The 125,215-nt window shown below is 47.4% G+C and overlaps 2 protein-coding genes across 5 annotated transcripts in view; both read right to left on the bottom strand.

Annotated features, from left to right (window-relative positions):
- Positions 1–15,220: 15,220 nt before the first annotated feature.
- DNMT3A (DNA methyltransferase 3 alpha) lies at positions 15,221–88,341 on the bottom strand. Of its 4 annotated transcripts, none has more exons than XM_053458743.1 (23): positions 88,254–88,341; positions 75,818–76,057; positions 66,605–66,709; positions 48,950–49,292; positions 45,133–45,179; positions 41,592–41,738; positions 24,304–24,516; positions 23,338–23,496; positions 23,097–23,204; positions 22,639–22,795; positions 22,182–22,328; positions 21,951–21,995; positions 21,551–21,630; positions 21,108–21,220; positions 20,386–20,569; positions 20,047–20,131; positions 19,807–19,952; positions 19,612–19,702; positions 18,324–18,472; positions 17,912–17,997; positions 17,127–17,196; positions 16,843–16,961; positions 15,221–15,930 (listed from the first exon to the last, which is right to left on the bottom strand). In XM_053458743.1, the coding sequence occupies exons 2-23, from the start codon at positions 75,890–75,892 to the stop codon at positions 15,789–15,791; spliced, it is 2,811 nt and encodes a 936-aa protein (XP_053314718.1). In that variant the 5' UTR covers positions 75,893–76,057; positions 88,254–88,341; the 3' UTR covers positions 15,221–15,788. The 4 variants fall into 4 exon arrangements, with proteins under 4 accessions (XP_053314718.1, XP_053314716.1, XP_053314717.1 ...); XM_053458741.1 differs by having other exon boundaries at positions 17,897–17,997; XM_053458742.1 differs by lacking the exon at positions 88,254–88,341 and adding an exon at positions 79,688–79,877 and having other exon boundaries at positions 17,897–17,997.
- Positions 88,342–120,290: 31,949 nt separating this feature from the next.
- The window catches only part of DTNB (dystrobrevin beta), a 27,911-nt gene continuing 22,986 nt past the window's right edge, over positions 120,291–125,215 (bottom strand). The window contains exons 10-15 of the mRNA XM_053459777.1: positions 124,207–124,284; positions 123,537–123,624; positions 123,128–123,213; positions 122,081–122,194; positions 121,292–121,388; positions 120,291–120,484 (exon numbers count right to left, since the gene is read on the bottom strand). Coding sequence (XP_053315752.1) covers positions 120,374–120,484; positions 121,292–121,388; positions 122,081–122,194; positions 123,128–123,213; positions 123,537–123,624; positions 124,207–124,284 — 574 coding nt within the window. The 3' untranslated portion in view covers positions 120,291–120,373. The remainder of the gene's footprint in view (positions 120,485–121,291; positions 121,389–122,080; positions 122,195–123,127; positions 123,214–123,536; positions 123,625–124,206; positions 124,285–125,215) is intronic.

A 125,215-nucleotide genomic window follows, 5' to 3' on the forward strand; every position in this document is an offset into this window, starting at 1 on the left:
CTCCCTGAGGGGCGTGGTTATCCCGCGGTTACCATAGAGATTGTGGTACCTGACAATGACTGAGGCCATGTGCATACAGCTGCGCCCAGGGGACTTGCCTCAGATACCCCGGGCACTGAGGCAAAAGGGACAAACAGCAGGCCTCTAATACTACTACTAAAAATAACATTGCACCCAGGGACCTGCCTCAGGTACCCTGAGGACCAGGGCAGATAGCTGGCCTAAAATGACACTGCACCCAGGAAGCCTGCCTCAGATGCTCCGGGCACTGGGGTGAAAGGGGCAGACATCAGGCCTATAATACTACTACTAAAAATAACACTCCACCCAGGGAGCTTGCCTCAGATACCCCAGGGACTGGGGCAGATAGTTGGCCTATAATGACACTGCACCCAGGAAGCCTGCCTCGGATAGCCCCGGGGCAGATAGTTGGCCTATGATAGCACTGCACCCAGGGAGCCTGCCTTAGATACCCCCGGGGACTGGAGCAGCATGGCAGGGACTGACTGCAGGCCTATAATACAAATAAAACTGTACCTGGTAAACCCACCTCACATATACCCAGAGCCTGCAGGTCTACTGCCCCTAATAACATTGTACCGGTCTGCAATGTACCGCTGGGGAAGAAGAGGGGTACAGAGACAACCGCCAATGATGAATGAACCCTGGGGACCTTCGTGAACCACCACTGGTGCTGAGGTAGAAGCTGCAGCTGTTTTGGACACAGCCCTGGGGTGTGTAGCTGGGCCTCTCACAGCCACGCTGGCAATTTACTTGGAAAACATAAACTTTTACTTAAACTGCTATTTCTAAATAAATAGCGGACACGCGTTTTTCCGGATGCCGCGTTTGCAGGTGACGGCCCCGTTCTGTCTTTAGGGTAACCTCACAGCCTGTATTGGATGCGATAATCAGCAGCCATTACTGTTACAAGAATCTTTTATTTTTATAGCACCGACAGCTGCCGCAGTGATGTACAATTTGCAGGTGCACGTCGCAGCAACCCTTAACATACACAAAGGGTGGAAGGCCCTGGAGCTCCACCCAAACAGTGACTTTATATCCTGTGCCGGTCCCAACCATCACCTGCTCCGTGACTCGGTATCTGGTGCCAACTGTCACCCACTTCGTGACTCGGTGTCCTCTGCCAGTCCCAACCATCACCTGCTACGTGACTCGATGTCCTGTGCCGGTCCCAACCGTCACCCGCTCCGTGACTTGGTGTCCTCTGCCGGTCCCAACCGTCACCTGCTCTGTGACACTGTGTCCTGTGCCGGTCCTAATTAAAAAGCTTTTAGATCTACTGGACACAAATCCAAAGGAACCCCTTCCCTTCCCTGACTCCTAACCTGAGATCCTGCACTCACATACCGGAGACAATGAATGGCTGTTATTTGGCACAGAGCAGGTACTCTCTGGAGAGGCAGGTAGGCAGCTTCTTGGCCTCTATGCTTCCACTTGTTTGAAATAAACTTCCCTCCTGTGTAAAATCCCATTATGTATTTAAATGGCTCCCTGCCATGCCATCTTCTCTTTCCCCCCCTATCTCACTCCCACTCCCATCCCCTTTCTCTCTTGTCTCCCCATCTCTCATTCCCATCCCCTTTCTCTCTTCTCTCCCCATCTCTCATCCCCATCCCCTTTCTCTCTTCTCTTCCCAGCTCTCATTCCTATCCCCTTTTTCTCTGCCCCATCTCCACTCCTATACTCTCTCTTCTCTCCCCCACGCCGAGGGGATGCCCTCAGTCTTTCCTGATAATTTTTATCCTGAAAGCTGTTCCCCATTTTAGTCGCCCTCCTCTGAACTCTCTATGGAATGTAAATATCCTTCTGTAGATGTGGTCTCCAGACCTGTACCCACTACTCTAGGTGAAGCCTGACCAGAGATCTGTAAAGGGGCAGAACCCCCTCCCTCTTCCTGCCACTAATACCCCTTGCTGTACACCAGCACCTTGCTTGCATTCTTTGTTGCTTGAAAATTGCTGTTTTTTTGGAACGTGATAACCACTACACTACAGAAATGTTATTTTGGATGCTGATAACCGTCATCTGTAAGAACAGAAATATGGTTAAAAATGAGCTTGAGCAACAATAAGGGGACATCTTTGGTGCCTCTGAAATATCAGGCAACATGGGCAATTCAATCTCTTCCTCTGAAATAACCGTAAACCTAGAATTTGTTTAAATCGATCACAGAAGCGACAGACTAACCTTGGCCTCGACGTACCGAACCTCAAAATTTACAACAAATCGCCCCTTATGAGCATACCTGGGAACTCTCTGGGTTTCAGCGCCGCTTCTCCAGGTCAAGACCCAAATTCTCCGGGTTGCAGGAGCGGGGTCTTGACACGCCCTGCTCCCCGCCCATTTTTACTAAATGGGGGTGTTTCCTGCTGACATCAGTGAGAACGCCCCCAACGTCAGTAGGAATGCCCCCGACATCAGTGGGAACTCCCACCGACATCGCAAGACCGCCCACTGATGGCACAGGACCGCCCACTGACGTCAGTGTGCAGTCCTGGCCGCGTCCCGCAAAGGGTAAGCTCCGGGTAGCCGGAGCCCAGAAGTTCCCAGGTATGCTTATGCGATTGCAACATGGCCTGCAATGGCAATACACCCCACACCTCACCTTTATTGATAACCCCCGGTTCCAGAATGGGAGACAGGGGGTCTCTGGAAGATTTCAAGTCTTACCGACTTTCCTAAGAGGGCCATGAAACAGAGATCCCAGGGTGAGGATGCCATGGATCGCCTATCTGCAAGCACAAAGTTATGTAAGGACAGTGATTTCACGGAGAGTGACTGATTTAATGCTCTGGATAGATTCATTATCTCCGCCGGGACCTCGGACCACTTATTATCAGATCGTTAGGGTGCCGGCTTTCCCGGGGCCAGCCGAGACCTGGCTTAGATATTGGGCTGAGCAGTTTCCAGGAGAACATATATTAACACACTGGATAAACAAGTAAGATCACACATTGTTCAGCATTTCTGATACATGGAGTGGTACTGCTTACAAATAATACAAGGGAATCGCTCCTTCAACAAATTATACATGGTGTGGGTACTTAATACGTCGCGCGGGAAGACATGGTTCAGACCGGCATTCCAAGTTTTAATGTTAACTTTATTTTGGGTTTGTTACATCACAAATATTGAACTGCTTGGGTCAACGCCACAAGATTTGGTTCTATGGGCATTGATGCTCGGATAACAGTAATGAGATTTGGACCTGTATACATTGATGTTCATGGTATCTTGGATAATGTAGCATGTCATCAGCTTCATGGTGCTGTCGTTCCACCCTCCTTGCTGCGTGAAATAATTTAAAAAATATATATAAAATATAATAAAAATATCTGGCTAAAGTTCGTTGCCAGACTTTGACCTAAATCATTAAAAGTGTAAAGGTTTTAGCTTTTCACACGTTTTGTTACGGTAATTATGTATATTTGTGGCTAAATTGTGTTTTTCTGCAATTCGGGGGTTCCTGAAGCCTGGTGGCATGGAGTAGTTTTTGTGTGGTGGAGCTGAGGGCTGGTTGCTGTTAACCCTTTGGAGGATTGCGGTTAACTCAATCCCTTATCAAGCTGATGAAAGGAAGTCCTCCCGGTGGCTTGTCCAGCGCACGCTAGCACTGCTCCGACGAGACGCGCTGGTTTTGTGAGACCTTTGACCTTGTAAATGCTGACTACATGTACAGAAAGCAAAATCCATTTTGTTTTGTTTTTGCAGCATTCATTTTCGACCTGAAAACCTAAATTCAAACTTTTTTATGCCATTTAAATATAACATTTGGAGCAATTTAATGCTAATGTTTTCAATGAGTGAGGTCCCTGTCACCTTCTTAAAGCAACAGCAGCGCTACGCCAGAGGATAGACACATCCAGTTACATGCCATGGAGCTGAATTTCCCCCAAAACTTGAATTCATTCAAGAAAGGTATCGGCTCCACCGGTGCGGGGAGCGCTGTGTTCTCTGGGGCTGGGATATTCTCTGTCACATCCCTTTGGATGGTGGTTATTTGGCATAAAAGCTCTTCTGCGTTGGTTTTCAATTGTTTTTTGGGGTATCCCTCCTCTTTTTGGAGAGTCGCAAAAATTAAGCAAATTAAGCAAAATTCTTTAAACACAAAGGCCACTTTCAAGGAGTTTCAAGGATGCTGGTGGAGTTTGGACTAAGAACTATAATGCATTTTGAAGGGTCCGCATGTACCTAGTAGGACCAGGCATAATGTAGATATTGGTGGTTTTGGAGCGCAGCCCATTAGAATCTATATCTTGTCATTGATACAACCACCACACTACCGCTCAACCTTTCTTTGTGCCTTGTGTTTGTCACCCCATTCCCTCAAGATTGTAAGCTTGCGAGCCGGGCTCTCTCCAGGGTTTGTCTTAGTCTGTCAATTCTCGTCTTGTCAGACCCCTTGAATATATGCATTGTATTAAGCGCTGTGTAAATTGTTGGCGCTATATAAATAAAAGATACAGTAATAATAAAATAATAATATATCTGAATCTAGAGCGTGCTTACTCTCCATCGTGATAAGCGTAGGGGGTTCACCATAAATCTTCATTATGGGACGTCTGATATGACGTGTGGAAGCAGATCGCATGTGAGTGCCACCTGGTTTCCATGGTAACTTTGAGGCCTTTCCATTAATAAATGGATTGGCTTTTCTCCCACCATCATAACAATGTTACTGTTTGTGGCCCTGCTGATTAGTTCCCAGACGGTGTTTTGGGTGCCTGCACTCCATGCCTGCACTCCATGCTAGGGGTGTCATGTGGAGCAGCTGACGGGAGGTCTGTACAAATATTATAAAGTGTGATTAATCCTACTGTGTGTCTGAAGGCTAAAAGCCCACGAATGGGGCAGAATGAGGCCAGCTACTGTTACACGAAATGTTGAGGGACCTCATGCACGTACTCTCTTCCTGATCTAAATTGCCATGCCTCAGATACAGTGGCTTTGTTGGCCATTTTTTAGGACACATATATAGTTTCCATGTTACTGACTTATACATGCAAACTGTATAAATTCAGAAGTGCTTGCGCTATTGTACACTCCCTGAGATTAGGAGGAGAGGCACCCATATACATACTTTCTACACGCAGAGGGACCTGGTTTTTAAAATGTTATTTGATTTTTTGATCAAAAAGTTTGTTGACTATAAGAGACTGTGAGCAGAGTAACCCAGTACCGGATAGCGCAAACCTATGTACAGCTGGCATTGTCATGGTTATCCCAGGGGTCTACCGACGGCTCGTCAGGCACAGGACTGGAACCACCCATGGACAAGCAGGTTCTCAGGTATACCTGCCACTTGTCAAGCTGCACCGCGGACCCAATTTATTGCAGTTTACTAGCTGCTCTACTGTTTTGCTGATCACCTGCACCTATTACCCGTTTCGTAGGTTATTTAAATCTGCCTTTAGCCCGACTTCTTTGCACGTTGAACTGGTGCTGTGGCCAGTATTGTTTGGCCCCCGAATCTGGCCCATGTGACTACCTGGTTATCCCGGCTCCGTGCCTTCTCACGCTGCTTGTGTGATTTGTGGCCTGCAAGATTGTGCATCCCCTGCAACTGGACTCCACTATTACAACGTGTCCTTGCGCGGGACCCTGCCCGAAAAATAAAAATGCATCATCCTTCGACGGCAGAGAAAGACCATTTAAAAACATCATTTCAGAAACGCAGACTCTCACCTGTGCCACTTTAATCATATTTACCTTTATTGCCATTTTTATATATATCATTATATATTATTATCTTTCACAGACGCACAGCAAACAACGATTTCCATTTTCTAATTTCTCTTTATTTTTTTTTATGGGCACGAAGAAAAGGGGAACAGACAGAATTGACTTTCTGCTGCAGACAGAAACCCCTCAGACTTTCAATTCATATACAGCTATGCCACAAGTATCAATTACACAGATACAACAAAATGCCAATATAAGGTAGGGAGCCCGTTCTAGAACACGTACCCCTAAAACAGGAAAAAGAAACAGAAAAACCCCACTGATTTCTTTTAGCGTCTCCCTGTTCCTCCCGCAAACTCTTTCCAGGAAACATTTGGTGAAATGTACAGCGTCAATAAATATCGAAAGCAATTCTAAAACATGAGAGCGCAGAAGGTTTGTATGCAGGATGTGACTCGGTCGGCTCGCCGCAGGACACGCACTCTATAAAGGTGGAACCGTAGCCTCACGCGTTCCACCGTCAGAGATTCTGGTGACGCTTTTTAAAATCAGGATCCTGCGTACCTTCCCTTAGCTATCGATATGTAGATGGACAAGCGGGTAGACATTATATCGATGACATTTTTATTGCCATCGTTGAACGAAGCAGGTTTACGGAAGATCGCTAAGTGTTTATGTGCCTGCGGACAAAAGAGTTTGCGCCACATCCAAAGTGTTCAATAGACCGGAACAATACAAGACAGCAATCCTGCCCGGAGGAGTAAGAGCTTACTCTCTAATGCTCGGACCACGAGGGGGGTCAATCACAGCTACTAGAGAAGACGATATTAAGCGGTTGTGTCCTCCAGGCAGATTATAGTGCGGTCAGACGGACCGTCCACCAAGTAAACGTAGACGCTACTAAAGAGACGTTACTAAAAAATGTCGGGTTTCCTTTAAGATAAGAAAAAAAAACAATGAGCGAAAATACTAATAAAACACAAGGTGATAACGGGGAAAAGACACGCTTTCTGTGCATGGAATGTGGGGTATAAAGAACAGAAAAAAAAAACAAGTTCTAACATGGATAAAACATGATACAATCGTCATATGTAACAGTAACGTTATTAAATTCTCTACATATTTTAAATTTTATTTCCGTATACATCATTGTCACAAAGAGTTAAAGCACCAACTATTTATGTCTAGGCTAAAACACAGAAAATCTCTTAGCTTGCGGTAGATCTTTTTTTTTTTTTTCTTTCATTTATTTCAAGTACAAAGATAAAATGCCTTTTTTTAATCATTTGTTTTCGTAATAATCATATAGAAGAGTAAAATAATAGTGCTTTCTGTGAACAGCACCACAAAACCCCAAAATAACAAACAAAAAAACGTCCAAACCAAACAAAATAAGTAAAGAAACAGTTATCGACCAGATATTAGATTTAATTTAACAATATATATTTCTCATAAAATGTTTAGCACCTTTTTATGTAACCTCCCACCTTCTTGCGTTTAAGGAATTCAGGTATGTATTTTTCTCTTGATGGTTTGTTTTTTTTTAACCTTCATTTCAACAAGGGCTGTGCCAAAGAAAAATATGTTTTACGAAAAAAGAAAATGGAAATATTGTAATTTAGAAAATATTCTCCCAGCACCTTTTGAAATGATCACTAAAACACAAAAACATGGAAGAAATATTTAGAATTTCATTCCCGGTGAAATCTTTCGCGAAACGAAGTGGAGTAAGCAGGTTGTCCACGACCTGAACAATCTCCGTACAGACTTCTAGATAAAGTCGCTCTCCGGCTATAGAGCTATTGTAGGCAGTGGCGGATTCAAGCCTAGGCTGACTAGACCTAGAGAGGCAGCTCCAAGGAGGCAAAAGCACCACTGCCACATAACCGGGGCAGATTGCCCTGTTGGGGCGATCAGGCTCCCCGGTCCTTTTCCGCTCCATGGGCCGTTTGAAGATATTACAGCCTCCAAAGCAAGCATACTCGGCACTTTCTCACCCCAGTGCTCAGCGCCGAGAACAGCAGCCGCGGGGGTGCTGCGGGGCGGCTGGGGTCAGGTTTAGGGCAGTTCCCAGCCATAACACCCCAATGACTGTAGGCATTAGACAGCGAAGCTAATGCTACCTTTCCTTGGTTTATACACACGCGGAATAGTGAAAACATCCACGTGCCTCTTACTGATATCTTATGATATCACAGCACAGAGTCTTAAGATGTTTGTAAGACTTTTAATGTAGAATGAGATGTCATCAGGTTCCAAGACCTCAGAGGTCCCTTCTTCAGATGATACCACTGCTATGCGCTGAGAAGGTTATGTGATTGTACATCTTATGCTACAGCTGCTAGTCGTTATAAGATATTAGAACTGCCTTTGCGGTCTTTTCTGTGTTTGATATGGCGACATCAGGTTTTGCGAGATAAAGAACATCGCAGTGTGCCACCCTCTGCCAGCGTCGGCTGTGCGTTTGGGACTCCTCAGGCACAGAGTTGTGCGGTTATAGATCTGGGGCGATCTGACCTCATTCGTCTTCCTTTGAATAAGATGCTGATATTGGAAATGATCTCGTTTACCGCACGTTCTAATACAGCACATTGTTTTCTATAGACTGACGTTTATAAATCGCGTTGTGTGTCTGTTGACTGATGGGGGACATCAATGATGTCATATTCTGCTGATTTGCTGAATTATCTCAGAATTTATGGGTAAGTCAGGGGTACGAGGATGGAAAAATGCGTAAATGGTTGGGCAGCGAGTATCTAGTGCCTGCAGCTAAGAATGCAAAATGCGGAATGACTTTGTATCAGTGCAAATCACTACGCGTGGAGGTTTATTATTACTATTATTACAGCATGGTGATGAGAATCTGCCGCAGATCAGACCCATCCGGCCTGACTAGTCTCACTTTTTAGTCCTAATGGACTAAAGCTTTAGTCAGTCCTTGGTCTACTGCCATCATAAAACCATGCAAATGAACTGTGCTGAATTGCTGGGTCAGACTATGACATCATAGCGTGAGTCAGGGTATTATTATTCCTTCTCTGGACCTCCACCTTTGTAAAGTTTTGCAGTTTGGGTGACAAGCCTTTATCCGTTTGCCAAAAATCGACCTGTAATTTTAGAGATCACAGAGCCTTCAGATGAATTAAAAATTATCTAATAATTTACTGAAGGGGCAAAGCTACCTGCCCCTGATCTCCGTACAGATTAAACCTAATAAATCTACGTAGTGATCCCCACACCGAGGACTGTTGGTAAGAAGCAGTTTCCTCCAGAAGCTTAAAAGGTCCTTAAGATATGTGAATATTGCGTTTTATCCTCCATGGTCAGTTTACAGTAAGGGCAGTAAAAATGTGAATGTTACAGCTCAGAGGACTTGTATGGAGGCAGTGGGGCAATCAAATCAAACCAAATTCAGTGCTATTGAGCTTACGGCTTGTGTTTGACCGGCGCAGATTGGCACACTGGGCACACGCCTCATGTCTCTTTATTTTTGTTTGCGTGGCCCTTTACTGTGCAGGGCCCACGGGATATAAAAGGCCACATGCTGCAAAAGCACGAGAGTGTAACGTGCAGCCGCATGTATGTAATCATGATGCGAGAAATTGGGAATCCTACAGTTTCTTAGACATTTTTATATAATTGATAATATTAATAAGAGTAAATATTTGGGGACACTGGATGGGACCTGTACAGGTGTGGTATATGGGCATCATGCAGTTTTAAGGTAACATTAAAAGCGGATATTGGACCTGGACATTACATTGTTTTCATGTCTATTGTTTGTGAAAATCAATTTATAAAAAAAATGAGTTATTAAAATGTGTGTCAGTGTGTAAATATGTATTAAGATGAAGTGTGTTCATCTATGCGACTATGGGTGAGAGTAGCACTGCTGCCCGGCTTGCGTCACGCTGTTTAGTGATTGATCCAGTGTTACGTTAAATATGGCGTTTGTAACGGGGGAGTTTAGTCTGTGGTGCAGGTTGTTGGATTTTGTGTTTCTGGCTTTGTTAAGAAATTGAATTGGAATTTATCAGCTGTGGGTTCATCGAGTCCTGCAGCGCCATCTGCTGGCCGGCTGTGAAACTTCTGCTTGGGGCGCTATCAGCATCTTACATTCTGCTGAGTAAGCTTCAAAAGAATTAACAGCAGATAAGAACCATTGAGCCCTCTGGTCTGCTTGTTAACCCTGGTTCAAGTCCTTGGGCTAGTTTATGCCTCTGTTTTAAATATGTCTTCTTTATCTATAAATTCATCTGTTGGTGCTATAAAAGATAATAATTATAACACCGGGTTATACAATGAAATGTACATTTCACAAGCTTGTCATTCTATAGCATGATATCAGTGGGCAATGCGTGGAAAAACTGCGGTTTGATCACTAAATTGTGAGCGGACACATTGTAACTTATCATTTTCACTGCACATAAAGGGGGGGCGACCCAGAGGCGCCCTCCTTAACAAGAGGCTAAGCAGTTAGCAAGATGCTCTGTATAATGTATAGTTAAATCAGTGAGCCAGCCCCTGTATAGTGTATAGTTAAATCAGTGAGCCGGCCCCCTGTATAATGTATAGTTAAATCAGTGAGCCAGCCCCCTGTATAATGTATAGTTAGATCAGCGAGCCAGCCCACTGTATAATGTATAGTTAAATTAGCCAGCCGGCCCCCTGCATAATGTATAGTTAAATTAGTTATACTCGCCCCACATTAACTATACATTACACAGGGTGGGTGCTCACTGGGGTACCCCCTTCATAATGCATAGTAAAGACAGGGAGGTGAAAATGATTTTTTTCTAGCTTGGTAGCAGCGATTTTAAAGTCTATGACCCTAAATGTATCTGGAATATCCGGAAGTACTTTTAGTGTTGCTGATGTGTTCAGGGATTACTTATTGACAGTCTGCATACATTTAAAAATCACTTAATACGAGTCAGAGAATTAGGGATTTCACGGTCAATGCACTGTGTAAAAAATAACAACAAAAAAAATCAATGGGAAGCTTTCGCCATCTTTGGATGTGTTCTGAGATCCGAATAAAGCTATAAACCAATATCACAATTCTAAAAACCAGAGGAAATCCGTTTAAATCAAATAACCCTCTGCGAAGTTGCCAATTAATTCTGTTGCCAAAATTATTTGGCGATGATGTCACATTAGAAGATATTTGTATGTCTTCTGGGTATACGCGGGCCATGGCCGGACAGGTGGTAGCGTGGCCTTCCAGTGCAGGAGGGAGGGGCTTCAGGACAAGAGTTGGGTATATTCTAACCAATGGCAGAAAGAGTTCCAAAGCAAGTGAAAATATAAGATCTCAACAAAAACGTCAACTTTTATATAGTTATTTCTATAAGAGACAATATTGGGTTATGAAAAGTCCCAAGCCGTTGGGAAAAGATCCGCATCTGGGTAGAGCCGTATGGAGTAGACATCTTCCCCCAAAAAAATACTTTACGATATCGGGTACGCTGTAGCCATGTTTCCTGGAGCCGTAAATCCCGGTTACGCCATGTAACGTGCGAGGACCAGACTAATATCCGGCTAGTAGTCGGTGATAACCTGTTAGGGACCAAAATGGTCAGCCGCAAGTACACAAAATATCTTCCAGGAACAGCCAACAGCGAGACATTCAGCAACCTTTCCAAAATGCTTGATTTGGCAAAAATATATACGCACATTTTTTAAAAGGAAACAAGTGGATTTTAAAAACATATTTCCAGATGCGAACCTGTTATATTGGTCCACTAAAAAGTATCATCTTCTGCAACGCATTTGATTGGCATTTAATGTTTTAAAAAGGACTTTTATGTTGGACGTGCTTTAACACGAGTATTTTATGACGGTTTTTGATTTTTTAAGAAACCTTCAGACAAATATATGGCAGAATTTTCCCCCAGTGGCAATGACGGCACCAATACCCCATTTTGAATAGTTTATCAGACCAAGAAGATTCCCCATCAACTGGGTTCTTGTCTGCGTGAATGGAGTTGACTTAAGGAATGGTTGGTGGAAGTACCTGCAGATGCCACCATCAGATTTGAGGGAGAATCTACCTTGAGTACACTCGGGTACATCAGGAAATCTGCCCTAAATTCCTAATTCCTTTCTCTACAGAGACCGTGTTCTGCATCTTGAGGTTCTTCTCAGAGATCGACTTATAATCAAGTCCACGTCATGTGTTGAGTCGGAGCTGCCGGTTAGTTTGTCCTTTCTCTTGCTTTAGATAAGTTTATCGCGGCCGCGATCTCTAATTTTTACTTTATTGGGAAGACCGGACTAAGCGCACAATGGCTTCCCCTCGCAGTGCGGTGGTTTGAGTGGCGGTTAGGTAGGAGTAATTTTATGGAGAATAACTCATCACACTCACCTGAATGGAAATAGAATCTTTTTTTTTTTTTAAATGGAAATTCTACTACAAAATAGCTCATAAGCAGGAGAAAGCTAACGTTACTACAGTACAGTAAATTTCTGCATTTTCAAGACTTGGATAAACAGCCAACATTTTTTAAAAGTACTAGAAGAAAAAAAAAAATAACAACAATGACTTTTTGTCGCTCTTGGAATTACGGATACGGCTGAAACAACAGATCAGTTACACGTATCGTGGAAGAGAACACCTCGTATTCATCCAGCTTCACCGAGTATCAAAGCACAAGTCCCGCCATGATCAAGTAGTTGGACAGCGAAAATAAAAAGGTTCACATAATACACAGAGGAGGAGGCGAGAGTGGAACGCGTCCCCCTTTACAACACAGAATCATGATTACCCCAAGCAGAAACGAGCACGGTTAGAACACCGCCACAGTCACGCATTATGACTGCAGCGACAAACCGTGAGGGGGAACCGAAACACGGAACAGGACACGGATCACCAGCTCTCCTTCCCCCACAATCTAGATCCAGATTTTTTTGCTTCTCTGAGTTTAAAATAGCACGAGTAGTGAAACTGCTGCCCCGCTGTGTGAAGGAGGTCAACAGATACCGGACAATCTGTGTATAAATAGTCATATAAAAGCGCAGCTCACATTGTTTTAAGTCGGGGATGACTAAAGACATCAGTGCTGCCCCGTATCGGAGGCTCGAGGTGCACTCGGCTGTCCTGAGTTGCCTGTTGGAAGAGTCTCGGTAATCGTTTAGCACGCGTTGGGGTCCCTGCCCCACCATTACAGTAACTTGAGGGTAAGAGGCCAGTGAAGCCTACAGTTTAAGCACCATTGTTGCTCCCAAGGTTCGTGTGGCCGTGGAGCATTGAACATTAACATGGACAAGGTCACATGGACAAGGTCTCATAGACATGCCTCTTATAAACTGAGAGGTTTGGGTTGTGATTGGCTGATTTCCAGCCTTCAGTAGTGTCCTAAGCCAATCAGAGCTGGAAGCCCTGAAACTTGTGGGCCCCCATTGCATAGCTGTAAGACATTATCATTGACAGGGACTCTGCCATTTGGATCATCCGGCCCAGATTATTGGCATATTGGTAGTAACCGCACTGACTTGGCTGCCCATCGGATTAACGATATACTCGGGGCAAAGGAATGTATGAAGGTGCCTGGAGTGTTTCATGCAAGCGGGTTGGCAATAAGGCACCGGGAGATGCTTCAATCTCCGGGGGGCGGTGGTGGGTTATATGGCCGCTGCGCTGGGATTTTATGAAATAGCACCAGTTGTGAAATATGTGCTGCTGTTTTCACCCCAAGGGTTCAGTCCTCTGAGGATAGGATCTTGAAGTCAGGGAATTATCTCGCTATCATTATCAATGCCCAACATAGCGTATTAGGTCACCTGTTCTAGACGGCATCCCACCCCATATCTCTTTAGCTAAAGCTTGCACTTTCTGAGGGTCACCTAAGGAGCATTCCCCATGCCAGTCTAGAATCCCTATTCGTTCCTGCAGTCTCTGGCATCATCCTGTGTGATTAGTCGCCGGATGGCATCCTTTTTGAAGAGTCAGGGTGTGTGCTCTGGGCAATAAGGCACTCTCAGATAACTGAAGCCAACAGCACGAGAGGGAATACATCCAAATATTTCCTGACAGCAAGCGCCATCCTCACCGCGCCCTAACATGGAGCTGATTGTGGGAGGCCAGGCATGAGATGAGTGAGGACATGAGATACGCGGAGGGCCGATCCCCTTCCTGCTCTCACCAGCATCGCTAAGAGTTGAGGTTAGAAGGAAATTGGAGGCACCAGTCAGAAAAAGCACCAGATCACTTGGGATTCTGCTAATTAACCAAATCTGGTCCCAGACCTACATGGCAAGCTCTGCATGGGACAGCACCGTGAATAAGGCACCACGGAATCTGATGTGTTTAATCATCCCGCTGCTGGTAAGCACCACATGAAGGTGATATACAGTAGTAGTAAGTAGTACCCCAACAAAAGAACATAACCCTATAAGTGTGTGCTTATATACATAAACGAACTACATGCATGTGGCCTGTGGGTTACTGCAGATAATGAGTACTTCGGTATATATGTGCAGGATATATAGAATCAGCAGATTATTCTATATCTGCAGCTAAACCATGAGGTTTTACATCAAACACATGATCAAGATCCAGAGATAGGCATGCAAAGCCTTTCCGGGTTATTTGGACCTGTCGTTGGTTGGAAGTCCAGTATATATACTGAGGAAGCACTCGGAATCTTTTCCCATGATGTGATCAGACAATGTATCGGCAGCTGGGTAAAGCGGACATCGAGCACCTTATAACATTGGCCAGAGGAACTTCGTGCCGTAACCAGCCATGTGCAGAACTGCGGAGGAAACGGTTCGACTGTGTCCATAACTGGCAGGAAATATCTCACTTAACCCCAGCTGCTGCCCACAAATGCAAATTAACCCACACGGCTTTGCGCATGTACCTCTATGATAGAACAGAATCCGTAAACCAACCGAACACTAAAAACCTTTCTATTAACTCTAACAACGCTACTGGCCCCTAGCAAGGACCCCTAAAATAAACATAATTCCATAATATAAAGGAATGGTTAGCGGTGGCAGTGCTGTCCATCTATACGTTGCCTGCCGTTCACCATGGCACACACCTATAGGGTTATAAACCTTGTTATAACATATACAGTAACTCTGTAAACAATGTCTGAGGTCACAGCTGCAAGAACCAGGCCTCGAATGCGCGAGGCGCCCTGAAATACTGGAAAACAAAAAAAGCATCATCCGCCTCAGATCTGCCGACTAGTCCGAGACGGTAACATTTATCCTGCGCGAGAGCGAAACGCTGCGATCAGCGGAGGTCCTACCAACAACGTCTCCCTAACAGAGTAAATGAAAGCAGAATGGAGGGTCATGATTACTACGCGGTGCTGCCGACGGGCGGCGGTACGTTCTCCGTTCACAGCTGCCGGTGACAGAGCCAGAGGCATAACAACAAACATATCCATTTCACATATATATATATATATACCGTATATCTATATATATATAGAGAGAGTTCTCCCTTGTGCTGAGACATCTGGACTTTTGCCCCTTTCTGGAGGATTTTTTCCTATACCACTTTGCTTGCATGGCAAATACCCTAATTCCGCCCCCTTTTAGGCCAAGGTACCTGAAAACACTGACAACTAAGGGGGTAACTTACATCCACAGACCCCGTTATCCCAAACTGGGGCTTTAACCCTTACAGCACAAGGGGGACAATAATTATGGTCAAACATCTAATACCCAGAACGTCTGCTCGTAAAATGTCCCTGTTTAGAAAGAATCGCAGACTATCTTGTTTCCTAAAATTAAGGGCTGACGGGGTTAAAATAGCCCCCTCCCCCCCATAAAATATCACATAAAAACTTAAAAAAATAAAATCAGAAATGTAGACGTGTAAGAGAATAAAAGTGTAACATTGAACAGTAAGTTACGTAGAACGCCCCTGCCGTTCCCGGTCGCTGCTGGTTCTTGTCCACCGTGGCTTTTGACGTTTCGTTTTCTGCGTTTTGTCTTATTTTTCTTTTCTTGATTGGGTTTTCCTTCGGCAGAAACATCATGTTGTGAGGCTGTTGCCGGCTTGTTGTGGGGGAGGGGGTATTTGGAAGGTCGGGGATCGGCCTCAGGTCCCTGTGCCTTGTGGGTTAAACACAGGCGAAATATTCCTTTAATGGGGCAAATAGATGACGGATGACAGGAACGCTCCAAGATCTTCCCAGAAGCCTTTGCCTGGCCAAGCGGCTCATGTTAGAAACATCCGTGTAATGGACAGGAAATCCGAACACCCTGGGGCGAGGAGGCAGAGGAGGACGGTCAGCAGGGAATCCATACAGAACAATCACACCAAATACCCCATTTACCTCTGGCAACGCAACGTACCCTCCCTGCACCCACAACCACAATTGGTGATGTACAAGACCAAGGTCTGAGCTCGTCTAGTCGCCCGTTTCCCCTGCTGTAAACACTCAAACTTATGCCTACCCCATGCATGTTTACATCCCCTCACTGTATTACCCTCTACCACTTCTGCTGGGAGGCCACTTATCAACCACCTTCTATGGACAGATTTAATCAGATCCATTGGATGTAGGGCTGTGTATTAACTTTCCCTTTAGGACGTACCGGTACGTCCTTAAAACATGTGACAAAAAGCCCATTAGGACAAAACAACATGTCCTGACGTCCACTACACGGGAGATCAGGCGGTCGGTTGACTGACCGGACTCTCCTCTGCCGGCAGTAATTGCTGTCTTCCTGCCAACAGACTGTGTGTAACTGCGTTGGCCGCCACGTCCCATTCTGGCAGGTGTCAGTGCTGACATCTAACCGGAAGTACACTCGAGGGCAGGATAGCCTCGGCAGAGTCTTTCTAGACTGTTGGCTGATTGCACGTATTGCAATGGAGCCCTGCCTGCAGCATAGATCAGGAAGGGGGAGAAATGGGGAAAAATGACATTTATTGGGAGCACAGTGATGTCACCATGACATCACTGGCATCAAAAAGGATCCCGAGCCGTACTCATACTGCACTGGGAGCAAAACAAAAAAAAAGAGAAAATAATAAAAAAAATTCCCGTTAGCCCTTCCACTATTATTAAAAACCTTTTGGCTATGAAAACCCCCCCGAGTCTGAAGGGGTTAAAGGTCAGAGGCTGGGTGACCAGAGAGGCTGGCGGCTGGATACCGTAAGGTTCTCACCTCTCCATCTCCGTGCACCAGAGGATGTCCTCCTTCTCGTTCATGTAGACCGGGAAGTGCTGGTCTTTGCCCTGCTTGATGGAGTTCGACCTAGTGGTGATGGTGCGGACTTTGCCGAACTAAAGAAGAGACACGGCGGTTACATGGCGGCAGAAAGCTGTGCTTCTACAAGGAATTAACTCCTTCTGGGCCGTACGCTGAGTGCACGCAGGGCTCTGTCCACCCCACTCCTCGCCTGGTACCCAAAGGCTTTGCCGGCCTCGTGTTATTAACGTGTCACTCACCTTTGCTATTCTTCCATGTTCCAGGCAGTCCTGCAAATCCAGCTTATCATTTACAGTGGATACGAGAGGCCTGGAGACACAAGGAAGGAAATCTGAGACCCACATTGGCGTGAAATTCTGTTCTTAAACCGATCTGTACATGCGCAGAGACATGCAGGAGAAACAATCCCCCCGCACCCTCACACAATGTCTTCTGCAATGCGGAATTTATTAAACCTGCACGTTACTTCGGAGATTTTGGGTGCAAATGCATGGAACGCATTATCTCATCAATTTCCCTTCCTTAAATTCTATTCACAATTATCAGCAACAGGGGAGAGATACCTTAATGGGATTTTTCTTGACAATTTGAGGAAAACCAGTGAATTTTAAAAATCTGCAAATTTTGACTTTAATGAGTAAGGGGTAATGTATAGCAGGCACCAAAAAACCCCACCATTTTTACTATATTCTGGGTCATTCTCATTCTCTCAAATGCCTCCTGCCATTGGGGGTCACAGTTCTTGGGTGGTCTCTCTCTGGAACGGACCCCCGCAGACAGGAGGAGTTTGTCGGGAGACTCCTTATAATCTAAGAGTCGGATTTTTCTCTTTCGTCAGATACAGCAGCTTTCGGAAAAGAGAGGAGACTGACTGCCGACCTCTCTAGGGCATCACACATTTCGGGGACATCCAGAATCCTCTAGAAGAAGCCAGTGGGTTCTCCAGACCCGTTTCATTCCCTGTCACTGCGAATTCCAACTACTCCACACACACCACAGCCTTCCTCACCATGCGCTCACCAACCTGTTCATACCAGGAAGGTTACCCCAGAAGTAACGGGCTCTGTGGGCGGCCGACACTTCCCTGGCATCGATCATCACCGGGTTTGACTGGAAACCAATGAAGAAACATTAAGCTACAAACAGATCATTCAGTCTCTTTATTCTATATATTGAGACCAAGTCCATTCACTGATAGCAAAAAGCAATCACATTAACTAGAAGACAAAGTTACAAATTAATTCGAGGAAAGAAAAGACTGCGCAGGGACAGCCTGGAAAGGGTTGCAGTTGAAGAATATCAATTCTCTCAATAAACCCAGCTAGAGCTACTCCACATCAGACCTTGGCGCACATGGGACATCAGAGAGCAAGTGGGGAGCCCAATCTCCAAAGCTATATAAACCATCACTCTTGAACTATGAGGATTTCACATACCTCTAGAAAGCGGGATATATCCCTTTTGTCGCTAACTCCCATGGCTACCACATTCTCGAAGAGCCAGAAGAACGGCCGGTTGTCACCCTCCTTGGGTCGAGCTTCATGGAGCAAGCGGTAGAACTCAAAGAAAAGACGCCCAGTGCCCTCTGTGGGTGGAAGGAGGTTCTGTCACTTGATGGAATTCCAAACATTCTGTGCTATAAAGTATCTCTGACGAGCAGCACGCGCACAGCCGAGACCAGCAAATAAAATCGCTAGATCGAAAATCCCCAACCTTAGGGGTCACATCTATAAAACTCTCCATGGCGTCATTAGTTGAATTAGTCAAGGTTAATGTACAGGTACCTCCGCAAAAAAAGTGTGGCAGAACTACCCTTCAGACGTACCTGTATGTCATGCACTTTTCACAGTGCAAGGACAGCCTAGACTCCACCTGTCAGCAGAAGCCAGCGTCGCTAGCTTCCTGCCAACTGATCGTCTGTACCAGCGCTCAGTGCAAGCGCCAGTACACCGTTACATAAGGAATGCCCGATCGCACTGCTGACACCTACAGGAAGGTCACTGGAAGATAGGAGAGACTCTGCAAAGTCTGTCTAGACCCTGCTGGGATCTCAGATTGCTCCACTTATTGGCTGAGAAAATACATTGCGATCAGCAACGCAAGTTAATGGAGCCTTGCTTGCTGATCACAGTGTAATCAGCAGAAGTGAAGTGTTTTTTTGATGAAATATAGATAAAAATGAAACATAAAATAAAAAAAATAATACAGTGAGCTCAGTGATGTCATTGTGACATCACTGTAATTCATAAAATGCACAAGAGAACCCCAATAATAATAAACAAGAAAAAGCCCTGATAACCCATTGTCCTAGCATTACATGTAAAATTATAACTCCCCTTCTACTACCCCCAAAACCCTATAGGATATTATGTAAGAGATGTGGCCCTTTAGAACATAAAAATATGTATGTGGGGTATGTCTATGTTCAACAGGGGCACCTACTGAGTATAAGAAAGTCTAAAAAAAGAAAACATTTCTTTGTTATTTTAGTAGGGTTTTTTTACATACTAGCATTCACAATTGTTTTTTTTTTGCGTATTTGCCTGCTTTCAAATGAAAGCCTTATTTTTTCTGAAAAATAACAATGGGTAATTTGTGTGGGTTCATCAAACACCTGAGAATCTGAATTAAACCCACACATGGTAAAAATGGCAAAAAACATACGGTGCCTAGGGTACTAAAAAGATGTTCTGGGCACACACAGGGTCATGTGAAACCACATACCGAACAGACCTTTCCGAGCGGGGTTCACGATGGAGAGGTCATTACAAGGGCTTCCCCCAATCACCAGGTCAAAGGGGCCCCATTCCTGAATCTGTGTGGAGAGGGCAGAAAACAAAACGAAATCAGCAGAAGGTCTCGGGCACGTTGGCAGATGCCTCATTCAGCGTCATGTGATCTAACGAGCCATGTACTCACATGCTTGTGAGTGATGTTGCGAACGTCTCCCACATACATAATCCTGCCCTGGTGTCGCACCATTCCCACAGTGATGGAGTCTTCACACACCTCGGAGGCAATGTAACGATCTATTTGGATCCCGAGATCCTTTAGCACCAATAGACCTACCCCGAGGGAGAAGACAATTTATGTGATAAGGGAGCGGTTGGCAAACGCATCGACAGGTTCCGCAGGTGGAATGCGCTCTAAAGAACGTACCTGTTGCAATGCCATCAAACAGAGACAGTACTCGGATAGGCTTCCGCTTGTCGGCTGTGACAGGCGGATAAAGCTTTGGTGGGTCCTGAGGAAGCAAACGAATAGGTCAGGAGAGCGCCTCACCGTTTCTCCAAAGCTCCGATGTGCTCCATGGGGGACTTCTCCATCCATTATACAGACACATCCTAACTCTATACCTTATCCCCAAATCTGCATTTTAAGGCGTAAGGTATACATCCCTCCGAGCTGCTGACTTTTACTGCCCATTGAATCCCCCCCCAACTGTCCTAATATATATGTCCGGGTCAGTGCTAAAACTCCAAGGTGAAGGCAACGTACAAACTCCTGGTCATGGTTATTGGCGAAGAAGAGCTGAAGGCGAGAGGGCCAGTCATCCCTCCTTTTGAGTAGCCCGTAGATTCCTTTGTGGCCACACATGTAGCAGTTCCAGGGGTCCTCTTTAATGGCTGCTTGAGCTGCTCCTGGACCCACCAGCAAGTCCACGCATTCCACGCAGAAGCACCTGGAAAGGGAGCAGAGAGCTCATTCAAATCCAACCTCTACCTCCCATCACACCAACCCCGGCCCAAATTAACAACTCATTAACGGGCTGTGTGTGTAGAAGAAGCGTCACAAACTCCACTCCCTGCCCCAGATGTTTTCTGGGTGGTCGGGAGCATGAATGCATCGGCACGGTACGAAAGCACATGTCACCACAGCCTAACAACGAGGGGCAACGGTTACCGAGCGGTTCAACGGCGCATCCACGCTCCAACTCTACCCTTATCACAAAACGTAAGACTTCATAGAAATGGCTAAAAAAGTTTGTAATGAATTTATTAGGAGGGAGACGTGCTCCTGGAAAATATACAGGATTATCGTAATGGCCACAGCTGAACGGCTTCACACGATGGCACCCGCAGAGAGGTCCCAACGCCGACAACCCAGCAGAAGCTGTGCACCCTCCGCCACACGTCTGTAAAATGCAAGCTCTCTGGTACAGCAGCCATCTCATGCGCCGTCTGAATTGGTGCAAAAGGCGTTCATTGAATCATTCTCACCTGCAGCAGTTATTATTGCCACACATCAGCACCTCGCGCCCGCCGCAGCATATGGTGCAGTAGGACTGGTATCCGTCGTCATCGTACTGATACGCGCACTCCAGGAAGCAGTTCTGCCGGAAAACAGAGAGGGTGTCGGAAAACTTTACAGGTAAATTACCTGCCCCTTCCCTCCCCTGTCACCTGATACGGCACGTACCATTTTATAGGGAAACCTCTGACAAAGCGACATATAAAAAGACAGGATCTGACGGCAAGTGAGCCCATCCGGTCTGTTCATTACCACAGCCTGACCCCGGGCAGTGACCCCCCACACAGCCTGACCCCGAGCAGTGACCCCGGACAGTGACCCCCCCACAGCCTGACCCTGAGCAGTGACCCCCCCCCACACACAGCCTGATACCAAGCAGTGACCCCGAACAGCCTGACCCTGGTGAACATACCTTGCAACTTTGGCACATGCCCCCAATAAACAGGGGATGTTCCAGGGTGACATTCAAACTGCCGCAGGAAATGCAGATATCTGAGGGGAGACAGAGGATAAATGGGGTGTAAAATAACCAGCGTCTGGGGATCAGACGTCCTCTGTCCTGGGGGCTTCCCGTCCGTACCCGTGTTCTGTGAGGAACCGCTGATATCCTGGGTTCCCTATAGAGCCCGGTCAGGAGCCCACCACGGAGCAGCTTCTCGATAGTATATTAGAGGCAGAGCTCGCAACCTTAACAACCTTTTTTCACAAACACAACACGTGTCGCATTGCATGACACGCCAGGGCCGGGTTTACCAGGCTGCGTCCTCGCGCGGACAGACACGGAGTGCCAACATTTCTACTGGGTAACTCACCTTCAATGTTTCTGCATTTCTGCCTCACGTCGTAGACCAGTCTCTCTGCAAACACAGGGTAAGCGTTAGGGGGAGATCCGCCATCGCGCGCTCATACAACGCCGGGGCTCCGGCTGCTCGCAGCAAACGCTAAAGGGCCCTAACTGTGGCTCTACAATAAACCAAACAAACCCCAGAAACTGACACTCATATCTCCCGGGATCCTCATAGCGTTACCCGCCGGCGACGTACCTCGGGTGCGCTCATCGATGATCTCCTTGACCTTAGGTTTCTCTGTGCTTTTGCGGGGTTTCTTGGCCGGAGGGGGTGGGGTGTAGGCGGCGGCTTCAGGCTCCACCCACATTTCTGGGTAAACTTCTTTGTACGGGTTTCGTTCCTCTGAGAAAAAACAAGACATTTTGGGCACAAAATACAAATTGCCCCACTAGTGACTTCTGTGCACGCGCCTAGCCACAGCAGGGAACACTGAGACGCTGCCCCCTGCTGGTGCCACATGGTACAATCTCAGTTCAGGGACTGGCGAGAGCGAGGGGGCAAATTATACACCGAATATCGTCGCAGATATGGCAATGTGAAGGTTAACACACTGTTTGCCAAGACGACATACAGAGTATTATTATTATTTTATAGAGTGCTAAATAAATGCACACGCAGAACGATTCAACATGGGGCCCTGACATTCCCTTACCTTCCGGGGGCTCCAGGCCCTTGGGGCCCGACGGCTGGAATCCCCCCAGGGCCCATTCTATCATCTGCTTGTTCTGAATTTCCACGGCTTTCGAAGTGTCCGACTCGTCATTCTCGGGGCATGATGGGAAAACCTTTCTGGCTCTCGTGCTCGCCACCTGCAGGACAGAATAAGGCGTTACACCCAGGTCGCACGGACCGTCGTCAAATAAACCCCATAGCGCATTCTGCCCAGAGATTTCCCAGTGAAAGCGCCACACGTGCAAAAATTTCACACGGCACACGGAAAATGTACGACACCAAAGTCTGCAGCTAAGTCCTCATTCCCAGAGTCCTCCGCCTGGTCAATGACCTCTCTGGGTCCAGTCACCCCCCACCCCGCGAGAGACTTTGTATGTTTTCATCTATTTTAGCAGATATAATGTGTGTGACTCGGAGCCCGTCCGGGCGGCGCGGTACCTGCAGGACTTCGTAGATGGCTTTCCTGTACATGGGCTGCTTGTTGTACGTGGCCTGGTGGAACGTGGTAGCAAAAGAACTGAGGGGCATCAGCTTCTCAACACAAACCTGGGGAAAGAACATGTAAACCATGTAACAACCGAGGAGGTGGTAGTTAGGAGGAACAGCCTTCCAGGAGAAGTGGTGAATACAGGTAATGAATCCATGCACATTTTATGTGTATCGTTATGGTAAAACTTACCACTGAAAACTTGCCGTCCCCGAACCACATGACCCATCTGGTTCCTTCTGCTGCGCGGCTCCTTCCTGTCATCCACCAGGACACGATCCGGCCCGGCCACCAAGAGAACCCTCGCAGCTTCCCCCAGACCAGCTCACCGATGCCAAAGCCACGGCCATCCTACAGAGAGGAGGGAACGGGTTCCGATAAACCGAACTCAACAAGAGGACAGGCGGACCCCGAGCCCCTCTGCCACGGGATGCTGAACGCAGCCAACACGGACACGGACGCCATTATTTTATATTCCACATCGTGTTTCATGGCGGCTTCGACCACGAGGGAGAGGGAGCTCTGTCCTCCCAACATGCCAAGGCTAAGAGTAAACTTCCAAAGGCGGAGAGGAGGGAGAGGTGCAAGTTAACATTCATATTGTACAGCGCTGCGGAGTATGATGGCGATATATAAATAATAACACATTGTACAGCGCTGCGGAGTATGACGGCGATATATAAATAATAATAATAACACATTGTACAGCGCTGCGGAGTATGATGGCGATATATAAATAATAATAACACACATTGTACAGCGCTGCGGAGTATGACGGCGATATATAAATAATAATAACACATTGTACAGCACTGCGGAGTATGACAGCGATATATAAATAATAATAACACACATTGTACAGCGCTGCGGAGTATGACGGCGATATATAAATAATAATAACACACTGTACAGCGCTGCAGAATGTGATGGCGATATATAAATAATAATAACACATTGTACAGCGCTGCGGAGTATGACGGCGATATATAAATAATAATAATAACACATTGTACAGCGCTGCAGAATGTGATGGCGATATAGAAGTCAGTAAGTAATACCGCCGTGCGTCTCTGATCAGCTCGGAGGGCAGCAGCATTCTCATCACTTTAGATTGTAAGCTTGATGTCCGGCTCTCCCCGCCGGCACCGAGACCCTCACCTCATACTCGGCTTCATCATCGGCCGGTTTGGAAGCGTTCTTGTTCACCGCGTCGGCCGCCACGGGCTCAGGGGTGGTGGCTACGGTGGGCGACGCTGGGTCGGTGTGCTGCTGCAAGGTGGGGGGACTCGCCTCTTCTTCCTTCTGGGGCTCCCGGGAGACTGTCTCCTCCATGGCGTTAATCACGGCAACGAGCTGCTGCTTCTTCTCAGCCTGGAGACACGAGAGAGAGAGAGAGCGTTAGGACTGTCTAATCACGAGATATAATGTACATAACAGAGACAGTGCCCCCCCAAGATAAACATCTTTATTATATAAAATACAGCCATTTTCCCCCAAAACAAGAAGCTTCTTGAAGGGAGAGAAACCGTTAAATACATAAAGGGGTTAATAATGGACAGGGTGGAAATAATTATAAAGGAGGAAAAACAAGAGACCGGAATCTAACACTAGAGGGGCAGAGGCTGAGATGGAACGGATGAAAGTTTTACTTTACTGAGAGGGGGGTGGATAAGTGGAACAGCCTCCCAGAAGTGGTAGAGGGTAATACAGTGAGGGTATTACACTATTGTGTAATACACCCTAAATCCCTCTAGATTGTAAGCTCCTGTGCGCAGGGCCCTCCTCACCTGTTGTCTCTGTAAGTCAAGTTGTTATGTTACACACTACTTGTTATGTGCTGTCCACACATTGTACAGCGCTACGGAATATGATGCCGCTGTATAAAACAATAAATAATAATACATTGTACAGCGCTACGGAATATGATGGTGCTGTATAAAACAATAAATAACACATTGTACAGCGCTACGGAATATGATGGTGCTGTATAAAACTATAAATAATAATGATACATTGTATAGAGCTATGGAATTTGGTGACACTATATAAACCAATAAATAATAACACATTGTACAGCGCTACGGAATTTGGTGGCGCTATATTAAAACAATAAAAAATAATATTTTGTAAACCTGAGACTTTAATGAGAGAATCTCATTCGCCCCCCTGAAATGTCAACATTTTTAATTTTACTTCTGGTTTATTTTATGATATAACTTTGATTTTATTACATATAGATTTATATAAATTATATATTATATATGATAGATTTATATAAATTTGGGAAATATTATAGATTTATATAGAATTGGGATATGTTATAGATTTATATAGAACTGGGGTATATTATAATAGATTTATATAGAATTGGGATTTGTTATAATATTTATACAAATTCTCTATTTTAGGATATATTATAGATTAATATAGAGTTGGGATATATTATAATAGATTAATATAGAGTTGGGATATATTATAATTGATTAATATAGAGTTGGGATATATTATAATAGATTAATATAGAGTTGGGATATATTATAATAGATTAATATAGAGTTGGGATATATTATAACAGATTAATATAGAGTTGGGATATATTATAATAGATTAATATAGAGTTGGGATTTATTATAATAGATTAATATAGAGTTGGGATATATTATAACAGATTAATATAGAGTTGGGATATATTAGAAGAGATTAATATTGAGTTGGGATATATTATAATAGATTAATATAGAGTTGGGATATATTAGAATAGATTAATATAGAGTTGGGATATATTATAACAGATTAATATATAGTTGGGATATATTATAACAGATTAATATAGAGTTGGGATATATTATAATAGATTAATATAGAGTTGGGATATATTAGAATAGATTAATATAGAGTTGGGATATATTATAATAGATTAATATAGAGTTGGGATATATTATAACAGATTAATATAGAGTTGGGATATATTAGAAGAGATTAATATTGAGTTGGGATATATTATAATAGATTAATATAGAGTTGGGATATATTATAATAGATTAATATAGAGTTGGGATATATTATAACAGATTAATATATAGTTGGGATATATTATAACAGATTAATATAGAGTTGGGATATATTATAATAGATTAATATAGAGTTGGGATATATTAGAATAGATTAATATAGAGTTGGGATATATTATAATAGATTAATATAGAGTTGGGATATATTATAACAGATTAGTATAGAGTTGGGATATATTATAACAGATTAATATAGAGTTGGGATATATTAGAATAGATTAATATAGAGTTGGGATATATTAGAATATCTATATAGATTTTGGGATATATCAATAGATTTATATAGATTTGGGGATATATTATAATATTTATACATATTCTCTACTAATCCATATCTGTTCATTATTTATTATCTATTAATCTATATCTGTTCATCTATCCAACCAGCTATTATTAATAAATGTATTTATCTCTATTATCCATCTATTAATTTATCTATAAATCTATAATCTATTAATCTATCATTTATCTATGAACATGATCCTAAAATGCTGAGAAACACTTGGTTTCCTCCCTCTCACTTTAAACTTTCTCTCCAAACCCTGACACTTTATAAAGTCACATTCATCTAAATGTACATAGAAAAGGCCCAGGGCCCCACATAATGTGAGGGGCCCCTTACTGCACCTGTGTGTCCGCGCCAGCCCTGCTCATGGGCCCCGCTCCAGCCCCTCTGCGCTTTGTGCCCTTCTTCATGGTGAAGGAGTCAGGGGCAGAGTGCAGAGACCCACAGAGAGGCCCCTCTAATGAACTACCGACCCCCTCCCCCTCCCCCCTATGGTCTGGGGGGCTTCCCATTACAGCCAACTGAGCCAAGCAGTGCTTTAACCCACACAGTGCCAGAGCTGTGAGCAATACAGGACTGAGCATTTCTATCCACTGACTTCACCATACATGATACAGGGCCCATCACCGATTTAACTATACATGATACAGGGCCCATCACCGATTTAACTATACATGACACAGGGCCCATCACCGATTTAACTATACATGATACAGGGCCCGTCACCGATTTAACTATACATGACACAGGGCCCATCACCGATTTAACTATACATGATACAGGGCCCGTCACCGATTTAACTATACATGATACAGGGCCCATCACCGATTTAACTATACATGATATAGGGCCCATCACCAATTTAACTATACATGATACAGGGTCCGTCACCGCTTTAACTATACATGAAACAGGGAGCTGGCTTCCTTTTTTTATCTATACATTATACAGGGGGCCGGCTCGCTGATTTATCCATACATTATACAGGGGGCAGCTCGCTGATTTATCTATACATTATAAAGGGGGCCGGCTCGCTACTTTAACTATACATTATACAGGGGGCCAGCTCACTGATTTATCTATACATTATACAGGGGGCCGGCTCGCTGATTTATCTATACATTATACAGGGGGCCGGCTCGCTGATTTATCTATACATTATACAGGGGGCCGGCTCGCTGATTTATCTATACATTATACAGGGGCCGGCTTAGCCCTTCATCCACGAGAAGCTCCCTGGGTTGAGCCTCCATAACGTTCAGTGAAGGAAGGGAAAATATTTTTTTTAACCTGCAAACTCCCTCTTTGATGAATAAACGGCAACATATTAAAAGCAAAGGGTTAAACAACCCGAAAGCCCCCCCCATACACAGGCCCTACCAGAGGGGTGTGCAACATGCCGCCCCAGTGACCTATAGTCTTTAAATACTGCAATTTGTTTTGCAACCGGAGCAGGACTCAAACACGGGAGCAGCATTATGAGTCATTCGGGGCTCCTACATGATTTGTTTTCATTTATCACAAAAATATCTAAAACCAAATAAAAACAATAAAACGTCATCTGAATGAATGCAGAAAGTGCTCAATGATTCAGCCTTGGCACTTAAAAGGTTAAGTGGGTCCCCAGAGTGATTTAAAGTGACAGAAGCCCTAATCAGGGGTAACATGCGCTTCCCCTTCCTGCCTTCCTGCCCCGGCTGGCAAATAATCGACACTTTCACTAAACTGTTACTTTTCTAGGAAGTGCAGGGGGTGGGGGATACCAGCCCAAACCCACAGACCAGGCTCTGGCCCCTCACCGGCCCCCAATTCACTGACCCAGCACACCTCATCCTCTCCAGGAGATAATGTTCATCCGCTTTCATATTTTATAACTCAGTAAATAATAATTATAGACATATTTATTACGTTTTGGTGGGTGGGCTATCTGGACTCCATCTGCCCCCATTTTGTACAGATAGCACAACATTTAGAAGGGGCTGGTGACTTTTTCCTCCCCAGCCTCTCCCATCTGGTATGACGGCTCTGGGAGTGTGGGCCCCGTCTCTGGTGCCTGATCCCTCGTGGGGCAGCTGGAACCAATCCCCCCCCTGCGAATCACATTCAGCTAATGACATTGCCCTAAATGGTGCAAATCCTGGCCTGTGTACCCTGTATAATACATAGGATGTGGTGTGACCCCCCCATATAACACACAGGAAGCAGGGTGCCCCCCGTATAACACAGGGTGCCGAGCTAGTTCCATACTGTGTAAGCAGACCTCTCGTATGGTGGTCTCAGCCTTCCCCGTGTCACGTGAGGCCGTGTCCTCAGACGGACCCCCAGCTGCTCCACGGCGGATCAGCTCAGCCTAGAGCTACGGCAGCCGCAACAGACCCCCCGGCTCACCTCTCAGCCTGCGGTCTGTGACGGGGGATCAAACCTTCACAAGTGACCCCCCGCAAGTGACCCCCTAAACATTCTGCTCTGTGCCCACCCAATGGCACCCTCTACCCACCCAAAAGGTCTCTGTACCCACTCAAAGGAACTCTGTACCCATGCCGTGGCGCTCTGTACCCACCCAATGGAACTCTGTACCCACCCAATGGAACCCTGTACCCACCCAATGGACCTCTGTACCCACGCCATGGCGCTCTGTACCCACCCAATGGAACCCTGTACCCACCCAATGGACCTCTGTACCCACGCCATGGCGCTCTGTACCCACCCAATGGAACCCTGTACCCACGCCGTGGCGCTCTGTAGCCACCCAATGGAACCCTGTACCCACGCCGTGGTGCTCTGTGTGCAGTTAACGTGTGTTTGTCACATTTATCTCTAGGGTTCAGGGTATTTGCACGCCCCGCGTCTCATGAATAGAACGTGGCCCTCTGTGCGCGCTCTCTGCACTCTCATTATTAGCTCCACAGTGAAGGAGAATATCACGCGTGGCGTTTCTTCTTATATCATTAGATGGAGTTACTCCTCATAGATCTCCGAACGCTGCTCACTGACTCCATAGGGGCCGTATACATTATACCGGAGCTGGTCTGGGGCACCTGCATCGGGGCACCATCTGTCACCCTAGAGGTAGTAGTTCAGATGCCTGCACAGGTGTGGGAGGCACGCGGGACATTGATTGGGGGGCTTCTTGCCTAACGTGCTACCTGGTCTGGGTCAACCGTGCTTTATACCTTCTTGATGCCAGCACCTATAGCAACATGTATAGCAGAACATATAGACTGGGGTAAAACCCCTGGGAATCTGCCCCATTCACCCTGAGACTGGGGTAAAACCCCTGGGAATCTGCCCCATTCACCCTGAGACTGGGGTAAAACCCCTGGGAATCTGCCCCATTCACCCTGAGACTGGGGTAAAACCCCTGGGAATCTGCCCCATTCACCCTGAGACTGGGGTAAAACCCCTGGGAATCTGCCCCATTCACCCTGAGACTGGGGTAAAACACCTGGGAATCTGCCCCTTTACCCCGAGACTGGGTTAAAAACCCAGAGACTCTACACCCCCCCTGAGACTGGGGTAAAAACCCTGGCGGCTGTCCGTCCCCGCGGCTCTTTTCCAGAATTCTGCCAATCGATGTGAAATTCCGATAATGGTTGCTGATAGGTTGGTGGGAGGCAGCTGGTGGCTCCCCATTAACGTTAAGCCATGACCCGGATACCCCACGAACTGCAGCCGGGGAGAAATTATTAATCCCCTTGACATAAACCTAAACAGAATGTCTGGAACCTTCAAAAACAGGGTTCACCTCAATCGCTTCTTAAAAGTATCGAATGAGGAAGGGATACGGAAAGAAAAGGTGATTCCCCTTTATCCCCAGTCCTATAAAACGCGATCATTCTGATTATGACCTCATCAACTGAATCCCGGGAGAGCAGAGCGAGCTCCTCGTCCAGCGCTTCACTTCTTCACATGGCTTTTCATCCTGCGCTCTTTGTTGAATTGGTTTAAAAGTGAAGAATTATTCCCCGAATTCAATGAATGGAATCATTCCATTAACCCACCAGATTGTGGAGCCGCATCACTCGTGATTTATTGATTGATTTATTGCCCTGGGGTAAAACCGACACCTAGAACCTGTTAATGTTCCGTATATTCCATGTGTTTGTTTACAGAGACATGCTACTTATTCACGTGTTTTTATATTATGGGTTTAAAAAAAAAAAAAAAAAAAAAAGCCCCATATCTAGCCTGCTCCAGATCCGCACCCGGCCTACTCCATATATATATACACCGGATCGGCTCCAGATCCGCACCCGGCCTACTCAATATATACACCGGATCGGCTCCAGATCCGCACCCGGCCTACTCCATATATACACCGGATCGGCTCCAGATCCGCACCCGGCCTACTCCATATATACACCGGATCGGTCCCAGATCCGCACCCGGCCTACTCCATATATACACCGGATCGGTTCCAGATCCGCACCCGGCCTACTCCATTTATACACCGGATCGGTTCCAGATCCGCACCCGGCCTACTCCATATATACACCGGATCGGCTCCAGATCCGCACCCGGCCTACTCCATATATACACCGGATCGGTTCCAGATCCGCACCCGGCCTACTCCATATATACACCGGATCGGTTCCAGATCCGCACCCACCCTACTCCATATTTACACCAGATCGGTTCCGGATCCGCACCCGGCCTACTCCATATATACACCGGATCGGTTCCAGATCCGCACCCGGCCTACTCCATATATACACCGGATCGGCTCCAGAGCCGCACCTGGCCTACTCCATATATACAACAGATCGGCTCCAGATCCACGCCTGGCCCACTCCATGTATGTATTTTTTGTACACCTGGGTGTCTAGGAACAGAAAACTGTTTGACCGTGACTTCCTGTTTCACGGGGGGATTAAATATTAGGTAACACATGGGCCAAATTCCCTTAGCCACTCACCACAATGGGTAAGCCCAATGAATATCGCTGTGATGGGTGGCAAACGGTTTGTGAGATTCGCAAAATGGGAAGGGGCTGTAAGAAAATGACGCGTGTCTGTATCGTGTCTATAGCGTGTCTGTACCGTGTACTTCAGCTGGATAATTGTAGAAGTTAGTAGCGTCTTCGGGACAGAAAGTCCCCAAAACCACAATCCGACGTCAGCTACATCCCCACGAGTTGTTTGGAAGGGATTCAAGGAAAAAGCCTTGAAAACAAACTTAACCGCCGTCCTTTGGCCGGACCTCACCAGAACTTCAAATCGGATCGGGTTTTATGATCAGACGAAACCAAAATAGAGCTTTTTGGCAATATACAGCAGAGGTGGGTTTGGCGCACAGAGAGGAAGCCATATGGCGATGTACCTCATGCCCATGCCCACGGATAAATATGGCCCCACGCATATATTTTCTTGTTTTTGGGGGATAAACCTGTTTTATGTTTGTGATTGTTCGATGTCTATGAGAGCGAAGAGTATTTTTGTGTAAGTTTTGAAGAAAATATATAAAAGTTAAATAAAGACAAATTTTCACAGCCCGCTCCATACATATACCTACTCTGCTCCAGATACACACTTGGCCTGCTCCATCCATACACCTAATCTCCTCTATATATAGACCAGATCGGCTCCACATACACACCTGGCCCGCTCCATACATATACCTAATCTGCTCTATATATACACCAGATCGGCTCCAGATACACACCTGGCCCGCTCCATACATTTACCTAATCTGCTCCATATATACACCAGATTGGTTCCAGATACACACTTGGCCCGCTCCATACATATACCTAATCTGCTCCATATATACACGAGATCGGCACCAGGCAAACACTTGGCCCGCTCCATACATACACCTAATCTGCTCCATATATACACCAGATCGGCACCAGACAAATACTTGGCCCGCTCCATACATATACCTAATCTGCTCCATATATACACCAGATCGGCACCAGATACACACCTGGCCCGCTCCATACATACACCTAATCTGCTCCATATATACACCAGATACACACCTGGCCCGCTCCATACATACACCTAATCTGCTCCATATATACACCAGATACACACTTGGCCCGCTCCACACATATACCTAATCTGCTCCATATATACACCAGATCGGCTCCAGACAAACACTTGGCCCGCTCCATACATACACCTAATCTGCTCCATATATACACCAGATACACACTTGGCTTGTTCCAGACCCACATAACCAAATAATCCCTGCTCAGTACTCAGCATCACGTGTGATGCAAACCAATTAAGAGGAAGTAATAATATACGTGTTACATGCAACTGGCACGCGTGTAACGCTAACGTGGGGTGAGGAAATGGTAATAAAGCAGATATTTGCGTCATTTATAAACACAGCGCCTCCCAGCAGCACCCCGGATCTATACACATGAACATGCATGCATCACCTGTACCGTGTACACACACCAGGTACACAGGCAAACACAAACAATACAGCGCGGTTTCCACAACGTGACGATCCGGCAGGGAATCCCTGCCTTAAAGCGCATCGCATTAAACCGGCACACATAAACACGGAATATGCCACCATTAACCCCGTGAGTGCCGGCGAGCCAGCCAGGCTCTGCCGTCACAAGGAATCCCCCTTCCTGGCACAGAGACGGAGGCTGGAGGGCGCCAGCCCCAATCCCAAAAAAATTAAAAAGCTAGTCTCGCTCAGCAGCGCGTCCTCAGTCGCTCCCGTGTCCCCATTCCCCCTCACAATCACTGCAACACGGCACTCACACCCTGCAGGCACACCGGCCCCTGTTGGCCCCCCACAGCAACCCCGGCAACTGACAAAAAGACCAGAAATAAAGGTTAAGGGACGTACCCATAAACCCTGGAGCCGAGCGGCAGTAAGGATGCAGTCAGGTGTTCGTTCCTCACGCCCCCCCTGCACCCCCACTCCTCCCTCTCTCCCTCCTTCCCTCTCTCCCCCCCTTTTCCCCTCTCTCTGTCCTGATATTGCAGCTCAGATTGGAAGGAGGGGAGGGTGGATGGGTCGGGGGACCAAAGGGGGAAAAGAACGGAGAATTTCCTTTGTCTAGAAACAGCAGCTCACGTGATCCCGGCGGGGTCTCCTCGTTGGCTGAGGAGAGGAGGGGGGAAGACGGGGAGAGGGGGAGCGGAGGGGGCGCGGAGGGGGCAGAACACGCTGGAACGGGGCCAGCAGGCTGTGTCTGGAAACATAGAACGTGCTGTATGCCCTCCACATATACACGTATACACGCACAGCCCGCCATGTGCATCCAATCAACATATATACAGGTAGAAGCGACATGTAATCTGCCCCGTCACCCTGAAAAGATGGAGAATCTGCCCTGTCACCCTGAAAAGACGGAGAATCTGCCCCTCACCCTGAAAAGACGGAGAATCTGCCCCGTCACCTTGTAAAGACCGATAATCTGATCCATCACCCTGAAAAACTGAGAATCTGCCCCATCACCCTTAAAAAATGAGAATCTGCCCCATCACCCTTAAAAAATGAGAATCTGTCCGTCACCCTTAAAACAACTGAGAATCTGCCCCGTCGCCCTGAAGAAAAAAAAAAAGATAATCTGCCCCATCACCCTGAAAAGAAATGATAATCTGCCCCGTCACAAGGAAAAAAATTGTGAATTGTACCCACTCCACTGCCCTGTGGAATCTGCCCCGCTGCCACTTTCACAGAACCCCGAAGAACAATGTCACATAACGCGCAGAACTACTAACATACGCCAAGGACGATGTTACTACTAACATACGCCAAGGACGATGGAAAGTTTTAAAGGAAAGGGTTTTTTTTGTTGCTTTTGACTTTCCAAAAACACGATGGTGGGACATGAAGAGTATATGACTGAAGGGTAGTAGGTACACGGAGCTGTCTTAAGGGGAAAGTGGTTGGGGACACAGGCTAGCAGTACTGACTACATGTGCAGAGTTGCGAGTCGAGTTATTACCCCCCCCCCGGTAATAACTATATAAGATGCCACGTTAACAAAGCCACCTTCTCTAAAGAAGTAAGAAAGACAAATTCTTAACGAGGAGGGTCAGACACCGCTTGGAATGTACGGCCAGGGGCTGTGCTATCCGTTAGATGATGTCATACTTAATCTGCATGCATAACGTGATGCGTGATGTAATACAGGAAACCCCATAGGCAGAATGAGGACTGTGCAAAAAGCGTTAGTGAATACTGAGTGATACCGGCGAGATCCCTGCGCATTCCGGGACGCGGTAATCCCTATTAGATCACCGGTGGTTCGCTGAGATTTAACTTTAATGACACCGCAGTAACCAGAGGATGTGGAAGGGGTGCTTTTACCGGGGCAGAACATCCCATGCACCCTCTGGATGACTGCTGATCCTACACACCAAACCGTACATGGTACCCTGGTGCTGCCCCAGATACATGGCCCATGATGTAGTGTTTGGGGCATTATTCGTCCGCAGTTTAGAAGAGGTGATGGGACAGGACAGGACGCCTGACGATATAACACAGACTCCATTGTACAGAGTAGAGAACGTTCTCCAGAGCAGGTTACATAGAACATGGAACGTCCCATAGAACACGCAGTTCTCTACTGCCCCTCCGAACATTCAACACCTTCTGATCACGTCATAGACTAATTAACAGAACACGGCAGCATGTATGGCAAGCCTACCAAACACAGAGATCAGAACATTCTGCAGAACCCAGAACCTACCAATACCTTCTGAACATGCACGGGAAGCCAATAAGAGCCACCAAACTACAGCCCTCGTGACACGCGTTCAACCTACTACTGGCTAATCACAATGCGAGTCGAAGTTATACAACATCTGGAGAGCACGCTGTACCCAACACGAGGTCAGACCTTTGGAGAACATTCTAATGGGTGTGAAACATTATACGGAAGGATGCTCTGGAATTCTTCATTCAGCCATAACGCCCATTATAAGCCCTGCATGGAAATGGATCGTGTTCCCTCGACCAAATGACAAACATTTTCATCAGGTCTTGTATATGTTTTATTTTAAGGCACCGGTGCCTCTGGTTTAAGGAAAAGATAATTAGATAACGATATCTCAACACCGAGTAACTTCTTCAGGCCACATGTGTTCATGGAGAGAGAGAGACATAAAGTGATGTCCATGTCTTACAGACAGTTCCTAATGGGTTAATCCTACTGGATACTTGGATCTATTGATCACTATGTACATGGATCCCTGGAGGCCTCTCGCTGCCCCTCACCACGTTCCTGGGTCCCCACATACCTCAGTGGTGCTCCTTCCGAGTGCCACACTAGATCCTGCTCTCTCGGCTGGGACCAGCTCGGCAGAGATCGAGGGCTGAGGGGGGATTAAGTCCCCTCCCAGCACAGTCACCGCATCCTATTAACAAGCCCCAGTGGGGAGGATTCAGTTAACTGGCGGTGAAACCATTAACAATACCCCAGAGGCCATAACTGGCTGCAAGATATTGATTGACTCCTGTTGCCCGAGGGGAGCCCAGAGCCTCCAGTCCAGGCAACGTTAGGCCAGACAGTCCCATGTACGACACATTTACAGTCTGACAAGAGATGGATTCCTAGTGGACACGACCCTTGTGATCTCATTAAACTCAGTAACAAGCTGTCGGGGCAGCTCCATACCCTGCCTGGCAAGGAATTCGGGGGCCATCGTCGGAGCTTGAGATCCAAAGAGACCACCTGAAAAATTTCACCTGTGACAGAGAAATGAGAGCTGGCTTTTCTTCCATGGTATTTTGCACCTTCACACACGGATGTGGAATACTTGAACGTAAGCGCTCTACTGTCTAGCGCCAGATCCGAGCAGGTGCCTATAACACCTGTCTGTCCATCTGTGGCCCTTTCCCAGCTGTGCTCAGGCCAGATGCCCATGAACTACATAGTCACTAAAGAGCCAAAAGAATAATTCAAAGGGTTAAATGTATATTGAGAAAAAGTCCGAATTTGGAAGAGAGGATTCTAATCCCGCGGCGTTACTGTGAGATTCTGATACTCTCTGGAGGAACTAGGAGGGTTTTTTGGGGTGGAATTCCCAGTGTTTAGCGAAAAATACTGATTCAACTTCTTTGTTGGGAATCTCTGCCTCGTTGGTTTAATGGCATAAAGAAGCGCGTTCGATGCAGCGGGAAGATGTCTTATAATCAGGAGATCCTTTGGGTTGGGGTGAATTTGCCTTGCATTTTCACAATATTAAATTTAAATAAGAGAGCGCGGACCCCCGAGTTTCACCGTACGACGGAGGGGTGTCCCGAAGCGGGTGTGCAGCCACTTGGCAGCCATTCACCGGCGGGGCGATGTTCCAGCTTGTGTTTCTATAAAAAGACACCTTGATTCTGGAAGTCCTGGAGATGACAGCCTGTTACCATGGAGACAGGCGATGACGACAACGACTGTGCGAGCTGCGTGCTCGCTCTGGGAGACCCCAGAATGAGTGCATATAATTCTACTGACTGCCCACCAGTCTGAGCGTACACTATTTTTCTGAGTGTTTGCTGCAGCTGTTCACATCTACTCCCACTGAGTGTGCGCACTCCATGGCAGCCAGTTAAAGCCACTCTGAGTAAGTGTTTGCTGCAGCTGGTTACAGTAAGCTTTAGCGTCAGTCTAATAGAGTGTGAACCAGACACACCTGGAACAGACAGCATTTTGTGACAAGACCACCAGGAGGAGGAGAGAGGAACCTGGAAACCACAGGACCCAACTCACCATCCGGCAGGACCCAACTCACCATCCCTCAGGACCCAACTCACCATCCCTCAGGACCCAACTCACCATCCGGCAGGACCCAACTCACCATCCCTCAGGACCCAACTCACCATCCCTCAGGACCCAACTCACCATCCGGCAGGACCCAACTCACCATCCCTCAGGACCCAACTCACCATCCCTCAGGACCCAACTCACCATCCGGCAGGACCCAACTCACCATCCGGCAGGACCCAACTCACCATCCCTCAGGACCCAACTCACCATCCGGCAGGACCAAACTCACCATCCGGCAGGACCCAACTCACCATCCGGCAGAATCCAGACTCTCAGAATTTCGCTAACGCTTTAACATTCCCTTTACATCCCCGCGACTCGTTACATTTCCGTAAAGGAGACTGAATGGGAATTCCAGTTTGATGACATCGAGGTGACTTCCATTATCATGGAGATTTTGCACAATAGCCCAATGTGCACAAAAACACCAACAAATATATCATCAGGAAGAGGATCAGAATGCAGGACCCGTCCTCAAATAACTAAAGTTACGCAGCGTTCCTCATAGTTGTGACTAATCTCGGCGCCTTTACCAAGAAGACATCATAAGGAATCCAGAACCACCATCCTTTCGTTGTATTTATATAGATTTTTTCCTCCCCAATAACAGATATTTTTGCACAATAAATGCCACCATTATTTTCTGCAGAGATGGAGAAACCCCAAGAATGAGGTGTGGGTTTTAAAATACGAGGGATATGGCTGCTAGATTCTGTTTAGTTAATTACCATGATTTTAAGCATTAATAAGATTAATAAGAAACACTCCACTTAACGGGATTTACTGGAATTACAGATATCTCTGCAGGCAGGGAATTCCGGATCTTTACTGTTCTTACTGCAAGCACTCTCCCTTTTAATAAGCAGTGACCGTTTCAGACACGAGTTGCTTCTTATGTTCTAGGTCCTGTTTATAAACAGCTACCTGTGAGAGTTCTCAGAATGCCCAAACTCAAAGGCGCGTTTTTATTAAATGGTGCAAGACAGCGGCTGGACTCATTACAGCGACTAAACATCTTGCATCTTCCTTGATGTCACGTAACTGGCTTCTGCAGCCACCTACTGACATTGTGCACTAGCGTGGATTACGTTTATGGTGTGAGTTGGCATTTACACAGAACCAGAAGCCCCTAGCTGAAGAATTTCTCCGCTCCAAGGACAGTTATCTGGACGAGTACAGTGACTACCGGACCAAAACCATCCCAATACCCTAAATTATACTTAAATCATTCGCTCTATAAACGCCTATTGAAACGACCGCCGGTGCTAACATTTTACTAATTCTCTGGCAAATCCAGCCGAGTTCAAAGCCTGAGTGGCCGCCCCCGGACAGTTCTGTAAATGTTGTATTTTAGAAACACAGTAAATCAGCGAAATAACAAAAAATATACAATTTATCAGCATTAATAATGTGTTTTTCCTTTTTTGCCCCAGTTTGCCCCGTAATATAATGTTTTCAGGCAGCTGCATATCAGCCGTTTGTATGATTCTCGCTCTGTTATCTGATCCCTGATCTACTAAACACCCCAACTCCTTATCATACTGCCTGTGGGAAACAATAGAATGGCTCAGTCTTAATCACTAGTTCTGACTGATAAAAGGCGATAGAGAAAAGGGCTTAACTAGTAAAGCATCAGCTCAGTTTGGGTTTTGAGACGGGAAAGTCACCCAAAATATCACATGACTGACAGCAACAGCGCCTCCAGGTCAGCAGATAAAGGGAGTTTATTGGCACAACATGAGATAAAACAAGGTTTTTGTCACCAACCGACATTACTGTATACAGCGCTGGGGGGTTATATTACTATATATAGCGCTGGGGGTTATATTACTGTATACAGCACTGGGGGGGTTATTACTGTATACAGCGCTGGGGGTTATATTACTGTATACAGCGCTGGGGGGTTATATTACTGTATACAGTGCTGGGGGGTTATATTACTGTATACAGTGCTGGGGGTTATATTACTGTATACAGCGCTGGGGGGGTTATATTACTATATATAGCGCTGGGGGTTATATTACTGTATACAGTGCTGGGGGATTATATTACTGTATACAGCGCTGGGGGATATTTCTGTATATGGCGCTGGGGGATATATTACTGTATACAGCGCTGCGGGGTTATATTACTGTATACAGCGCTGGGGGTTATATTACTGTATACAGCGCTGGGGGGTTATATTACTGTATACAGCGCTGGGGGGTTATATTACTGTATACAGCGCTTGGGGGTTATATTACTGTACACAGCGCTGGTGAGGTATATTACTGTATACAGCGCTGGGGGGTTATATTACTGTATACAGCGCTGGGGGTTATATTACTGTACACAGCGCTGGGGGTTATATTACTGTACACAGCGCTGGGGGTTATGTTACTGTATACAGTGCTGGGGAGGGGGTTATATTACTGTATACAGCGCTGGGGGGTTATATTACTGTATACAGCGCTGGGGGGCATATTACTGTACACAGCGCTGGGGGGGTTATATTACTGTATACAGCGCTGGGGGGTTATTACTGCATACAGCGCTGGGGGTTATATTAGTGGATACAGCACTGGGGGTTATATCACTGTATACAGTGCTGGGGGGTTATATTACTGTATACAGCGCTGGGGGTTATATTACTGTATAAAGCGCTGGGGGGGTTATATTACTGTATAAAGCGCTGGGGGTTATATTACTGTATACAGTGCTGGGGGTTATATTACTGGATACAGAGCTGGGGGTAATATTACTGTATACAGCGCTGGGGGGTTATATTACTGTACACAGTGCTGGGGGTTATATTACTGTATACAGCGCTGGGGGGGGTTATATTACTGTATACAGCGCTGGGGGGGTTATATTACTGTATACAGTGCTGGGGGTTATATTACTGTATACAGTGCTGGGGGGTTATATTACTGTATACAGTGCTGGGGGGTTATATTACTGTATACAGTGCTGGGGGTTATATTACTGTATACAGCGCTGGGGGGGTTATATTACTGTATACAGAGCCGGGGGTAATATTACTGTACACAGTGCTGGGGGTTATATTACTGTATTTAGCGCTGGGGGGGTTATATTACTGTATACAGCGCTGGGGGGGTTATATTACTGTATTCAGTGCTGGGGGTTATATTACTGTATACAGCGCTGGGGGGTTATATTACTGTATACAGCGCTGGGGGTTATATTACTGTATACAGCGCTGGGGGGTTATATTACTGTATACAGCGCTGGGGGTTATATTTCTGTATACAGCGCTTGGGGTTATATTACTGTATACAGCGCTGGGGGGGTTATATTACTGTATACAGTGCTGGGGGTTATATTACTGTATACAGCGCTGGGGGTTATATTACTGTATAGAGCGCTGGGGGTTATATTACTGTATACAGTGCTGGGTGGTATATTACTGTATACAGCGCTGGGTGGTATATTACTGTATACAGCGCTGGGGGGTATATTACTGTATACAGCGCTGGGGGGTATATTACTGTATACAGCGCTGGGGGGTTATATTACTGTATACAGCGCTGGGGGTTATATTACTGTATACAGCGCTGGGGTTTTTTTTTACTGTATACAGCGCTGGGGGGTTATATTACTGTATACAGCGCCGGGGGTTATATTACTGTATACAGCGCTGGGGGTTATATTACTGTATACAGGTCTGGGGGTTATATTACTGTATACAGCGCTGGGGGGTTATATTACTGTATACAGCGCTGGGGGGTTATATTACTGTATACAGCGCCGGGGGTTATATTACTGTATACAGTGCTGGGGGGTTATATTACTGTATACAGCGCCGGGGGTTATATTACTGTATACAGTGCTGGGGGGTTATATTACTGTATACAGCGCTGGGGGTTATATTACTGTATACAGCGCTGGGGGGTTATATTACTGTATACAGTGCTGGGGGTTATATTACTGTATACAGCGCTGGGGGGTTATATTACTGTATACAGTGCTGGGGGGTTATATTACTGTATACAGCGTTGGGGGTTCTATTACTGGATACAGTTAGGTTCTAGGTTCATGCTTGGCAAGTTGGTTGAGACTCTACTGGTTTATGCCATATCTCGCCTCAGCAAACTATTAAGTTATTGTCTACCGACGGCCACAATTCTTCCTAGGTAGCTCCTCACTGTCCTGGTGTTCGTTTAGGACACGCCATGGCTTCGTGCACAAGTGTCCATATGATATCCCAACATTAAATACTCTTGCCCCAGGTGGCTCCCTACTGCCCTGGCATTAGTGTCTGACATAGCACGCTCGGCACACCATGAGCAGCCACGGGGGATTTAAGCATTACATACAATCCTCCCAGAAGGAAGTCTGACCCCGCGGTCCTTACCTCCCTCTTCCATCTGGCCAGCCACTCATCTCTCTTCCTCTTGCTGATGTAATAAGGGTCCCCAGCCTGGAAGGGCAGTCTTTGCATGGGCCTCTGACGAAGACTGGACTCCCAGCCTAACCCTCCACGTAGCCGGCCTCGGTATCCCTGCTCAACAGTAGTTAAAGAAAAAGTCAATATACCCAATGCAGTCTATCATCCTTCCCCACCTATTCTGGTCATTAGAGGCTGCCGTACCGTCTTAAAGGGCCAGCAGCATGTCAGCTATAATTATATTACAGTATATTATTATTATATATTGATTTATATAGCGCCATCATATTCTGCAGCGCTGTATTAATATAATACTGACCACTTCCCACCAGGTACTGGGTATTCACTCGTTCCCACTCCTCTAAAAACAGATCCTTTAGTAGCCAAAGTCCCTTTCCTAGAGCCGATAACCCATCCGTTACAGGGAAAGTTTAATGTACCGATCAGAAGGACAACGTTTTAAAACGGAAAGCTCCTTCTGACATCACTAAGCAGCTTCATATGTAAACGAGGTCCCTAAGGGATCATTTGCATGTCAGGACCCTGTCGGGGGGGTTCTTGAAATTGTTCCAGATTTCTCTGGATGGAGATCATCTACATCCGGCTCAGATAATATCAGATTGTATTATTATTCCCTGTATTCTAAACATACAAATGGCATTGGAATTGTGGAAGTTCAGGAAAGTCTTATTGCACGTAGATACACATCATATCAGCGAGTCTTCCTTGGGTTATATACAGTGCTGTGCAAAAGATTTAGGCAGGCGTGAACAATTCTTCACACCTGGGTCGCGTCTCTCTCTTCATGTAATCACAGACAGACTCAGTGTTGAGATCAGGGCTCTGCGGAGGCCAAACGATCACTTCCAGGACTCCTTGGTCTTCTTTACAGTGAAGGAATGTCTTTGGCTGCATGTTTTGGGGTCGTTGTCATGCTGCAGAATAAACTTGGGGCCATTTAGATGACACCCTGATGGTATTTTGTGATGGATAAGTAACTGTCTGTACTTCTCGGCATTGAGGAGACCATTAATTCTGACCAAATCCCCAACTCAATTTGGAGAAATGCAGCCTCAAACCTCCACCATGCGTCACTGCCGCACGCGCTCACTCTTGTACCGCTCTCCAGAGCACCTGCTGCCATGTTCTGCACCCCGGCTCCTGTGTTTTTGTGAATAGTTGAGTCGCTGGGCCTTGTCTCCACTCCGGTCGTTTGGCTTCTTGGCCGCACCAGAGTCCCACTGTCTTCTGCCAATGCTGAGCTGATGGCAGCGCTGGACATCTTCCGATTACAAAGCGAAGTAAGCATTATGTGTTGTTTCCTTGGCCGACCCCTGCGTCTATGGTCCTCAACATTGCCCGTTTCTTTGTGATTCTTCAGAAGAACATCTGGCACTCCCTGTCTGCCTTGAAATTCCTGCCCGGGAGAGACCTTGGTAGTGCGGTATAACTGCCCTGTGTCTTGTTGCTGTGCTCAGTCTTGCCATTGTGTATGACTTTAGTATGTCTTCAGCAACCTCACCCTCTCACCCGGTTTCTTTCCTCCTACACAGCTGTTTCTGAGTCAGTTAATGATTGTGTTTCATCCTTCATAAGAAATTCATGCCTGAAACTTTTGCACAGTACTGTATATAGGAACTTATAAGCAGCAATAAGCAATGAGTTCCCTGCTGGGGCAAATATATGTAACAATCAGCACATTGCTACATAGGTAAAAAAAAAAAAAGGCCTTACATCTCTAGTGGGCAGTATTTGGAGGGGTGACGATGCCCTTCCGTACGCCATAACCAATGACTAAAATACTGTATTGGCCCCAAAATCTCTGGGTCCCCCACAGCACTGGACCCATGGGCTCGCAAATCCTTGAACCCAAGAGTCTGAGACTCTCCAAATGCCTAGGGGACTCTGATACATCCACACAACGCAGGCAATTTGGGGGAAATGTACTTCCTATTAAATAGCACATTCTATACATCCGTAGCTATTCTGGTCCGTGATTAATCCTCTTCTGTCTCAGATGGGTTAGGACTGATCTGCAGGTTTAGCATAAATATGTAAATTCAATCTGAGACATTCGGAGAGGGGAGATTAATTACCCTCTCTGACAGCCCCGCAGATAGTGAGGACCCTCATGAGACGAGAGAAAGAAAAAATCCAAATAATTTCCGGAAATAAGTCGGAAAACAAAAAAAGTGGAATAGACAGCTCCACCAGAACCCGCCATGAATGAAACCTCCATCTTCAGATCCCACCTGACTCTGTAACCTAGTGCTTGAGGTTTTTATTGTCTCATCCTGATTGGTGGTTTATGTGAATTCCATTGGTGGGAGAAGAAGACACACTATGATAAGTAACGAGTAAACATGTGACAACCTACGGGCCTCGAGGATTACAGCAAATAACGTTAGCTGGTATTGGCATCTATTCCACCCCCACCGGTGGACACCTAACACCATAGAAACTCTGGATCCCTCTCTAGAACCTCCCTTCTCGTGGCCCCTAAAACCGACACTTACCTCGAGTCTGGGCTAGTCCCCCACATGTCCTCACTTCTCCGACTCACCGCATTTCCTCTCCCTATTTCTACATCCCAGTCATACAGGTCTCTCCTATGAGCTAAATACACCCGGCAGCCTCGTTATTGCTTTCTGTAATGTACAGAGGTGAAGGCTCGATACATGGCACAGACAAAGCCAATCCTGCTCTAGACTGAGGTAGGTGACACCACAGCACCTGTCATCATTAACACAGCTCACAGAACAATGGGTCACCCCCTGAGAATCATTGACAGCCTAGGGGCCCGAAGCACGATCACTACAGACACCATGCCATGTAATGAATGAAAAGACACAATGGGCGAGATGCAGCAAACATGGCGGCCTCACGAGCTAACACAAAACAACATCATCCACTTCCTGTGTCACATTTGTAAAGGATATGCCCTTCATGGCCAAATCCTGCGAGCGCCACCTGATCAGAAATGGCCGACAGCACAGAGGAAGCGGCAGTCACTTCCTAAGCCATAGGCATGAGGTATCCTCATCACCCCTGGGGTGGGAGACTGGATATGGGCAATAAACTGCCCCGTAACAGAGCAAAGTAATGGCTCCAAACCTCCAGCAAGGGTTTCTCCACTCCAGTACTCCCAGTAGCAGCTAAGCAGTGAAGCGCGTTTACCGGAATGGATGGGAGGCTCTACATACTAAGTAAGTCCCATGAAATATGGGTGTCTTCCATGCATTTTATTGACATATATCAGGTCCCTCCTTTCATTCCCATATTACATGGTCACACTGGGACAGTAATACCCCACCATTAAGTAACAGACCATTTGGTACCGTGTCAGGTTATTATACAGGGAATGATAATACAACTCGTCCTGTGCCAGCTGCTGATTGGCCGTTTGTCTAGGGATCATGCAGCCTGCGCAGATTTATCCAACAGCACCCATTACAAACAGAAATGTAATATCTGCCGACGGCCCGGGGCGATGCTGCCCGATACTTGCCTCCGATTTGGGAGAGTCTGGGCTTGAGTCTTCCTTATCTTCTTTACCTAAAAAAACAAAAGCACAAGGTGAAACAGTGAATTCCTCTTCAGATTCAAAGAAATAGGATGATTTAAATCATACCTGCCAAGTGTGCCTGTTAACGGGATATAAGGATGGGATTAGTTATACGTCCGGAAAGTATATAATATATAATATGAGGAATATACAGGATATAACGGGTTATAAGGACGGGATTAGTTATACGGCCGGAGAGTATATAATATATAATATGAGGAATATACAGGATATAACGGGTTATAAGGACGGGATTAGTTATACGGCCGGAGAGTATATAACATATAATATGAGGAATATACAGGGATATAATGGGTTATAAGGACGGGATTAGTTATGCGGCCGGAGAGTATATAATATATAATATGAGTAATATACAGGATATAACGGGTTATAAGGACGGGATTAGTTATACGGGGGGGAGAGTATATAATATATAATATGAGGAATATACAGGATATAACGGGTTATAAGGACGGGATTAGTTATACGGCCGGAGAGTATATAACATATAATATGAGGAATATACAGGGATATAACGGGTTATAAGGACGGGATTAGTTATACGGCCGGAGAGTATATAATATATAATATGAGTAATATACAGGATATAACGGGTTATAAGGACGGGATTAGTTATACGGCCAGAGAGTATATAATATATAATATGAGGAATATACAGGATATAACGGGTTATAAGGACGGGATTAGTTATACGGCCGGAGAGTATATAATATATAATATGAGGAATATACAGGATATAACGGGTTATAAGGATGGGATTATTTATACGGGACGGAGAGTATATAATATATAATATATAATATGAGGAATATACAGGGATATAACGGGTTATAAGGACGGGATTAGTTATACAGCCGGAGAGTATATAATATAATATTACGGGATTAATTATACAGCCGGAGAGTATATAATATATAATATGAGGAATATACAGGATATAACGGGTTATAAGGACGGGATTAGTTATTCGGGTCAGAGAGTATATAATATATAATATGAGGAATATACAGGGATATAACGGTTTATAAGGACGGATTAGTTATACAGCCGGAGAGTATATAATATATGAGGGATATACAGGGATATAACGGCATATAAGGACGGGATTAGTTATACGGCCGGAGAGTATATAATATATAATATGAGGGATATACAGAGATATAACGGGTTATAAGGACGGGATTAGTTATACGGCCGGAGAGTATATAATATATAATACGAGGAATATACAGGATATAACGGGTTATAAGGACGGGATTAGTTATACGGCCGGAGAGTATATAATATATAATATGAGGAATATACCGGGATATAACGGGTTATAAGGACGGGATTAGTTATACGGCCGGAGAGTATATAATATATAATATGAGGAATATACAGGATATAACGGGTTATAAGGATGGGATTAGTTATACGGGACGGAGAGTATATAATATATAATATATAATATGAGGAATATACAGGGGTATAACGGTTTAAAGGACGGATTAGTTATACAGCCGGAGAGTATATAATATATGAGGGATATACAGGGATATAACGGCATATAAGGACGGGATTAGTTATACGGCCGGAGAGTATATAATATATAATATGAGGAATATACAGGATATAACGGGTTATAAGGACGGGATTAGTTATACGGGACGGAGAGTATATAATATATAATATGAGGAATTTACAGGGATATAACGGGTTATAAGGATGGGATTAGTTATATGGGCCGGAGAGTATATAATATATATGAGGAATATACAGGGATATAACGGGTTATAAGGACGGGATTAGTTATACGGGGGAGAGTATATAATATATAATATGAGTAATATACAGGATATAACGGGTTATAAGGACGGGATTAGTTATACGGCCGGAGAGTATATAATATATAATATGAGGAATATACAGGATATAACGGGTTATAAGGACAGGATTAGTTATACGGACGGAGAGTATATAATATATAATATGAGTAATATACAGGATATAACGGGTTCCATAAGCTTTTGGGTGCTCAGAGGTCTCCTCTACAGATTTAAGTGACTGTCACATTTTTCGGCTATATTTCTGAGGACGTACATGTTGAAATTAGACAGATTAACATTATTTATGGATTCCAATGGAATTTGGGCTGTGGGGTAACTTCTCTTTGCTGCTGATGGTATTGGATGATTTATGAGCCGTAACCTCTGTGGGATTGTGAACTGTTGGGGTGACGAGGGTCTTCCTGTTTAGGGACCCGATCACAGGACTGGTTTCTTAGAAAGCCAGAGAGAGCGGAAGGAAGGTCGGCCCTGCTGCAGGAAACAGGCTTATCTGCGTCTGCGATCGTGAGGCCCGCGCTGGCGCACGGGGGAGGGGGCGCTCTTTATAGAGGAATACCCCCCCAGCTTTGGCCGCTTACTCTATATGCAGCAGAGGCACATTCCCAGAATCCTCTGCTTCACTGTTAGGTCGCCCCACAGTAAGGCCGTCCTCTAGAGCTTTTCACGATCACGTCCATTTACTCCTCTAAAATAACACTAGAGGATCAGAGGCTGAGACTGAATGGAAGGAAGTTTCTGAGAGGGTGGTGGAGAAGTGGAACAGCCAGAGGGTAGAGGGTTTCTCTTGAATCTAAGACGAGACCAACGACTGATTAAGTTATGAGTCTTTACAGCAGAAGAAACGGGCGACTAGATGGGGGCTGGATGGGGCCGATCTGTCGGTTGTAGGGTTCTATGTTTCTATGACTACAGTGAGCAGATATTCAAAGCTCTCAGAAGGCGTTCCTTTGGCTTTCGCAAAAAGGAAGAAACTTCACAAGGTCGTGAAAACCCCCACAGGAGGAAAAACTGAGTTTCCAGCCACTTTTACTACTTTATGGGATCAGTGCTGGGCCAGTTACTTTTATACTGGTCTGCGCTGGTGTAATAATGGCCACTAGGGGGAGCGGAAGCAGAGAGAGGCAAAAATGGGCTGCTGGACGCCTCGCCCAGGGTCTGCATTCCTCACTTTTTAGGACTGGATGACATCATAACTGGGAGTTCTGATATCAAAACGGAATGAACATTCAGACATTAAATATTCAGATTTAATCACCGCCACTCCCATTTTTATTAGTTATTGACTGATATATCGCCATCCTATTCTGAAGCGTTGTACAACGAGCATTCTATTTCTACTACTAATTTGGGATTCCTTTAAAAATGGTGATATCTGAAGAGGCGTTATAATAATGCATTGTGTAGATCGGCGCGTGCCGGGGGGCCGGGGGCCGAGGCTGGGGCTGTTGTAATGTAACATTATCGTTAGGATTCCTGGCCTTGAACGTATGCATGTTTTAAGAGATTAATTTTTATTAATAAATATTTGGGAGAGGGTTCTTTTTTGACTTGGTTTATTTGGTGATATTTAAACATTAGCCTCTTGGAAGCTGAGATCGGTGGCAGCCTTTGGCAGGACCAGTATTATCCAATCATCTTCCTGTCCTGCAGTTCTCTTCCCCATCACCCTTACAAAGGCTGTCTGAACCAATCAGCAACAATCAACAACTTCACATTAGGGGAGAGCTAAATGGGGAGGAATAATCCTGCGGATCCTGAGGAAAGGAAGTTAAGATGTGACACACATAAGGGGGTCTCATACATATATATGGGTTATTTTAACCTGTAAGCACCGTTACGTGGGTTTAGTTAACATATAGATGATCGAGAGAGTCCTCTAGGAGTCCCACCGGCCACCGTGGACTTACTTTTGTCCGAGCCGTCTGACCGGCTCCTCCGCCCCCGTTTTTTCGGGGTTGGGGCAGCGAGGGGGTCCCCGTCTTCCATGTCCTGAGAATCTGGCTCGTCGCTCGGAGTACAGCGGCCGTTCTCCAGCCCCGTTTCCCCATCTCGGGGTCCGTCCGCGGGGGACTCACACAGCTTCCTGTCCCGGGAGTTTGTTTCGGGGGCAGCCGTATCCTGGGCGGGGGTCTCGGGGCTGCTCTGCCCGCTCACCGTTCCGTTGTGCACGGCGCCCGAGTGGCCGCTGTCTGGAGCCGCGTGGCACTTGGGGACTGAGGCGCTGTCTTTGGGTGCGGAGACACTTTCTACCTGTGGACACAAAGGACAGAATAATGTCCCCGTGGAACGTACCCCCAATCACCAGCACGATGCAGCCTGTCTTCTGTTACACTATCATTCACATCATCCTTAGCCATTAGCACATTTACAGGACCTCAGACCGGCCAGGCGGGAAATACATACAAGATATAAATCAAACACAGACAGGCAGCGGCACGCCGAGTCCTGTGGCATTCAAATCTCATCATTCTAAGGCATCCAGAAGCTTCTCTCTGTGATACCTGTGTGTGATCGGCAAGCTCCTGCGCTAAGCTCCCTCCGCTGGCTGAGTGTGATGGGAGTAACACTATTTTAAACTGGTTCCACTGGCAAAATTCCTAATATCTTGTGCGTGTTTGGGGCAGCAGGTCGCACCGGTGACCCTGCCTCGAGGTTTTGGCCTCTCTTTGGCTGCCGGGTTCAGGGCTGCCGGGTTCGGGGACCCCACGGCCATTCCAAGAGGCAGTTCTTCTTGTAATTGAATGTGAGTTACTGCCCCGGAAGGGCGCGTAGAACCCCAGTGTCCGGGGGCATCGGGACCCTGGTGGGGTCAGTACAGGACAAAATCATTTCATCTATACGTTTGCAAGCATTTCCTGTGGGCCACTGCTTCATTCTTTTTACCATAGCAACTAATAGAAAGTTCCTGCTGATAGGGCATTTCCTGTTGCTATGGGGATGAGAGAACTTTCCAAACTTTGCTGCAAAATCTTTTTAGATTTAACCCCTGGTGTGCCACGATGTGGCAGACACTGTCTGTAGCACGAGCCGCAGCTCACGTAAGACAGTGCTATCAGCACTGAGACTCTCTGGGATCGTTTAAGCCTGTCTGTCTCCATGCTGGGGATGCTGGCTGTTGCCATGGCAACTCCTGTAACCCACCCTGACCTTGTTCTAGACCCCTGGGCTCTGCTCCAGGCCTTGGGTTTGCCAAACAAAGCAGGATATTTCCAATTAAAGGAATGAGACCCCAAACGGAGCCTCAAAATTACACTTTTACCAAATACGCTCTTAACCCTTTGGGTGCCGGTGTTCATCCCATAGCCACGTAAAGGGTTAATAGTGTATAGCATGTAGCCAAGGAATGAGAGACAATGGCCTATAGAGACCATGTCACCAAAACAGACTACATGCTGAATAATAATTGGCTAGTGTTTTCAGCCAATCACAGATTAGAATCCAAACCACGGTCACCGACCATAAGACCCATGTGTGGCAGCTGCCGCCAGCGTGCGATAATACGTGCCGATAAAGCGTGCAGCGTGACCTACAGCGCGAGCATTTTAAAGAGCTGTCTCTTTACGGCAGCAAACGTGCAGTCTGATAATCCCCGTCTGGGGGTCACTTTACTGCCCCCCAAAGCACCTAAATATCACCCCAGAGTCCCGCTATGCGATTTAAACTCACCGCATGGCAAAACGACAATGCTACAGAAAATAAATATTTACCGGCTGGCTGAGAGTGATGAGAATTACAGTCTAACCACATTGAAATGGCTTGTGTGCCTCCACCCTTGCCCCGTCATGGTGCCCCCCACCCCACCCTCGGGCACCTGTAATAACAACACCCAGCCAAAATGATGGATTTCAGCCCAAAATGCAAGCCGCCAAAAATAACGTTTCCCTCCTGCTGGCTGATTAACCCTGAAGAGGGTCCCTTCACTACTAAACTGGCCTATTGCCTCGCGGCAGGTAATTAACCCCATCGCAGCCACAAGGACAACAGACTCCTGAAGTGGCCCCCAAGCAAACAGGGGTTAACCAGCTAAGGTCGCTTAATGCCTCTCAGCTCACGAGATACACACCAGAGCTGCCCAAGACCAGAGGGCTATACACCAGAGTAGCCTGAACACCATTGGCATACACTAGAGCAGACTAAGAGCCAAGGGCTATACACCAGAGCATGCTGAGAGTCGTATAGAGTTTTATACAGGATACGTAGTGATTTATACCCAGTGCTGCTATGCCCAGCTGGCACAGTCTCCATAGCGCGCCATCCACACTACAATCCACCTGTTCAGAGGAGCTTACAATCTATACTTCTAACTACTCCTTCGGGATCTCCGGCCACTTCTCCACAAACCCTCCACGCTACAATCACATCATCCTCAGCCAAGCAACCCCCCCTCCGCCTCATTCCCCTAATAGATTGTAAACTCATGGGATCAGGAGCCTCTCCTCATCTGTTTTATATGTGTGCCCCTATTGTAACAGCGCCTCGGCATCTGCTGGCGCTATATAAAGATATATAATAGGAGAGAGAGAGAGAGAGAGTACGTAAGGTGCAGGAGGGAACTGGAGATCACCTGTACGGCTCCCCAGAGTAAATCTGCCCCGGGGTAACAAGCAGGGCACATAATATTACACCTACCCTCAAACTGCAATGTGGTGCACCCGTTAACCCTTCACTTCTCGAGGACCAGCTAAACTGCCACGTACCAAAGGGGGTGAGCAGGGTGTCATGCATTTAAAGGGTTAAAGAAAAGTAAACCTGCGTAGGGGTTAAACCCCTGTTTCTAAATGTTTCCCCTAAACTGTTTCCAGCCCTTTTCAGCCCAAATAAATGAGTAAGGAGAGAGCAGCAGGCGCCGGAGTATTTCGGGCCCCAGGGCCCAAGTCTCTGAGTTTTTCCGCCCCCTCCCCCAGCTCGCTCACCCTGGCACATCCTGGGTGTGTGTGCGCCACGTTGCCCCCGGGCAGTGCCGAGCGTTGCAGAGCGCACTGCATCCTCCTCGCAGCGGCACGCTGACACTTTCTCGGCCCCCCAGCTTTCCCTTTCGTGGTGAGGAGTCCACGTGCTGTGCGGGAGAGCGTCACTTCCTCCGAGCCACGGCTCTGCCCTTCAGGGGGGGTGTTGTGCTGCCCGTGTGTACTTGTGGGGTAGATGTCGTGGATTTACCCCCGTGGGGAGTGCAAGCTTCCTGAGCGCAGGGACCTGGCATAAGACCCTGCAGTGGGGGGGCTCCGTTGTGAAGCACCGACCCAGGGTCCATAAAGCTCAATGGCTCAGAATCTGCCCCAGAGCAGATCAAAGAGCCCCCTGGCGGGCAGCTGGGGGCTACATGTAGGGCTATAAGTCTGGGTCTGGTCTTGGCTTAGATTGCATGTTTAATACCCTCACTGTATTACCCTCTACCACTTCTACTGGGAGGCTGTTCCGCTTATCTAATACCTTTTAAATAAAGTAAAACCTCCTTACATTCCATCTCAGCCTCCGCCCTTCAACGGGCAAATAGAACAAACCTATAGAGATTAGAAGAGCGAGGCAGAAAAACTCAGGTACTGCCCCAGCCCCTCACCCAATCCCTGCCAAACTGCCCCAGCACCCCCACCTAATGCCTTCCATCATGAGGGGCCAGTCGCCGACTGTCTGTAAACAATACATTATACAGGGGCCGGCTCGCGGATTTAACTATACATTATACAGGGGGCCGGTCACTGATTTATCTATACACTATACAGGGGCCGGTCACTGATTTATCTATACATTATACAGGGGGCCGGTCACTGATTTATCTATACATTATACAGGGGGCCGGTCACTGATTTATCTATACATTATACAGGGGCCGGCTCGCTGATTTATCTATACATTATACAGGGGCCGGCTCGCGGATTTAACTATACATTATACAGGGGGCCGGTCACTGATTTATCTATACATTATACAGGGGCCGGCTCACAGATTTATCTATACATTATACAGGGGCCGGTCAGTGATTTATCTATACATTATACAGGGGCCGGTCACTGATTTATCTATGCATTATACAGGGGCCGGTCACTGATTTATCTATACATTATACAGGGGGCCGGCTCGCTGATTTATATATACATTATACAGGGGCCGGTCACTGATTTATCTATACACTATACAGGGGCCGGTCACTGATTTATCTATACATTATACAGGGGGCCGGTCACTGATTTATCTATACATTATACAGGGGGCCGGTCACTGATTTATCTATACATTATACAGGGGCCGGCTCGCTGATTTATCTATACATTATACAGGGGCCGGCTCGCGGATTTAACTATACATTATACAGGAGGCCGGCTCGCTGATTTATCTATACATTATACAGGGGGCCGGCTCACTGATTTATCTATACATTATACAGGGGGCGGCTCCCTGATTTATCTATACATTATACAGGGGCCGGTCACTGATTTAACTATACATTATACAGGGGGCCGGCTCACTGATTTATCTATACATTATACAGGGGCCGGTCACTGATTTATCTATACGTTATACAGGGGGCCGGTTTTCTGATTTAACTATACATTATACAGGGGGCCGGCTCACTGATTTATCTATACATTATACAGGGGCCGGTCACTGATTTATCTATACATTATACAGGGGGCCGGTCACTGATTTATCTATACATTATACAGGGGCCGGTCAGTGATTTATCTATACATTATACAGGGGCCGGTCACTGATTTATCTATGCATTATACAGGGGCCGGTCACTGATTTATCTATACATTATACAGGGGGCCGGCTCGCTGATTTATCTATACATTATACAGGGGCCGGCTCGCGGATTTAACTATACATTATACAGGGGGCCGGTCACTGATTTATCTATACATTATACAGGGGCCGGCTCACAGATTTATCTATACATTATACAGGGGCCGGTCAGTGATTTATCTATACATTATACAGGGGCCGGTCACTGATTTATCTATGCATTATACAGGGGCCGGTCACTGATTTATCTATACATTATACAGGGGGCCGGCTCGCTGATTTATATATACATTATACAGGGGCCGGTCACTGATTTATCTATACACTATACAGGGGCCGGTCACTGATTTATCTATACATTATACAGGGGGCCGGTCACTGATTTATCTATACATTATACAGGGGGCCGGTCACTGATTTATCTATACATTATACAGGGGCCGGCTCGCTGATTTATCTATACATTATACAGGGGCCGGCTCGCGGATTTAACTATACATTATACAGGAGGCCGGCTCGCTGATTTATCTATACATTATACAGGGGGCCGGCTCACTGATTTATCTATACATTATACAGGGGGCGGCTCCCTGATTTATCTATACATTATACAGGGGCCGGTCACTGATTTATCTATGCATTATACAGGGGCCGGTCACTGATTTATCTATACATTATACAGGGGGCCGGCTCGCTGATTTATCTATACATTATACAGGGGCCGGCTCGCGGATTTAACTATACATTATACAGGGGGCCGGTCACTGATTTATCTATACATTATACAGGGGCCGGCTCACAGATTTATCTATACATTATACAGGGGCCGGTCAGTGATTTATCTATACATTATACAGGGGCCGGTCACTGATTTATCTATGCATTATACAGGGGCCGGTCACTGATTTATCTATACATTATACAGGGGGCCGGCTCGCTGATTTATATATACATTATACAGGGGCCGGTCACTGATTTATCTATACACTATACAGGGGCCGGTCACTGATTTATCTATGCATTATACAGGGGCCGGTCACTGATTTATCTATACATTATACAGGGGGCCGGCTCGCTGATTTATCTATACATTATACAGGGGCCGGCTCGCGGATTTAACTATACATTATACAGGGGGCCGGTCACTGATTTATCTATACATTATACAGGGGCCGGCTCACAGATTTATCTATACATTATACAGGGGCCGGTCAGTGATTTATCTATACATTATACAGGGGCCGGTCACTGATTTATCTATGCATTATACAGGGGCCGGTCACTGATTTATCTATACATTATACAGGGGGCCGGCTCGCTGATTTATATATACATTATACAGGGGCCGGTCACTGATTTATCTATACACTATACAGGGGCCGGTCACTGATTTATCTATACATTATACAGGGGGCCGGTCACTGATTTATCTATACATTATACAGGGGGCCGGTCACTGATTTATCTATACATTATACAGGGGCCGGCTCGCTGATTTATCTATACATTATACAGGGGCCGGCTCGCGGATTTAACTATACATTATACAGGAGGCCGGCTCGCTGATTTATCTATACATTATACAGGGGGCCGGCTCACTGATTTATCTATACATTATACAGGGGGCGGCTCCCTGATTTATCTATACATTATACAGGGGCCGGTCACTGATTTATCTATGCATTATACAGGGGCCGGTCACTGATTTATCTATACATTATACAGGGGGCCGGCTCGCTGATTTATCTATACATTATACAGGGGCCGGCTCGCGGATTTAACTATACATTATACAGGGGGCCGGTCACTGATTTATCTATACATTATACAGGGGCCGGCTCACAGATTTATCTATACATTATACAGGGGCCGGTCAGTGATTTATCTATACATTATACAGGGGCCGGTCACTGATTTATCTATGCATTATACAGGGGCCGGTCACTGATTTATCTATACATTATACAGGGGGCCGGCTCGCTGATTTATATATACATTATACAGGGGCCGGTCACTGATTTATCTATACACTATACAGGGGCCGGTCACTGATTTATCTATACATTATACAGGGGGCCGGTCACTGATTTATCTATACATTATACAGGGGGCCGGTCACTGATTTATCTATACATTATACAGGGGCCGGCTCGCTGATTTATCTATACATTATACAGGGGCCGGCTCGCGGATTTAACTATACATTATACAGGAGGCCGGCTCGCTGATTTATCTATACATTATACAGGGGGCCGGCTCACTGATTTATCTATACATTATACAGGGGGCCGGCTCACTGATTTATCTATACATTATACAGGGGCCGGTCACTGATTTATCTATACGTTATACAGGGGGCCGGTTTTCTGATTTAACTATACATTATACAGGGGGCCGGCTCACTGATTTATCTATACATTATACAGGGGCCGGTCACTGATTTATCTATACATTATACAGGGGGCCGGTCACTGATTTATCTATACATTATACAGGGGCCGGTCAGTGATTTATCTATACATTATACAGGGGCCGGTCACTGATTTATCTATGCATTATACAGGGGCCGGTCACTGATTTATCTATACATTATACAGGGGGCCGGCTCGCTGATTTATCTATACATTATACAGGGGCCGGCTCGCGGATTTAACTATACATTATACAGGGGGCCGGTCACTGATTTATCTATACATTATACAGGGGCCGGCTCACAGATTTATCTATACATTATACAGGGGCCGGTCAGTGATTTATCTATACATTATACAGGGGCCGGTCACTGATTTATCTATGCATTATACAGGGGCCGGTCACTGATTTATCTATACATTATACAGGGGGCCGGCTCGCTGATTTATATATACATTATACAGGGGCCGGTCACTGATTTATCTATACACTATACAGGGGCCGGTCACTGATTTATCTATACATTATACAGGGGGCCGGTCACTGATTTATCTATACATTATACAGGGGGCCGGTCACTGATTTATCTATACATTATACAGGGGCCGGCTCGCTGATTTATCTATACATTATACAGGGGCCGGCTCGCGGATTTAACTATACATTATACAGGAGGCCGGCTCGCTGATTTATCTATACATTATACAGGGGGCCGGCTCACTGATTTATCTATACATTATACAGGGGGCGGCTCCCTGATTTATCTATACATTATACAGGGGCCGGTCACTGATTTAACTATACATTATACAGGGGGCCGGCTCACTGATTTATCTATACATTATACAGGGGCCGGTCACTGATTTATCTATACGTTATACAGGGGGCCGGTTTTCTGATTTAACTATACATTATACAGGGGGCCGGCTCACTGATTTATCTATACATTATACAGGGGCCGGTCACTGATTTATCTATACATTATACAGGGGGCCGGTCACTGATTTATCTATACATTATACAGGGGCTGGCTCGCTGATTTATCTATACATTATCATGCCCCCCAACTGTCCCGATTTGGGCGGGGCAGTCCCCATTTTGGTTCTCTGTCCCGCCTATCCCTTCCTCTGTCCCGCTTTGCAGGGGCAGAGGTAGGGTGAGGCAAGAGCCGTTCTCACCTCAGGTGCAGTTGCTAGTCGGCTCAACATTAGGGAGCGCCAGGTCTGTTGCTTCAGACCTCGCTTTACTGCTTCCTAGTCACTACGTGCCTGCAAGTTATATGACATTGTACCCCTGCGTCAATAGCTGACACATAGTGATGAGGGAGCAGTAAAGCGAGGTCTGAAGTGACAGGCCTCGCGCTCCCACCACAGGACTAAGGATGAAGAAAGATGGAAGAAGGATGGAGGAAGAGGTAAGAGATGGGGGAAAGGGGGTGTAAGGGCAGTGTGTGTATGCGTGTGTGTGTGTTTGTAAGCTTGTGTGCGTGTGGGCAGGTGTATGTAACAGCAGTATAGGTATTTGTAAGCTGGTGTGTAGTGGCAGTGTATGTGTGTGTAAAGGCAGGTGTGTGTAAGGGCAGTGTTTGTGTATATGCGTGTGTAAAGGCAGTGTATGTGTGTTTATGAGCAGGTGTGTGTATGGGCAGTCGTGTGTAAGGGCAGGGTATGTGTATATGTGAGTTTATGGGCAGTCGTGTGTAAGGGCAGGGTATGTGTATATGTGAGTTTATGGACAGGTGTGTGTAAAGGCAGTGTATGTGTATATGTGTGTGTGTGTGTGTGTGTGTGTAAGGGAAGTGTATATGTGTGTGTAAGGCCAGTGTATGTGTGTTTATGAGCAGGTGTGTGTATGGGCAGTGTATGTGTATATGTGTGTTTATGGGCAGGTGTGTGTAAGGTCAGTGTATGTGTGTTTATGAGCAGGTGTGTGTATGGGCAGTCGTGTGTTTATGGGCAGTGTATGTGTATATGTGTGTTTATGGGCAGGTTTGTGTATGTGTGTTTATGAGCAGGTGTGTGTATGGGCAGTCGTGTGTTTATGGGCAGTGTATGTGTATATGTGTGTTTATGGGCAGGTGTGTGTAAGGGTCCTGGGAGGGAGGATAACATTAGCCTTTTTTTTAATTAAAAAAAAATCTCTGCTGCTGTGGACTACTCTTCCAATGATACTCAGCCAGCATTATATTGGACACCTGGCTGGCTGAGAATCATGGGAATTGTAGTTCACAGCTAGTATCTGCAGCGTTACTGTTGATTGCTCTTCCCATGATGCTCAGCCAGCATCATGGAAGCAGTATGTCTGGGGGAGCCTCTTGTGAACTGTAGTTAACGGCAGATGATGCCTGGTCATGGTGGACACCTGGCTGGCTGAGCATCATAGGAATTGTAATTCACAGCTAACATCTGCAGCTTTACTGTTGCTGCACTTCCCATGATGCTTAGCCAACATCGTGGAAGTAGTATGTCTGGCTGAGCATCATGGGATTTCAATTCAATGTGTTGGTTATTTTTAATATGCATGATTGTGCTGACAAAAATGAAGCGTGTTTTACGTGACGATGCAAGCGCAACATTTTAAAGTGCAATGGCTTGTACCGGCGATTCCGCGAGATTTAAAAAAAATCATTTTTAAATGTTGGGAGGTATGCGTTATACAGGGGGCCGGCTCGCTGATTTAACTATATATTATACAGGGGGCCGGCTCACTGATTTATCTATACATTATACAGGGGGCCGGCTCGCTGATTTATCTATACATCATACAGGAGTCCGGCTCGCTGATTTAACTATACATTATACAGGGGCCGGCTCGCTGATTTAACCATATATTACACAGGGGGCCGGCTCGCTGATTTATCCATACATTATACAGGGGGCCGGCTCGCTGATTTATCTATACATCATACAGGGGTCTGGCTCGCTGATTTAACTATACATTATACAGGGGGCCGGTCACTGATTTATCTATACATTATACAGGGGCCGGCTCTCTGATTTATCTATACATTATAGAGGAGGCCGGCTCGCTGATTTATCTATACATCATACAGGAGTCCGGCTCGCTGATTTAACTATACATTATACAGGGGCCGGCTCGCTGATTTAACTATATATTACACAGGGGGCTGGCTCGCTGATTTATCCATTCATTATACAGGGGGCCGGCTCGCTGATTTATCTATACATCATACAGGGGCCGGCTCGCTGATTTAACTATATATTACACAGGGGGCCAGCTCGCTGATTTATCTATACATTATACAGGGGCCTGCTCACTGATTTCTCTATACATCATACAGGGCCGGCTCGCTGGTTTCATTGTGACTTCAGTGTTCCAGTGCTGATGCCAAATCTTTCTGCACGCGGCAGAGCCAAAAAGCCATCGCTGGAATGAATGCTGGGACCCGGCCAGCGAGGGCCAGTGAAATGACATCACCGCGAGCGGAGCCAGGCAGCAGATCCCGGCACAATTATCTCTACTCCATTTAAACTCTGCCCTGGGGCTCAGCCAATGAAGGGAAAGACGTTTAACCCGTGATGGGACTCCAGGGAGATTACAGAAATATCTGGATATAAAATAGACTCCATCTGTAAAAGTAGGGCAGCTGCCACGGAAACCAATCGATGCCCACATTTACCAGTCATGCAACACTGTGGGCATCGTTTCTGTGGCAAACTGGGCAGACAATGGAAAATACATACAGTGCCAATACCAGCCACTCTCTGATCACCTGTTCATTAATAGAACTGCAAAGAACGAGACGCATACACACAGACTTCAAGAAAAACATTTCCACCAAAAGGGCAGAGGCTGCGCTCTCTGATCCAAGAGATGCATTTATATACCGGCCGGGGAGTATATAATATATAATATGAGGAATATACAGGGATATAACGGGTTATAAGGATGGGATTAGTTATACGGCCGGAGAGTATATAATATATAATATGAGGAATATACAGGGATATATTGGGTTATAAGGACGGGATTAGTTATATGGCCGGAGAGTATATAATATATAATACGAGGAATATACAGGATATAACGGGTTATAAGGACGGGATTAGTTATACGGCCGGAGAGTATATAATATATAATATGAGGAATATACAGGGATATAACGGGTTATAAGGATGGGATTAGTTATACGGGGGGAGAGTATATAATATATAATATGAGGAATATACAGGGATATAACGGGTTATAAGGACGGGATTAGTTATACGGCCGGAGAGTATATAATATATAATATGAGGAATATACAGGATATAACGGGTTATAAGGACGGGATTAGTTATACGGCCGGAGAGTATATAATATATAATATGAGGAATATACAGGATATAACGGGTTATAAGGACGGGATTAGTTATACGGGCCGGAATGTATATATAATATGAGGAATATACAGGGTTATAACGACGGGATTAGTTATACGGCCGGAGAGTATATAATATATAATATGAGGAATATACAGGGATACGGCCGGAGAGTATATAATATATAATATGAGGAATATTCGAGGATATAACGGGTTATAAGGATGGGATTAGTTATACGGCCGGAGAGTATATAATATATAATATGAGGAATATACAGGGATATAACGGGTTATAAGGACGGGATTAGTTATACGGCCGGAGAGGATATAATATATAATATGTGGAATATACAGGATATAACGGGTTATAAGGACGGGATTAGTTATACGGCGGGAGAGTATATAACATATAATATGAGGAATATACAGGGATATAACGGGTTATAAGGACGGGATTAGTTATATGGCCGGAGAGTATATAACATATAATATGAGGAATATACAGAGATATAACGGGTTATAAGGACAGGATTAGTTATATGGCCGGAGAGTATATAATATATAATATGAGGAATATACAGGGATATAACGGGTTATAAGGACGGGATTAGTTATACGGCCGGAGAGTATATAACATATAATATGAGGAATATACAGGATATAATGGGTTATAAAGACGAGATTAGTTATACGGGTTGGAGAGTATATAATATATAATATGAGGAATATACAGGATATAACGTGTTATAAGGATGGGATTAGTTATACGGCCGGAGAGTATATAATATATAATATGATGAATATACAGGATATAACGGGTTATAAGGAAGGGATTAGTTATACGGGGGGAGAGTATATAATATATAATATGAGGAATATACAGGGATATAACGGGTTATAAGGACGGGATTAGTTATACGGGTCGGAGAGTATATAATATGAGGAATATACAGGATATAACGGGTTATAAAGACGGGATTAGTTATACGGCCGGAGAGTATATAATATATAATATGAGGAATATACAGGGATATAACGGGTTATAAGGACGGGATTAGTTATACGGGGGGGAGAGTATATAATATATAATATGAGGAATATACAGGATATAACGGGTTATAAGGACGGGATTAGTTATACGGCCGGAGAGTATATAATATATAATATGAGGAATATACAGGGTTATAAGGACGGGATTAGTTATACGGCCGGAGAGTATATAATATATAATATGAGGAATATACAGGGATATAACGGGTTATAAGGACGGGATTAGTTATACGGGGGGGAGAGTATATAATATATAATATGAGGAATATACAGGGATATAACGGGTTATAAGGACGGGATTAGTAATACGGCCGGAGAGTATATAATATATAATATGATGAATATACAGGGATATAACGGAGTAATAAGGACGGGATTAGTTATACGGCCGGAGAGTATATAATATATAATATGAGGAATATACAGGGATATAACGGGTTATAAGGACGGGATTAGTTATAAGGGTCGGAGATTATATAATATGAGGAATATACAGGATATAACGGGTTATAAAGACGGGATTAGTTATACGGCCGGAGAGTATATAATATATAATATGAGGAATATACAGGATATAACGGGTTATAAAGTCGGGATTAGTTATATGGGCCGGAGAGTATATAATATATAATATGAGGAATATACAGGGATATAACGGGTTATAAGGATGGGATTAGTTATACGGCCGGAGAGTATATAATATATAATATGAGGAATATACAGGATATAACGGGTTATAAAGTCGGGATTAGTTATACGGGCCGGAGAGTATACAATATATAATATGAGAAATATACAGGGATATAACGGGTTATAAGGTCGGGATTAGTTATACGGCCGGAGAGTATATAATATATAATATGAGGAATATACAGGAATATAACGGTTTATAAAGACGGGATTAGTTATACGGCCGGAGAGTATATAATATATAATATGAGGAATATACAGGGATATAACGGGTTATAAGGACGGGATTAGTTATACGGCCGGAGAGTATATAATATATAATATGAGGAATATACAGGATATAACGGGTTATAAAGACGGGATTAGTTATACGGCCGGAGAGTATATAATATATAATATGAGGAATATACAGGGATATAACGGGTTATAAGGACGGGATTAGTTATACGGCCGGAGAGTATATAATATATAATATGAGGAATATTCGAGGATATAACGGGTTATAAGGATGGGATTAGTTATACGGCCGGAGAGTATATAATATATAATATGAGGAATATACAGGATATAACGGGTTATAAGGACGGGATTAGTTATACGGCCGGAGAGTATATAATATATAATATGAGGAATATTCGAGGATATAACGGGTTATAAGGATGGGATTAGTTATACGGCCGGAGAGTATATAATATATAATATGAGGAATATATAGGATATAACGGGTTATAAGGACGGGATTAGTTATACGGGGGGAGAGTATATAATATATAATATGAGGAATATACAGGATATAACGGGTTATAAGGACAGGATTAGTTATACGGCCGGAGAGTATATAATATATAATATGAGGAATATACAGGGATATAACGGGTTATAAGGACGGATTAGTTATACGGGGGAGAGTATATAATATATAATATGAGGAATATACAGGATATAACGGGTTATAAGGACGGGATTAGTTATACGGGGGGAGAGTATATAATATATTATATGAGGAATATACAGGGATATAACGGGTTATAAGGACAGGATTAGTTATACGGCCGGAGAGTATATAATATATAATATGAGGAATATACAGGATATAACGGGTTATAAGGACGGGATTAGTTATACGGGTCGGAGAGTATATAATATGAGGAATATACAGGATATAACGGGTTATAAGGACAGGATTAGTTATACGGGGGGAGAGTATATAATATATAATATGAGGAATATATAGGGATATAACGGGTTGTAAGGACGGGATTAGTTATACGGCCAGAGAGTATATAATATATAATATGAGGAATATACAGGATATAATGGGTTATAAGGACGGGATTAGTTATACGGGGGGAGAGTATATAATATATAATATGAGGAATATACAGGATATAACGGGTTATAAGGACGGGATTAGTTATACGGGGGGGAGTATATAATATATAATATGAGGAATATACAGGATATAACGGGTTATAAGGACAGGATTAGTTATAGGGCCAGGAGAGTATATAATATATAATATGAGGAATATATAGGATATAACGGGTTGTAAGGACGGGATTAGTTATACGGCCAGAGAGTATATAATATATAATATGAGGAATATACAGGGATATAACGGGTTATAAGGACGGGATTAGTTATACGGGGGAGAGTATATAATATATAATATGAGGAATATACAGGATATAACGGGTTATAAGGACAGGATTAGTTATACGGCCGGAGAGTATATAATATATAATATGAGGAATATACAGGATATAACGGGTTATAAGGACGGGATTAGTTATAGGGGCAGGAGAGTATATAATATATAATATGAGGAATATACAGGGATCTATATTAGTCAGAGGTTGTTGATTCAGTGAGAAATCACAGACCATTTAGAGTCACAAAGGAATTTTCCCCTTTTTGAGGCTGAATTGTGTGTGTGGGGAGGGTGTATATTACTCCATTACTATATAAAAGTTATAGTTTTAATGTTTCAGTATTTTGAAGTTTCATTCATAATGTATTTCACCTCACATTACATACATGTCAGCATGAAGGATGCAGGTTTTATATCTAAGTATCCGGTGCAGGATTCATTTTGGGCATTCTGGGCTCTGTTGATAAACGTAAAGTAAATTCTGAGGCTCGTCTTAACCCATTGAATGCAAGAAGAAATAATGGAAGTAATAAGAAGCTGCTTTTCTGATACCGTTTGCATATAACGTTATTATCACGTAAGGAAATATCTCCTGTGCGGATTACACTTCCGCATTAATCGGGGGTGATATGAACAGCTGTATTACATGCGCAGCTGCCCTGCATGGTGCATCTAAAGGGGACGTTTGCCCTGCCTTACATGTAAAGGCAGACCCGATCCCTGCAACTTTATTACCCTCTGTTACATGTGTCACGCACCCTGTACTACATACATGCAATATCTACCGCACTAGTGCAATGACATGCAGCCCCAGCACTATGTTATCGGGCATTTATATGCGGAATCGCCCCCAGTTCATGTTCACGGGAAGGTAATGAATGCAGAGACCCCGGCGCTGCGCAGGAAGCAACGGGACAGAAATAGAAGCTTTTCCCTGATATATTTAGAAATGTCCTTGTGTGACTTCGTGAGCCTCGAACACGGCCACGTGACCCCTGGAATGGACTCCGGCCCCCGGTGGCTCACACTGCATGCACGCTATAACATCCATGACACACGGCATACACACTATAACATACACGTAACACAGGATACACACTATACCACACAGAGAACACAGGGACACGGGATACATACTATAACATGCACAGAACACAGTGACACAGGATACATACTATAACATGCAGAGAACACAGGAACAGGGGATACATACTATAACATGCAGAGAACACAGGAACAGGGGATACATACTATAACATGCAGAGAACACAGGGACACGGGATATATGCTATAACATGCAGAGAACACAGGAACACGGATACATACTATAACATGCAGAGAACACAGGAGCAGGTGATACATACTATAACATGCAGAGAACACAGGAACAGGGGATACATACTATAACATGCAGAGAACACAGGGACACGGGATTCATACTATAACATGCAGAGAACACAGGGACACGGGATATATGCTATAACATGCAGAGAACACCAGGAACTGTCACATATCTGCAGGTAACATCAGGTAACCGTATGTATCTAACAGAAGGTTTCCAGAGATAACTACAGGTAAAAGCAAGTCTTAGAAGGTAACTTCAGGTAACATCAGGTAATGTCAAGTAAAGTCAGGTAACGTCAGGTAACATCAGGTAACTTCAGGTAACGTCAGGTAACATCAGGTAACTTCAGGTAACGTCAGGTAATGTCAGGAACATCAGGTAATGTCAAGTAATGTCAGGTAACATCAGGTAATGTCAGGAACATCAGGTAACATCAGATAATTTCAGGTAACATCAGGTAACGTCAGGTAATTTCAGGAACATCAGGTAACATCAGGTAATGTCAGGTAACATCAGGTAACGTCAGGTAACGTTAGGTAATGTCAGGTAACGTCAGGTAACGTCAGGTAATGTCAGGTAACATCAGGTAACATCAGGCTTGAGGCTGCCAGGTGGACATTTCTGTTCATGAATAAATCATATTTTCAGGATCTGATACACCTGTGGTTATTGCTGCAGCGAGCGCTCCCCGTGTTCTTGTTTCAGAAACATTAACCCCACAGACTCTGAATATACCCAGCAGCATAGGGGAGGAAATACCTTGTCTAAGGTCACCCTTCTGTTATTTGGGTTTCTGGATATTATTAAACATAATAAGATATTTAACCCTGAGAGTAATATTTACACCACGAGGGAATCCACATGGGACACCAGACCAGGTTTATTAGAAACACCACACATGGTTTACAACCAATCCTCAAAGAGACAAACAGCAAATTCCCACACACAGAGATCCCGTCAGACAGCGCCAATGGCCCCGTCAGACAGCGCCAATCGCTCCTTCAGTCAGCGCCAAACGCCGCGACAGACAGCGCCAACCGCCCCGTCAGACAGCGCCAATCGCTGAGACAGGCAGCGTCAATCGCTCCGTCAGACAGCGCCAATCGCTGCGACAGACAGCGCCAATCGCCCCGTCAGACAGCACCAATCGATGCGAACGACAGCGCTAATCGATGCGACAGACAGCGTCAATCGTTCCGTCAGACAGCGCCAATCGCTGCGACAGACAGCGCCAATCGCTCCGACAGACAGTGCTAGATAGACAGCTACAGACACTGGGTATCTGCAGCAGCCTCCACGGCGATTTCCCAAAATACCCACCCCATTTACAGGAAGTGTCTACTTACTGGTGCAGACTTGCGTTTCCTCCCTGGACGCCCCACTTTCTTCGTGGACCCCCCCACATCCTGCTTTTCCTCTGTGTTCTTCTCCTCTTTGGGGGACTCATCTCCCTGCAGGCAAAAAAAACCCATAAGAGATGGTACCATTATCACCCGCGCCCATCAAACAAACACCCTGCCTGACCTGTTGCAACTAAACTCAAAGCATATCACCTATACATATACATATCACCCTTAGTATGGGTACAAACCAGTGATCTCAGAGGGTTTGATTAGATCGTGGTGATGTGACCTGTCCACAGAAACCACGCAGGGGACAGATAAATACAAAAACGTATATTAAAGGATGCACCTGGAGCTAAAGACCATTTATACAAAGTGTCCCATTTCCACACAAGAGCAGGATACACACTGTGTACCCACCACCATGTACCCAGCACCCGGGAACCACCACTGCGTACTCACCACCGCACAACCACCACCACCACATTCCCACCACCGCGTACCCAACACCATGTACCCACCACCACTGAGTACCCACCACAGCAGAACCAGCACTGCGTACCCACCACCAGGTACCCAACACCATGTACCCAACACCACGTACCCACCACAGCAGAACCACCACTGCGTACCCAACACCATGTACCCACCACCACAGAACCACCACTGCGTACTTACCACTGCGTAAGCACAAGAGAACCACCACCGTGGAACCACCACCACATTCCCAACACCATGTACCCACCACCACAGAACCACCACTGCATACCCAACACCATGTACCCACCACCACAGAACCACCACTGCATACCCAACACCATGTACCCAACACTGTGGAACCACCACTGTGTACTCACCACCAAGTACCCACCACCACGCACTCACCACCAAGTACCCACCACCACGCACTCACCACCAAGAACCTAACCACCGAGCACCCACCACCGCATACATGAGAAGTACCCACAACATACCCTCCGCATACATGCCACGTACCCACAGCTGTCTGGGGTCCCTGCACATAGCAGAGCGTTACAAACTACTTAAATGTAATGCAAAATGTAACATGATACGGTCTCTTCAATTCACATACAGAGCACACGCATGGAGCATCTGAACACCACACAGGGACCTGGCCGGTGACCTTATAGGCAGCAGTCAGCATGGATCTTAAATCCTGTTTAACCCCATGGTTAATCCGGGGACCATTAACTCTCTGAGTGCCACTGCTGCATTGCTGCTCAGTGGATGGTTTTGCAGGGGGGAGAGGGGGGTTATTATAACCACTACACTTTTAACCCAGGGAAGCTGGGATCGGTGGCAGCCTGTGGCACAGCAAGCATTATCTGATCAGTCCTCCCTCCCTTACAAAGCCTGCCTGAACCAATCGGCAACTTAGCAATGAGAGAGAGAACTGAAAGTAGAAGCATTATTATTAATCACTCATCTACAGACACCAGACGGCCTGTTTATCCCTCAGAAATCTCATGGTGCTGCCACAACCACGAGGGATTCTGGGTAGGCGCATGCAAATAATGTCAACAATGATCGCCTTTTGCCTCTATATCCCCTTTATACGCGGATCCGGTGAAAGTAATCGCCCCGCTGCACAGGGCAGACTTTACACAAAACCCAGGTAAGAGGTGCAGCAGCCAGATCAAGGGATCACCTTTACTCACCATTACTTATAAAATTGGTATTTCTCGTGCTACCCCAAGCCTCGCGCGTTATGCTGATATTGTAACTTTATGCAAAGTACCACAGCTACCCAAGAGTGCTGATTATTGTTGCCTTTATTTGCATGCGCCTAAATGGAATCCATTGTGGTTGTGGCAGCACCATGAGATTTCTGAGGGATAAACAGGCTGTCTGGTATCTGTAGATGAGTGATTAATAATAATGCTTCTACTACCCCCTTAATTTTAGTGGAAGGATTTCCATCATCTTTATCCTCCATAACTCATGTAATGGTATTTTTTATATAATAACTCATGTAATGGTATTTCTTATATAATAACTCATGTAATGGTATTTCTTATATAATAACTCATGTAATGGTATTTCTTATATAATAACTCATGTAATGGTATTTCTTATATAATAACTCATGTAATGGTATTTCTTATATAATAACTCATGTAATGGTATAACTGAAAGGGGAGGAAAAATCATGCAGGCAATGAGATACTATCCAGTGGGGGGTCTGTGGTTTTCATAGCTTCCCACCTAATATCAATACAGATTCTGCAGTGCTGTACAAAGGCCTGACAGGACATAACAATTAGCATATAACAAGCTGACATACAGAAACAACAGGTGTGTCAATATAATAATAATCATAAATATAATAACAAATATAATAATCAATATAATAATCATAAATATAATAATAACAAATATAATAATAAATATAATAATCATAAATAAATATAATAATAAAATAACAAATATAGTAATCAAATAAATATAATAATAAAAATTGTCATTACAACAAGAAAAGTTATAAAAATAATAATGATTGTATTAATAACAATAGTACTAATAACATTTAGAAACAATAGTAACAATAATAGTAATAATAATATTTGCCCCAGCCTAAGACAAAGCCGCTGTTGTTATTTTTGGAAATACCCCCATTGGTATACTTAACCCTTAAAATACTGATGTGGGGTTTACTATCGCCCATGTCTCCCGACGAGCTCATTGAGTGTACTGAGAGTGCGTTAAAGGTATCGATGTGTGACGTGTTCATCACGCTGGTACCCCAGCTGGGTGACCGTGGACTGAATGCCCCCGCACTGACCGCGCATGGTCAGCATCTGACATTAAACGGCTGGAACAGCTAACAAAGCTCTCTTTGTTGGCAGAGAGAGTGGCGTCCGCCGGGGTAAGATGCTTCTGCTTACACTCAGAGTCTGTGAGCTGCCCGGGAGCCGCCGGCCCGGCGTCTGGGAGAAGACGTTTACAGGTGATGTGAGTGGAAGCTCCGGGGCACAGATTTCCCAGACCTTTAATTACTAGGCGTCTGCCTCATGAATCCCCATTATTTTGATGGATCACTAGAATCCTCCCGGAAGGCAGGGAGAGGCTGTGAGAGGGAGGAAAAATTATGCAGCGGGTGTCAGGGAGAGGCTGCGGCGGGGGGGCAGAAAAAGGCTGCGACGAGGGGCAGGGAGAGGCTGCTAAATAAAAAGTTTATTCAGGCCTTATAAGTGAGGTCGTCTTCTAATCAGACGTCAAATAAGGTCTGACTATGAGACTGAGATCCAGATCCCCCGCAGCGCTGCAGGGGACCTGGATCCTCTTGTCTGGTAACCTCAGCTGCTGCCGGCACTTACATCGGGCGTCTATCACCGAGCGCCGGCGAAAGTGAGAGCAGCAGCGGGGGTTGAATACGCACATCGCGCATACCTTCACCTGCTGCCAGAGAGGAGAATTCCCCTCAGCGCCGCAGGGAATTCTCTTCTCTGCCAACCGGCGAACGTCCGCTTGATGAACGCACACAACCCCTGCTACTGCTTGTACTTCTGCCGTAGCTTCTATGACGCCTACAGAAATGCACTTTAACCCCCTATATGACACTCTGCCTCCAAATATGCCACTCTGTCCCATGATATGCCTTTTAACCCCCTATATGCCACTCTGCCTCCAGAAATGCCTTATACCCCTATATGCCACTCTGCCATTTCTGGAGGCAAAGTGGCATATATAAGGGTATAAGGCATATCAGAGAGGGCAGTGTGGCATATAGGGGGTATAAGGCATTTCTGGGGGCAGAGTGGAAAGCCTGGGGGCAGATGTGCATAACTAGGGGGCAGGTTGGCAAATAAAAGAAAATAAAAACAAAAAAAATATTTTTCTCAATCATAGTTTTTATTAAATATGAAAAAAAAATTGTTTACATGAATTAACATTTACTGGTAAAACGTTTTTCCTATAGGGTCGTCTTATATTCAGGCTTTTTCTTTTTTTTCCAAATTAATATTCAGATTTTGTGGGGGTCGTCTTATAATCGAGCAAATATAGTACTACCTGCCCAACCACAATGAAATAATTAGAATGTAAGCTCGTGAGCCGGGTCCTGAGAAGCCCACCATTCCTGCCAGGAGCTTCGTCTGAAAGCCAGACCCTATAAAACACCGGGGCAGAGGGATATACACCCTATAAAACACAGGGGCGGAGGGATATACACCCTATAAAATACCGGGGCAGAGGGATATACACCCTATAAAACACAGGGGCGGAGGGATATACACCCTATAAAACACCGGGGCAGAGGGATATACACCTTATAAATACCGGGGCGGAGGGATATACACCCTATAAAACACCGGGGCAGAGGGATATACACCTTATAAATACCGGGGCAGAGGGATATACACCCTATAAAGCTCCGGGCAGAGGGACATACACCCCATTAAGACCCGGGCAGAGGGATTTACACCCGTAAAGCACGGGTTGTCACAGTAACCCCCTGAGGTTGAGGACTCATGGGGGTAGATTTGAGTTTGAGGGGGGCACTGATGGATTCGTGGGGAGACTCCTTACCTGCCCATCCCCTCTTATGTCTAAATAACCCCGTGCTCATTGGGGGGCACAGGGTGACCGGGAAACCCCGTCTGGTCTGCCGGAACCAGACTCCCATGAACCGTGCAGCGGCTAGGAACCGAGGAGATGCCGCCGACAATTGGAACAGCATCACTACGGACATCCATTGCCCCGCCACGGCGCTCTTTTGGGGTTACATTAAGCTTGTGGTGGGCCACACTCGGTGGTGGTGAGAGAGAGGGAGCTCGTCTGGGAACCATGGCTTTATTCGCAATCTTTCGGACCGGGTTTACCAGCCGCGGCTCTGGAACTCTGGCCCGGCTACCGCGTGGACTGTTCCCGTTTTCGCCGCTGTTGCTCGGGGTACCGATGTCGCTTTTGGATTATAAGATCCCTCCATCAGTACCCCGGGATTCACGCCTCTCTCCCGGGATCACCCCGAAACAGTGACTCTGTCGCGTGGGTATTGCTGGCGGCACCGGGCTGTCTGGGAGTGATGGGATTATATTCCTGATCCAATTATGTTTGTGTATAAATATCTGTTTATCTCAATAAACTCAGTCCCTGTTTTCCTGTCAGCGTTGGATGATTGGGGTCGGCTGCTGGAATCACTCACTGGCCTTTTCTGTACATGCGCTGAATACGCTCAGCTACGGCCAGACACAGCGCTAACGCAGCTGAAGGGGTTAACTGCTGGTGTCTCGGCAGAAGAAAAGCACTGGGGCAGAGGGATATACGCCCCATAAAGCCCCGGGCAGAGGGATATACACCCCACTAAGTCCCGGGTACAGGCTTATACACCCAGGCTCCTGTTCCCAGTGATGTGGACTGGTTGGCCCGAGGGAGAGCTCGGGACCCGCCGGGGGTTGCTGGGGCTCGCAGGTTGGTCAGCGTCCGCCAGTTGTATTCCCGGGCGCGCATGTCACGTTCCCACAGCCTCCCAGTGATAGGAAGGCTTTGAAACTGTAACATTTAACCCCGCGAGGGATGTGGAAAGATTCAGCAGCCTCTCTTTTCTGTCTCTAATTAGGTGTGCTAACAAACCTGCGTTAACGGCACAGACCTCCATAGCCACGATGCCGCCTCAATATGTCTCTGACCGCCACTCTCTTTAAATAAAAGAAGCGACGAGCCCCATGCCTGCGCTGCCGGCCCCTCGCTGGCTTTTTAATATAAATTGATGAAGGGAAGCCGCTCAGCTCACACGTTACTGATAGACGGCGCGTGTCTTCCCGGCTGTTCCGCTACATTACGGGAAGAGACCCGTGTGCAGGCAGACAAAATGGCAGCCGGCTCCGAGGAGCGGCGGAGTGATCCCGTTTGCTTGTATGGGAAACTTTCCTGGGATTTGCTGATAGAATCTCATCAATCTAAGCCTCTGCTTCCTAAAACCACTAAACAACGATGGCTCCTGCTGAGATAGAGGAGAAAGTCCTCCCGTCAGAACACGGCGAGCTCTGCCAGCAGCCGCAGGGCTCGTGAGCCGGGGGCGGAGCCCAGCTCCACAAAATGGCTGCTCCCCTGGGAGGATGAAAACCCTGCGTAACCCGACTGATACGGGCTACTTCACAAACGCGTCTCGTTTCTCAGAGTCTTCTCGTAAAACCTGTGAGATGCGAAGAACAGCTGCTGCGATCCTTAATCAGAGGGACTTCACGGTGAGAAACCAGAGCCTCTCGGGCTGCCACGCTCTCTGAGAGACAGCAGTCCCAGCGTGCCCCGCTCAAGCCATGTCTGCTAAATGAGGCTCTTCCTGACACTCAAAACAGGAGACATTATAGCGTAGTAGTCCACGGACATGATGTCACAGCCAGATGTAGTGATGTCACAGCTAGATTACGATAGTAGTAAAAATGTGTAGCAATCAGGCCGGAATACCCCAATAACGCCACAGCCAGGTATGTTGGGGTCTCGAGCCGAAAGACATTAGTTGGGCATGTCATGGACGCTTACAGCAATGAGCTATCACATCACAGACTGGCCACCAGCATGGACTCTCAGGAGAGACCCCCGAGACGTGGACCACCAGGGTTACTCAAGGGGCTCTGGGTGGGGGTTGCATACCCCGTAACCACCTATAGCTACTCTTCATTACAATAAAGCAGGGTCTCTATTGGTTCCCGGACCCAGAAATAATTACAATAGAAAAAACCCTCAAAATATAAATATATTTATTAAAATGTATCCTAAAATCCCACTTTTTTCAACGCATTTTCATAGTCCATTAAAGCGTTGATTCACGTGAGCTCTCGATAAAGCTGCTGTCCCACTTACTTCCTGAACTGAACACATTTCTAACTAAAACACGCGTTACCGGGATTCCAAATCCTTCACAGGAATCATTGTTTAAACATTTTGCCTCGGGCACTAAGAGCTACTAACAAGCTCCGCTTTTCTAAAAACCTGAATCATATGTCCCTTCGAGAGACATGATGTCATAAATACATAGAACCTAAAAAAACTATGTATTATTGTAAACCGGACCAACAAGGTAAATAAACGCGGTAATATCTGGGGATAAAATGAGTGCGCGTCTGAGGATGCTGGGATTGACAAAATCCAAAAAGCTATGGGTGCCGCGCAGGGTTTACTTTATGCCACCCCCCCCAAACACACACAAAGGTCTGCGCTCCAGCATTCTATACCACACAGCTACACAGAGGTTAATGTCTCGGTAACTTGGCTGGGGGTGTTAGTTCTAATGTATCCACTACATTGTATCTATCTTCCAGGAGGAGAGGCTGCCGGCATTCCCTATAAATATATCACTTATTCCTGCAAACACTGTTACATTGTGTCCGTCCGCCAAGAGGGGAGGCTGCCGGCTGCCTGCATTCCCTATAAATGTATCAGTTACTCCTGTAATCACTGTTACATTGCACGCGTCCGCCAGGAGGGGAGGCTTCCGGCATTCCCTATAAATGTATTGGCGATTCCTGCAATCACTGTTTGCCACAGGAGCCTCCGTAACTTGGGGGGCGCCTGGAGGCTGCATTTCCCGGTATAGACGGTGGACCCCTGGATTGCATTATACACTTCCAGCAGGCGACAGCGGACGCTAATTGCATAGTTACATAGTACATAAGGTTGAAAGAAGACCTTCAAGTTCAACCCTTCTACCCAACCTTCCTACTCTTGATCCAAAAGAAGGCAAAAAAACCCTAATTAAGCTACTTCCAATTCTGCCATCAGGGGAAAAAATTCCTTCTTGACTCCAAAACGCAATCGGATTTCTCCCTCGATCAAGGGGGTAGTAGAAGTATTATTATTAAACACTCAACTACAGACACCAGAAATCTCATGGCACTGCCACAACCACAAGGCATTCTGGGTAGGCACATGCAAATAAGGTATCCCTGGATCAAGAAACTCTAATATATTAATTCTATTTATAACCTTTGCAGTGCAACATCTGGTTCCTCTGCTTGGATTTATGTGTAAGTTACCCTGCACCTGATTAGAGGTACAGGGTGGCTAAAGCGAGAGCCCCAAAATCCTCTAGATCCCAGTTTCTCCTCTTCCTCTTGCCTCGCTGACCAATATTATTGGTTCTGATGGCAGGATTGTGTTAGTTGGTGTTGGTTGTATAATTTGCATATGATCTGCATGTTGTGTTTTACATATGGTGTGATGCATGCTGGACGTAACTCACCGCCACTCTATTGAAAGGCTCTTGGAGTCACTTCCTGTTTTACCTCAATAAGAGTCTTGTTTTGTTCTGGGGAGTAAGCTTTGGCTTTTTGGCTGAGAGGAAATGAGAGAGGGAAAGCTTGGTTCTCTGGTTTTAGGGTTGGGAAAGCATGAAGCTCTCAGGGTATTTTAGGTCTCCAGTCTCTGGTTGGGGAATGTTCACAGGGTGTAAGTGTAAATTTAAGCGCCCTTCACGTGTTACATGCCGCTAAGCTGCTTTTGCACCTCGGACCCCTCCATGTGCTTTTTATGTTCGTACACACTAGCCCCAAAGAAAATAAAGAAGGGGACCTGGTGTACACTGTTGCGTTAAGGCGCTTTTTTATTTTTTTATTCATAGCGAAGCACTGACCTCGGGGCTTCAATAAAAGAACAAAGCCTCGGTGCTGCCCTTGTCAGTGCTGTAAAGCTCTGTATTGCTCTGCTTCTGCATACTACAGCGCCGTCGAGGTTCCCAAAGAGCTATGATTCCTGCTGTCTACGGCGCTGGTCCTGCCTGACTGTTGAAGTTTCGCGTTCCCGGTGGCCATGGGGAGAAGGAAGGACCGTCTGGCGGGGTACAGGTCCTTCCCGTCACACTGTTAAACTTAGTCTGTCAGCAAGGAGCCGGCTCTAACGGCTTCTACCATCTGTCGGGGTCCGCAGTGCGACACTGCCGCTTCTGCTCCATCGGCCGTCCGCTCTGGGCGCGCGCGCCTTCACCTCAATTAAACCATTCGTGAACAGAAATTGTGGGGCCCCTGCAGGGCCACAGCAATCCCCACCACCCCGAGTGACAAGCAGAACCTTCCAAGTAACGCGCATGCACTGGTTATTTAAATCTGTCACTAACTAGCAGCTCTTCTATGTTAGGGGCCCCTGAGTAACCCTCTCAAACAGCATGCTAACGCATCTCAAGCTGATTAATGTGCTGAAACTACCGACCGTGCATGAATCCCCCGTCCCGCAGCCCCTAGGGGCCACCATCGTAAGCCCTACCTTGTGCATTTGGACGACCTCTGTCTCCGGAGGAGGGTTGCTGGTGTTAATGATGGTGCCATTGGACGGCATCATTGGGAACCGATTTCTTTAAAAAAAATCAAGTCTTGTGTGTTCAGCTCCGTAAAAACGCTTAAAAATGAGAAAAAAGTCAAAAAACTGATTTTTTGTTTTAGAAAAAAAGCACCAAAGGAAGTTATCGTTCTGAGTTTCCTCCTGCTTTCCGGATCTTTCTTTCTCCTGCAACAAATAAAAAAAAACCATGAGCAGTCACGGTATATAAACGCTTAGCGGGCAATAATTCTAATAATATATACTTTAATAGGTGACGCCGCTGACCTCCTGCACTTGCCGGACGCCCGTTTATCAGCCTTTAGCTAAAAGGGGGCTCTTTTACCCCAGGAAGTTGAGATTATGGTGGTCTGTGGCAGAACCAGTATTATCCCCTCCCAACATTACAAAGGCTTCCTGAACCAATCAGCAACAAGCAGCAACTTAACAACAGGAGAGAGCTGGGCCGTAACGAGAAATCACAGGGCCCCGGTGCAGAAACTTCACCAAGCAACACGTCCCAAACATCCATGCTGCGTGCACACGGATCCAGCATGTAGGAAGTGGATGTGATGTCACTTCCTGCATGCGGGATAAGTCAGAGTGTGAGAAATCATGTGATCGGGGGGCTAGCACCTTTTGGCCAGGGGAAGGCAAAGCCAAGAGGCCCCATCAGCTCCTTGCAGACCTCTTCTCCGTAACATACACACTGGCACACATTCACACTTACACAATCATGTTAACATGCACCTAACACTAAGTTACACGCATTCACTCACGCTAACACACATTTAGACATACACTCATACTTACACACGCACTTACACATACACACTCATGCTTACACACATATACACTCACACTTATACATACACACTCATGCTTACACACATTGACACATATACACTCATACTAACACACACATGCTAATACACACTTATACATACACACTTATGCTTACACACATTGACACATATACACTCATACTAACGCACACACACTAATACACACTTATACATACACACTCATGCTTACACACATTGACACATATACACTCATACTAACACACACACGCTAATACACACTCTTGCTATTACATGCACATTCACTTTTACATACATGCATGAATACACACTCACTCCCTCACTCCCTCGTCATCTCTCATTCTCTCCCTCCCTGCCTGCCTCGCTCACTCACTCCCTTACGCTCTTTCTGGAAACCCTCATACTCGTGAAGTCACAAGACGCCGGTGCCTTCCTGCTTCTGCAAGAAGTCCACGTTGGAAGTTAAGATGGCTGCTCCCATGGGATACAGATAAGGGGGTGCAATGCATATTATTGGCTGTGGCACAATATGGGGGGATCCTGTCTGCAGGATGGGGTTCTGGATAATCGGACCCCCAGATGGGGCTTATTCTACAGAGTGTGGGCTGAGCCGTGGCCTCCATGCCCCCCTGTATTCACTGCGCTGCGCCGCTGTCCCTTTAAACACGTGTCCCCCTGATGGATCTGACGCCGGATTAAGGCGGCTCCCGGCAGCTTATCCTTCACATTAAGGGTTCATGCGCTGAACCAGCTCAGCAGGGGGCCGAAGGAGCCGTTTACACAGATCCACGGGCAGTCAGTCTGTCCAGCCGGCCCTTTCATTTGTGTCCTGAGCGTCCCTCAATCCCTAACATTATTCCCGCGCCGCTTCCACTGGAAACATAATTATAATCGGTATACAGAGGCCACGGCTGCGGAGGACACGGCTGCGGAGGACACGGCTGCGGAGGACACGGCTGCGGAGACCATGTTGGAGGAGTCCACAGCGGGAGAGGACACGGCAGCAGGGGACACGGCGGAAAAGGCCACGGCAGACACCATGGCGGAGGAGGACCCGGCGGAGAACACGACGGCGGAGGCCACGGCTCGGCATATTCTGCTTCCACAGTAAAAATAGCAAAGGAAAAAATAGTCCTCCTTGTGAAAGATTTCAATACATATAGCTAAAGTAAAACATCCCACTCGTGCATTAAAGGGTTAATTCATGCACCGGTTATAAAGAGATCCCTCCGTGGCACTGATAGGGTTAAGATACCGTGCATCAGACCCTCCGCCGGCACCTAAAGGGGATACGGTGCCCAATGGTGGAAACATGCCGCTACAGGGTGCACGAAGGGTTAATGGAAGTGGGACTGGCAGTGTATTAAAGGGGTTAAAGGTACAGTTGACAGCAGTTGACACTCTACCCCCCCCAATCTTCAATCAACACACAACACAGAGAAGCTTTCTGTTTCCATGGCAACAGCCTATCAGCATCTGCTCTTCTGTCACATGGCCACAAACGATGCAGCAAACAATGCGAATAGGCAACAAGTTATATGATTAAAGAATGTTTGGCCACTCAGCAGAAATGGAAATTATGGCGGGAAGCATTAAAACAAAATGAGTCTCGCTGCTCTCCGTACCGCCGTTAGCAACCGGCAGATTCAAACGGGAGGGGAGCAAACGCAGCAACGCTCTGCGGCGCCAGGACTGTAAGCCAAAAACTCGGGGTACTCGGCTGGGTCATCGTAACTCAGAGCGAGGTCCCCATTGCCACGACACCCAATGTGAGCGAAGGCGCAGCACTGGACTGAACCGGAAATATCGGCAAAACGCCTGTCCTCGGGGGCCACAGACGGGCCACTGTTTCTGTTGCCTGTTACCATGCAGGATACACAGACCTCCCAGTCCATCTGTGGCCCCCGAGGGCTAGAATAGGCCCCAGACACAAGCATTATAACGTCAGAGTCACTTGTTCAGTAGACACAGCCCTAATCCACGATCTGTAAACCCAGAATCAAAAACCCCATTCACAGTCCTGCTGGACGCCCCGAAAACCCTTTAATCTGGATGAAAATTTTAGTCATTCAGAATTTTTCAGGGAATCTTTATTTGTCATGTGATACAGGAACAGGCACTATTATCTTGTCGTCATAGAAACGGACGTTTTTTTATTTGATTAACCCTTCAGAGCGAAAGATCTGAAGATGGTTATTTGCTTAACATGCTAGAGGGGCCAATGAATGCTTTCTCTAAGTGGGACTTCAGCTTTAAATGCCCTAAGGCCCATCCATGACAATAATACCCCCCTACTCTGACACCGGGGCAACCAGCAGCCTCTTGGTACCCCAGGCACCTTCTCCCATTTCGATTGAATGAAATGCCCCCTGCACCCCCGGCCCCAAACCCCAATTCCCTGTTACCCTCTGGCATCAAAATACTGAAAAAGCACAATTCTCCCCCAAAACATCCCTCTCCATTCCCATCGCCTCTCATAACGATGATGCCTTCCCCACGGGCCGCCCCGGCCCCAACGGGTTCGCAGAGTCTGTGATGAAATCCGGTGCAATCTTTACCGGACTCCCAGCACTGAACAGGTTAAACGATACCTTCTTAACCCTGTCATCCCTGTGTCTGGATTTAAGAGATTTTCCTGCTGCACGCCTTCCATTGGTCAGGCCCACACTGGACATCTGGCACACTGGGGCAAATGAAATGCCACTCGGGGACAGGGCCGCACACTCCGGGGGCAGGTTGGGGGCCGCAGCCTCTGGATATGCCGCCCGCGCGCTGCATGAAGCATAAACACGGAGCACGCAGCCGCGCATATCCAGCCAGTTATGTGATCAGGCGGCTGCTGGTCTTAAAGTGATAGGGTCACCTCAACGTCGTTAGTTTGGCCCTGGTTGCCATGGAGATTGCTCCCCTTTACCCTCTATATATAATGCCCAAAATGTTTGCTGCTCATCCTTCCCGTTACATCATCAATAAAATCATTAAGAAGAAGAGTTACCTTATCACGTCCCGGACGGCAGGAGCCCGATGACAGGACACCGTAAGAGCAGCTCGGCAGCAGCCCCCGGCGCCCGGCAGCGTCCCTTAAATAGAGCCCTGATGTGGCTGCTAATGGAGCCCCATCTCCTCCCGGAGACACGCAGCGATTACACATCCCCACGTGGGAGCTGCACCTCCACGCACCCTGCGAGATGACCAGCCGACAACTCATCCCGGCAGTCACAGAGACAACCGGAGGAGGCGTCGGGGGGACAATGACGAGACGTGTCCTGCCTCCCACCGGCAGCTTGCTTTTGTTCTCAACCTCCATTTAGATTTCTGCAGCCTCCGAAAATAAAGTGAAACAACAAGACCTTCAGGAATAAACGCGGCTTAACCCTTCCAGCCTCCGACGCGAGGAATTCTGGGACCAGTGGGAGCCATACTCATATCTTGATTGGAACCTGAGGGTCACTACCAGTCACAAGGCTGAGCGGGGTTGCACCTTCTGCCTGAAGGAAGTAGCTGGGTCATCATCCCCCTCTGTCTCGAGGAACTAATGGGGTCGCCTCCTCAGCTGCAAGGAACTAGCGGGGTCACTCCCTCTGCCAGAAGGAACTAGCGGTGTCACCGCCTCTTCCAGAAAGGAACTAGCGGGGTCATCGCTCTTCCCAAAGGAACTAGCGGGGTCATCCCCTCCTCCGGAAGGAACTAGCGTGGTCATTGCTCTTCCCGAAGGAACTAGCAGGGTCGTCCCCTCTTCCAGAAAGAACTAGCGGGGACACCCCCTCTTCCGGAAGGAACTAGTGAGGTCACCCCCTCTTCCAGAAGGAACTTGCAGGGTCAGTCCCTCTTCCAGAAGGAACCAACATGGTCATCCCCTCTTCTAGAAGGAACTAGCGGGGTCATCCCCTCTTCCCAAAGGAACTAGCGGGGTCACACCCTCTTCCCGAAGGAACTAGCGGGGTCACCCCCTCTTCTGGAAGGAACTAGCGGGGTCACCCCCTCTTCCGGAAGGAACTAGCGGGGTCAGTCCCTCTTCCGGAAGGAACTAGCGGGGTCATCCCCTCCTCCGGAAGGAACTAGCGTGGTCATTGCTCTTCCCGAAGGAACTAGCAGGGTCGTCCCCTCTTCCAGAAAGAACTAGCGGGGACACCCCCTCTTCTGGAAGGAACTAGTGAGGTCACCCCCTCTTCCAGAAGGAACTTGCAGGGTCAGTCCCTCTTCCAGAAGGAACCAACATGGTCATCCCCTCTTCTAGAAGGAACTAGCGGGGTCACCCCCTCTTCCCAAAGGAACTAGCGGGGTCATCCCCTCTTCCAGAAGGAACTAGCGGGGTCATTGCTCTTCCCGAAGGAACTAGCGGGGTCATCCCATCTTCCGGGAAGGAACTAGCAGGGTCACACCCTCTTCCCGAAGAAACTAGCGGGGTCACCCCCTCTTCTGGGAGGAACTAGCGGGGTCACCCCCTCTTCCGGAAGGAACTTGCGGGGTCAGTCCCTCTTCCGGAAGGAACCAACATGGTCATCCCCTCTTCCGGAAGGAACTAGCGGGGTCACCTCCTCTTCCGGAAGGAACTAGCGGGGTCATCGCTCTTCCCGAAGGAACTAGCAGGGTCATCCCCTCTTCCCGAAGGAACTAGCAGGGTCACCCCCTCTTCCAGAAAGACCTAGCGGGGTCACCCCCTCTTCCGGAAGGAACTAGCGGGGTCATCGCTCTTCCCGAAGGAACTAGCGGGGTCATCCCCTCTTCCGGAAGGAACTAGCGGGGTCATTGCTCTTCCCGAAGGAACTAGCGGGGTCAGTCCCTCTTCCGGAAGGAACTAGCGGGGTCAGTCCCTCTTCCGGAAGGAACTAGCGGGGTCACCTCCTCTTCCGGAAGGAACTAGCGGGGTCATCGCTCTTCCCAAGGAACTAGCAGGGTCATCCCCTCTTCCGGAAGGAACTAGCGGGGTCATCCCCTCTTCCGGAAGGAACTAGCGGGGTAATCCCCTCTTCCCGAAGGAACTAGCGGGGTCATCCCCTCTTCCGGAAGGAACTAGTGGGGTAATCCCCTCTTCCCGAAGGAACTATTGAGCTCACTTCCTTGTGCCCCCCAATGCTCCTCTCTCCTCCCCTGATGCCCCTCTCTCCTTCCCCTGTTGCCCCTCTTTTCTAGGAGGTCAGAATGTTTGCTGGGTATGAGGGTATCGCAGGGTTCTACAGCCCTAAAAGCCCCGATAATGTGTATAGAAACAGCAGAAATAAACCCCCTTATTCTTCTATGCCCCACTCAGTCACACAAATAGCCCCAGCCACGCCTCTAACCACACCCACTAAAACAAGTGCCACATGCAGTTCATTCTATAAAAACATCTTACAGACGCCATAAATGTCGTGCAAGACAAAGAACGTGTTCCAATGAGCCCATAAAGAGCCTGACGTGGCGTTCCTCCTATTAATAGTTTGATACGTGAAAGTCCCGATGTGAGAGAATGAGGCAGAGACCGTGGGCCGGGTGCAAGCCGCGCATGCATATAACCCCCATTCACAAGTCATTCCATCTGCCAGCGGAGCGCGAGCCGCCGGCCACCTGCCCCACCCTCTCCGTCTGGCTATTTAAAAATCAGACTCATTTGTTTAATCAAGAAGCTTTCCTTGCCTCTGCCCAGGTGGTAACGAGTTCCCGGTACCACCTCTGCTTGGGGGCTGTGCCAGGTACCTACCACGCTTTCTGTAAAACAGTATTTATTCAGCATTCTCCATAGCTTTATTAAAGAGACAGCACAGCCATCAAACACCCCAAAATGAGCTGGAAAGCAGGACTTTCTGGCCGATAGGTTTCCATGCACGTCTCGGCAGCCGCTCGCATCAACAAAGCGACTGCTTACGTTATGTGACTGCTGATGACATCATCACTTTGCTCCCCTTTTGCAATTTTTCCCCGCATTTGCCCTCCAGATTCCCGAGTGGGGGTTACAAGCAAGCAGGCGACAGGGGCTTGTGGAAGCCGCTGGGGTATAAAGGGTATTTCGTTAAACGGACTGGGACTCTTTTTACCTTTTTGCTTCAGTTGATGCACGGCTTGCGATGTCCCTTTTTATGAATATGATGGCTCTATAGAAATCAATAATAATAATAATAATAATACCCCTTATTGCTGACCCCAGATACCCAGGGGGAGGTGGGAGGCCTGGACTGGCTACCTGGACGTGTCTGTCGGTGTACCGCCTCTTTCTGCCCATAGAGCACAGCGGGACACAGATGCTGCACAGCGCCCCCTCATATGGAAAGGCAGTGTGAGGTACTGCAGCCCTGCAGGAAAGGCGGCCCTTGCACCTGTGATCACTCACTGCCCCCAAACCTTAGGAAGACCCCTCCTGATCACCTCTATGCATCACCTCCGAGCCCCGGACCCCTACAGTCCCTTGTAGTCGACGCAGTTGGCTGAATGCACATGCCGCTCAGATCTGCGTAGGCGAGAGGCAGCTGTCTCTAGCATGGTATTTCCAGGGGTCTGGCGAGACCCCCATTGAGAGTGCTTTCCTGCCGGCGAGCGGTTAACTATAAAACACCAAGCGGTTTAATACTCGCGCATGTTCGGTGAGGCTGTTTGGGGCAGAAGACCCTCCATGAAAATCTTTACTCCGGCTGGAGGGCTGCGGGGTAATTAAGGTATACGGAGAACCCCGCCATTTAACGTCAAATCCATACACACAGTTACTGCTATCAGGCCCTTGTTTGCGCGGTACACCCTCCCTGGGCGCCCAGCTCATGGTCCTCTCTCTCCCTGATATGCTGCAGCTTCTCTCCCCAGCTTTAGTTTAATCCTGATTTAGCCCTCGGCCTGCTGGGTAAGGATACTGTCACGGAAGCCTCTATTTCCCATTATAGATGGTGGACCCCTGGAATGCGTTACACACTTCCAGCAGGCGACGCTAATTACAATATCTGGCTCCTTTGCTTGGATTTCTGCTTAAGTCACCCTGCACCCGATGAGGGGTAAAGGGGGCACCAGCGAGCGCGCCAGAGCTCTAGATGCCAGTCTCCCCCTCCCTCCTGCCTGTCTGATCGATATTATTGGTTACTGATGGCAGGATTTTGTAAATTGGTGTGGTTTTCTGTTATATCTAATTTGCATATGATCTGCATATTGCGTTTTACATATGGTGTGATGCATGCTGGTCGTAACTCACCGCCACTCTATTGAAAGGCTCTTGGAGGCTGGTAATGATTGTTTCCCCCATAAATTTACTTCCTGTTTTACTGTATTATGAGTTCTGTCTTGGGGTCAGCCTCGGTGCGTCGCTTAGGGTTTTGTTTTTTGGCCTTTTTGTGTTTGATTGGTTGATGCAAGCAGTCCGGATGTGTATTTTTACGGTGAAAAGTCATGGTGGAGCCGGGTCTCTTAAAAGGATCCGGTTTTTCTGGTGAGGAGGGGAGTAAGGTAGCTCTTCTGACCACCACCCCCCCTCGAATATCTCAGAGGCCCCAATCCCTGCAATATGTTTATGAAGAAGTAGGATGCCTGCTGGCTTCGATGCTGGTCCTGCCTGACGGTTGAAGTTTTGTGTTCCTGGTGGCCATGGAGAGAAGGAAGGACCGTCTGGCGGGTGTACCCAGTCGGGCTACAGGTCATTCCCGTCACAGATACTCTTACTCTGGCAGGGGATGCCGGGTGAGGATACTCTGTTACTGGATGCCGGGTGAGGATACTCTGTTACTCTGGCAGGGGATGTGGGGTGAGGATACTCTGTTACTGGATGCCGGGTGAGGATACTCTGTTACTCTGGCAGGGGATTTGGGGTGAGGATACTCTGTTACTGGATGCCAGGTGAGGATACTCTGTTACTCTGGCAGGGGATGCCGGGTGAGGATACTCTGTTACTGGATGCCGGGTGAGGATAGTCTGTTACTGGATGCCGGGTGAGGATACTCTGTTACTGGATGCCAGGTGAGGATACTCTGTTACTGGATGCCGGGTGAGGATACTCTGTTACTCTGGCAGGGGATGTGGGGTGAGGATACTCTGTTACTGGATGCCGGGTGAGGATACTCTGTTACTGGATGCCAGGTGAGGATACTCTGTTACTCTGGCAGGGGATTTGGGGTGAGGATACTCTGTTACTCTGGCAGGGGATTTGGGGTGAGGATACTCTGTTACTCTGGCGGGGATGTGGGGTGAGGATACTCTGTTACTGGATGCCGGGTGAGGATACTCTGTTACTGGATGCCGGGTGAGGATACTCTGTTACTCTGGCAGGGGATTTGGGGTGAGGATACTCTGTTACTCTGGCAGGGGATTTGGGGTGAGGATACTCTGTTACTGGATGCCGGGTGAGGATACTCTGTTACTCTGGCAGGGGATTTGGGGTGAGGATACTCTGTTACTGGATGCCGGGTGAGGATACTCTGTTACTCTGGCAGGGGATTTGGGGTGAGGATAGTCTGTTACTGGATGCCGGGTGAGGATACTCTGTTACTGGATGCGGAGTGAGGATAGTCTGTTACTCCGTTACTGGATGCCGGGTGAGGATACTCTGTTACTGGATGCCGGGTGAGGATACTCTGTTACTGGATGCCGGGTGAGGATACTCCGTTACTGGATGCCGGGTGAGGATACTCTGTTACTCTGTTACTGGATGTCTGAGTGTTCGGATGAAGCCGCTGCCCCCGCAGGCCGCACCGTGAAGCGCGTCTCAGTCCTCAGCTGACCCTCTCCCCATAAACTCCCCGCCATCTATTTATAAAGGGTGGGGGGCGGCCGCCATTAAACAGCAGGAAACACAAAATCCAACCTCATAGAGAGGATCAATACTCCACAGCCTGCTGCCCCATTAACCCCCTGAGAGCCGCGCATGAGTACAGTGTGCAGTAATACAGAGGAGTACTGCAGACCCCAAAGGGTTACACACCCGCTCCTACCTACACCTATAGCTAGCATACAGGTGAGCAGATCCCTTCCCCCGAAACCTGCGGGGGACACGCCTGTATATACACTTCAGCTTACACAGGGGATTTTAACCCTTCACTGTCTCCAGACCCCTTTCGGGATGCCCAGGGTTAATACTTGCAAACACAAGGAAGTGTTGTGCCGGCCGGGTCACGTGCTGCAGACCCTTCAGGGGTTAATCCGACACCAGGAAGTGCCTTCCGTCCACTGACTGCCGGGACACGCATGCAGGCGCCAAACGGTTAAAAGCTGGCAGCCGGACAAATCATCTTCCCCAGGGGTGCCCAAAACATTATTAACCCTTCCCGTCACAGGTCCTGGGGGGCTTCGGACAGTATCTCTGTGTCGCTTTATATCGTACAGACGGTACATCTCTGTACATTGCTACGGTGTATGTGGGAGATATGTCGCCGTCTCAGGATGTTTGGATTTGACCTCGTCTGGGCGTCAGATCCCTTCTCCTGCTGCAGAGAAAGGGGGGGCAATAGTGAACATATGGGGGCCCTGTGCGGCCCCGAAAGGAGTAGGGGTGACATCGCAGGACACGGCCCCAGTCATCCCCCCCCCGGGCGTTTATTACCCCATAGGAAGGCAGATGTCTCCTATAGACAGGTATGGAGAGCCTCTGTGCCCCTCCTTGCACCAGGTGCTGCAGACATCACAGGGTTAACACCCCTTTCCCCAGAGCTGCCTTTATTGGAGGAAAATAAAGCTGCCCCTCGTTCCAGGGAGACCGGGGGCAAATAAGGACAAGGTGAAGAGAGACTGCACAGTACTGCAGCCCACCTACCCCACACAGCACCCCCTGAGACTGCCCACCTACCCCACACAGCAGCCCCCCAGGCTGCCCACCTACCCCACACAGCACCTCCCCAGGCTGCCCACCTACCCCATACAGAGCCCCCCCCACCCCAGACTGTCCACCTACCCCACACAGCGCCCCCCCACCCGAGACTGCCCACCTACCCCACACAGCATCCCCCCCAGGCTGCCCACCTACCCCATACAGAGCCCCCCCACCCCACACAGCGCCCCCCCACACTGCCCACCTACCCCACACACTGCCCACCTACCCCACACAGCACCTCCCCAGGCTGCCCACCTACCCCATACAGAGCCCCCCCCCACCCGAGACTGCCCACCTACCCCACACAGCACCCCCATGAGATTGCCCACCTACCCTACAGCACACACACCCCTGGTTACTAGGCCTTCGATGGTTTCTAGGCCTTCGGTTTTCTCTCCAATCCCGAAAACATTCTGGATTTTTCTCCGGACCCCCCGCCGGCCAAACAGATCCGCCGCAGAATATTACATGACAGGGAGGCCGGTGCGGAATCCACCGAAAATATCCTCCAGCCGGCAAACACCCGGTAATCTCTCTGACACACACGGGGCCCCCGGTAATCTCTCTGACACACACACACACGGTCCCAAAGCCCCCCCCCGGTAATCTCTCACACACCGGGCCCCGGTAATCTAACTGATACAGACACATGGGGGCCCCGGTAATCTCTATGACATACACACGGGGCCCCGGTAATCTGCTGCCTTCAGGGACGGCAAGGGTTAACGGACAAGTGAAAATAAACATTAACCCTTTCCTGCCAACCGCACGAAGAAGCGCTCTACCCTCCCTTTCTCTTTTCCTCGGGGGGTTTAAATATGTTAACCCCTTATATACGCTTTTTCCAGCCCAGAAATGTGGCCTTTTTAACTATTAATCCTCACAGCTGGGTCTGGCGGATGGCATGAAACCGGTAGATGAGGGGTTAATCAACCCAATGAGCGCGCCGTTCCAATTTTAGCAGCGATAATACAGCCTGGCACCGAAGGGTTAATTCGCGCGGCAGCAGCGCCGTGTTTAGTAAATCTCTCCCGCGCCACCAGCTCAGCGCTTAACCCATTCGGGATCAGACAGGTGAGCCGGCAGCACTGAAAGGGTTAAATGGATCGCCATTCATTTCTCGCTCCTCTGGCATGAAATGAGTTAAATGCCCCCTCCTCCGGCACCCCATGGAGGGCAGATCTGGGCAGTTTCAGCCCTTTTCACCCCATTTAACCCCCACGAGCCGGCGGCGAGGGTTACAGGTGGTTACCGAGCCTCAGCGGGAGCCGCGGAAAGGAAAACACGGCCAGAGCCCACGGTGAACGCGGGGCCACAGTACCCGGGATTACACCCCTTCCCTGCCAGCCGGGGCATGATGTCACTGCAGCCCGTGTGGCAGGGAAAGGGTTAATGCCCCTGTCACATGCCGCCTCGGGGGGTATCCCCGGCAAAGACGGTGGCGGAGGCCCGAGACCCATCTCAAGGGCAGACATGGCAGACACAAAAACACCGAGATGGGCGAGTGAGGAGGGCGAGGGGCTGGCACACCGCTCCCCCTGCACAGGCTGCCCCGGGGCACATACCCCAGCGTGCCACCTCACCACCGGGGCTCCGCCAGCCTACACGGCACGGAACCGGGGAGCAGCGGGCAAACCGCGGTCTCTACCCCATGGCACTGCCAAGTACCCACCCAGCCACCCCCCGGGCACAGTAACCCCTGTAGTGCCTCCGCCCATCGGCTGCTCTGTGCCATCGGGGTGGGGAGTCTGTGCCAGTCACCCGCCCCGCCATTCGCATTCACCGGCCCCTGCCCCTCCGTACTTACCCCCGGCCGGTGTGTGGGGGTCCTGTCCCTGGCTGTGTCCCCCTCACTCCTGTCCGCGTCCCCCCGGCTGCTGCCTGCGCTGCCTCCTCCCCCCAGCGGCAGGAAGGCTCTGCACCGGGCGGGCGGGCGGACCGGCGGCGGCGGCACCGGGTCCTAGAGCCCGCTCCGCCCGGCCTGCACATACACCATATACCATACACTACATACACCATATACCATACACTACATACACCATATACCATACACATTACATACACTACATACACCATATACCATATACATTACATACACTACATACACCATATACATTACATACACTATATACCATATACATTACATACACTACATACACCATATACCATATACATTACATACACCATATACCATACACATTACATACACAATATACCATACACCATATACATTACATACACCATACACCATATACCATACACTACATACACCATATACCATAGACATTACATACACTACATACACCATATACCATATACATTACATACACTATATACCATATACATTACATACACAATATACCACACACCATATACATTACATACACTATATACCATATACATTACATACACCATATAACATACACCATATACATTACATACACTATATACCATACACCATATACATTACATACACAATATACCATACACCATATACATTACATACACCATATACCATATACATTACATACACAATATACCACACACCATATACATTACATACACAATATACCACACACCATATACATTACATACACCATACACCATATACATTACATACACTATATACCATACACATTACATACACTATATACCACACACCATATACATTACATACACAATATACCATACACCATATACATTACATACACCATATACCATATACATTACATACACTATATACCATATACCATACACATTACATACACTATATACCATATACATTACATTCACTATATACCACACACCATATACATTACATACACCATACACCATATACATTACATACACCATATAACATACACATTACATACACTATATACCATATACATTACATACACTATATACCATACACATTACATACACTATATACCATACACCATATACATTACATACACTATATACCACACACCATATACATTACATACACTATATACCATACACCATATACATTACATACACCTCCTGGCCAGCACATATACCATATACATTACATAACCTCCCGGCCAGCACATATACCATATACATTACATACACCACCCGGCCAGCACATATACCATATACATTACATACACCACCCAGCCTGCACATATACCATATACATTACATACACCATATACCATATACATTACATACACTATATACCATATACCATACACATTACATACACTATATACCATATACATTACATTCACTATATACCACACACCATATACATTACATACACCATACACCATATACATTACATACACCATATAACATACACATTACATACACTATATACCATATACATTACATACACTATATACCATACACATTACATACACTATATACCATACACCATATACATTACATACACTATATACCACACACCATATACATTACATACACTATATACCATACACCATATACATTACATACACTATATACCATACACCATATACATTACATACACAATATACCATACACCATATACATTACATACACCATATACCATATACATTACATACACAATATACCACACACCATATACATTACATACACAATATACCACACACCATATACATTACATACACCATACACCATATACATTACATACACTATATACCATACACATTACATACACTATATACCACACACCATATACATTACATACACAATATACCATACACCATATACATTACATACACCATATACCATATACATTACATACACTATATACCATATACCATACACATTACATACACTATATACCATATACATTACATTCACTATATACCACACACCATATACATTACATACACCATACACCATATACATTACATACACCATATAACATACACATTACATACACTATATACCATATACATTACATACACTATATACCATACACATTACATACACTATATACCATACACCATATACATTACATACACTATATACCACACACCATATACATTACATACACTATATACCATACACCATATACATTACATACACCTCCTGGCCAGCACATATACCATATACATTACATAACCTCCCGGCCAGCACATATACCATATACATTACATACACCACCCGGCCAGCACATATACCATATACATTACATACACCACCCAGCCTGCACATATACCATATACATTACATAACCTCCCGGCCAGCACATATACCATATACATTACATAACCTCCCGGCCAGCACATATACCATATACATTACATACACCACCCGGCCAGCACATATACCATATACATTACATACACCACCCGGCCTGCACATATACCATATACATTACATACACCACCCGGCCTGCACATATACCATATACATTACATACACCACCCGGCCTGCACATATACCATATACATTACATACACCACCCAGCCTGCACATATACCATATACGTTACATACACCACCCGGCCTGCACATATACCATATACATTACATACACCACCCGGCCTGCACATATACCATATACATTACATACACCACCCGGCCTGCACATATACCATATACATTACATACACCACCCAGCCTGCACATATACCATATACATTACATACACCACCCGGCCTGCACATATACCATATACGTTACATGCACCTCCCGGCCTGCACATATACCATATACATTACATACACATTACATACATTACATACACCACCCGGCCAGCACATATACCATATACATTACATACACCACCCGGCCAGCACATATACCATATACATTACATACACCACCCGGCCTGCACATATACCATATACATTACATACACCATATACCATATACATTACATACACATTACATACATTACATACACCACCCGGCCAGCACATATACCATATACATTACATACACCACCCGGCCTGCACATATACCATATACATTACATACACCACCCGGCCTGCACATATACCCTATACATTACATACACCACCCGGCCAGCACATATACCATATACATTACATACACCATATACCATATACATTACATACACATTACATACATTACATACACCACCCGGCCAGCACATATACCATATACATTACATACACCACCCGGCCTGCACATATACCCTATACATTACATACACATTACATACACATTACATACATTACATACACCACCCGGCCTGTACATATACCATATACATTACATACACCACCCGGCCTGCACATATACTCTATACATTACATACACATTACATACATTACATACACCACCCGGCCTGTACATATACCATATACATTACATACACCACCCGGCCTGCACATATACCCTATACATTACATACACATTACATACATTACATACACCACCCGGCCAGCACATATACCATATACATTACATACACCATATACCATATACATTACATACACATTACATACATTACATACACCACCCGGCCAGCACATATACCATATACATTACATACACCACCCGGCCTGCACATATACCATATACATTACATACACCATATACCATATACATTACATACACATTACATACATTACATACACCACCCGGCCAGCACATATACCATATACATTACATACACCACCCGGCCTGCACATATACCCTATACATTACATACACATTACATACATTACATACACCACCCGGCCTGTACATATACCATATACATTACATACACCACCCGGCCTGCACATATACCATATACGTTACATGCACCTCCCGGCCTGCACATATACCATATACATTACATACACCATATACCATATACATTACATACACCACCCGGCCTGCACATATACCCTATACATTACATACACATTACATACATTACATACACCACCTGGCCTGCACATATACCATATACATTACATACACCACCTGGCCTGCACATATACCATATACATTACATACACCACCCGGCCAGCACATATACCATATACATTACATACACCACCCAGCCTGCACATATACCATATACATTACATACACCACCCGGCCAGCACATATACCATATACATTACATACACCACCCGGCCTGCACATATACCCTACACATTACATACACATTACATACACATTACATACATTACATACACCACCCGGCCAGCACATATACCATATACATTACATACACCACCCGGCCTGCACATATACCATATACATTACATACACCACCCGGCCTGCACATATACCATATACATTACATACACCACCCGGCCTGCACATATACCATATACATTACATACACCACCCAGCCTGCACATATACCATATACATTACATACACCACCCGGCCTGCACATATACCATATACATTACATACACCACCCGGCCTGCACATATACCATATACATTACATACACCACCCGGCCAGCACATATACCATATACATTACATACACCACCCGGCCTGCACATATACCCTATACATTACATACACCACCCGGCCTGCACATATACCATATACATTACATACACCACCCGGCCAGCACATATACCGTATACATTATATACACCACCCGGCCTGCACATATACCATATACATTACATACACCACCCGGCCTGCACATATACCATATACATTACATACACCACCCGGCCTGCACATATACCATATACATTACATACACCACCCGGCCAGCACATATACCATATATATTACATACACCACCCGGCCTGCACATATACCCTATACATTACATACACCTCCCAGCCTGCACATATACCATATACATTACATACACCACCCGGCCAGCACATATACCATATACATTACATACACCACCCGACCTGCACATATACCGTATACATTATATACACCACCCGGCCTGCACATATACCATATACATTACATACACCACCCGACCTGCACATATACCGTATACATTATATACACCACCCGGCCTGCACATATACCATATACATTACATACACCACCCGGCCTGCACATATACCATATACATTACATACACCACCCGGCCTGCACATATACCATATACATTACATACACCACCCGGCCTGCACATATACCCTATACATACACCTTCTCACTCCCTTATTCAGAATTTACCCTGCGGCGCTACAGCATCTGCTGGCGCTATATAAATAAATGGAATACTACATGGCTGATAGACGGTAATAATAAAAGTATATTTTTATATTCTTACCCGTCTCATGGCGCAGAATACACATAACGCCCCCGTAACCCCCCCCTGTACCGCCCGGAATCCCTTTAGGGGTAAATAATAATTTATGTCTATAAACGCTTTAACGAAGTGAAAGTTCCCAATCGTACGCGGGGTTGAAAGACGATTCATTAATGGAAGCGCGACGGTTGTGTAAATATAATGATATTGCTTGAAGTGGCCCTTCATACGGACTCTGTCACCTAAACAATGTTAATGTTGGGATTATAGAAATTTAACTCCTTTTGTACCAAGCGTGTTTAGCGCCCCAAAGACCTGAGAATTTTTCGTTACCCATGATTCTTCATTTTTCCTGCAGCCGCCCAAATTATAAACCATTTTTAGAAATATAAAGAATACATTAAAATAGATTTTAAAAATTGTGAAAAAACACTTTTTTCCCTAATATTTTACCGTGAAAATCGTTCCCCAAACTAGTCGAGTTCAGTAAAATATCACAAAATATATGCAGAGTTTTTTTAATGTTTTTTGGAGGTTACAGGGGGCAGAATGGAATCTGCCCGGCTCCTGTGTTTCTTCTGGGGCTGTTCGGCAGCTGAAAATACCCCACAAAAGTGTATATTTTTTAAGAGCAGCATTTGGACCGGTTGGTCGCCAATCCCTGGTGCTTTTTTTCACCAAACTTTGAGTTTTTTTAAGGATTGTTTGCACAGATTCCATGTAAGGGCAGAGAAACCCCTCGACGTATTCAGCGGCATCTCCGGAGTATAGAAATACCCCGCGCGGACGGGGCTTTTCACGGCATTTGGATGCGTGTGATACGAGTACGGAATAACCGGCCGCTCCGTTTGCGTGTTTGGCAGACCCGTGCGGTGGGAAAACGTCACCATATTTGCTGTCCAACCAAGAGCGAGGCCGGTGGCCGGTGGCTTTGACTTAAAAATGATTAATCTGCAGAGAAACGGAACAAAGACACGGGAACTGAAAAGGATAACACGGTTTCCACACGAGACTGAGCCAGCTGAGCTCGCATTTTATTGGACCTGCAATATTTACAGGTCAGAAACCCCTGCGGTGGAACGTTCTGCAGCCGTTACATTATTACACTGCAGTATATACATATATATATTTACACTCCAATAATATATACTTATATATTATTACACTGCAATAATATATACTTATATATTATTACACCACAGTATATACATCTACATTATTACACTGCAGTATATACATATATATTATTACACTGCAGTATATACATATATATTATTACACTGCAGTATATACATATATATTATTACACTGCAGTATATACATATATATTATTACACTGCAGTATATACATATATATTATTACACTGCAGTATATACATCTACATTATTACACTGCAATAATATATACTTATATATTATTACACCACAGTATATACATCTACATTATTACACTGCAGTATATACATATATATTATTACACTGCAATAATATATACTTATATATTATTACACCACAGTATATACATCTACATCATTACACTGCAGTATATACATATATATTATTACACTGCAGTATATACATACATATTATTACACCGCAGTATATACATCTACATTATTACACTGCAGTATATACATATATATTATTACACCGCAGTAAATACATCTACATTATTACACTGCAGTATATACATATATATGTATATATTGTGGTGTAATAATATATATGTATATACTGCAGTGTAATAATGTAGATGTATATACTGCGGTGTAATAATATATATGTATATATTGCGGTGTAATAATATATATTATTACACCGCAATATATACACATATATTATTACACCGCAATATATACATATATATTATTACACCACAGTATATACATCTACATTATTACACTGCAGTATATACATATATATTATTACACCGCAGTATATACATCTACATTATTACACTGCAGTATATACATATATATGTATATATTGTGGTGTAATAATATATATGTATATATTGTGGTGTAATAATATATATGTATATATTGTGGTGTAATAATATATATGTATATACTGCAGTGTAATAATGTAGATGTATATACTGCGGTGTAATAATATATATGTATATATTGCGGTGTAATAATATATATATGTATATATTGTGGTGTAATAATATATATTATTACACCGCAGTATATACATCTACATTATTACACTGCAGTATATACATATATATTATTACACCACAATATATACATATATATTATTACACCGCAATAAATACATCTACATTATTACACTGCAGTATATACATATATATTATTACACCGCAGTATATACATCTACATTATTACACCGCAATATATACATCTACATTATTACACTGCAGTATATACATCTACATTATTACACTGCAGTATATACATCTACATTATTACACTGCAGTATATACATATATATTATTACACTGCAGTATATACATATATATTATTACACCATAGTATATACATCTACATTATTACACCGCAGTATATACATCTACATTATTACACTGCAGTATATACATCTACATTATTACACTGCAGTATATACATCTACATTATTACACTGCAGTATATACATATATATTATTACACCGCAGTATATACATATATATTATTACACCATAGTATATACATCTACATTATTACACCGCAGTATATACATCTACATTATTACACTGCAGTATATACATATATATTATTACACCGCAGTATATACATCTACATTATTACACTGCAGTATATACATATATATTATTACACCGTAGTATATACATCTACATTATTACACTGCAGTTTATACATCTACATTATTACACCACAATATATACATATATATTATTACACCGCAATATATACATATATATTATTACACTGCAATAATATATACTTATATATTATTACACCGCAGTTTATACATCCACATTATTACACTGCAGTATATACATATATATTATTCCACTGCAGTTTATACATCCACATTATTACACCGCAATATATACATATATATTATTACACCGCAATATATACATATATATTATTACACCGCAGTATATACATATATATTATTACACTGCAGTTTATACATCCACATTATTACACTGCGGTATATACATATATATTATTCCACCGCAATATAAACAAATATATTATTATACTGCAGTATATACATATATATTATTACACTGCAGTTTATACATCCACATTATTACACCGCAATATATACATATATATTATTACACCGCAGTATATACATATATATTATTACACCGCAGTATATATTATGATGCAAAATGGTACCAAAGTCTTCCTGAAAATTCAGGAAATTAGAATTTTTTTTAAAACAAAGATTTTTTTTCCTCCAAGCTGGAAGCTCAGAACTGCGGTTTGTTCTCCGGCACATATTGGGTTAAACCATTAACTCTCCCTGCCCCCAGTCGCTTTACTGGGACCCCACAGGTAGTGGGTGAGGGGACATCAGTCACCTTGGCAGGTAGTTGAATGTATTATCTGTGTGCAGGGCCTCCACTCCTGTCTCTGGGGCTATTGACTTGTCTGCTCAAGGTGTTTGTATTTGGGAGGGGGTTCTTGGGCTGACTCAACCCCCAACCAAGACAAACACGCCAAAAGGGGGGGTCAGGGGGTATTAGGGTTTATGGGAAGACGTGTCACCTTTCACAAGTACATTTCCACGTTTATGAGTGTGTTCTATGTGTACTTTGGCCGATAGTGGGAAGGAGCCCCGCCGGTGGCTGATGGTCAAAAAAAAACATTGTATAACATTAAAATCCCCCATATTCTGAGCAGATTGGGCAAAAGGGGCAGAAAATGAAGGAGGCTAATTTGTTTTTATTATTGTGTCCTACTGATGTTCGGGCAAAGAAACCCGACACCACCGTCGGCCCGTCTAGTCGCCCGTTTCTCCTGCTGTAAAGACTCAAAACAGTCATTGGTCTCATCACAGTATTAGCGATTATTGCTTCTGCTGGGAGGATGTTCCACTTATCCACCACCCTCACAGTAAAGTAATACTTCCTTCCATTCCATCTCTAGAGCTCCCGGTTCTCGGCTATTTTTCTGGGCTCAATAAGCGTTATTTGGCGATTTGGCGTAATTAAATATATCAGGTATCGCCGGCTGATCTGGCTGCAGCCTCTAATCTGTGGTTTTGGAGTCTGAGGTCGGTTCTAGATGTTCACAAATCCAAAATCGGGGTCCAGCTGGCCAAAGCGCGGACCGGTACAGAGGATCCGGAACATGGGATGCGCCGCGTGTCAGGAACCGTACGGCTCTGCTACCTGGCACATGAGGTCCTTAGACGCTGCGCTAAAAACACAGACTAATAAAGGGGCAATCGGACTTTTTTTGGGGGTGGAAATGCTGAGGTTCTGGGGAAACATTCCAGAAGCCGGGAGCAGCTGGCCGCGCGTGCACGTTCCGCCTCGGAGTGCTGAGCGCCGTGGCATTACTCAGGGGTTAGGGGATTTTGTTCTCTTTCAGAGGCTGACATTCCTGGACTACGCCCCGGCCTGCAGACAATGGATGCGCAAACAGAGGCCCGGCTCCTTGGGAGTCAATCTGGAGCGACGCTTGGATCGGGAAAGCTCCTCAGGTTAACTCATCGTCTGCCAGCTGGCCCCGGGCCTACTTCTTATATCCTAATCCCTGCGACGTCTGCGCAGCCTCCACCGGCCTCTGGAAAGGCCTCGCGGATCGTTAGAAACCCGCAGCCGGAGTTCTGAGAGAATCCGGCGCGCGGAGATCGAGATGTCGGCCTCCCAGAGGTGGAAGGGACCCCGAGTATTTCCCCCCCACTCTCTAAAATCAGAGAAATCTTCCACAGTTCAAGGATTAAACTGCCTCCCCCATGCAGTAAAAAGACTCCTGATTTACTAACGTTAACGACGAACGTCCTCATTGGACAATAGAGGGACCCAGACCACTGACTGCGCAGTCCAGAGCTTTACAGCCCTCACTGCCATGGCAGCACCATGATATTACCCATAACAGCCGACGTCTTCAGACTTATTCCCCTCAAACAAAACAGAAGCGGCGGGGACTCCCTGCACAGCGCGGAAGGAGTAGTTACAGGAGAAGAGGGAACGTTCTCCTTAGTGTAGCGGAGCAAACACGAACCCTCTTAACTCCTCTGATGCCCTTCTCCTCTTCCCTGAGACCCCCTCTCCTCTTCCCTGAGACCCCCTCTCCTCTTCCCTGAGACCCCCTCTCCTCTCCCCTGATACCCCTTCTCCTCTCCCCTGATGCCCTTCTCCTCTCCCCTGATGCCCCCTCTCCTCTCCCCTGATGCCCTTCTCCTTTCCCCTGATGCCCCTCTCACATGCTGGGTATGAGGGTATGGTGGGGTTCCGGTCTGGGTAGTATCCAGCGCGCAGATGAACCCGCATGCCGTGCCCTGGCACGTGGCCTGCTATGGCGCAGAATGTGGGGACTTCCCAGGAACCGGCTCACCTCCGCCTATTACACGGAAGATCCCCTAAAACACCCGAGCCGCTGGGTTCCGGGGCAGACTGGGCCGTTATGATGTAACTGGTATTTACCCCAAACCACCTGACATGTTATATAGAAACCAGATTCACCTTTATAACCGACAGCTGCCCGGGGCAAATGGGGTAACTCCGCCGTCACACCGACTTCTTTGATGTTCTGCTTTAAAGCCGGAGGGGAGAAGCCACAGCGCACGGGAACAGTTTTTGGCAAAAAAAAAAAAAAACGTGGGAAAAGCCCTTAAAACAAAAGAAACGGCGGCTGAGAGGGAGGAGGTCGGAGGTGGGAAACGAGGACAGGAAAGGAAAATGGCATTTTTTCTGAGCAGCCCGTAATCACTCTTTATTACCCCGACGCAAACATCTTCAGGGCTTTTGTTCTGTCATGTGGGTAGAAATGGATGATGGCAGAGATGACGGCTGGCGCAGGGGTGAAGGAGCGGGCACAATTTGGTGGAGGGATGATGGCTGGCGCAGGGGTGAAGGAGCAGGCACAGTTTAGTAGAGGGATGACGGCTGGCGCAGGGGCGAAGGAGCAGGCACAGTTTAGTAGAGGGATGACGGCTGGCGCAGGGGTGAAGGAGCGGGCACAGTTTGGTGGAGGGATGACGGCTGGCGCAGGGGTGAAGGAGCGGGCACAGTTTGGTGGAGGGATGACGGCTGGCGCAGGGATGAAGGAGCAGGTACAGTTTAGTAGAGGGATGATGGCTGGCACAGGGGTGAAGGAGTGGGCACAGTTTGGTGGAGGGATGATGGCTGGTGCAGGGGTGAAGGAGCGGGCACAGTTTAGTAGAGGGATAATGCCTGGCACAGGGGTGAAGGAGCAGGCACAGTTTGGTGGAGGGATGACGGCTGGCACAGGGGTGAAGGAGCAGGCACAGTTTAGTAGAGGGATGACGGCTGGCGCAGGGGTGAAGGAGCAGGCACAGTTTGGTGGAGGGATGACGGCTGGCGCAGGGGTGAAGGAGCAGGCACAGTTTGGTGGAGGGATGACGGCTGGCGCAGGGGTGAAGGAGCGGGCACAGTTTAGTAGAGGGATGACGGCTGGCGCAGGGGTGAAGGAGCGGGCTCAGTTTGGTGGAGGGATGACGGCTGGCGCAGGGGTGAAGGAGCGGGCACAGTTTGGTGGAGGGATGACGGCTGGCGCAGGGGTGAAGGAGCAGGCACAGTTTAGTAGCGGGATGACGGCTGGCGCAGGCCTTCTCTTTGATGGTAGTTATCGCAGGCGCTGTGTGTGACGGCTGGGAGGAGGGGGCTTCTCAGCCAGGGCTGCGGATGATAAATGAGGCCGGTGGGATTAATGGCGCTGGGGGCAACGGTTTTACAGCTGAATTGAGATAAATGAGGTTCTGGTTGCCCCCAGGCTGCCCTCCTGAGACCGATCAGCGTGAAGCGGGGTAATAGAATCCAGATCGTTTGCTCTGAGTGACCTTATTAATTAGCGCGATTAACCTCTGGCTGCCTGGAGCCCGAGCCCCGTCCTGAGGGTCTCGAGGAGGGGATTCCAGGCCGGTTTCGCCTGTTTTATAGGATATTAAATAATTACAGTTATTAGGCTCCTGGTGCCCCTGCATGCGCTACCTCTGGTACTCATGTCACGCCTGCCAAGTGTCCCTGTTCAGTTTGGCCAGTCCCTCGGTTTCCGTTCTAGTTCCTATATTTATATAATGGTCTCTGGGGAATTCCAAACATTTATGGCCTCTGTAAGCATTATCGTGATGATCTGCACTGTAAACGTGCGGGGCCGCTGGGGCCAAAGTCCAGAGTAACTTAAACACCAATCATTACCTAGAACATGGCAGTTTGATCCAGCAGAACTATGAGGGGCAGCTGCTCTGGGCTCCTGTGTCGGGATGGGTCGCGTTTCTCTAGCAGGACCAGCTTTGGGTTCAGAAAGTTCTCGTGGAGCTGACGCATGGCGTGGGATGTGGAGCGGTGACTCAGCCGAGGTGGGAAAGAGCGAATGTGGGGGCCACGCGCCCCCCGGGATGGCTGAGTCACTCGTTTAATGACAGGTCATTGTTCTCCGATGTTACAGGAGGCTCAGGAATCACAATTCCCGATTTCCTCCAAATACAGAACGTCTTTAACCCTTTTCCTCCTCCTTTACCACCGAGGCCGATGATACCTAGAATCATATAGTCTATTGCCACTTCACTTTGGGTTTGATGGCCGACCCGGTCGGCAGTGTCTGTGCCAGGTGGTGGCATATTCTGGTCTAGGCCTATGGGGGCAAAAGGGGCTCTACTGGACACCGCAGCCCATAATGCGCCAGTTGGGGAGATAAAGTTTCCCCGGAGCATTTATTCTGGCATTGGTGCTGATAGCGTCCTCTCTGCATTTACTAAGCACCCAGATGTGACATCATCTCATCACCGGGCCCTGAATAAAGACAACGTATGGGTGAGAGGACCCCTTCATAGTATCTACCCCCCTCCCCCACCACCAATGTCCAGCCCCTGAGGAGCAGCGCAAGAAATCTGCTTTCCCCTGTAAAACCATCACTGGGAAAAACGTCCGGCCCCCCCGATTCCAAGCAAACTCTTCTTCCTTCCTACAGACTTAGGATCTTATTCACTGTCCTAAAATATTCCTGCTGGCCGGGACCCTTTCAGGCCCAGTTTAGTCCAGACTCCATAGAAGGCTCTTATTAACGCACACGGAGTCTTTAATGGTTTCAGATGCCTTTTATTGGCCCAAAATATCCCTTAACCAAATATAATAATCACATAAACCCCGGAGACCTCAGAAAGCCCTTCTTCAGCTGGAGAGGTCTCTAAGGTCTTCAGCCTCCTACAAGTCATATCCATGATCATCGACATCTCCAGTAACCTCTGTATCCATGGTGCCTTGAGTTATACGGTTTATGTGGCGTCCCTCCGGTGCCAGTAACGGGCGGCGCATGCATAAGCCCAGAATTTGTCGGATTCAGTAAAAGGTGCTGGGAATTCTGATTTGCTTGGGAATCGGGGGGGGGGTTAAAAGATCTTTACTGATCACAGGGCCAAAGCCTAATTCCCCAGATGGGGGTCCTTGGCATTTAGTCCTGTTCCGCCCCTTTTCCACCCATTATGCCCATGCTGACCAGAAGTTTGCCCCGTCTGAGCGTTCTCTGGCCATGCTGGACGTGGCTGGTGTCCGGGTCCAGTCTCGGTGTTATTTACAGATGTATTCACTCTCGTTATGTTGGTCTCTTACTGGTCACCAGTATCTCTCCCCAGTTAAAGTTTATTATATCAGTTCTGGTGGCGGGCGATTTAAAGCGCAATACCAGTTACCGCCTTTCCCTTCAGCGAGGGCGCTGTTTGATGCTCATGGCACCAATGCCCACAGATCTTGTGGGCAGCGCTGGCACCGTTGGGAAAGGATGTTAAAGCGTTACACGTGAATGGCCTGAAAAGGGGCAGATAAAATGCGGGCGACCAAATCCCCCATTGGGGCGGGAACTGGTTAATTGCTGGGGACGAGCGCCCTGGGACTGTACTCCATATAGATGGGGCTAGGTGTTGTCGTGCCCCTTGGCACTCAGGGTTAGTCATTCCCCTGGTTTGGCTATAATTGCCCGCGCGTGGGGTTTATGGGGGTTACGTTTCCCGTCTGACAGAAGATAATTACACGCTGGGCGTTTCACGGGGTAACAGCTGTGCCTGCTGGGTGTTTCTCCAACCCATACAACCGAGGAGTCGATCTCTGTCTGCCCCACGTGGGGTAAATTCTTTCAGCTTCAATAATAAATATTTAACGGACAGCCCCTAATAACACGCTATACTGACACTAATACACCAGGGGGCTTTCTGCTGCGGACCCCCAGGCCACCAAAAAGCTTTAATTAATGTTAATAAACTGGGATTTAACTTGAATGATTTATCTATACATTATACAGGGGGCCGGTCACTGATTTATCTATACATTATACAGGGGGCCGGTCGCTGATTTATCTATACATTATACAGGGGCCGGTCGCTGATTTATCTATACATTATACAGGGGCCGGTCACTGATTTATCTATACATTATACAGGGGCCGGCTCACTGATTTATCTATACATTATACAGGGGGCCGGTCACTGATTTATCTATACATTATACAGGGGGCCGGTCACTGATTTATCCATACATTATACAGGGGGCCGGTTTCTGATTTATCTATACATTATACAGGGGGCCGGTCACTGATTTATCTATACATTATACAGGGGGCCGGTCGCTGATTTATCTATACATTATACAGGGGCCGGTCGCTGATTTATCTATACATTATACAGGGGCCGGTCACTGATTTATCTATACATTATACAGGGGCCGGCTCACTGATTTATCTATACATTATACAGGGGGCCGGTCACTGATTTATCTATACATTATACAGGGGGCCGGTCACTGATTTATCCATACATTATACAGGGGGCCGGTTTCTGATTTATCTATACATTATACAGGGGGCCGGTCACTGATTTATCTATACATTATACAGGGGCCGGTCGCTGATTTATCTATACATTATACAGGGGCCGGCTCACTGATTTATCTATACATTATACAGGGGCCGGCTCGCTGATTTATCTATACATTATACAGGGGGCCGGTCACTGATTTATCTATACATTATACAGGGGGGCCGGTCACTGATTTATCTATACATTATACAGGGGGCCGGTCACTGATTTATCTATACATTATACAGGGGCCGGTCACTGATTTATCTATACATTATACAGGGGGCCGGTCACTGATTTATCTATACATTATACAGGGGGCCGGTCACTGATTTATCTATACATTATACAGGGGGCCGGTCACTGATTTATCTATACATTATACAGGGGGGCCGGTCACTGATTTATCTATACATTATACAGGGGGCCGGTCACTGATTTATCTATACATTATACAGGGGCCGGTCACTGATTTATCTATACATTATACAGGGGGCCGGTCACTGATTTATCTATACATTATACAGGGGGCCGGTCACTGATTTATCTATACATTATACAGGAGCCGGTCACTGATTTATCAATACATTATACAGGGGCCGTTCACTGATTTATCTATACATTATACAGGGGCCGGTCGCTGATTTATCTATACATTATACAGGGGCCGTTCACTGATTTATCTATACATTATACAGGGGCCGGTCGCTGATTTATCTATACATTATACAGGGGCCGGTCACTGATTTATCTATACATTATACAGGGGCCGGTCACTGATTTATCTATACATTATACAGGGGCCGGTCGCTGATTTATCTATACATTATACAGGGGGCCGGTCACTGATTTATCTATACATTATACAGGAGCCGGTCACTGATTTATCTATACATTATACAGGGGCCGGTCGCTGATTTATCTATACATTATACAGGGGCCGTTCACTGATTTATCTATACATTATACAGGGGCCGGTCGCTGATTTATCTATACATTATACAGGGGCCGTTCACTGATTTATCTATACATTATACAGGGGGCCGGTCACTGATTTATCTATACATTATACAGGGGGCCGGTCACTGATTTATCTATACATTATACAGGGGCCGGTCGCTGATTTATCTATACATTATACAGGGGCCGGTCGCTGATTTATCTATACATTATACAGGGGCCGGTCGCTGATTTATCTATACATTATACAGGGGCCGGTCGCTGATTTATCTATACATTATACAGGGGCCGGTCACTGATTTATCTATACATTATACAGGGGCCGGTCGCTGATTTATCTATACATTATACAGGGGCCGGTCGCTGATTTATCTATACATTATACAGGGGCCGGCTCACTGATTTATCTATACATTATACAGGGGCCGGCTCACTGATTTATCTATACATTATACAGGGGCCGGCTCGCTGATTTATCTATACATTATACAGGGGGCCGGTCACTGATTTATCTATACATTATACAGGGGGGCCGGTCACTGATTTATCTATACATTATACAGGGGGCCGGTCACTGATTTATCTATACATTATACAGGGGCCGGTCACTGATTTATCTATACATTATACAGGGGGCCGGTCACTGATTTATCTATACATTATACAGGGGGCCGGTCACTGATTTATCTATACATTATACAGGAGCCGGTCACTGATTTATCTATACATTATACAGGGGCCGGTCGCTGATTTATCTATACATTATACAGGGGCCGTTCACTGATTTATCTATACATTATACAGGGGCCGGTCGCTGATTTATCTATACATTATACAGGGGCCGGTCGCTGATTTATCTATACATTATACAGGGGCCGGTCGCTGATTTATCTATACATTATACAGGGGCCGGTCGCTGATTTATCTATACATTATACAGGGGCCGGTCGCTGATTTATCTATACATTATACAGGGGCCGGTCACTGATTTATCTATACATTATACAGGGGCCGGCTCGCTGATTTATTTATACATTATACAGGGGGCCGGGTCACTGATTTATCTATACGTTATACAGGGGCCGGTCACTGATTTATCTATACATTATACAGGGGGCCGGCTCACTGATTTATCTATACATTACACAGGGGGGCCGGCTCGCTGATTTATCTATACATTATACAGGGGGCCGGTCACTGATTTATCTATACATTATACAGGGGGGGCAGTCACTGATTTATCTATACATTATACAGGGGGCCGGTCACTGATTTATCTATACATTACACAGGGGGGCCGGCTCGCTGATTTATCTATACATTATACAGGGGGCCGGTCACTGATATAATTATACATTATACAGGGGCCGGTCACTGATTTATCTATACATTATACAGGGGGCCGGCTCGCTGACTTATCTATACATTATACAGGGGCCGGTCACTGATTTATCTATACATTATACAGGGGGCCGGTCACTGATTTATCTATACATTATACAGGGGCCGGACACTGATTTATCTATACATTATACAGGGGGCCGGCTCGCTGATTTATCTATACATTATACAGGGGGCCGGCTCACTGATTTATCTATACATTATACAGGGGGCCGGTCACTGATTTATCTATACATTATACAGGGGGCCGGTCACTGATTTATCTATACATTATACAGGGGGCCGGTCACTGATTTATCCATACATTATACAGGGGGCCGGCTCGCTGATTTATCTATACATTATACAGGGGGCCAGTCACTGATTTATCTTCACATTATACAGGGGGCCAGTCACTGATTTATCTATACATTATACAGGGGGGCGGCTCGCTGATTTATCTATACATTATACAGGGGCCGGTCACTGATTTATCTATACATTATACAGGGGCCGGTCACTGATTTATCTATACATTATACAGGGGCCGGTCACTGATTTATCTATACATTATACAGGAGCCGGTCACTGATTTATCTATACATTATACAGGGGGACCGGTCGCTGATTTATCTATACATTATACAGGGGCCGGTCACTGATTTATCTATACATTATACAGGGGCCGGTCACTGATTTATCTATACATTATACAGGGGGCCGGTCACTCATTTATCTATACATTATACAGGGGGCCGGTCACTCATTTATCTATACATTATACAGGGGGGCGGCTCGCTGATTTATCTATACATTATACAGGGGCCGGTCACTGATTTATCTATACATTATACAGGGCCTAAGCTCACCCCTTCATCATGAGGTCAGGGAGGCGACATGTTGTCACGTCTCAGCCTCTGACCCTGTAGTTGTAGACTTTGCCTCCTCGTCCTCAGGTTTCTCCTTCACGAAAGATCCTTCCCTCCATTATTTTGTTTAAACTGTGCCTTTGTTCTCTCCCCCTTTTTTCTCTTCCCCCTTTCTCTCTTTCTCTCCCCCTTTTTCTCTTTCCTTCTCCTTTTCTCTCTCCTTTTTCCTCCAATCTCCAGTGGATTGGAGCACAGATGAGTTTCCTTAGACCTAGAAGTCCATGAATGAGGTCCTGGTTGGTGCGCAGGGCGCTCGGACCCCTCGTGTCTGTTGAGTGCCCTGCTGGGGGTGATAAATCATTAGGGCCCCAGAGGGAGCTGGCTGTCCAATTCAGTCTTTGGCACAATGGAGATTCATGGGTTAATGAAATGTTAATAAAAATGGGTCCCCCTGGATGAGATGTTGGCGCAGAGACCCCCCTGGGGCATTCAGGGGTCATTTCTCTAGGTGGGGCCGATTGCATTCCCCGGGGTGTGTTTTACATGAGCTAATCCTCGGTCCCAGGGGCTGGAGGGGTGATAGGGGTTTATGGGGTTAATGAGCTGTGAAATACATCCCCTTTTGCATATGAAACAGATGCTGGTGGGCAGAAAGGGGTAAGAGGCTCAGTTTAGGGCAGGGGTAGTTATCACAAAGTATGCTGATTCAGTGATGGGGCCCCTGGGTTCTGAACCATTAAACATACATTTCCTTCATAAAAATACCCCCTGAGGATGCAAAACCTTATCAACACTGCCCCTCACTGAATGGGGAGGGGGTAATGGGGGCCCTCTGACCATGGGCGTCCGGAGGGGGGAGCAAGAGGGGGCCTGCCCCCCCAGCTGCTGTAGAATGGTTTGTTCTGCTCTCCCGCCCTTCCTCCTGGACCACGAGGTAGTTTATTCCATGTATAGGGTTAATACTCCAGCTCCCATGACTCTCAGCCAGTCAATTTATATCATTATGGATTGGTACTGGATCTGCTGTGGAATGCAGGCCTCATCATTCTCAGCCACCCATTGGCTGGACATCATGAGAGGTGTAATAACAGCAAATGCTACAAGTTCATCTACAATAATATTCAGCAGCCATATTGGCGGCTGAGCTTCATGGGAATTATAGACCGGGGTAGTTGTGGCTTTAGCGCCCCAGCTATTTTACGTTAAAGTTCTCATGTTGCGCAGGTACATGCTGGTCTGTAACTACTACTACCGGTTCCTAAAAACGGGTGACTAACATTTGCCTCCCACCAGGAGACCCCATCCTGAGCCATTAAAGGTCAGCAGTGTGGGGGTATTGGGGTGGGAGAGGGGTAGGTGGGTAGGATATTTTGCCCACCCTGGAAATAACCCGGCAGACTCCCATCTCTCTGAGCCGGCCGTGTTAAAGACTTTCTTGGCCGCGGTGAGACCAGACCCACCAACTCCGGTGCCACATGGGGCTTAACAGCAGCGCCATCCGACAGCCCGGCTGAATCTCAGTATCCATGGAAACGGGGCCCCTGAGGCTTGTCCAGCTGTGATAATGAGAACCCGGCACTTTATGATCTGCGGGGAACGCGGATCTCTGTGACACTCGGGGGAGCCAATTCACCGCGACACATCCTTATATAACCAGCAGACTCCCGGTACCGGCCGCTCTCCGTTACAGCGGGCGCAGGGTTTTTAAGGGGTTAATCATATATGTCCGGAAAGCCCCGGTGAGCGGGTATCTGCCGTGTGCTTGGGACTCCGCGGGGTTAAATTGGACAGAGATGGCTTTTCAGGCTCGAGTTGTTTGTAGGCCTTCGGGGGACGCAGAGACCCCCCGGGGGACGCGGTGACAGCCTCAGGAACACGTGTAACAATGATGTAAAGACACGCAAGGAACACGGATCCGCATGAAATATTCAGCACACGTTTAACGTCACATGGTGCCAGTCACACGGCAATTCCCGCCGGGGGCCACAATCTGAGGGTCTCCCTCCGTGACAGATGTGACGGGGCCGATAGGCGTTCCCAGAAAGTTATGGAGCATTTACTCCGAGGTGACCCCATATGGCCGGGGGGGGGGGGGGGGGCATTTACTACATTTTACCCCTTACCACAGACCCTGAGCCTCGTGGAACTTGGCGGCCACCAGGACGGCGCTGTCTGCCGGGGCAAAGAACCCCAGATAGGGGAGATCGCAAACTGCATTCAGGAAACCCAGCAAAGGATCCAGTCAGGGGGGGGTTCCGCTTAGTGTCGCAGCCTCCTGCGACGTCACCCGGCCTCTCCGCTGCCCCCGGGGGACGGACTCTGAGGAGCGCTGCATGCGCTGCCGGCGCTATTTTGGGGCTCGTGTTCAATAAACGTAATTGGCCGATTCCGTTGCCTTCTAAACATTATTTCCCTTTCAGACTTCTTTGGTTCCAGGTGCCGGTTCCGGGGGTAGAAGCCTCCATCGGCCCTGTCGGCCCCCCGAACGGAGTAGATTTTTACAGCAATACGCGGGGAGATTTTATTAATTACCCCCCCGCGCGCGATTTCGTTTCATGCTCCGCTTGCGTTCTTTACCTAATTCATCGATATGAAATTATTTATCCGGTCATTTAAGACCCGGTCATTCTCCCTTTCACGTGGGATTTGGCTCCCGGGGGCCGGGGCCCCAAAAATTCCTACAGGCCCCCCCTGCAGAGGGTTTACCGAGGGGCTATAAAAGCCTGAAGTCTGCAGGATATTCAGAGTTTACACAAAAAGCCGAGACGTGGGACTCGCGGCCCCCACGGCCTCCATAAAACTATGTGCGTTTAACCCTTTCAGCGGCTTCACCCTGTCACTTCCAGTGGTGGTAATTACACGTGGCGGATGGATCGTTGCCCCCCCATTTCCTGGGAACTTGCCCCCCCAGCTCCTCCTCGGCCGGCGGGGGATGGGCGCCTGCGCAGCAGCTGCGAGGGTCTGCGTATTCTCATGTCCCACCTAAGGCCTGATGTTTGACATGATCCAAACAGCCTCCCCGGCCCCCAGAGCTCTCCCCCCGCAGCTGTTTAGATTCAACCTCTCTCCTGAGCTTTAGAAAGACAGCCGGCCGCCGGGGGCCATCATTTAGCCCAAAAAAAGCGGATTCCGCCCCAAAACAAGAGAGATTATCCCCCAAATACAACGTAAAAGGCACGCCGCCGGATAACGCATTTCCGCTAGACGAGCTCCAATAGGAAGCGGACACCACGTGGCCCCCGGGGGCCACAGGAATACATTCATCTCGGAAAATGAACTCCAGGGCCACGGGGGCCAAATGATGGCCGATTATCACGTTACCCAGGGGTCCCCTTCTATCTTATATTACTGGGGAGGAAATAGTGATACGAATTGGGGACCATCCAGCCAGGGGTTAATCTTTGGCGTGGGACTGACCATTCATTGCCCCGGATTTTTACCCCCCAGCCCAGCCCTTTTCTGGTTTATTTTATCCCGTCAGGGGGTTCCCCAATCAGCATATCGCCCGACATGTATGGGGCAGAGCAGGTCTGTAATTAGGGGTAATTAATAGATTGTAAGCTCCTCTGGCACCAGTCTGTCTAAACCCCGGGACGGGGCGTTCCATTACCGTCACTTCAAAATAAAGTGGGGTCTCTTCGCAGAATCCCCCCATTTACCCCTTCCCCTCCCCCCCAGCTATTTTCTGGAAACCACTCTATTTGACGTCCATGGGAGCGCTTTCCTGCCACTGACTGCCTGTTCCAAGCAGCCAATCAGTGAGAAGAATGGGTGGAGCGCGGAGGAAGAGGGCAGCTGCTGCAGCAGAGCTGCGTAGAAAAACAGAATAAAGCGTGCGGCTCTTTATTCCATGCCAGAGGGTTAGGGTAATGTTTCCTGAGTGGGGGTGTCGGGGCAGTTAGCTGTCTCTTTAGAGCGTTGAAGGGTCCGTCTGACGGTCTCTCGCGGACTCGCTTGGGTTCTGGCCAGACAGAGAGTCGCTCGGCAGAACAATGAGCTGGCGGCGTGCCCGCGGGCGGAGAATCTGACGGATCCGAGGGCCCCGATTCATTACCGGCTCGGAAAAAGGGCAAAGAGCCGAGTGGTAATTTAGTGCTGCCAAGCGGGCCGTGACAGTCTCGCGGCACCGCACGGGGCAGATCCGGTTACTCGGTAATTTAAGGTCTTCGAGAACTTTGGAAGAACTTTGCCTTCGTTACCCGATGTCGCAGCGTTTATAGAACGATTCTACGCCAGATACAGAGTATACCGCGCCGCGCGCTTTATTCTGTTTATTCCACGTCAGATACAGACTATACCGCGCCGCGCGCTTTATTCTGTTTATTCCACGTCGGGTTCAGATACAGACTATACCGCGCCGCGCGCTTTATTCTGTTTATTCCACGTCGGGTTCAGATACAGACTATACCGCGCCGCGCGCTTTATTCTGTTTATTCCACGTCGGGTTCAGATACAGACTATAGCGCCGCACGCTTTATTCTGTTTATTCTACGTCAGATACAGACTATACCGCGCCACGCGCTTTATTCTGTTTATTCTACGTCAGATACAGACTATACCGTGCCGCGCGCTTTATTCTGTTTATTCTACGTCGGGTTCAGATACAGACTATACCGCGCCGCGCGCTTTATTCTGTTTATTCCCCGTCGGGTTCAGATACAGACTATACCGCACCGCGCGCTTTATTCTGTTTATTCTACGTCAGATACAGACTATACCGCGCCACGCGCTTTATTCTGTTTATTCTACGTCAGATACAGACTATACCGCGCCGCGCGCTTTATTCTGTTTATTCTACGTCAGATATAGACTATACCGCGCCGCGCGCTTTATTCTGTTTATTCTACGTCAGATGCAGTCTACACCACGCCGCACGCTTTCTTCAGTTTATTCTACGTCAGATACAGACTATACCGCGCTGCACGCTTTATTCTGTTTATTGCATGTTGGGTTTAGATACAGTCTATACCGCGCCGCGCGCTTTATTCTGTTTATTGCATGTCGGGTTCAGATACAGACTATACCGCGCCACACGCTTTATTCTGTTTATTGCATGTCGGGTTCAGATACAGACTATACCGCGCCGCACGCTTTATTATGTTTATTGCATGTTGGGTTTAGATACAGACTTTACCGCGCCGCGCGCTTTATTCTGTTTATTGCATGTTGGGTTTAGATACAGTCTATACCGCGCCGCGCGCTTTATTCTATTGCGGATGCCACGTGGACACAGAAAGAGGACACGAGAGGCCGGGGTCGCTGAGATTGCGTTTATTAAATACCCGGCAGATGGACATGGCTTCCAGTTTAAAGATTTTTCCCACATGTGCAGGTTTTCATTCATGTATGAAGAGACATGACACACGCAATCATGCCGTGGATACCGTCCAGTAAAATATTATTAACGTAATAATACCCAGTACCACAGAAAATCCACGTTATTGGGGTTTACTTTATGGGGGGAACCTCTCATCACCCTCAGCCAGCGCTGAGAACGGGGGTTTAGTCCAGTCCAGCTGGAGACTCATAACCGGCTCGGCCCGACACAGAGGGAAAGCACGGCACGCCGGGGCCAGCGTGTGCCATTCCTCCGGCCACGGCCCAGCCTGTAACATATTACACCCGTGTCCACAAACGTGAGAATGTTAGCTGCCATGATGTGTTCTTAGTAATCTCATTGGCCCCAGGATCCTCTGTGCACCGTGCTTTAAGGGGTTAATCATACGTTTGCACTTGTATCTTGTGCTTCAAGTGTCATTTCCCAGCATGCACCACAGATCGCCTCCCTATCGGCTCGCTTCTTATAACTGGTGCAAGACTCAGAGAGAAGCCTAAGATGGAGCTGCCACTGAAGATACGGCCGGAGGCTGAAATCTCCCGGTAGCGGAAGCCACGCGCTGCGAGCATCACGGAGACGACCGACCGGCCCCTGATGAGCAAGCCACGTAACGTGTATCATAAGAAAAGGGAGAATGTAGAATATTACGCGCCCGCCGGGGGGACTCGTAATGCCCACCGAATACCCAAAAATAAATAAAACAAGTACCCCCGCGGCGCAGAAATAGTGCGGGATCCCTACCTCGGGGGCGGGTAAGTCAGGGATTGGCTCGTTTCAGTTGCGCGTTAGGCGAGGAGGCGTTTCTATAGGAAGCCACGCGGGGCTGAAATGATGCCCGGGGGGGGGGGGCGTTCTTTGTCAGATTCTATCGGTTCTGAAAGCCTCTACAGAGTGTGAGAAAGTGATGCTTTACAGAAAGGGTAGTAGATCCCTGGAACAGATTCCCGGGGCAAGCAGTGGAGTCAGGAAAGCTCGGGACGGTTATTTCCGCAGCGCGCTTACCGAACTTTCCCCGAAGTGCTGGGGGGGCACCTCGTACCTTCAACCGTCAGGAAAAGTTTTGCTGCAATAAATGATCAGGATGATAGTACATAAAGGGTTAACAATCTGTAGGACTCCAGCAGCGTAGACGGGCTGTATGGGAATTTTACACAAACCTTAAACCCGTCTGTGGTGATACGAAGAGCCCCAGGGGCACGGACCATGCTGTAGAATGAGAAGACCCCACAACCTGAGCCCCAGGGGCCCCGGACCATGCTGTAGAATGAGAAGACCCCACAACCCGAGCCCGGAGGACCCCGAATGATTTCTGTCCCCTAATCTTCAATGCTCTTGTATGGGCCGCGGAGACTGTCTGGTGGGTTTTTAGCGGCCGCGCGGAGATGTTCTACTTCCGTTAGCGGCTCCTTTCTCTCTCTCGGCGTTCCTGAGATACTAACGAGGAGAGACGAACTCTCTCCTGTACTACAGCGCATCGCGAGACCGCATCCGGGCCCCCCCACAAACCGGCCCCGCGGACAGAGAACAAACCCCCCCCCCCGCAAAACGTAAACCAGAACCAAATATAAGAGGAGAACGGGTCCGGCGGAACGAGCGGAGAGCGTGAGCGGACTGCCCCCCCATCCGCTTTGCCCTGATAATTACCCCCCATGCAGGGCTGAAATGTCAGCAGGTGAGCCACAAATAAAGATCCTTTGGTTTACGTCATGCGTGTGCCTGCGGGCATCAAGGGGTTAACCGTGCGCGGAAGCTGCAGCCGCACAGACCCTGCCCGTCAGAATCCACAGAAATAGCTTTTTTCCCCCCGGAATTAATTAGTTTTTAACCTTTTCCTGTCCCAGTAACTTCCGGCCTTAACCCTTCGCTGCACGTTACAGATCTCCAGGTCAGCGTCCCGGCGGAGCGGATGGCGTGGCCCCTGTGCACGTTGTTCCAGCATCTCCCAGGACATGATGGCGTGTGGCCCGTATGTTACACGGAGAACCAAGCATGCACGAAACACTCCGACCAAAGTCTGCTCCGAAGCCCTTCGCCGCGGGGGCCGCGAGTGTCCGGTGCCTCCTCGGGGGTCACTTCACTGCTGGATGGTGGCGGCTGAAATGTGGCTTTAATAACGTGGATGGTGTGCCTGCCGGCGGAGACAGAGAGAGAGAGAGAGCGATAAAACCCCGAGACAGTCCCTGCACTCACCGTAACCAACGCAGCCCCCCCCCCCCCCCCCGGCACGCGCGGTTTGTGAATACGGGGGGGGGTTTTATGGAGAAACTTAGTTTAAAATGTAAGAGAAGACTGGTGACAGCCTGTGGCCGAACCAGCAGTATCTGATCTCTAGCGGGAAGCGGGTGGCAAGCAGGAGGCGAGGGGGAGGGAAGCGGGTGGCGAGGGGGAGGGAAGCGGGTGGCGAGCGGCTTTTACTCACTTGGATGACCCGACTCTCCGGCCCTCGGGGTTTAACCTGCAGATCAAACAAGACATACCAGATTCACCAAACGGAGACCCCCCAACCTCCGAGCTGAGACCCCTCCTGCTCTGTACACGCAGCCTGTCAATCAGAGCGATAGCCGGCCCAAGGGCCACAAATGGGAAACATAACGGGGCCCCATGTGTAGGGTCTACGTAACTAGAACAGGGCCACCAGGGCCGCTGCTTTGTAAAGCAGTTTATATGTTTTCATAGAGCTGATTACAGACTCCCCCAAAACTGGAGCCCTCCGCCTGTACGGGGCCCCGGGGGTCCACACGGAGCCCTCCGCCTGTACGGGGCCCCGGGGGTCCACACGGAGCCCTCCGCCTGTACGGGTTGCCGGGGCCCAGCAGCGGTAGGGGTTTATATATATTTGGGTGATTATTATGAATTATTGTTAATGTGGGGATTATTAACGAGCAACGGCCGGCAGACCCCCGGTGTTTGTCTCGTATAGTTCCCGCTGGAAGGGGTCACGCGTCGGGGGTGCCGCGGCGTGTGCCGGTACCTCTGTCCTTCCCGTTCTGTATCTTTTCCTGCTCTTCCTCGCCGCCTTCATCAGCTGAAATATAAAGAGAGCGTAAAGCGGACATTAGACAGCCGCAAAGCCCTCCGCACGCGCGAGACGGCGGCCGATAGCCGGGGGAAGGATGTTTTGGATAGAGCGTTTGTGTTAAAGGGTTAATGAGAATTTTTGGAACGTGAGCGCACGTCCTGAACTCCACTTTACTGAGACATCTGGAGCGGCGCTGGAGACAGGTGTCCGGGGGGCCGAGACATTCAGAGAGCGCAGATCAGACTGAGACGGAGCTCATCGGACGCGATGTGGGGAAGACTGAAGCCAGATGTGAGCGCGGAAGGTGCAGGAAACGTATGGTGCCGCGATACAGTCCGCGGCGCGCACGCGCAAACCCTGCTGGAGCCGTCGGGGGTGGGGAGATCGCCAGGAACATCTGGATGGGACGCGGACAGCTGCAGAGGGGTTAATCCCGGACGCTCTCTCTTAACTGTTTAGGCTTTTCAAGGGAAGGATCTCTGCACATCTAGTACCGGTTTGACACGTCAGCAAACGGTCAAACGCAGGGGGCTCCCGATCCCACCCCTAAGCGCCACCGGCGTGAGAACCGGCGCATGGATCGTTCATTTTGGGAGACACAATAAAAAATACGCCGTCACGAGTCAAAAACGTCTCTCTCCTGGAAAAGCTGCCGGATGGTTACGGGTCTCGCTCCGGTCGCTGCCGCCGGCGGATGGGACGCGCGCTTTATGTGACTGACTGCCTGTGACTGACGGACCCGAGTGACATCCAGCAAGAGACATACAGCACGAGAGACATCCAGTAAGAGACATACAACACGAGAGGCATCCAGTAAGAGACATACAACACGAGAGGCATCCAGTAAGAGACATACAACACGAGAGACATCCAGCAAGAGACATACAGCATGAGAGACAAGACAGGCAGGGTACAGAGCAGGCACAACGAGACGGGCAGGGTACAGAGCGGGCACAGCGAGAGGCAGGGTACAGAACAGGCACAGTGAGAGGCAGGGTACAGAGCGGGCACAGCGAGACGGGCAGGGTACAGAGGGGGCACAGCGAGACGGGCAGGGCACAGAGGGGGCACAGCGAGACGGGCAGGGTACAGAGGGGGCACAGCGAGACGGGCAGGGTACAGAGCGGGCACAGCGACAGGCAGGGTACAGAGCGGGCACAACGAGACGGGCAGGGTACAGAGCGGGCACAGCGAGAGGCAGGGTACAGAGCGGGCACAGTGAGAGGCAGGGTACAGAGCGGGCACAGCGAGACGGGCAGGGTACAGAGCAGGCACAGCGAGACGGGCAGGGTACAGAGGGGGCACAGCGAGACGGGCAGGGTACAGAGCGGGCACAGCGAGACGGGCAGGGTACAGAGCGGGCACAGCGACAGGCAGGGTACAGAGCGGGCACAGCGACAGGCAGGGTACAGAGTGGGCACAGCGACAGGCAGGGTACAGAGCAGGCACAGCGACAGGCAGGGTACAGAGCAGGCACAGCGAGACAGGCAGGGTACAGAGTGGGCACAGCGAGACAGGCAGGGTACAGAGCGGGCACAGCGAGACAGGCAGGGTACAGAGTGGGCACAGCGAGACAGGCAGTGTACAGAGCGGGCACAGTGACAGGCAGGGTACAGAGCGGGCACAGCGGTACGGAGCGGAACCCACCTGAATGCAGCTCTTTTACCAGGGAAGACATGGTGTTGGTGATTGAATCGGCTGCCACCAGTAGATCGTTGCGGAGGTTTCTCCGTGTACCTGGGACGACACGCGTGAAGACACCGTACGTCATACGTATATGAACAGATACATGTATGTGAGCACCTGGAACATACAGTTTGGGCACATACCGTGTGCAAATGCTTCCTGCGCATCTCCAAAGCCGGCGACTGAGTCCTGAGGTCCGTGCGTGGGGGTGGATCCGGCGGACGTGGATCTGACCGGCATCGGCATGGGTCTGTTAGCCCCGTGACCCGGCGAGGAGTGCGGAGACCCCGCGGCCTGCGCCTGCGCAACACGAGGGGACATCACGTTACTGCGGTTACTATAACACCCCCGCCGCAGCGCACCGCCGGAACACCGAGCCGCCACACCGACGCGCTAGGCCACACGGCAGCGGATCCCTATCCCGGCCCCAGGCATCTGACATCCAGAATTCCGAGTCTTAACAAGAAATAGCTACAGGCGGTGATATTTCCTCCTGTGCCCCCCCCACACCTACACCGGACCAACGTGGGGTTATGCACAGAAACACACATGGGGTCAGTGGGGACATTCCATTGGTTGCCATGGTGATAACACCGCTTTTCAAACTTTGTATCAAAATTTTTTGTGAGTTTCGTTTTTCAAGTTTAAATATTTTATCTAAATATTTATGGGGGGCAGTGCGAGGACCCCTATATACATGGGGGCAGTGCGAGGACCCCTATATACATGGGGGACAGTGCGAGGACCCCTATATACATGGGGGGCAGTGCGAGGACCACTATATAAATGGGGGGCAGTGCGAGGACCCCTATATAAATGGGGGACAGTGCGAGGACCCCTATATAAATGGGGGGACAGTGCGAGGACCCCTATATACATGGGGGGACAGTGCGAGGACCCCTATATACATGGGGGACAGTGCGAGGATCCCTATATACATGGGGGGCAGTGCGAGGACCCCTATATACATGGGGGACAGTGCAAGGACCCCTATATACATGGGGGGCAGTGCGAGGACCCCTATATACATGGGGCACAGTGCGAGGACCCCTATATAAACAGGGGGGGCAATGCGATGACCCCTATATGAGGATATGCCCGGAGACCCCACAGGGGGATGCCGCACTTCTTGCGGACCCCCAGGAATCCTGAGCCCAGGGGGACCGGCAGCACGGAGTGGGTGGAATCTGGGAGAAATTACATATTTAAGCATAACTGCCAACTGTCCCGATTTAAGCCATGAGAGCCGAGCGTGACATCACATCCTCATCTTTCTCCCGACGCTGAATCCCCCCGAGCCGCGCCGTGTAATCTATACAGTATGCCTGTGACCCCCCCCCCGGCGTACATTAACCCCCGAACACACAGACTCATCCAGCACTGAATTGGTTAAACACTCACATGTAGTAAAGGGCCACGTGATCAGAGTGTCCTGACGGGGGCTCTCAGCTGGGGGGGGTAAGGTGCGCTTTAATTCGGGAGGGGGGGTACTTTAGACTCTTGGCACCCGGCAGGAATCTATTTTAAGCTTCGCCGGCGGGATTACTTTGAAAAGACTGCAGCTGTCTAATGGAGAGGCCGCCGGGGGGGGGGGGGAGCGCCGGGTTCAGCTGAGTCCACAGGATTACGGAGCACGGAGGCTCTGCTGCCCCATTCAGGTTCACCCTACGGGGGCATCATGGGGGGGGGATAACAAACATATACGAGACTGGCAATAAGAGGAGTGCAGGGGTAATTAACCCCCCAGCATAGTGCTGGGATACCCGGCAACGCTGTATGATGGTACGATCCTCTCTCCAGCTCTACCCAAGAGAGATCCATGAGCAGCCTCCCATTATAATGGCTCACTTACCACATCTGCTGGAAGGCCATGCCAGGCAGATGTTCCCCGTTATGCACTTGTTAAAATGTCCGTGTCACGGATCCCACGCGGGGAGTTTCATATGTCTTAATTTGGGCGGCCGGCACACGGAATGCGACCGGCGGCCGGCACACAGAATGCGACCGGCGGCCGGCACACGGAATGCGACTGGCACGTGTCATGTGACCAGCGGCCAGCACGTGAGCCGGATCACATGTAAACCAAACACTGACCGGCTTACTCAGTTCCATTGTGCATTAATGGACATTAATGGACAATGGGTTGTCCGTAAACCAAATAAAAACAATGCATTGTGAGCCGTACAGACTCTGTCATTCAGCAGTTAAAGCTTTCAGGAATTCTCAAACGGTTAATGGAAGCCATACGTGTGCCCCGGGTTACATCATTGTTACCCCCCCTCGCTGCATCACACATGGGCAGGATGAGCACAGAGTGCCCCCCGGGGGCAGAATCGGGTACTGACACACAATATCTCACAGCCGGAGAGATCCCTGGCAGAACCAGCATCAGCTGATCAATATCCTGGAGCCCCCCCCCCCACTCTTATGTAAGGAGGAATAATCATGTATGTTGCACCTATTCATCTGGAAATCCGTTACACTGGATTATTGTAGGGATCACCGAAATGAAAATTCTGGACCGAAACCGAAAATTCTGGATTCACTTGGACAAAACAGACCTTTAAAAAAAAAAAAAACCCACACTTTTATTGAAAAGTAAAACGCCAAAATCAGACAAAACAATTGGGTATGCCTGGGCATGATAGGAGTGTGATTGCTGTTAGCAATATATTTAATGCAGCAATCACACTCCTATCATGCACAAGCAGCCAACCTGTGTAGCTGCCCCCCTTGTGTATTGATGCTGCCAGCAGTAGGGGGTCTGCATATCACTTACAGCCTCCCTGTACCATGCACCCCCCACTGACTTACACATCCATGCTATCACACACATTCATTCACAGATACCCATTCACTCCCTCAATCACGCATACTCAATCATATACTCACTTCCCCACCCCCTTACCTAAACTGCAGTTCTCTCACTCGCAGACTTCCGCAGGGGCCAGGCTGCTTCCCTCTGTGTTGCTCTCACAGTTGTTGTGCGAACAACTTCTCTTGCCCCCCCCCCGGGAGAACAGCGCAGAGTCATGTGACATGCATTCACATGACTCTGCTGGGTTCCTGCTTCCGCTGGCCGGTACAAGAGATGCTGCTCGCACACTGTGTGACCAACGCACAGGTAAGCAGCCCGGCCCCTGCGGACGATTATTTTCGGCCGATATATCGGTGCATCCCTAGTATTCAGTCTACAGACTAACACGTGAGATTTGGGAAATGTACACGCGTGTTAAGACTGTTACATGGATGTTTAGTGATGTAGAGATGTATACTGGGCAGGCCCAGCTAGCTTATACACAGGATCCATGGGGGGGCAGATCTCCCGGTTTGCATGCGCCGCTTCCCGGTGACTGACGCTCTCCCTGCGTGCTGCTGCGCATGCGCACTCCGCGTTGCCCACCCGACCGGGGCCGCTCTAATGTTCCTGCCGGTCTCAGCCAATCCGAGGAGCGTTTCGTTACACCGCAGAGCTTTGGCGCATGTGTTTAGTTTGTCCCCCTGGCCTGGTCATGTTCATAGTAATATATGATGACACGCATGACTCTGCTCCGTGTACACGGAATAAAGCTGGCCGGTGCATGCCACATGCGCGATCGCACTTACTGCCTGCCTCTGCTCCTCCTCCTGGGAACGGCGATGGGAAAAAACAGAGCAGAGAGAGAGATTACAGCACGGCAACCATGTGCACGGGGCTTATTCACTAAATCCCGCCAGGGACAGCGCGCTAACCCTTTCACTGCTGCGCTGAGCGGGGAGACATTAACTGCCTCCTCTACCGAGGGCACAAGCGCTAACCGAACCGTCACAGGACTTGGCACATCCGGCCCCTCTGGACTCCGCACGGTGTGGGGGTTATTTGAGACTAAAAGACTAGCGGGGCCCCTGGGATCTGAATGGCTCCTGGCCCAGAACACAGCGTCACACTAACTACCCCCAACACACGGCACACGGACGGCTCGCGGAGCCTCCCCATCCCCCGGCGGTAACGCTGAACACGCCGCCGAGACGACCGACCCCCCCCCGGCGGCCTGAGGCACGGATCGTGGGTAACATGTGCATTTCATGCCCTTATACCCCGTAAGGCAGGTGCAGCGGCTGCCCTCGGCTCTGGGTTTCCATGCGCGGCGGGGGCAAGAAGCGCGGGCCCCAGGGACCGGGTAACGGGGCAGCTGTGTCCCAGTGAGGGCTTTTGGGCTCCCGTTCTCTGCCCGGTGGGGGCAGATCTCCCGGTGCAGAGAGCTGCAGCGTGAGATGTTTATATGTGGAAAGTGATTCAGCTGCAAACACGGTGCTATCACCACTGGCAGCCAGCAGCAACACTGCACTGGTTGCTATGGCGATAAGACAACTTTGCGACCGGAGACGTGCATTCGCTGCGCAAGCATTACATGATGAGAGCGGAGGAATACGGGGCTGCAGGGGGGCAATTACCTTCAGCAGCTTCATCAGCCCCTCCAGCTGTACCATGAGTTCCCGCCGACTCTCCTGAAGAGCTGACATTCTCTGCTCGAGCTCATCCTTCCGCTGCCTGCAAAGTGTGGAGAGCACACGGCGTTTAACGAGGCCCCGGCTGACAAATAACCCCCCCCCCATCACACCCACCCCAAAAGGTAAGTGCACCCAGGGAGCGGCGTGCTGCAGCTTCTCCAAAGGTTAAGAGCACATAGGGAGTAGTTGCTGAAGCTTCTTCTAAAGGCCTTTCATTGTTTTCCTTTCTTACAGACTGAATATATATTACAAAGTACCCAACTTGGGGTATTTAGCATGTATGTGGGGTTCGTGTTATTTTTATGCATGCGCAGCGACTCCTTGCAGACTCTCCCTAATATATTAACAGAACCTTTAATTAATGCAGCCTCCTGATCACTGAAAGGCAGCCAGCATCCCCCGGGGGCTTTTGGGCAGATTCAGTGGGGTGTCAGATTCGCTCGGGGTTACAAGACCTATCACATCGTGTCTGCATTTACATAAAAAGCCCCGAGGGCTGTCAGAACTGCCCCAGTGACCGCCGTGACAGGGGCCGGGAACAAATCTCCCCCTAAACAAGCCTTTGACTCTCAGAAATGCCCCCCTAGCGGGGCAGATGACCGCCGGGTCTGTAGCATGTTGTGTCTATGCGGCCCGCACCGGTCAAACGCATCTCCACACAAAGCCCGCCCCGTGGGGTAATTGCCCCCGGGGCAGAGCGGAGGTTAACCCCGCGGCGTGGGGAGGACTTACCGCAGCAGGCGGAGCTCGGCGAGCAGCGTGGGGTTCTGCTGGGCTTTCTCCGGCGTGGGCTGCGAAGCCTCTTCATGTTCCAGCCGCAGCCGCTGGATCTCCTGCAGAATCTCCCTGAACGCAGCACAAAGAAACGGTTACCCCCCGGCCGCCACTAACCGGCCCCTACCCTGCCATAACCCCCCCGGCCGCCACTAACCGGCCCCTACCCTGCCTTACCCCCCCGGCCGCCACTAACCGGCCCCTACCCTGCCATTACCCCCCCCGGCCGCCACTAACCGCAAACCTCCCCCCATCCGCCACTAACCGGCCCCAACCCTGACATTACCCCCCCGGCCGCCACTGACCGGCCCCAACCCTGCCATAACCCCCCCGGCCGCCACTGACCGGCCCCAACCCTGCCATTACCCCCCCCGGCCGCCACTAACCGCAAACCTCCCCCCATCCGCCACTAACCGTCCCCAACCCTGCCATTACCCCCCCGGCCGCCACTAACAGGCCCCAACCCTGCCATTACCCCCCAGTCCGCCACTAACCGGCCCCAACCCTGACATTACCCCCCCGGCCGCCACTAACCGGCCCCAACCCTGCCATTACCCCCCCGGCCACCACTAACCGCAAACCTCCCCCCATCCGCCACTAACCGGCCCCAACCCTGACATTACCCTCCTGACCGCCACTAACCGGCCCCTACCCCCCCCCCCGGCCACCACTAACTGTCCCCTACCCAGCCATTACCCCCCCGGCCGCCACTAACCTCAAACCCCCCCCCATCCGCCAAACCCAGCCCCAACCCTGCCATTACCCCCCCGGACGCCACTAACCGGCCCCTACCCAGCCGCCCCTAACAGGCCCCTACCCGGCCGACCCTAACCGGCCCCTAATGGCCAACACTAACCGTCCCCTACCCCCCGGCCACCACTAACTGTCCCCTACCCAGCCATTACCCCCGGCCACCGCTAACCGGCCCCTACACGGCCCTCCTGCTGGGCCACCATCCTATGTGTTTTGGGCCCCGGGCTCCGGCACGAGAGGTTGGGGTCTCACCTGTTCTTGTTCTCCAGTTCTGCGATCAGCTGCCGCTGCTGTTTGTTGGCATCAAAATTGAAGCTGAGCTCGGCGGGCGGTCGGGGCTGCAACGGGAAAGAGAAAATGCACCGGGGCAACTCATTCCTACCCCGGCCCCCTAAAGCCCCCGGGGCAACTTTAATGACCCCTCAGCTGTTCCCTCTGGGCATTTAAACCTGCATGGGGCAGGCACAAGGCTGTCTGAGCTCGTCAACCACTTCTGGCACCCGGCAGTAACAAAGGGGCTTTATTACCGCGACGTCATCGGCCCCCGGGGGCCGCCCGGGGCAGGTTACCCCCCACGCAGGGTATCCTTACTATAAACCACCGTCTCTGGCTTTAGGTAAATACCGGCAGGGAAGCCCCTCACACGCGACAGAGAACCCACCGAATTCCCGGCTTCTGCCGCTAGCCGCGCCGCGTAGCGGGCGATCAGCCGGTGCTCCTCGTCCAGTCTGCCCGGGCTGTCCAGCACGCTGCACGAGAAAACACAAGAGAAGCTGACATCCGGAATGCCCAACCGCAGACCATGGAAATTCCAGCACCGCGCACACTCTGTATACACACCCCGTGCCACCAGCCGCAAAACACAAAAAGCCCGGCAAGGAAACGGTTAACGAACTACGGCAAATCGCCAAGGTAAAGCGTGGATCGACCGCCCTAAACTGAGCGGCAGCGCCATGCAAACACTCACGCGACAGGAGAGGGAAAGGAGTCGGGGCAGGCGACGGCGGTAGAGCGAGCGCCGCCGCTGAAAATTTTTTTAAAAACAGGAGATTTTCACAACTTTTACAATGAAAGAAAGTTCTGGCGGGTGAAACGCGTGGGGGGTGGCAGAATGCTGCGGGCGGGGGGGGGGGACCCAGGGGCCCTTCAGTAATGGGCTGCAGACTGGTGTACGGTGGGGCTCCGCGCAGGTCACGCGAGTCTCTCCTCACCAAAGCACGTCTCTATGGAGCTGGCGTTGGGCGCAGTCATGCTAGGAGAGGGTCCTCCCCGCGGCATTAGCATTACCCCGCGCTGGCGTGTAAAGGGTTACTCGGTATAAACGTTCTAACCGTGTGTCGTGGCGTAGCTGTGCCACGTAGTCCGCTATCAGCGCATGCTCGTCAGCTGCACGGCCGCCATTAGGGAACCTGGAAACGGTGAGCCAAGAAACCAAACAGAAAATTAACGGGGCGGAAAAACATGGAGCGGGCGAGGGCATGCCAAATAATAAGCACAAAAAAGGGGAAATCAGGCCAAATAATAATAATAATAATAATAATAATAATAGTAATAGTAAAATCAGGCCAAATAATAATAATAATAATAATAGTAAAATCAGGCCAAATAATAAGCAAGAAAAAGGTACAAACATTCCAAATAATAAGAAAAAAAAAGTTAAATCTTGCCAAATAAGGAATAAAAAAAAATACATGCCTAATAATAATAAAAATCAGAATCAAGTAATAATAATAAAGAAAAAAAGGTAAAAACATTCCAAATAATAAATAAAAAAAGAGGTAAAAACATTCCAAATAATAAATAAAAAGAGGTAAAAACATTCCAAATAATAAATAAAAAAAAGGTAAAAACATTCCAAATAATAAATAAAAAAAGAGGTAAAAACATTCCAAATAATAAATAAAAAAAGAGGTAAAAACATTCCAAATAATAAATAAAAAAAGAGGTAAAAACATTCCAAATAATAAATAAAAAAAAAGAGGTAAAAACATTCCAAATAATAAATAAAAAAAAGAGGTAAAAACATTCCAAATAATAAATAAAAAAGAGGTAAAAACATTCCAAATAATAAATAAAAAAAGAGGTAAAAACATTCCAAATAATAAATAAAAAAAAAGAGGTAAAAACATTCCAAATAATAAATAAAAAAAGAGGTAAAAACATTCCAAATAATAAATAAAAAAAAAGAGGTAAAAACATTCCAAATAATAAATAAAAAAAAAAGAGGTAAAAACATTCCAAATAATAAATAAAAAAAAGAGGTAAAAACATTCCAAATAATAAATAAAAAAAAATAGGTAAAAACATTCCAAATAATAAGGAGAAAAGATGAACAAAACA

This window comes from Spea bombifrons, chromosome 3 (assembly GCF_027358695.1).
Source record: "Spea bombifrons isolate aSpeBom1 chromosome 3, aSpeBom1.2.pri, whole genome shotgun sequence".
NCBI classification, from domain to species: Eukaryota; Metazoa; Chordata; class Amphibia; order Anura; family Pelobatidae; genus Spea; species Spea bombifrons.

What these genes read in the sequence shown, in the direction of transcription:
- DNMT3A (XM_053458741.1), bottom strand. Translation starts at nt 75,892, where the DNA reads ATGATGCCGTCCAATGGCACCATCATTAACACCAGCAACCCTCCTCCG. An exon ending in ATGATGAAGCCGAGTATGAG is followed by an intron (nt 23,497 to 24,303) that starts GTGAGGGTCTCG and finishes TCCTCTCTGTAG; the next exon opens with GATGGCCGTGGCTTTGGCAT. An exon ending in AACAGGTTGGTGAGCGCATG is followed by an intron (nt 17,197 to 17,896) that starts GTGAGGAAGGCT and finishes TTGTGTCTCCAG; the next exon opens with GCCTCTCGTATCCACTGTAA.